Below are 124,228 nucleotides of genomic sequence, written 5' to 3'. Positions count from 1 at the left end.
TTTTTTTTTATAGTTCTTAAATGATTTGCCTTCTTCTGACTCTTTCCAGCTTTTAAACGGGGGTCACTGACCCCATCTAAAAAACAAATGCTCTGTAAGGCTACAAATGTTTTTGTTATTGTTACTTTTTATTACTCATCTTTCTATTCAGGCCTCTCCTATTCATATTCCAGTCTCTTATTCAAATCAATGCATGGTTGCTAGGGGAAATTGAATCCTAGCAACCAGATGGCTGAAATAACAAACTGGAGAGCTGCTGAATAAAAAGCTAAATAACTCAAAAACCACAAATAATAAAAAATGAAAACCAATTACAAATGGTCTCAAAGTATCCCTCTCTGCATCATATTAAGATTTAATTTGAAGGTGAACAACCAGCCAATCCGTGTGCAGGTGAAAGATATTTCCCACAATCCCCTGTAGATAGACACTACGCGGCACTGAGTGGGCGGAGTTTAGGGTTGGTTTGTTGCCCCCTTACCGTGACGCAACCGAGCGCTTCTGAACTACAATATGGGAATGAGACAAAGACTTTATTGCTGGTCTGTATATCTGTTTATGTAACTTCTTGTTTTATCTCTGTTTTTGTTTTGTGATTTTTATTGTTCAGAAAGAAAATAAAATGAGGTCGTTGGTTATATCTATATCAAACAGTAATTATTAACGTGTACATTTGCTTTCTGAGGTGTCTCTGCTCCTCGCAATTAGGGATGCACCAAATCCACTATTTTGGATTCGGCCGAACCCCGAATCCTTCACGAAAGATTCGACCGAATACGAATCCTAATTTGCATTTGTCAATTAGGGATGGAAAGGGGAAAACATTTTTTACTTCCTTCAGTTTCAGAATCCTGCTGAAAAGGCCGAATACCAACTAAATCCTGGATTTGATGCATCCCTACTCGCAATACATTGAATCCTGGTTATTAAAGGGATACTGTCATGGGAAAAAAACTTTTTTTTTTTCCAAAATGAATCAGTTAATAGTGCTGCTCCAGCAGAATTCTGCACTGAAATCCATTTCTCAAAAGAGCAAACAGATTTTTTTATAGTAAATTTTGAAATCTGACATGGGGCTAGATATATTGTCCATTTCCCAGCTGCCCCTGGTCATGTGACTTGTGCTCTGATAAACTTCAATCACTCTTTACTGCTGTACTGCAAGTTAGAGTCATATCACCCCTCCCTTTTCCCCCCAGCAGCCAAACAAAAGAACAATGGGAAGGTAACCAGATAACAGCTCCCTAACACAAGATAACAGCTGCCTGGTAGATCTAAGAACAACACTCAATAGTAAAATCCAGGTCCCACTGAGACACATTCAGTTACATTAAGAAGGAAAAACATCAGCCTGCCAGAAAGCATTTCTCTCCTAGAGTTAGGCACAAGTCACATGACCAGGGGCAGCTGGGAAATTGACAAAATGTCTAGCCCCATGTCAGATTTCAAAATGGAATAAAAAAAAAAACTGTTTGCTCTTTTGAGAAATGGATTTCAGTGCAGAATTCTGCTGGAGCAGCACTATGATGTGTTTTGAAAAAAACATGTTTTCCAATGAAAGGATCCCTTTAACCTTCGGCCCCCAAATATCGCTTGACTACCACTCCCAGCATTCCATAACATATCAATAGCTAATTTGTACTACATGGTTGTAAGTGAGGGTTTATAGTCTTGGACTTCAAGTAACCCCCCCCCCCACACACACACACACTTCTTTTAAGTAAGCCTGATTTTATCTAGCTGGTATATGGGATCCATTATCCAGAAACCCAATATTCAGAAAGCTCATTATTACAGAAATGCAGTCATAGACTCCATTTATCCAAATAATCCAAATTTTAAAAAATGATTTCCTTTTTCTGTATAATAATAAAACAGTAACTTGTACTTGAGCCCAACTAAGATATAACTAATCCTTAATGGAGGCAAAACCAGCCTATTGGGTTTATTTAATATTTTCATGATTTTCTAGTAGACTTAAGGTATGAAAATCCAAATTATGGAAAGGACTGTTATCTGGAAAACACCAGGTCCCGAGCATTTTGAATAACAGGTCCCATACCCGTATCAACTTTTTATTCATCAGACCTCATTACCCAAGCCTCAGTTAGCAAAAGGAGCTCATCCATTTGTGCATTAGTAAAATTGCAGATGGGCCTTCCAGTTTGGACCCTAAATCCACTAAAATTGATGCCTGTGTTGATCCCGTAAAAATCACTAGAATTGGTTTCTGCATGGATCCCATAGAGCTCACTAAATTTTGTGCCTGCGTTGGTCCCATAAAGCTCACTTTGGTGCCTGCACTGGTCCCTAGAACTCACTGAATTCAGTGCCTGTGAGGGTCCTGTAGAGCTCACTACGTTTGGTGCCTGGGCTGGTCCCCTGGAGCTCACTACATTTGGTGCTTGGGTTGGTCCCCTTGTGCTCACTATGTTTGGTGACTGGGTTGGTCCCCTTGTGCTCACTATGTTTGGTGCCTGGGTTGATCCCCTAGAGCTCACTATGTTTGGTGCCTTGGTTGGTCCCCTAGAGCTCACTATGTTTGGTGACTGGGTTGGTCCCTTAGAGCTCACTACGTTTGGTGCCTGGGTTGGTCCCTTAGAGCTCACTACATTTGGTGCCTGGGTTGGTCCCCTGGAGATCACTACGTTTGGTGAATGGGTTGGTCCCCTAGAGCCCACTACATTTGGTGCCTGGGTTGGTCCCTAAAGCTCACTACATTTGGTGCCTGGGTTGGTCCCCTTTAGATCACTACGTTTGATGACTGGGTTGGTTCCCCTAGAGCTCACTATGTTTGGTGCCTGGGTTGGTCCCCTAGAGCCCACTACATTTGGTGACTGGGTTGGTCCCCTAGAGCTCACTATGTTTGGTGCCTGGGTTGGTCCCCTAGAGCCCACTACGTTTGGTGCCTGGGTTGGTCCCTAGAGCTCACTACGTTTGGTGCCTGGGTTGGTCCCTAGAGCTCACTACATTTGGTGCCTGGGTTGGTCCCCTGGAGATCACTACGTTTGGTGCCTGGGTTGGTCCCCTGGAGATCACTACGTTTGGTGCCTGGGTTGGTCCCTAGAGCTCACTACATTTGGTGCCTGGGTTGGTCCCCTGGAGATCACTATGTTTGGTGCCTGGGTTGGTCCCCTGGAGATCACTACGTTTGGTGCCTGGGTTGGTCCCTAGAGCTCACTACGTTTGGTGCCTGGGTTGATCCCCTGGAGATCACTACGTTTGGTGCCTGGGTTGGTCCCCTAGAACTCACTATGTTTGGTGCCTGGGTTGGTCCCCCTAGAACTCACTATGTTTGGTGCCTGGGTTGGTCCCTTAGAGCTCACTACATTTGGTGCCTGGGTTGGTCCCCTGGAGATCACTACGTTTGGTGACTGGGTTGGTCCCCTAGAGCCCACTACGTTTGGTGCCTGGGTTGGTCCCTAGAGCTCACTACGTTTGGTGCCTGGGTTGGTCCCTAGAGCTCACTACATTTGGTGCCTGGGTTGGTCCCCTGGAGATCACTACGTTTGGTGCCTGGGTTGGTCCCCTACAGCTCACTACGTTTGGTGCCTGGGTTGATCCCCTGGAGATCACTACGTTTGGTGCCTGGGTTGGTCCCCTAGAGCTCACTACGTTTGGTGCCTGGGTTGATCCCCTGGAGATCACTACGTTTGGTGCCTGGGTTGGTCCCCTAGAACTCACTATGTTTGGTGCCTGGGTTGGTCCCCCTAGAACTCACTACGTTTGGTGCCTGGGTTGGTTCTCTAGAGCTCACTACGTTTGATAACTGAGTTGCACAAGGACACTGGAAAGCAAAGCGTTGACTAGTACGAGTCCAGGGATCTCTGAGTTGGACAGACTTATCCAGAAACATGAGACATGCCATATTACTGGCATGAGAGGAGACAATCTTCCGAGACTTCAAATACAAAGCTACTGTTCATTGTGTCCATGGAGAATTCTTTGGGCCAAGACAATCACAACGACAGCTCCTACTCCTTTGTATAAAAGTAAATGACTGACCTGTATGTACAAACCCATAGGTCATGTTTATTTAAGCACAGAATGTCTCTTGTGGAAACCTCGATGACATGTAAATTTCCATCATCACCAATTTCTCTTATTGAGCATTAATATTTCCGCCAGTCACCCCTACACTCGCTCGTAATCAAAGCTCAGCGGTATAACGTGCGCTACCCCTTCTGTTGCCTTTCATTTGTGCCGTACTCCCCTCGCTGCTCTGCTCTTTCTCCATCAACACTCGGCTCTGCTCTGACTTCATGAAAGCGAGAGAACGGCTGCCAAAATATTCCCTCCTTGTATCTCCCTGCACCATAATTCTGTCTTCTCCAGCCCTTTTTATACCCATGAAGTTCTTACTGGAGCGGTTCTGTCTCTTTCATATTTGGCAGCAGAAACAGAAATCATTTCTTTTAGCGATTAAATTAATGACGTGCAATTTTTGAAAACCCTTAAAAAAAAAAATATATGAATTGTTTTTTCTACCCTTTGTCATGGTTTATGTTTGTACGTTGGAAGTGGAAGCTGACTGACCTGATAAAGTCATGTGGATTGCAGTGATTGGAGCAGGACCCTGAACTGTTTTGTTCCAAGGCCTGTTTCTATTTGTTGTTAGAATTGACATTTATTTTAGAAGTGTACACAACTCCATCTACAAGTTGTCAACCTGCTCCAGATCATATTCTGGGTACTGAGATGGTGACCTACACAACTCCATCTACACATTTTAAACCTGCTCCAAACTATATTCTGGGATGCTGCAAAGGTGCTCTACACAACTCCATCTACAACCTGCTCCAAACCGTATATTTGGTACTGAGATGGTTCCTTACACAACTCCAACTACAAGTTGTCATCCAATTCTAAATCACATTCTGGGTACTACTATGGTGCCCTACACAACTCCATCTACAAGTTTCAACCTGCTCCATACCGTATTTTTGGTACTGAGATGGTTCCTTACACAACTCCAACTACAAGTTCTAATCCAATTCTAAACCACATTCTGGGTACTACTATGGTGCCCTACACAACTCCATCTACACGTTGTCAACCTGCTCCAAACCATATTTTTGGTACTGACATGGTTCCCTACACAACATCTACAAGTTTTCATACTGTTCTTGGTACTGAGCTAGTGTCCTACACAACTCTATCTAAGTTGTCAACCAGCTCCAAACCATATCCCGGCTACTGCAACGGTGCCCTACACAACTCCATCTACTCCATCTACATGTCGTCAGCTTGCAGGGTCCTGCAGTGGGGCCTTATACATCTCCATCTACATGTTGGCCTGTTTCAAACCATATCCAGGCTACTGTGATGTTGCAACTCCATGGACAAGTAATTATATATACATTGCTGTTGCAGGAGCACATCTACATATCAAGGGCAGTGTGATGGTTCTACACAACTCCATGTACAAGTAGAAGACAAGACTACGTTGCAGTAAAGGGAAGTCTCCTCTGTGGTTTATATTTTAGGAATCCAGGGGCCGTGCTTTTCATTTCAACTTGTTTTAGGGAGAGATGTTCCAATTTGTGGGGCTTTCTATACCTCTCACACCTTGTCCTGCCCCCCTTCTCCCTTTTCTCTGGGATTCTCAGCCTCCTGTTTCTAATCTTGCTAATCCATTGTGCTCCTTGTCAGCAGCACTGAGGGCATTTTAAAGTGGTTTTGCCAAGAGTTCTCAGCCTCCCCCTGGACCCTCAGTATCATATTTTAGAAATGACAAGTCTGGCAGAGGCCGGGAGTAGAGGGGAGAGAGGCGCTGATGGCTGCTGCATATTTGCAGGGGAAATTCATCAAAGCTTCCATGAAACCTCAGCTGGATACAGTGTCTGACTCACCGGCTCTTAAGTGAAACCAAACTGAGCCCGTTTGTTCAGGAACCGCCTGCCTTGCTGGGGGGCTGTGTTTTGGCCAATGCTCTGGTACAGACACATGAGGACCAGTAATCACTACATGGTGTACATAGAATATTTTAAAGGGGAACTAAATTATAACACATAGATTTTGGGGTTCTGTCCCAGTCCAAGCCCCCAAAACCCTTTACCGGGACCCCTAAAAATGCCCCATAACGCCCCATCTTCTTTGCAGATTCCCAGCAAATGCTTTGGGCAACTGTCACTTACCGGAGCTTAAGGACCCACAATATACTAGAATAGTAATGGGGTTGTTCACCTTTAAATCAACTTTTAGCATGATGTAGAGAGTGATATTTTGAGACAATTTGCCAATTTTTTATTATTTAGCTTTTTTATTCAGCAGCTCTCCAGTTTGCAGTTTCAGCCGTCTGGTTCCTAGGGTCCAAATTCCCCTAGCAACCATGCATTGATTTGAATAAGAGACTGGAATATGAATAGGAGAGGCTGAACAGAAAGAGGAGTAATAAGTTGCAATAACAATAAATGTGAAGCCTTACAGAGCATTTGTTTTTTTAGATGGGGTCAGTGACCCCCATTCTAAAGCTGGAAAAAGCCAAGAGGAAGAAGGGGAATAATTCAAAAATTATAAAACAAAAGAATAACTGAAAAGTTGTTTAGAATAAGCCACTCTATACCATACTAAACGGGTTATTTACTAAACTCCGAATTTATCTCATTATTTTATTTAAAAAATCATGCCCCAAACTCCCATTCCCGATTTGACCTTATTTATTAATTTAAAAAACTTGAATTAATCAGATTGAGAAAAAAACTCGATAAAATCGAGCGAAACCTCTTTTTCCCAAATCACTTTTTGGGGGGATTTTACCCCGAAACCCTGAATTTATTACAAAACTCCGAATTTATCTCATTATTTTATTTAAAAAAAACACGCCCCAAGCTCCCATTCCCATTCAACCTTATTTATTAATTAAAAAAACTTGAACTAATCGGATTTGGAAAAAAGCTGATTAAATCGAGCAAAACCCCAAGTAGTCTGATTTTTTTCTGACTTTTTTCCCAAATCACTTGATTTTTTTTCTTTTTCAACATTTTTATTGGGTTATACAAAACATACAGAATTACTTTTCACTTGATTTTTTTTCAGGAAAACCCTGAATTTATCAGATTTTTGGGCTAAACCCAGCACAAACCACAATAACTTTTAAGAGATAGGGACATCTCCCATTGACTTATACAGGACCTCGGCAGGTCTGAGATAACGGATTTTTCGGATTCGGGCTTTTTGTAGCATTGGGGCATAATAAATCTTAAAAAATGAAAGAGTTTTTGCCCCAAAAAGCCAGACCAGATAAATCCCAGGTTTTGTAAATAACCCCCTAAAAGTTAACGTAAAGGTGAACCACCCTTTTAAAATCACAGTACACCTGCACTTCTGACTCCTGAAAGGCCAAGGTCGAATACATGATATGAGGCACGGAGAGATGCTACGGATCCAGCATGAAATAAGAGTCGAGAGTCGCGTGTAGAAGTACCGGCACTTTAATAGCACAAATGACCGGAGAGTATATACAACTTGTCCTTTAATACTGCAGTGTTACATGGGGAGTCCAACCCAAGGTTTTTTTAGCAAAAGCAAATTGTTTTAGTCATGGAAGCAAAGAAAAATGTTTAAAAACGGATGCGTTTGTTCAAGATACAAGTAATTACAGTGAGATTTTGTCTCGCTCGCTCTCCCGGTGCCAAATGGTTATTTTATTGCCCCCTATGAGGATCTGTCTTCAGTAGTATTAAATAGGTACCTTTCAGCACACACACACTGGATCAGGTTTAATAGCAGGGAACTGGGGTCCCACAGCACAATGTATTAATCTTATATATATATATATATGTGTAGAGCTGCCATACTGTTTCCCCTATGAGAGCATCACTTGATCATTTATTCTCTGTCCCTTTGTATTTAATAATGAGGTACAGGAGCTGCCATATTGTTTTTTTTTTATACAGGAAGCTATGAGGGAATAGTTTATTGTGTGCCCAGAGCATTCCTTCTTTGGATCACTGTATTTATAATGGTGTGTAAGAGCTGCCATAATGACTAAGGCATTATCCATAGACCCTATGACTGGGTATCCAGAGTCATTATCGGGGGTAGAGAGGCTGCTCCAGTCATGGCCCCTGTGGTTTGAAGGTAGCAAGTGGAGAGGAGTCAAGGTTGGGTTGGATCAGAGGTGTAAAAATGAATGCATGGAGCTTTTTATTTTTTATTAGTGCCCCATTATACTTGTTGGCAGAGCCCACCTCCAGGCTGCCCTTGTGACTGGTGGGTTACTAATTGGGGCCCCGGGGAAAACCCTGCTAGCTTAGTAGTATGGGGACCCTAATTACTAATAACAGAGCTGTGGGTATCATATATGGATGGGCAGTCTATACATGCACCTCCTCCCATATGTATAAATACAAATATACAGAGAAGGAATGTTCTGGGCACACAATAAGCTATACCCTCATACTGTACTGTCTAAGGGAATCAATATGGCACCTCCTCCCATATGTATAAATACAAATATACAGAGAAGGAATGTTCTGGGCACACAATAAGCTATACCCTCATACTGTACTGTCTAAGGGAATCAATATGGCACCTCCTCCTCCCATATGTATAAATACAAATATACAGAGAAGGAATGTTCTGGGCACACAATAAGCTATATCCTCATACTGTACTGTCTAAGGGAATCAATATGGCACCTCCCTCCTCCCATATGTATAAATACAAATATACAGAGAAGGAATGTTCTGGGCACACAATAAGCTATACCCTCATACTGTACTGTCTAAGGGAATCAATATGGCACCTCCCTCCTCCCATATGTATAAATACAAATATACAGAGAAGGAATGTTCTGGGCACACAATAAGCTATACCCTCATACTGTATTGGGCTCTGGGTCACATGGCATGAATTTGGGGTAAGTCCCAATACAAGAGAGCAGGAGAGGCCGGGCTGAGGCAACAGATATAAGATGTAAGGACAAATCAGCCTAAAAAATAAATCAGGACTTCTGCTTCCAAGTGCAGGGAAGAACTGACTGTTAATGTCTATGTGACTTTGACTGAAACATAAGATTCTTGGTTTCCAGCCGCGCCACTTCCTCTGCGGATTCCGACTCCTGAACCCCCTCTTTCAGAATAACTCATTTTTTTAAAAAAAAAAAAAAAAGACTGGGTGTCACTGTGGCCGGGCACTTAGGGGAAATTTACAAGCCGGGCCCCGTCTGGTTTGCACTAAAGTGCAGAAATGGTTTCCCTGGAGCGGCTCCAAGTCCTCGGAACAGAAGGAAATCCGTGAGGTCGGGGAGCTGATGAGAACACTTAATCCTGGGGGGAAAACATGGCTAATACCTGTGGCTCTTCTAAAGGAGTGTGAATGGGGCTCTGATTCATGGGGGCTGCTCTCAGCAATTATATTGGTGAGAATTCCGCAGCTTATGGCTCCCCTAAATCCCCAAATGCCTTTTAGGAACTTCAAGATTAAATAAAACTTCCATGAGTAAAATGGGGTCCCAATGGAAATAATGCCCCTACACTCCGTATAACAGCCCATTATGCCAAGACTCTGCCCATGTCATCATTCTGCATCTCTCGGGCCCCTGACTGGAGGGCCCCCCTGACCCTGTGCCAAAATGTATCCCCTCCCCACAAGGCAGTGCTTAAAGGAATTGTTCACCTTTAAATTAACTGTTAGTATGATCTAGAGAGGGATATTCTGAGACAATTTGCAATTGGTTTTCTTATTTGTGGTTTTCAAGCTTTTTATTCAGCAGCTCTCCAATTTGCAATGTCAGCCATCTGGTTGCTAGGGTCCAAATTCCCCTAGCAACCATGCACTGATTTGAATAAGAGACTGGAATATGAATAGGAGAGGGACTCAATAGAAAGAGGAGTAATAAAAAGTAGCAATAACAATACATGTGTAGCCTTAAAGTGGCCATACACGGGCAGATTAAAGCTGCCGATATGGGTCCTTTAGACGGATTCGGCAGCTTATCTGCCCATGTGTCGAGGCTCCTGACGGGTCCAACCGATTAATATCAGGCGAAAAGTCGGCCAGATATCAATCGGTCAAGTTTGATTTTTCATATGATCCAGGACCACATTCAACCAATTGAAAAGTTCCTTAGAATTAGCCATTCTATAACATACTAAAAGTTAACTTAAAGGTGTACTACCCCTTTAATGTTTACTAAAGGTGCCATAAACGGGCAGATTAAAGCTGCCGATATCAGTCCTTTAGACCAATGCTGCTCGTGTATGGGGGCTTCCGACGGGTCTTTCCGACCGAAATCTGGCCATGATAACGATCGGGAAGGTTTAATTTTTCAGGCGTTCGACCCGTCAGAGCCCATTGCTTCTTGTTGTAATCGGATCGCTTGGCCCTAGGGCCGAACATTCAGAATATAGCTCTGCCATTGGTGGGCATATCGGGGAAAGATCTTCTAGGGAATGACCAGTTTAACATTGGAGATAAATATCTGGAGAGATTTCTGGAGATGTTGCCCATAGCAACCAATCAGATCTTTTCTTTTGTTGTAAATTATAGGTGGCTGTTTAAATCTAATTGCTGATTGGCTGAAATCTCTCCAGATATTTATCTTCAATGTTAGTAAACATTATTAGTTCTTACAACCCAACCTGCTGTTCCCTGGGTGTTACTGATCTATAGATTGGGTGGGTTCAACAATAGCGCAAGTGTAGTTAGTTGCACATCTAAGTTACTGCCACTAACTACATTGGTGGACTTGGCCAATGGGACACCTGGAAAAAACCCAATGGGACCCATCCCCCACCTGCTTTCTCCAAAAAAGGTCCCCTCCCTTTCCTGCTGAATAGAGAAAGTGCAGTGAAAAGTGTTCAGTAAGAGGAGGGGTGGGTTTTGGGGGAGCTGGAGATTGGAACTGGGGTGTGGGGCCCCCAGGCAGCAACCCCAGTGGGCCCAGGACACTCCAGTCCGACACTGAGTCGGTCAATATCTTTTTCAGCTCTAAGCCGCAAATTCCCAACCCTACTTGAATTCCGTCCCACCAAAATTGACTCCCTTATGTACATACCTCCCAAATGTCCCGTTTTTCAAGGAACAGTCCCGATTTTGAAAGCTCAACCTGCAGTCCCAGGTTTTAGTGATGTGTAGGCCGGCCTGAAACCCGCGGGACCCGTGGGTCTGGCCGGTTTGGGCCGACTCCTGCACAAAGTCTTCGGGTCGCGGACGGGTCCAGGTGGACTTAGCACTTTCGGCTTCTGGTGCCAGAATTTATAGACTTGAGCCTGCCCCGCTCCCTTTTATGACGTCACTGCGTGGTGGGATGGGCGCGGGCCTATAAATAGAGGGGCAGCAGCGGGCCAAGTGCAGATTGGGAGGGGACGGGTCAGGGTCGGGTGCGGGTCGAGAAATTCTTGACCGGCACATCACTACCGGGTTTGTTAGTGAAATGTCCCGACTTTCTCCTGCACTGAACAACCAGAAAAAGATACAACGTTTCTAACGTTTCTAAAACTTTTGGCAGAGAGCCCAGAATATGTGGCAGATGCACTTAGATACATTTGTAACAATTGAATAAGATAGACAATTGTAACAATTTAAGATAAGCAGGTCTCTTGGGGAAACTGTGACTTGCAGCTTAAAGGGTAATTCACCTCCATTAGTAAAACTGTAATAACACATAAAAACCACAGAAATGTGTTCAAACTTTCATCACCTGCCAAATTTTGTAAAAAGAACATGGTAATTAGGGGGTGTGGCTGCCAGAATGGGCGTGGTCAAAAAATTGCAGAGGCAAATCTTTTTGTTCCTCTTTCTATTTCCAAAATGTTGGGAGCTATGTATATGGGTGGGATCAGACTCCGTAGGGGAGGGGTCAGGACTATTATACAATCAGAGAGGGGGGTCCGCCACCCACCTCCAAACTCACCCCAAGCAACCATCCATGTACAGCCCCTTCCCCTGACCCCACCTTGCCTTACTATACACATTATGCCACAAACGCAGAAAAAATATAAATGTGTGGGGTACACGGGAGAGTCCATCTACATGTCCCCCCTACTAAAGACAGCTCAGCCCTCCAGACATGAAATGAGTTAGAAGCCAAACAACCCACACACAATGTTATAAAGAGACACCGGATCACAGAGACTCTGTATCATCCCAGGGACTTGGCAGCCATTCTTTGCCCCCAGGCCTGGGTCTGTTTTTGGTGCTGGGGGGGGGTTGTTTACACTTGGTCGCAGATCTCAATGTTGGCTGATAATCCGGAATTCCTGTGAATATAGTGCTGAGAGGGGTCCACTTTTCCCCTGCCCGGGGTGCAAGGAGCAGGACAGAGTTTTCGGGGAGGGGGTTGGGTCGGCCTCCCTGATTATTAGGGTTGATCATCCCTGATTATGGTTGTGCTTTATTTGTCGGCTCCCCCTCTGGCTGCAGTTACATGTTATTGTCCGGTTGGGTCGGCCTGTGATGCATGCTGGGACAGCGCCACGGTTATAGTTGTCACCTTTGACCTCTGCAAAATCGAAACAAGAGGGGGGAGGGCGTAACGTCACTTGGGGGCAGATCTGTCATGTTGCCCAGGACATGGCCGCGCTGTGTTCTTTGGCTTTCATCCTGAGCGCTGCAATGCTGGAACTTTTTCGATCGGGCTCGGGGTTCAAGTCGTAGCCATTTATACCGGGGCCCATAGCCGCGCTGCCGAAGAGCCCCCCCATGTGCGTCTGCCCCATGTGAGCTCCGGGGCCCGAGACGCTGAGGAACTCTGAGACTCCCCCCGCTGAGTGAGGGTGAGTGTGGGGCGACATACAGGAGGAGACGGGGTCGCAGGGCACCACACAGGCTGGAACTGGAGAACCGCCGCTGTTATTCCCGATCCAGGAGGGGCTCTGAATCTGCACAACAAGAGGAGAACAATATGAATATTAAATCACGGGGCCCATCTGTGCATGTTTAGTGCAAAACAAAGAGGGTTCAGACCACTGACTCTTCTTATTGGGGGTTCAGACCACTGACTCTTCTTATTGGGGCTTCAGACCACTGACTCTTCTTATTGGGGTTTCAGACCACTGACTCTTCTTATTGGGGTTTCAGACCACTGACTCTTCTTATTGGGGTTCAGACCACTGACTCTTCTTATTGGGGGTTCAGACCACTGACTCTTCTTATTGGGGTTTCAGACCACTGACTCTTCTTATTGGGGTTTCAGACCACTTACTCTTCTTACTCGGGTTTCAGACCACTGACACTTCTTAATGGGGGTTCAGACCACTGACTCTTCTTATTGGGGTTTCAGACCACTTACTCTTCTTACTCGGGTTTCAGACCACTGACTCTTCTTACTGGGGTTTCAGACCACTGACTCTTCTTACTCGGGTTTCAGACCACTGACTCTTCTTACTGGGGTTTCAGACCACTGACTCTTCTTACTCGGGTTTCAGACCACTGACTCTTCTTATTGGGGGTTCAGACCACTGACTCTTCTTACTGGGGTTTTAGACCACTGACACTTCTTAATGGGGTTTCAGACCACTGACTCTTCTTATTGGGGGTTCAGACCACTGACACTTCTTACTCGGGTTTCAGACCACTGACTCTTCTTATTGGGGGTTCAGACCACTGACACTTCTTAATGGGGTTTCAGACCACTGACTCTTCTTATTGGGGGTTCAGACCACTGACTCTTCTTATTGGGGTTTCAGACCACTGACTCTTCATTTTGGGGTTTCAGACCACTGACTCTTCTTATTGGGGGTTCAGACCATTGACTCTTCTTACTCAGGTTTCAGACCATTGACTCTTCTTATTGGGGTTTCAGACCACTGACTCTTCTTATTGGGGGTTCAGACCACTGACTCTTCTTATTGGGGGTTCAGACCACTGACTCTCCTTATTGGGGTTTCAGACCACTGACTATTCTTATTGGGGGTTCAGACCACGGACTCTCCTTATTGGGGTTTCAGACCACTGACTATTCTTATTGGGGGTTCAGACCACTGACTCTTCTTATTGGGGTTTCAGACCTCTGACTCTTCTTATTGGGGTTTCAGACCACTGACTCTTCTTATTGGACCTACCTGCTTTGTCCCAGTCCTGTGATCCTGTATCTGATAGAGTCACACGACTGGGACAAAGCAGATAGGCCCATGTGTATTATGAAACATGCAAACAAAGCACCATAAAATCCTAATTCTCAATTGTACCCTAACATTTAGTTTGTAAACTCTAATTTGTAGGGCCCTCTAATCCTATTGTACTCTGTAACCGTTGTTTGTTATTCACCATTTATTCCCTGTTTGGTATAACTAAGGTAAAGCACTGTGTAACTTGTTGGCGCTATATAAATAAATGATGATGATGAGGATGAGGATGACGAAAGGACCCAATACTTGCTCTTGCCCCTCTCGTTGGCACTATGACCATAACGTCTTTAAAGAAACCAACATGGCAGCTCCCATTCATAAACACAAGATGCATATGGGACCATAATTAAATAAATATAGTATATCTTCCCCTTTATTATAGTGGAATCCAAAGGGAATCCATCGCCCTGGTACATTGCGGGTGCCCCATGCTTAACCCCCCCCATTAAGGTTGATATTTCAGTTCCCTGTCCCATAGGAAAAGGTGAAGGGGAGTTTGAAAGGAAAGAATGCGGGGGGGGGGGTTGGATCTCCAGATGTGGCCTGTGGAACAGAGCGTGGGGCTAGAATTCCTGCCGTCTCCTGCTCGTCAAACTGCTGACCTTTTACCTTTTTCCCTTCATCCCCCCCAACTGATGAAATGCAAACTAATGGCACCCCAGCTCCTGTCTTGTCAGGGTTCAAGCAGCTTTGAGTGAGGGTAGGACAGAGCATTTGGCAGTAGGGCCCCATGATCATATAAAGGCAGGGTGGTTGGGAGGATGCTGGGAGTTGTAGTTTAACAACAGCTAGAGGAATGTAGATCCGGCATCATTAGCATCTCACCTGGGCGTAGTTCTCCGCTCGGGTCAGAAGGGGCAACTCGTAGGCGGAGGAGAAGTGAGTGCGCACCTGCTGCATCTGTCCGAACCTCTCCCTCTTCCTCCACTTGGCTCTTCGATTTTGGAACCAAACCTTGGAAAGAAGATGTACAGTGAGAATTCAACTCAGTGAGTAGCACTCAAAAAATACAACTCAGTGAGTAACACTCACAGAATACAACTCAGCGAGTAGTACAGACAATACAATTCAGTGAGTAGCACTCAGGTAATAAAACTCAGGGAATACAACTCAATGTGTAGAACTCAGTGAATACAACTCAGTGTAGCACAGAGAATACAATTCAGTGAGTAGCACTCAGGTAATAAAACTCAGGGAATACAACTCAGTGAGTAACACTCACAGAAAACAACTCAGCGAGTAGCACAGACAATACAATTCAGTGAGTAGCACTCAGGTAATAAAACTCAGGGAATACAACTCAGTGAGTAACACTCACAGAAAACAACTCAGTGAGTAGCACAGACAATACAATTCAGTGAGTAGCACTCAGGTAATAAAATTCAGGGAATACAACTCAGTGAGTAGCACTCAGGTAATACAACTCAATGTGTAGAACTCAGTGAATACAACTCAGTGTAGCACAGAGAATACAATTCAGTGAGTAGCACTCAGGTAATAAAACTCAGGGAATACAACTCAGTGAGTAACACTCACAGAAAACAACTCAGTGAGTAGCACAGACAATACAATTCAGTGAGTAGCACTCAGGTAATAAAATTCAGGGAATACAACTCAGTGAGTAGCACTCAGGTAATACAACTCAATGTGTAGAACTCAGTGAATACAACTCAGTGTAGCACAGAGAATACAATTCAGTGAGTAGCACTCAGGTAATAAAACTCAGGGAGTACAACTCAGTGAGTAGCACAGACTATACAATTCAGTGAGTAGCACTCAGGTAATACAACTCAATGTGTAGAATTCAGTGAATACAACTCAGTGTAGTACTGAGAATACAATTCAGTGAGTAGCACTCAGGTTATACAACTCAGGGAATACAACTCAGTGAGTAGCACTCAGAGAATACATCTCAGTGAATAACACTCAAAAAATACAACTCAATGTGTAGCTCTCAGGGAATAAAACTCAGCAGGTAGCACTCAGAATACAACTCAATGTGTAGCACTAAGAGAATACAACTCAGTGAGTAGCAATCTGAGAATACAACTCATTGAGTAGCACTCAGAGAATACAACTCACTGAGTAGCACTCAGAGATTACAACTCAGTGAGTAGCAATTAGAGAATTCAGCATGTGAGAAATATATATATAAATAGAAATACATGCAGATTAAATGTTCTAATATATATATATACATACATTGTAGGACTTGCTCGGTGGCCCCAAATGACTACTCCTGGACGCAGCTACACCCCAGGCCAAGCTGTCATTGCACAAACAGGCATTTCAGTTGCACCAACTGCCCCATTAATCATGGTGGACAAGGGAGGAGATTAGATGAGAGGAGCACGTTTTTGGCGAGTGCTATAGAAGTGCATGTTACGTGGGTCGCCTCGCTCTGTCAGACCCTCCGAGGGGGTCATTAATCAGACATAAGGGGCTGTGTCCCAGAGCAAGGGCCTTACCTTAAGCCTCTGCTTTTAATTTGGCACGGTGGATAAGGGGTGAGAGCAGCAGAGGCTGGAGGTGCCATGGGGGGTGACAGTCCCCTCACCCTGGAGCAAAAGACATGTGCCAGGAATTTAGGGGCTTAGAGAGAGAACTGTAGTGCCCCTGTCTGCCCCCAAATCCCCATCCCTAATAGGATCAGTGCTCTACACAGGGAAGTATATCCAACTATTAGGCACATCTGGGAGCAGAGTTACATCCCTTCCATGTGTTCAGCTGATGGGGATTTACTTCCCCTTTGATTTGCCCATTAAACTTGCTGCAAATCAATGACAACTGGGTAAATACAGTATATCTGATTTATAGGGATTTCTTTTCCTTTAAAGGGGAAGTCCACCCAAAAATAGTTTTTCACAATGAAGCAAAATGTAATTTCCTTAGGTAGTTTTAGGACCCCATTTGGGTGCCTGACCCCCCGGTGACACCATGGTATAACTTGGGGTGCCTAAAACCAATTCATTTCTGTATAAAAGGCCAAAGGGGGGAATGTCAGAACAGTGAGAATAAAAGATGATTTATGATATTCTGCATTAAAGGGGTTGTTCACCTTTAAATTAACTTTTGTGATGATGACGATGGTGAATTGGTTTTCATTTTTTATTATTTGTAATTTTTGAGTTATTTCGTTTTTTATTCAAAAGCTCTCCGGTTTGCAATTTTAGCCATCTGGTTGCCAGGGTTCAGATTCCCCTAGCAACCATGCACTGGTTTGAATAAGAGACTGGAATATGGATAGGAGAGGCCTGAATAGAAAGAGGAGTAGTAAAAAGTAACAATAACAATACATTTGTAGCTTTACAGAGCATTTGTTTTTTAGATGGGGTCAGCGATCCCCATTTGAAAGCTGCAAAGAATCAGAAGAAGAAGAATTGAAAAGTTGCTTAGAATTAGCCGTTTTATAATATACTAAAAGTTAACTTAAAGGTGGTTTAATATAACTCCTTTCCTGATCCTTTAACCCCCCCTCCAAAGTAATTTTATTTTGGGGGGGTGTTAAGGAGAAATGTGAGAGGACACTGTCATGTCCTGGGAAAGTAGTGCAGCACGAGAGGGTCAGATAACTTCTTCTTGTTTTCATTACATCTTTAATTTCCTGCAGCCTCTGCTTTGCCTTTCTCCCTCTCCACCACCTCCCATGGATTGTGGGGGGGGGAAGGGATGGTGACTTTGGGGGAGCCCAGAAACACACGCAGATAGAAAATAGGGGCAAGAGCATCTGCATGGGGCAAGGCGGGTGCAAGAGACACGGGCAAGTAAACTCACAGCTGGTCTATTTGGGCATTCACTAAAATAAACATCTACAGAGTTATAATGGTAAATATGGCTGGTATTAGGGTAGGGCAGAGAGGGCATTAGTCATGGATCCCCAGCATATGTCAGCTGCAGAAACACAAACTCCCAGCTGTTGTCACAATTTTATTGTACTGTATATCTTAGAATGAGCAACCCTAGGGCTGTTCCTGCTGAATCATGCTGGCATATCTACTAAATCTCTCTGTCCAGGCTATAAGTACACATAGGGGGCTGTTCCTGCTGAATTATGCTTAGTACAGGGGAATACCTATGCTGCCATAGTTTTATGGGATCTCTCTGTACAGACCATGAGCAAACTTAGGGGACTGTTCCTGCTGAATTGTGCTTAGTACAGGGAATACCTATGCTGCCATAGTTTTATGGGATCTCTCTGTACAGGCTATGAGCAAACTTAGGGGCTGTTCCTGCTGAATTGTGCTTAGTACAGGGAATACCTATACTGCCATAGTTTTATGTGATCTCTCTGTACAGACTATGAGCAAACTTAGGGGCTATTCCTGCTGAATTGTGCTTAGTACAGGGAATACCTATGCTGCCATAGTTTTATGGGATCTCTCTGTACAGGCTATGAGCAAATGTAGGGGGCTGTTCCTGCTGAATTGTGCTTAGTACAGGAGAATACCTATGCTGCTATAGTTTTATGGGATCTCTGTACAGGCTATGAGCAAACTTAGGGGCTGTTCCTGCTGAATTGTGCTTAGTACAGGCGAATATGCTGCTTATGTTATCGATACAGGCTATGAATCATTGGCACCACATCAAACCAAAGCAATTGCCAAGGGCCCTTTATCTGCCCTTTAATTTTTCCCCATAGACAAATACAAAGGGGAAGTAAAGACCTTGTAGTTTCATTTGCCAATGGAGACTGCCTGTAACCATACAGAAATATTGGGCATTGGAAGCACTGATATGAAGTACCTCCCCTACAGTGCAAATATGAACAAATAAAGTCCGACCCCTGCATTAATACATGATCAGATGAAGTACGACCCCTGCAGTCCATATATGGTTACTTATAGGAACAGATTACATATATTTGAACAAACTAATTGCTACATCACCAAAACCGTAACCAGTGGTTCTATGATTGAAGACTGAGGTTGTTGCTGATCTAATAAATTGTGCCAGCTTTGCTTCTACTACAAGCTAGAAACTGAAAGCAGATATCTGATTGATTACTAAGGTCAAAGGCGATGATATAATTTAACCACACATGAGGCTGGCCAACATTTCCCTCATCCAACTATTCAGGTTGTTGAGCCAAGGCAGTTCTGGGTTGGCCAGGCACCCAATAATGTGTCCAATACTTGGAAGGGAGACAAGCTCCCATACAGTTTGGTTGGAAAATGACCATAATGAGTGTTGCCTTCCCATTTCTACTCATTCAATAAAGGATGTCTGTTAAGGCCAAGTGTAGCCTAGTCTCCAGTTTAATACAAGATAATCAGATATTTAACAGTAAATGCCATAGAAACCAGTAATGTTTTGGTCTTTCTGGTGGCAAACTGCCATTCACGTTGACCCTGCTAGGGGAACAAAAGCCAACAACGGGGCTTAGTCTTGGGTTCTAGTGTGGAAGCACTGAATCATTTGCTTAATTTAACTCATGTTATTATTTAGGGGTTCATACATAGTCAGACAGGGCAGGTCACCTAGTAGGACACCTGAATGTTGCCAGGTTCCCATGGCCTCCACCCTGACTAACATCTCCATAGACTTCTTTGTATGATATCAATGTCCTATAATAATCTGGGAAACCAAAAATGCCCTATGTCGTGAAAAAGCCCTGGACGAAGATGTTGGAGATCATCTACAGAAGCAAAAAAAATGTTAGTAAACACCCGACACCCAACTCAACTCATGTATAATTTATTCTCAGTTTCTACCAGCAGACAACAAAGGAAGGTTCTGCTGTTTGTTGGTTGTAAGGAACAAGCTGTACCTGCACTCTGGCCTCCGTCAGGTCAGTCCTCATGGCCAACTGCTCCCGAGCATAGACATCTGGGTAGTGCGTCTTCTGGAAGACCTTCTCTAGTTCCTCAAGTTGGTAACTGGTGAAGGTAGTCCTGTTCCTCCTTTTTTTCCCTTTGTTGCTCTCAGAGTCGGCTTTGTCCATCGGGAGGTCTCTGTCTTGGGAGCCCTTCCCTGCAGTCTCCTTGCTGGTAATGTATCCACTATCCATTCCCTGATGGTCGCTGTTTGGGGTCAAGGAGCTCTCTTTAGCTAAAACGAGAAATAAGGTAAAGGTATATCAGTGTTGGGTGAAGAAATCCCAGCCTGATACAGGGTTCGATTCCAGTGATGGATATTTGAGCCCAAGATGGACTATATAATTTAATAATAATTGCAGTGGAAGTTCCTATTAAACAGATATTAAGTCTAAAACGGGGTCATTTCCAGGAGCCCATGGACCAGAAAACACAAATCGGTTTAAGAAGACATGATAAGTTATGTCAGGAGGGTTACACGAATGAAGGGAAAAATCTTTTATCTTAAACTAGCTTTCATTTTTGGAGTGGGGGAAGGAAACCATAACACAGACATGGTAAGAACATAGAAGCTCCTTGTAGACAGTGCCCTGGCCGGAATCAAACCTAGGACCCAGGAGCTGCAAGACAGAACTGTTACACATACTAAGAAGTCATTTTTAGACACATTTTCCCCTTTAAAAATACAAAAGAATGATTCTGTCTGTATCATTTAAAGTTACTGCCTCTTTAAACGCTCAGCTCTCTGTTTTGACAAAACCCTCACCCTCCTGCTGCATTTGCAGGGGGGCCAGAGTTCACCCAAATCAAATGCTCCCACAGCTCAAGGATTTAGATCCAAGGGCTTCGAGAACTCAACTTATGGTGACCTCAGCAAGTCATTTTATCTTCCTGCGCCTACAGCAGCACATTAGATTGTCAGCTCCTCTGGTGGCTCTGATTCATTGCAGCCACAAATGGCACACACCAAAGGGAAACCTATGATCCTGCAGAGCTGCAAGAGGATTTGTCTAATCCTTCCCCCCTCCAGTGCTGCTGGGGCCCCACTCTTTAGGGTTATTTTTCTTATCTTTCAGAGTTTACGATTTCCTTTGGTAAAGGTGAAGCCTTGCAGGAGATAAAATAAAGCTCAGGGGTTCATCTGATATATCAATTCCTGAAAGCAATCAGGCGAGAAGATTGTTAACTCATTGGGAGCCAACCTGCTGTTGGGCAATTCTCCCCCCAATTTAAGGGAATAGTGGGAGTTACGACCTCAGTGTTGCTCAAACTGTCTGAAAAAGACCCCTTAAATGGAAATTGGGGTGCTATTGGTCCAGTCTCATCATTGGTGCCTACCCCAAGCCATGGACCTACCTCTCCTATGGAGTAATGAGGAGCAGGATCATTATGAGCATGTCCTCCTAGGGCACGGGGGTATGGGGTCACTTTGTGTTTCTGTGTAGCCTAAAAATTGGCCCCATTGTGCCCATAACAGTGCCACTTTAATGTCAGTAGTCTGAAAAAACTTCTATTTGTGTGTCCTGCCTGGCACTGCTTTTTTTGTGGTCAGTGACCCCCGTTTGAAAGCTGGAAAGAGTCAGAAAAAGGGTAAATATTTTAAAAAAAACTATATATAGACCAACTGAAAAGTTGCTTAGAATGATCCATTCTATAACATACTAAAAGTTAACTTAAAGGTGAACCACCCCTTTTAACGCAATCCAAAATGCTCGGGTTTTCCAGATAAGGGATGCTTACTTTGAGATACATTGAGTTTACTAGAAAATCATTTAAACATGAAATAAAGCCAATAGGCTGGTTTTGCTTCCAATAAGGATGAATTATATCTTAGTTGGAATCAAGTACAAACTACTGTTTTATCATTACAGAAAATAAAATAATCATTTAAAACAATTTGGATTATTTGGAAAAAAATGAAGTCTATGGGAGACGGCCTTTCCGTAATTCTGAGCTTTCCGGATAACGGCTCCCATACCTGTAGTTGGAAAAAAGCATCCATTTAGGTTTTCAGGCAACTCTTTTGTTGGGCTTTAAAACAGAGACTGTAAGGCATATTTAGTGTTGGTACCTCTTTAGTATTTGCTTTATAGCAGCAAAAAGGTAAGGAGCTTTAATGACAGTGCAGAAGAGATACAGGGGCTATACTTGCGCCTATAGCAGAACCCTATAGACTTTAATGTAAAGTATCCAGGCACAAAGAAACTGGACCTCAAAGTGGAGCTTGTTAGGCATATTCAGATACTGGGCGGCCATAATTTACATCCCCATTAGTGTTGGTACCTCTATAGAATTTGCTCTCCAGCTGCCAAAAAATCAGAGAAGAGAGGAGGCCAAAGGGGAAAGAACTTTAATGACAGCGCTCAAGAGACGCAGGGGCCAAACCTTAGTGATAACCTGTGCAGCAGGCTATAAATCTGCCCTTTCAGGACTTCTATACTGATAGGGAGACTTTGAATTCAGCCCAGAGACAGACAGGCGGCTGTACAAAGCCAAATGGCTCCCCTCGCAGGAGTCAAAGACCATAAAGAAAATCCCAGTTAAAAAAAAATAACCTACTGTGTTATGTAGATAAAGGGGTCGTGATGACAGATCTGCATCACTGAAGGGTCAGGGATAGAGGAAAGGGGGACCCATAAATTGAAAAAGGGTAGCTTGAGTAAGAAGAACACTCATTTTTAATAAAATGACAAGAGTCAAATACAATTTTGGTAAACACAGTACTTGAGGTTGAACAAAGACATCCATCAAGTTCACCCCTTCGCTCAGCTCGGATTAACCATCCCATGGCTGTAAGGGAGGCCCGAGTACTGTCGCTTTAAGAATACTGTCTCTTTAAGAGTACTGTCACTTTAAGAATACTGTTGCTTTAAGAATACTGTCTCTTTAAGAGTACTGTCACTTTTTAGAACACTGTCGCTTTAAGAATACTGTCACTTTAAGAATACTATTCACAGTCTAATTAAGGGGGTTAGGTAAAGGCACTGGCCTAGCGCCCGCCAGCAATAATGCAAATAGAAGAGATGAACGCCAATACCTTGTCTGTTGCAAACAGGGTGTTCAAAAAATTTATTCCATGGTGCTCTGAACACTTTACAATGATCAAATGTTTTTGGACCACATGGCCCTTCCTTTGTGACTTCTATTTACTATAAGAATACGGTCTCATTAAGAATACTGTCGCTTTAAGAATACTGTCTCTTTAAGAGTACTGTCACTTTAAGAGTACTGTCTCTTTAAGAATACAGTCGCTTTAAGAATACTGTCGCTTTAAGAATACTGTCTCTTTAAAAGACATGGTATTCGGGTGGCTCCCAGGGTCTCACATGGTTCCGTAATCAGTGCTAAATATCATAGGAAACCCAATAGCCACACACACATGGCTCTGGGCCAAAGCTATTTACACCATCCCCGCAGGATTCTAATCATTTAAATGGTACATTCCTTTGCCACAGAAACCTATATGTTTATAAGGGGCAAACCAAGAATTTGCATAGAAATGGGAGGGGGGGCACTTTTAAATTCTTCTATAATTCTCTGTATAAAGTGACTTTTAGGGCTCATTTGCTATTGAACCCACAGGGCGATGGGTATTAATAGGTACAAAATTCTGACACTGGGGCTAAAAATCTTTTTTATCAAATACATAGAATCTCTACCAGTTACAATGTCCGTTACTAAATAAAGGGGACTAAAGCCAACATGGGGTTTCTCTGAAATATAATGTAGTGTGTCCATGGGGGTGGTTACGATGGGTGTGAAATATGTCCAGACTACAACTCCCAGAATCCTCCATTCTCCAGCACAGGCCTATAGATTTCTTTCTGCCGCTGCCGTTTTATATTGTGGAAAGCAGCAGATTTTTAAAAAATTTTTCAGATCTCTGAAATTGTAATTCTGCACTCCTGGTAACAAATCATTTTGTCAGCAAATCATTTATTCAACACAAGTACGGCTATTATCTGCAATTCACTGTATCCTTGTACTTTATAAGTAACAGACTATCAAACTGAAGAGGAGAAATAAAGTGTTTGGGTCTGAAAAGTATTAGACTGCGTATGGCACAGGATTCTGTATTCCTTGTTCCCTTTGTGCTTCAACATTTACCATTATCTCATAACAAACATATGGATAATATACACCCAGGGCACAATGTAATGAGGAATTAATAGGGACCCACCAGTATAGAACTTGGTAAGTCATAGCAACACTCACTTAGCTCATAACAAGGTTACAGATATATAGAAACATTGGGGTAACAGTCACCCAGGGTACAAATAAACACTCACCCCAAATCTCCCCCTAACTGACCTTCAGACTGGGCCCCCTTAGCTCATAACAAGGTTACAGATATATAGAAACATTGGGGTAACAGTCACCCTGCTATAGTTCCAGGGGTACCCAGGGTACAAATAAACACTCACCCCAAATCTCCCCCTAACTGACCTTCAGACTGGGCCCACTTAGCTCATAACAAGGTTACAGATATATAGAAACATTGGGGTGTCACCCTGCTATAGTTTCAGGGGTACCCAGGGCACAAATAAGCACTCACCCCAAATCTCCCCCTAACTGACCTTCAGACTGGGCCCCCTTAGCTTATAACAAGGTAACAGATATATAGAAACATTGGGGTAACAGTCACCTGGCTATAGTTCCAGGGGTACCCAGGGCACAAATAAACACTCACCCCAAATCTCCCCCTAACTGACCTTCAGACTGGGCCCCCTTAGCTCATAACAAGGTTACAGATATATATATATATATATATATATATATATATATATATATATATATATATATATATATATATATATATATATATATATATATATATATATATTGGGGTGTCACCCTGCTATAGTTCCAGGGGTACCCAGGGCACAAATAAGCACTAACCCCAAATCTCCTCCTAACTGACCTTCAGGCTGGCCCCCCTTAGCTCATAACAAGGTTACAGATATATAGAAACATTGGGGTAACAGTCACCCTGCTATAGTTCCAGGGGTACCCAGGCCACAAATAACTCTCACCCCAAATCTCCCCCGAACTGGCCTTCAGACTGGGCTTCCAGGAACATCTAGGGGACAAAGATCCATACCACCCAAAGTTGTCCATCTTCTAGTTGTCTCTCCCTGTGACCTTGGTCATCCCTGTCCCTGGTTTTGGTGGCACTTCACATGCTAATTGTGCTCTAGACTGTGGTTCATGATTAATGGACATGTTCAGTGCTGTTCAGTCTTCACTTTGGAGTGTTTCAGGCATGAGGTCTCTCAGATAGAGGGTTCTTGTACATAAAATACAATACTGGTGGTAAGTGGGGATATAGTGGATAAGGAGCAGCTCCGGCAATGGGACTGAATTGTGGTTATTTCCCAGTTGTGGGATTAAGCAGGGAGATTGGCAGCTTTGTAACATTGTGTTTATTATTAGAGCCATTTCCGTGGGTGAGGAGGTGATGATGTGGCTACTGTGTGTGTAACGTATGGCTTGTGCAAAGAAGTGGATTGAAAGTGACAGGAAAAATCCCTTTTATCTGCAGGAAATTTTTTAGAAAAAAATCATGTTTTTGTTGGCACAGCAGAGGGGTTTGGAGGGGGTACAAGTGCAGAGCGGCATGAATATTCTGGGTTCATATTGATTGGCATCCCAATTTAGGCTTCATAATACACTGCACACAATTCTTATTATTAAATGAGCTCTGTCCCGCAATGCTATTGTATGACTGGCACCCTCCCAACTGAAAGTGTTAGCCGGGGCCCCTTGGCAGCAGGTGGGTGCAGAAGACAGAGAAGCCTCAGCCTCCAATATGATTCCTCCGGCCAGTCTCTCCCATAGCTGTTAAGCTGGCACAAGCATGGGTGCCCTTAGGCTTTTCCAATAAGGCAGAGATTAGTCTATAATTAAAGGCACATTGTCTGTGTTTATTTGTCCCTGAAAAAACAATTAGTCATTAAGTAAAAGAATACTTAATTATCACCTTAGCACTAAGGCTCATCTTCACAATGGATGTAGTTCCCTGCCCAGAATCAAACCCTAGATCAGTGATCCCCAACCAGTGGCTTGTGGGTAACATGTTGCTCTCCAACCCCTTGGATGTTGCTCTCAGTGGCTTATTTTTGAATTCCAGACTTGGAGACAAGTTTTGGTTGCATAAAAAACAAATGTACTGTCAAACAGAGCCTCAATGTAGGTTGACAATCCACATAGGGGCTACCAAATGGCCAATCACATCACTTATTTGGCACCCCAAGAACATTTTTCATGCATATGTTGCTCCCCAACTCTTTTTATTTTTGAACGTGGCTCATCGGTAAAAAAGGTTGGGGACCCCTGCCCTAGAGCCATGAGGCTACCACATGCCCAATGCCCACCCCAATATGATCCGTTCTTGGGGAAGTGGGTGGATCAGGGGAGTGTCCAGGAATAACTGGGCATGGCCAGGGTGGAACAGGGGTATGTGCCCCTCATTTGATAATACAAATGTTGGAATATAGAGGACGCTGCAGCTGTTCAGAGCAATTTTTGTGTTTTGGGGATAAGATGTTCTTACTAGGGATGGGTGAATTTTACCCGTTTTACTGTGGCAAAAATTTTGACGCCCATTAAAGTCTATGGGCGTCAAAAAAATGTTGTCGTGCGACGAAATTTTTTTGACACTCGTCTTTTTATTTTGACGCACAATGCCATACAAGTCTTGAGTAAGAACTAGGGATGGGTGAATTTTTTTGCCTTGTTTCGCCGAAAAAATGACGCCATACAAGTCTATTGGCGTCATTTTTTCGGCGAAACAAGGCAAAAAAATTCACCCATCCCTAGTTCTTACTCAATAGACACCCGATAGACACAAGACTGCACTGCCTAATTACCTACCCTAATATGATTTGTCATGGCCCTAGGGTCTTCCCGTCCACCCAAACATGCGATGCGTGAAGTTCTTAACCAGTACAGCTATGGGACCCGTTATCCAGAATGCTTGAGACCTGGGGTTTTCTAGACAACTGATCTTTCTGTAATTTGGATCTTCTTACCTTAAGTCTAAAATCATATAAACATGAAATCAACCCAATAGGCTGGTTTTGCTTCCAATAAGGATTAATTATATCTTAGTTGGGATCAAGTACAAGTTACATTATTATTACAATTTTTTTTAACTGTTTTATTCATTATTATTATTATTATTCTTATTATTATTATTATTATTATTATTAATAAGAAGAAAAATCATTTAAATTTTTTTAATTATTTGGAGTCTGTGGGAGATGGCCTTTCTGTAATTTGGAGCTTCCTGATTATCAGGTTTTTGGATAACAGATCCCATACCTGTACTAAGAATCTGTGCATTACATTTGCTGTTTCATCATCATCATCATCATCATCATCATCATTATTATTATTAACATGTACTTATAGAGTGCAAACATATTTCACAGCGCTGATCATCACCATCATCATTATCATGAATGACCCGAATATCCCTTGGCTTAGATGAAAGCGTCTGGGAATCCCCATTGCCACTGATTAACAGCATATGATTGACCCATTAGCTCAAACCTACCAATTCATTTCTTAGAAATTCCCTAGACCACACGTTGGCACCATTTCTGTCCCAGCTAGGTTGGCCTGTGCCGGGCACAATGCTGATGTGGACCGGTGGATAGAGAAGGCCGAAACCTCAGGATCTTTGCCACTTGTTTGTTTTCATGTGTAATCAGAATCCCCCTCAGCCCGGCTGGATCTGCTTATCCCCTTATTGATACAACATGTGAGCCACACAACTGGATTCTGGCTCTGATACCCTCTCCCTTGCCCCCTCTCCCCCCCCCCTCTCTCTCTCTCTGCAGCCAGAAGAGCTTTATATATCTCCTTGTTTTGAAGTTTTTGGAGAGAGTTGAGGCTGACAGATACCGAGGGCTGCAAACCACATGTTAAAAGGTTCCGATTTCTGCCTCGCACCCCCTCCCCACTCCGGGCCCACTCCAGATGTGACAGGGAAGGTTTTCTTTTAAAGTCAATCACACATGGGAAGCAAATGGAGGGGAAATTGAGAGTCCCTGGCACCAAGGCTGAACTTTTGGATATCCAATAACTGAGGACAAGGGAGAACAGACATTTCTGACCGTAAGAAAGAAACTCTGATTTCCTTTGTCTGCCTTAAGGGCAGAGACACACGCTAAAATTCTGGGGAGATTATTGGCCCAGCGACAAATCTCCTCTTCTTTGGACGACTAATCTCCCCGAAAAGCCTTAGTTTTCCAAAATTGCCTCACTAGGAAACTTCAGTGACATCAGAAAACGAAGCACTCTGAGTGCCATCCAGCCAGCGATTTACTTTCTACCCGGTGGGAAGGCTTTTCAGGGAGATTAGTCGCCTGAAGAAGAGATTTGTTGCTGTGTGATTAATCTCCCCAGAATCTTAGCATGTGTCACCACCCTAAGGGACTGATATCCAACCATCCCTTGCCGGCAGCTTGTAACGCAATGCCAAGCGCATGCCTATGCCCAACACAAAGGTGCTGATCTGGTGCAAAGTCCCCTCAGATGTAGAGGTACATTTATAGATTCCACTGGCGGCATGATATTTTATGGTTTATGAATTAAAAAAAAAGACAAAATGGCATTATCTTTAGATTGGCCTGCCCATCCTATTATATTCTGATACCCTACGTGCTGTGTAACTTGCTGGTGCTATATAAATAAATGATGTTGATGATTACCGGGGCCTCCCCTTTATTGGCCAACCAATATCTGACCAGGTATCTTGTGGGCAGATTAAAAAATCCCGTAGGGCAAGGAGGGCATCACCAGATATGACTCATACATGTTTTCTTCAGTTTAAAACATTTCAGTTGAAAAATGTATATTTTGAGGGTAATTTAATCACAGGAGTCCATAAAGCAAGCAGTGTGGCCGCTCCTTCGGCACAGTAACCTGGGCATGTGTTTTACCGAACCTCTTCAGTTTAAAGGTGGCCGTACACGTAGAGATCCGCTCATTTGGCGACTCCCTGATATGCCCACATTGAGGCGGGCGATATCGGGCTGATCCAATTGTGGGCCCTAGGGCCCAACGATTGGATAGTAATGCAGGCCATATAGGCAGTCGGATTGCGGAACTGCATCTAATCGTCAAACGAGCGGATCTCTCCCTTATATGCCCACATTGAGGTGGGCAATATCGGGCTGATCCGATTGCAGGCCCTAGTTCGTAGATCTGATGGGATTTTTAACCCTGCCCAAAAGACATCTGGCCGACTTGTGACCAGATATCGATCGGGGAAGCCCTTCGAAGGGCCACAAGCACGGGCTGATAAGCTGCCAACTTGGTCTTTCAGCAGCCTTTTTCGGCCTGTATGGCTTAGAAGTAGGGTTTATATCCCCTTTAAATTCAGATGACATCTATTTACATGTCTAAACACCCCATAGAGACGTTGAGGAGATGTCCATAAAGGAACGGCTGCAGGAATAACATGCATCTCAGCGGTGCAATCAATCACCGGGGGCTGCTTTGCGATGCTATTACTGAGTGCTGTATGGGCAGACAGAACATTTATATTGCCTTGTCTTTGAAGCAGGATTAATTGCTTTGCCCCCCATCCCTCCGTATTTGTTACTCAGCTTGTTAAAAGCAAATATTTTCGTTTCCTCGATGCTCTCTTGAAAAAGAAAATAAAAAAGCATTATATTTGCACTTGGGGGGCTATTAAACTTGAACAGTAAAGTATAAAGGAATTACTTGTCTGCACTCATACGGAACATTTCCTCGCTGGAAATCTGAATGTATACGTGAAAGCAGGTGCTGCCATTTTGTCTGCCCCAATTAAAGGAGTGGTTGTCCTCCTATTCATATTCCAGTCTCTTATTCAAATCAATGCCTAGTTGCTGGGGTCATTTGGACCCCAGCAACCAGACTGTTGAGAGCTGCAGAATAAAAAGATTCAGTTAGGTCCATAAATCTTTGGATGGAGACAACTTTTTTTAAATTTTGGTTCTGTACATGACCACAATGAATTTTAAATGAAAAAACTCAGATGCAGTTGAACTGCAGACTTTCAGCTTTAATTTAGTGGTTTGAACAAAAAGATTGCATAAAAGTGTGAGGAACTAAAGCCTTTTTTTTAACACAATCACTTCATTTCAGGGGCTCAAAAGTAATTGGACCATTGACTCAAAGGCTATTTCATGGGCAGGTGTGGGCAATTCCTTCCTTATGTCTATCAATGAAGCAGATAAAAGGCCCCCATATATAAGCTGCTGACAGACCGAGTCGGCAGCTTATTGGCCCATGTGTGGGGCCTTCTGACGGGCTTCCCTGATCAATATCTGTCTGAAAGTTGGCCAGATCTTAATCGGGCAGGTTAAAAAATCCCATCAGATCGCGGGCGAATCTGTGCGTTTATGCAGTTCCAAGATCTGCCCGCCTGTATCGGATTGCATTATGATCTGATCGTTGATCCCTAGGGCCCATGATCGGATCAGACGATATTGCCCACTTCAATGTGGGCATATCGAGGAGAGATCCGCTTGTTTGACGACATTGCCAAACGACCGTACCTCTACATCTATGGCCACCTAAAAGCTCTGGAGTTGAATTGAGGGGGGGTGTGCTTGTTTATGGAATATTTTCCTGTGAACAGACAACATGAGGTCAAAGGAGCTCTCCATGCAGGTGAAACAAGCCATCCTTAAAGGAGAAGGAAAGCTCCAAGACGGTTTATTGGCAACAGATTAGCCACAATAGTGCAAGATAGAACGCTATATTTATTCTGCAGAATGCTTTACCATAACTGAGTAAACAGCTCTAGACACTGTGTCTGTTTGTTTAGGATAGAAGCTGCCATATAAGTTTGGTGTGACATCACTTCCTGCGTGAGTCTCTCCCTGCTCACTTACAGCTCTGAGCTCAGATTACAGCAGGGATGGGAGGAGGGAGGGGGAGAGGAGCAAACTGAGCATGCTCAAGCCCTGCCCTGGAGGGTTAAGCTGAAAACAGGAAGTCTGATACAGAAGCCCATGAGTAAACAATAGAAGGAAAGAAATGCTGTGTTTCTTTTGACAGAGGACTCAGAGCAGCTTTACTTTGAGGGTTTACTGGTATATTTATATAGACCTTTCTGATAAAGCTTACTTAGTTTTAGCCTTTCCTTCTCCTTTAAGCTGCAAAAACAGAAAAAAAACATCCGAGAAATTGCTACAATATTAGGAGTGGCAAAATCTACAGTTTGGTACATCCTGGGAAAGAAAGAAATCACTGGTGAACTCAGCAACGCAAAAAGACCTGGACGTCCACAGAAGACAACAGTGGTGGATGATATCAGAATAATTTCCATGTTCAGCAGCCAACAAGTGAACAACACTCTCCAGGAGGTCGGCGTATCCATATCCAAGTCTACCATAAAGAGAAGACTGCATGAAAGTAAATACAGAGGGAGCACTGCAAGGTGCAAGTCACTCATAAGCATCAAGAATAGAAAGGCTAGATTGGACTTTGCTAAAAAACATCTAAAAAAGCCAGCACAGTTCTGGAAAAAAATTGGACAGATGAAACCAAGATCAAAGTGATGGCAAGAACAAAGTCTGGAGAAGGCGTGGAACAGCTGATGATTCAAAGCATACCACGTGATGTATAAAAGATTTGGGAGTCAGTGTGATGGCTTGGGCGTGCATGGCTGCCAGTGGGACACTAGTGTTTATCCATCATGTGACACAGGACAGAAGCACAAGAATGAATTGTGAGCTGTTCAGAGACACTGTAAATCCAGCTAAATGCAGTCCCATTGATGGGGGTGTGTTTCAAAATGACCCAAAACATACAGTCAAAGCAACCCAGGAGTTTATTTAAGCAAAGAAGTGGAATATTCTTGAATGGCCAAGTCAGTCACCTGATCTAAACCCAATTGAGCTGCATTTCACTTGTTGAAGACTAAACTTGGGACAGAAAGGCCACAAACAAACAGCAAGTGAAAGCCGCTACAGTAAAGGCCCGGCAGAGCATTAAACAGGAGCAAACTCAGAATGTGGTGATGTCCATGAGTTCAAGATTTCAGGCTGTCATTGTCAACAAAGGGGTTTAAACCAAGTATTAGAAATGAACATTTTTTTTTCAGTTTTTTAATTTGTCCAATTACCTTTGAGCCCCTGAAATGAAGTGATTGTGTTAAAATAAATGGCTTTAATTCCTCACATTTTTATGCCATCTTTTTGTTCAACCCACCGAATTAAAGCTGAAAGTCTGCAGTTCAACTGCATCTGAGTTGTTTCATTTAGAATGCATTGTGGTCATGTACAGAACCAACATTAGAAAAAAAGTGTCTCTGTCCAAAGATTTATGGGCCTAACTGTAAATAAGTCAAAAATAAAAAATGAAAACCAACTGCAAATTGTCCCAGAATATCACTCTCTGCATCATAGAGCAGATAAAATAAAGACAGCAAAGCGGTTGCCAAGGGAACAGGGCAAGGGCTGTAAACACCTTGTCACGAGTGAGTGATGTCATCAGTCTGCGCCCAGTTTAACTCCTGCAATGATACAATGAAGTACCTCACAGTTTCACTGAAGCCACAGTGTATAACATGTACATGCAGCAGGCAAATGAAAAAACAACATACGTCGTATATTTGTATTGATTTAAGGGCCCTTTGGGGTTATATATATACAGTTAGCGATGACAGGCTTTTCCACAGAGCCAACTAATCACACACACACACACATTTTTTTCCCACGGAATAATAAGGTCCTTCTGGCCAAGTCACTTCAATTTTCCAGAGCGGATCAGGTTTTAGGTAGGGATCAACAGGATCTGTCGGAATCATGTGGTTACAAGCACTGGAAAAAATGAAGGCGACACATTTTTGGAGGATGAACATACACATAAGGGACTGGATTCAACCACGTCTTTTCTGGGTGGTTCTGTATAGACTAAGGATGTACCGAATCTACTATTTTGGATACGGCTGAACCTGCGAATCCTTCGCAAAAGATTAGGACGAATACTGAATCCAATTTACAAATGCAAATTAGGGGTGGGAAGGAGAAAATGTTTTTTACTTCCTTGTTTTGTGACAAAAAGTCATGTGATTTTCCTCCCCGCCCCTAATTAGGATTCGGATTTGGTTTGGCCAGGCAGAAAGATTCGACCAAATCCTGGCAGAATCCCAAACCGAATCCTAGTTTCGGTATGTCCCTAATTCAGACAAATCCCAAAATGAGGGATTCAGTGCAACCCTAGTTTTACTTTAGTGGCAAAGAAAGCATCTTGGCCCCCTTATCCGCACTGGGGTTTCACAGGTTGTGAAATGTATTTTTTTTTAATCTACTGTTGCTGCTCCATCTTAAATTAGGACTTTACTACAGGACTGTTTTCACAGATTTAATGGTTGGAAAAAGACATTGGTCTCTCAAACAGCACGTGAGTGAACGTTGAATTCAGTCACGGGGATGCAGCAATCACGGAAAAACATGGGTTTTTTCCAGAAGATCTTGGTTCCAGAGGGACGTCAATGAGCAAGGTATAAGTAAAGCTGGCTATACATGTATCCAGGGCTGTATTTGCCATATAGGCACTCATAGGCCCGTGACTAGGGCGGCAGCTTTAGGGAGGTAGCCCTTGGGTGCCTATATGACTATTTAATGTTTAATTTGGGAGGCAGAGCTGCCACCTTACCGGTATTTAACCTGTCTAGCCGGCAAAATAGCAGCCAAGGCCAGGGCACGTATTACAAATTTACTATGTATTTATTGCTAAATCTATAAAACCCTCTTGTTCTGCCTCTGATCTGCATCTAATTTTCCCCAATGCCTGCTAAAACCTAACTTTTTGTGTTCTGTTCCCTCCACAATTCAAATACGCCCTGGTCAATTCAACAGTACGTACCCCAGACGCAAAGTGCACTCTGGCCCCCCTCCCCAAGCTGCAAGCACCCCCCCTGGCCCCCCCGACAGGAAAGGAGGTCGGAAGCCTCTTCCAGCTTCCGCACAAGGACAGGGACTGGGCAGGCGGGGCCCACGAAGGCCTGGCCCACCGGGTTTTTTCCCGGTGTCCCGTCGGCCCAGTCCGACATTGAGTTTGTCTATTTCATCTGTCCGCACCAGGTGTAGCCAATGTGATGCATTCCATTTGTTTGGAGAGATACCCCTTAGAAGTCATAGATAGCGTTTGCCTACTTAGCAAAATCAATGTATAATGCAGTCAAGATCCAATACTTAATAGAACCAGAATGGAAGACCTAGCAAGGATAATCAGATTTACTAACCAGAAGCAAGATCAGAATTGTCCCAGCTGATGTTTATAGTTAGAGGGAAAAGAAGAAGAGAACCAATAGCAATCAGAGCCACTGAGAAACTGAAATATCCAAACACAAGACAGGATATTCCTAAACAATATTTATTTATATATATGAATACAGTTTTTATACAGCAGCTTTAATAGTTGAATATCGACCTGTGATGTTATGAATGGACTGACCGGTTCTTCCCAGAGACACACAAGTTCTTGGATAAATAGATATAATTACAGAGATAAATAAGAGACTCATGGAGAATAAAAACCTACAGAATCTCAGATGCAACAGATTCTCTCAAAATCCTAGAGGAAAAGCTCTCTCACCCCCCGCAGGGTGTGTGAATAGAAAGCCTTCAAGATATGGAGAGAAATGTGTATATCAGATTTCATGTATTTGAGAGTGGTATGTCGCCCAGCAGGAATCTCACAGATTTAAGCTACAGCCAGAATAAGAAACTATAAAAGCAGAGGGGGGAAACATGTAGGAATGATTTAGAAAATATCATAATATTTGTAGCATATTTCACTAAAACACCCAAGATCCATGAATAAGGAGCAGTCCTGCCCAGCTGAGATTCTAGCTATAACAGAGCACTCTGTCCCAGTGGCTGCACAGATCCTATCTGATCCCCATTGTAAGCAACAGTCCTGTCCTGCTTTATGGCAGCTGAGATTCTAGCTATCTGTATAACAGAACATTCTGTCCCAGTGGCTGCACAGATCCTATCTGATCCCCATTGGAAGCAGCAGTCCTGTGCTGCTTTATGGCAGCTGAGATTCTAGCTATCTGTATAACAGAACATTCTGTCCCAGTGGCTGCACAGATCCTATCTGATCCCCATTGTAAGCAGCAGTCTTGTCCTGCTTTATGGCTGAGATTCTAGCTATCTGTATAACAGAGCATTCTGTCCCAGTGACTGCACAGATCCTATCTGATCCCCATTGTAAGCAGCAGTCCTGTCCTGCTTTATGGCAGGTGAGATTCTAGCTATCTGTATAACAGAGCATTCTGTCCCAGTGGCTGCACAGATCCTATCTGATCCCCATTGTAAGCAGCAGTCCTGTCCTGCTTTATGGCAGCTGAGATTCTAGCTATCTGTATAACAGAACATTCTGTCCCAGTGGCTGCACAGATCCTATCTGATCCCCATTGTAAGCAGCAGTCCTGTCCTGCTTTATGGCAGCTGAGATTCTAGCTATCTGTATAACAGAACATTCTGTCCCAGTGGCTGCACAGATCCTATCTGATCCCCATTGTAAGCAGCAGTCCTGTCCTGCTTTATGGCAGCTGAGATTCTAGCTATCTGTATAACAGAACATTCTGTCCCAGTGGCTGCACAGATCCTATCTGATCCCCATTGTAAGCAGCAGTCCTGTCCTGCTTTATGGCAGCTGAGATTCTAGCTATCTGTATAACAGAGCATTCTGTCCCAGTGGCTGCACAGATCCTATCTGATCCCCATTGTAAGCAGCAGTCCTGTCCTGCTTTATGGCAGCTGAGATTCCAGCTATCTGTATAACAGAACATTCTGTCCCAGTGGCTGCAAAGATCCTATCTGATCTCCATTGGAAGCAGCTGAGATTCTAGCTTTATAACAAATGATTCACATTGCAGATCTGTTAAATTGTATCTAAAGCCCATTTTTACATCACTGTGGTTTACATAAGTAATAATAATCATAGGTTATTAAGGGTTATTGCACATATAACATAACTTTCCCATCTCCCGACCTGCCACTAACCATTCCGATCAAATAAAGTACAAAAGAACAGATCAGACGATGTTCTTCCCCTGACAGCAATCGTATGAAAGTTATGTCTGACCAAATCTAGTGACAGTCTCCCTCTGAAAATTGTACGATCGGCAATAAACGCAGAGATATTACCCGCAGCCGACAGAAATCTTTTAACCCGTCTGATCGAACAAACGACCGATCTCTGTCGGACGTAAAAAGTTGGGACTCCCCACACACAGTCCTCGATTCGTACGATCAGATCTTTGCGTCTATGGCCAGCTTAAATCTCCCCAAATATGCCTGTGTGCTAGCTCCCTAAAAAGCTCCCTTTTTTTTTTATTAAACTTATTTAGTAACAGAAAAATACCCAGTATTGTTCAGAACTTTTATAAATGCATAAAATCTTTTAAGAAGTTCATAAAAGGTACATTTCTGGACAATAGGCTTTCAAGTTACTGATAAGCTGGCCTGCTAACATACCATTCCAGTAGCTTTGCTTATTTAGCAGTTATGTGCCTTTATTTTCCTGTTTATTTGCATTCCAGCTATAAAGAGTGGTCAGGGACTGCGAGGAGACCAACACAAACAGCAACTATTGCCTAAATGACTATAAACACATTAGCGTGACAGTGCCCAGGAGAACCGCAGTGATTCATCACCAAAACACAGTCTACTGACTCCTGGTCTCTGAGATATGGAGTTGGGTTTCTCAAGCCCATTTCAAGCTGTTACCAATTTGTTCCAAGGCCGGCCACATGCACATGCAGAGGGCTGATATGTTTCTTCAATATTTACTCATTGGGAACCCCATGCAGAATTACTGGCTGTGGACTGCATCTATGGCCCAATAAGGTCATTGACTGTTGAAATTTTTCACCTGATGAAAATTGGAAGGAGTATCATATTGTTCATAGTGGCCTAGTAAGCCATACACAGGCAGCTCATGAGGACAGAGCAGGATAAAGTGATAACAGAAGACAGGGAATGATAGATTTAGTTATTCTTCTTAAAATAACTAATACATTTATAGCCCCTTGAAGAATTCTTATATTTTCCACCTTCATATGGAAGATCACGTTAGACGCAAATATTTGTTTTTTTAAGCTAAGTTTGATTTAGTAAGGACTATAGAATATTTATGAGAAATGTATAAGTGAATCTATACAAGGACAATATAACATTATTTATTTTTCTATATGGGGATGCAGTTGACTGAGGACAACCACTAAGACTTCGTTTTTTTGTTTTTTTTTACTGTTATCCAATGTTCTATTACACAAGGAATTTTGCACTGTATTCATCCTGCCGTGTGTTTTGGGGTATTATACATGGAATTGGCACTGTATTTATCCTGCCGTGTGTTCTGGGTTATTAAATATGGAATTAGCACTGTATTTATCCTGCTGTGTGTTCTGGGGTATTATATATGGAATTGGTACTGTATTTATCCTGCCATGTGTTCTGGGGTATTATACATGGAATTGGCACTGTATTTATCCTGCCATGTGTTCTGGGGTATTATATATGGAATCAGCGGCGATTCTGACTAAGGAGCCGCCTGAGGCGGCTCCTGCAATGCCGCCCCCCCTCACCAACTTACGCCTCATTGGTGGCGCGCCCCTGTATGGAATTGGCACTGTATTTATCCTTCTGTGTGTTCTGGGGTATTATATATGGAATTGGCACTGTATTTACCCTGCCGTGTGTTCTGGGGTATTATATATGGAATTGGCACTGTATTTATCCTGTCGTGTGTTCTGGGGTATTATATATGGAATTGGCACTGTATTTATCCTGCCATGTGTTCTGGGGTATTATATATGGAATTAGCACTGTATTTATCCTGCCGTGTGTTCTGGGATATTATACATGGAATTAGCACTGTATTTATTCTGCAGTGTTTTCTGCAGTATTATTTGTGGAATTGGCACTGTATTTATCCTGCTGTGTGTTCTGGGGTATTAGGACCTAGGGATTTCCGGATAAAGCTGGCCATAGATGTAAAGATTTTTAAAAGATCCAATCATTATCGTGAGACCACGATTATCTCGAAATGATCGTTTAAATGTACGATGTGTCCATCAACTAAAAAGACCATTTCAGGCGATATTGCCAGGGTAGCTGCCTGCTTGGCCCTGCAGACATAGATAGATTGCATTGGGACCGATCAATTTTCTGACAGATGTCGGCCGAAAAATCGTAAGAGTACGATCATTCGAATTCCGATAATTTTGAAGGATTGGTCGGACTTCGCTAAAATTGGTCGTTCGGCAAGAAAAATCTTTGCGTCTATGGGGACCATAAGGGTCTTTCCATAATTTGGGTCTCCGTAATTAAAAAATAATAAATAATTAAAAAAATTATTAAAAAATTATTGAAACATTAATTAAACCCAATTGCATTGTTTTGCTCTCTGTAAGGATTATGTATATCTTTGTTAAGATAAAGTGCAAGCTCCTGTTTTATTATTACAGAGAATAAAGGAATTCTTTTTTTAAAGTGTTGAATTATTTGTTTAAAAAGTCTATGAGAGATGTAATAATGGATAATGGGTTTCTAGACAACAGATCCCATATACAGTATATATGTGTGTACGGACCCAAATTTCAAGTTTTAGCTGACCCTTATAGATATAGGTAGTCGCTTTGGCCTAATCGCTGACAGGCTAGGTTTTTTTTTTGCCCCCCTCCCTTTGTTTTTACCTAAATATCCATCTGTTGTTTATGGCCCATTACACAGCATTAGGGAGCGTGTTTCATTTCGTAGGAAGCGCGCAGGGGGAAATGCACCCGATGTGTTTCTTTGGGCAAATAAATAAAATCTGCTGTAAAAAGCTGAATGAAGACTGACAGCCAAGACGGCTCTTGTTCGAGAGGCTCATTACAAGCCCCATCTTTCTCTCGCTAGAATAATAACCTTATGTGGGTTTTTTTTTTTTTTTTGCTTTTACGTTTTTTTTTCTCTCCCTTTTTCCCAATGAAATCCCCGTGCCAAGCGCGGCCGTGGAAATTCCAGCTCTCCGTTCCTGCTGCTGAGATTTTCCTGTGATTTTTTTCAGCTGTTTTTTTAATATAAAACTTGTGACACTTAAAAAAAAAAAATTTTTTTAAATAGTATATTATTTTCGCCAGAGCTCCCTGGATAGTAAATCTGCGTCCACATCTGTTAAGCAGAGTGGATATTCGAAGCAGGTTATATAGTTTTAATGTAAATGGCGCGGTGTATCTCAAAACAGATCACTTTCTAATGAAAATACATTGTGGGTAACCGAGATTTCATCAGGCTCCGCGCCAAGCCAAATGGGCAAGAGGAATTATTGCTGCCGCTTCTAACGGGGGGATATATACCTTCCTGGCTTGTCCGCATCGCCTCATGTGAAATTCGGGTAATCCCTTTAATCCCCCCCCAGTATTCTATGCGCAGAAACATTAAAGGCAACTGTAATTCTCCACTTACACGTTTAGAATATAATACGAAATCATATATTACTCCATAAACCGCTATTTTAATCGCTTCACTTCCCATTTGCCTACTGGCGGCTCAAACTGTCATGCAAAAATGAGGCAAAATAAATTAAAGGGGAACTCCACCCAAAAACTGTTCTTGCATAAAGAAAGAAAATCAAAAGCGATTTACCAATTAAAAAGGGTGAACGTTTTTTAAAGGCATTTATACGTGGAATTGCTTTGGAATTGTATCTGTCTGGCTGTTTATATTCTCTGCACTGTTGCTTCTGAACAAAAGCGACAATTACATTTACAAATACATCTGAGAATCGAAAATTTATTTAATTGCATTTAATTGCATGTTTCCCTTACAAGAATTGTGCATGTGCTTAAAATTGTGTTTAAAATGAATATACTTTGCACAAATAATTGCTCGTGTCATAGGGCAGAGACAAATGCTGCTAATTCGGGAGATTAGTCGCCCAGCGACAAATCAATTCTTCTTCGAGGGACTTATCTTCCCGCCAGCTAACATGTAAATTGCCAGCGGAATGCCACTCGGAATGCTTCGCTTTCTGAAGTCGCCCGAAGTTGCCTCACAAGGAAACTTCGAGCGAGTTCGGAAAGCCGAAGCGATTTGAGTGCTATCCTGCTGGCGACTTAGACTCTAGCCGGAGGGAATTCTTATCGGGGAGATTAGTCGCCTGAAGAAGAGGCGATTAGTCGCCGGGCAACTAAATCTCCCAGAATCTTCCTGTGTGTCTCCACCCTAAAAAAACTCTTCCACCTGTGATCTGCCAGTACCCAGATTCCTCACCTTCTCTCTCTGCCATGGTGAATGCCACATAGATGGTGGAGGAGGTTAAAAACGGTTTGGTACAATTACAGGAAAAATCGATGAAAAACTAGACGACACCTCATCAGGCAGGAGCCATAATATTCTTATGAGCAGTGAAAGTTGGCAAGCGGAGATTGACTGTGCACATTTTATATGTTTTTTTTCCCTTTTTCCCCTTTCTTCTTCTACATATAGACTGTACTCATCTGTGCCACTGCTTATACATTAGTGGTCTGGTTAATATAAGCTATATATATATATATATATATATATATATATATATATATATATATATATATATATATATATATATATATATATATATATATATATATATATATATATATATATATATATATATATAAATATTTATACATATATATATATATATTTATATTTGAGGAGCATATATATATTTATCTCTTATCTGACAGATCTGTATAACCAGCACGCAGGCAGTTGCAGTCTTGGTTTGACAGAGTGCACCAGCCCTTTTATTTATTTTTGTATATATAAATATTTATACAAATATATATATATATTTATATTTGAGGAGGATATATATATTTATATTTGAGGAGCATATGGTGTGCTGTGATTGGACTAAACATGTATATATATATATATATATATATATATATATATATATATATATATATATATAGGTGTACTGCAATAGTTAATAAACAAAAGAGAAAAAGAAACAAAGAATGGATATAAAATAGATCCTATTTGTATTCTGTAACCCTTGTTTGTTAAATTATTGTATGACCCAGGTTTGTTATGAATTACTGTAAAGAACTGCTTGCTGGCACTATATAAATAAATGATGATGATAGATAATTATAAATAGATAGATAGATAGATAGATAGATAGATAGATGATAGATAGATAGACAAACAGACAGGCAATTGATGATAGATAGATGACAGACAGATAGAGAGATAGATAGATAAACAGATATGTGATAGATAGATGATAAGCAGATAATTAAATAGATAGAGGATATATATATAGATTAAAAAAAAGGAATGCACAGTGAAATAAACCATCACTAATAAGAAAATTTGGCGTGCTGATCTCTTCTTTTGCTATAGATATATACATATATGATAGATGATTGATACATATATAATAGATATAGTACATAGATGATGAATAGATAGATATATGATAGATACATAGATGATAAATAGATAAATAAATAAATAAATAGATGATAGATAGCTAATAGATAGATAGATAAAATAGATAGATAACAGATAGATAGATAGATAGATAGATAGATAGATAGATAGATAGATAGATAGATACTCAGGAGACACAATAGGCGTAGAGTAGACCAGTAGAGTAGACCAATAGATTAAATAGATTAAATAATTAGAAAAAAAACATATCTGGGACTTCTGGAGTACAAGTATAGGATCTGTTATCCAAAATGCTTGGGAACTGGGGTCTATCTAGAAAGGGTTATTGATAGATACAGGTACTACTTATTTAGAAGGCAAAGAGGGGGTCTTCATATTCTAAATAAGAATCTTACATCTGCCCTTCTGTATCTTTTTATATGGTACCTACAAGCCAATGATTTCTCTCCCTTTTTCAGCCTCGGCTTTCTAAGTAAAACAAATGTTTTTGGGAAGCAGAGTAGAACCATGAACATCAAGGCACCGGCTATACTGCAGCTCTTCTGCTGCACTTTATGAGATGTGAAACCCGTACCCTGCTGTGCTCTGCAATCTCCTCGAGGCCCCCGGAGGGCAGGAAAGTGGGTCACATACTTAGAGGGACTTGATGTTATTGCTCACAAAACAGTCGGAATGAAAAAGTCTGTGCACAATGCGATCCTGATGCCATATTTATATGGACCTTGTGTTTGCACATATGGAAAATATCTGGCGCAGCAGCAGCGGCGTATAGTCAGAGAGAGAGAGAGAGATAGTCCGTGGAGCAGGTGGTTCCTAGACCCCAAGGCCTACAGATTAATGTTTATGATCTTCAAATCCTTCCGATTGATGCCAACAATTACATTTACAGGCGTATCATAAAGCACCAATTGATCAGCCTTTAACATGGCTAAGTATCTATATAAACTCCCTGTCGTCCTATGAGCCATAAATCTCACATAGAGATATATTAGAAGAGACAGGCGGGTGACATCTATTACATTCTATTTATCATCCGGCACTGAGACCCCAGGACAGTAAATGTGATGGATACTATGTAAAAAATGACAGTAACTCTGAATTCTTTTCATGGTGTTACATAAAAACTGAGGTTGAAAAAAAACAGGGATGCACCGAATCCACTATTTGGGATTCGTCTGAATCCCCGAATCCTTGGTGAAAGATTCAGATGAATATGCAAATTAGGGGCAGGAAAGGAAAAAGTGACTAAAAGTCACGTGATTTCCCTACCTGCACCTAATTTACATATGCAAATTAGGATTCGGAGTCGGTCCTGGCCAGGCACAAGGATTCGGTCGAATCCTGCTGAAAAAGGCCAAATCCTGGCAGAATCCCGAACCGAATCCTGAATTCGGTGCATCCCTAAAAAAAAACAAGGCACCAATCAGGTTTAGTCTTTTGCTAAAGGAAATTTAGACAGATCACAAAATCACGTCATGTGACTGCTAACCCTACCCCCAAAAATTTAATGAGTATTTTTAAATACAGGTATGGGACCTGTTATCCAGAATGCTCGGGACCTGGGGGTTTTCAGATAATGGATCTTTCCGTAATATGGATCTCCGTACCTTAAGTCTACTAGAAAATCATGCAAGGGTCAAATGGTAAATTTCAATTTGAATTTTCTATTTTTTTGTGTCAAAATTCACACATTCCAATTTTAATCCCCCTATTAGAATGTAAATTCGAGTGTGAGATTCTTTTCCACAGAAACAGTCCTAATCCGAATATTCACCAACTAAAACCTGCCGACTTCATGTACAAGTCAATGGCAGAGGTCAGTTGAACCATTAGCAGATGTTAAAAGCCTTCCTAATATTCAAGTTTTTTTTTGGAGAAAAACTCGATCGGAATGCGATTCTAATTCGATTCGAATTTTCAGAGTTGGAACTATTCGATCTAATATTAGACATTCAAATTTTTTCTTAAATAACCTCCCTGTCAAATTGTGAGTATATATTCGAATTCATTAGACTAAAAAAAAAATTCACATGAATTTGAAATTCGACCTTTGATAAATGGGCCTCTAAATAAACCAAATAGGCTGGTTTTGCTTCCAATAATTATATCTTAGTTGGGATCAAGTACAAACTACTGGTATATTATTACCGAGAAAAAGGAAATCATTTTTAAAAATTCAAATTATTTTGATAAAATTGAGTCTATGGGAGACGGCCTTTCCGTAATTCGGACCTTTCTGGATAACAGATCGTACTGTAATTTTGATCTTCATTTAGGTTCTTTACCAGAAAATCGTGTAAACATTAAATAAACCCAATAGGCTGGTTTTGCCTCCAATAAGGATTAATTATATCTTGGTTGGGATCAAGTACAAGTTAGTGTTTTATTATTAGACAGAAAAAGGAAATTGTTTTTAAAATTTTTAATTATTTGATTAAAATTGAGATCATGGGTTTCCAGATAATGGATTTCCTGAATTTCCAAATATACTCAATAAAACTATAACACGAATAATAACTGTTAATCGTAATACTACAAATATAAATAGATTGTTGATGAAGTGAATACAGTTCAAAGTGCAAAAGAAGAGACTTAGGGGCACATTTACTAAAGGTCGAATTTCGAAGTGGTAAAACTTCGAAATTGGACCATCGAATTGTAGAAAGTTTTTTTTTTGAGGGAATTTAGCCGTTTTCGATCGAATTCAAATCCTTTGAATGGAAAGATTCGAACTATTTAATCGATCGATCCAACGATTTTCAAAATAAAAACTTTGACTTCTAGAAACTTAGCCAAATACTGGCTATGGGTTCTAGGAGGTCCCCATAGGCTAACATACCAATTCGGCAGGTTTAAGGTGGTGAAATTTAGAAAAAAAATGGATTGTTAAGCAACAGCCGAAGTGAATAAAGTTCAAAGTGAGACAAAAGAGACGTATTGGTATAAAAGGCAGAATACAGAATCAAGTGCACGTCTAAATATGTGTGTCATTCCTCCTATACTGAAGCTGAATTGAACCTTTTTTTCTGGAAGTTTTTGTGAATGACAATATATAAAATATATAATACACAAAAGCCATGAATATCTTGTAAATTATATCCTTATAAACGGTGAGTTCTGATGTCATCAGTTATAAACGGTGAGTTCTGATGTCATTTATGTCACATGACTCACTAAAACTTGTGTATTATAATAAATAAAGTACCCCCTGTTGCAAAATATGAGGATATTAGAAGTTACCTTGGAGTTCCATGACCTGTATAAAAACACTCGGCCTTCGACCTCGTACTTTTATATGGTCATGAAACTCCTCGGTAACTTATAATATCCTTATATTTTACAAGAGGGGGTACTTTATTCACTATATATATTCTAGTGAATAAAATACCCCCTATTATAAAATACAAGAATATTATTATAATAATATATTAAGTCACCGAGGAGTTCCATGAAGTTACTTCTTATATCCTCATACTTTATTTATTACAATACATAAGTTTTAGTGAGTCATGTGACAGAAATGACATCCCTACTCTCCGTTTATAACTGATGACATCACTAGTCACCGTTTATAACTGATGACATCAGTATTAACCGTTTATAAGGATATAATTTACAAGATATTCAAGTATTGTAAATGTCAACCCCCCCAGGGGCGTAACTATAGAGGAAGCAGACCCTACGGCTGCAGAGGGGCCCAGGAGGTATAGGGGCCCCAAGAGGCCCTAATTCATATACAATTTCAATAAATATTGGTAAAACAAGTCAACCACTAAACATTTTGGGGTCCTGAATTTTTTTTTCTGTATTATCTAGTTACATCACTGCCCTCCCAGATATAAATCTAAATGTAATTACTAATTATTTTCACAGCTGTGGGGGGTTCAGCGACAGACAACTCATTGGAGCAGCGAAGAGGTTAATTCCCTATACAGTTTTAATGCACGGCTGCAGCCTGAATGGTTTTAGTTATTTGTTCAATGGGGGAAGAGCATCGGCAAATCAAAATAAACTGCAGAACATTCTGAGAGGCTCCTGTGTATGGATCTGTAGTTCTAGCAACATCGTTTAATGCTCAGTCAGCGGGGGCTTTTTGTGTGCTTTGTTCATCTTTATATTCAATTTATTGACCAATTAATGAACTGTAAACTTACATGTGTAAAGTATTTCTAAGAATAATAACACCAATATGCATGTGTACATTTTATAAGGATATTAGAAGTCACTGAGGGGTTGTTCTGTGACCATATAAAGACACAAGGCTGCAGGCTGAGATATACAGGGAACTCTGAGTATCACTCATGTATTATAAGGGATAATGTACCCCCTACTGTAAATGATAAGGATATTAGAAGTCACTGAGGGGTTGTTCTGTGACCATATAAAGGCACAAGGCTGCAGGCTGAGTTATACAGGGAACTCTGAGTATCACTCATGTATTATAAGGGATAATGTACCCCCTACTGTAAATGATAAGGATATTAGAAGTCACTGAGGGGTTGTTCTGTGACCATATAAAGGCACAAGGCTGCAGGCTGAGTTATACAGGGAACTCTGAGTGTCACTCATGTATTATAAGGGATAATGTACCCCCTACTGTAAATGATAAGGATATTAGAAGTCACTGAGGGGTTGTTCTGTGACCATATAAAGACACAAGGCTGAAGGCTGAGTTATACATGGAACTCTGAGTATCACTCATGTATTATAAGGGATAATGTACCCCCTACTGTAAATGATAAGGATATTAGAAGTCACTGAGGGATTCTGTGACCATATAAAGGCACAAGGCTGCAGGCTGAGTTATACAGGGAACTCTGAGTATCACTCATGTATTATAAGGGATAATGTACCCCCTACTGTAAATGATAAGGATATTAGAAGTCACTGAGCGGTTGTTCTGTGACCATATAAAGGCACAAGGCTGCAGGCTGAGTTATACATGGAACTCTGAGTATCACTCATGTATTATAAGGGATAATGTACCCCCTACTGTAAATGATAAGGATATTAGAAGTCACTGAGGGGTTGTTCTGTGACCATATAAAGGCACAAGGCTGCAGGCTGAGTTATACAGGGAACTCTGAGTATCACTCATGTATTATAAGGGATAATGTACCCCCTACTGTAAATGATAAGGATATTAGAAGTCACTGAGGGGTTGTTCTGTGACCAAATAAAGGCACAGTGTGGGAGCTTTTATACAGGGCATGAAACAATGAAACATTAAATACTGTTAACTGCCCATTATCCTTTATAAGACACATTCCAATAGTGCAGTGCAAGGTCTGTCTTATTTACAGTGTTACCCATATCGATTACAAGTGAGTGCTTGGCATGTTGCTAACATACATGTGAAACATTGCTATTTTGATGGAGATTGTGTTACTCTTTAGTGCTGCTGAGTGCTCACTAACACTAATACGACACAAGTGATATTACCCAGTACAAAGTACATTGCGCACTGACTTCATTTGATGGACTTGTGCCTATATTTCAGCCTCACCCTATCTCTATACAGCCTCGTATAATGTAATGGGACAGCCTGCTGACATACACGCCGCTGATTATACTCTTTATTTCTTCTGCAAACTCCGGCCCATCTTGGTGATTATGAACCTTTTCAGCCAACAGGTCTGAGTCACGTCAAGAAAAAGCAAAAATCACGTATCAGTACATGGATCATGAACTAATTCTAGATGTTTTTGGGGACAAAAAATAATGCAAAGGTTTCCATGTTCCAAAAATAGCAAAAATAACAGCTACACATAATATAAATATATTTTACATCTGTATATACCTGTAGCTAGATAGACTCATAGATAAATAGATATATAGATATATAAATGATGGATAGAGAGAAAGTAGTGATGATTAGTGATGATTAGTGATGGGCGAATCTGTCCTGAAAAATTTGCGAAATGCAATGAAGTCAATGGGCATCAAAATAATTTTGACGCAAGCGATAATTTTTATACGCGCGAATATTTTGTCCAAATGCATTAAAGTCAATTTTTTATTTGTTGTGGCGAATTTTCGCTGCAGTTCTGCAAATTTATTCGCGGGCAGCAAAATGCAGAAATTTATTCGCACATCATAGATAGATAATAAATAGATAGGTAGGTAGATATTGATAGATAGTTTAATAGATACTGTACTTGTTTGATCGATAGATAGATAAATAGATAGATAGATAGATAGATAGATAGATAGATAATTGATGGATAGATATATAGATAATAGATAGATAGATAGATAGATAGATAATATATAAAGAAATAATGGATTGATAGATAGATAAATAGATAATAGACAGACAGACAGACAGACAGACAAACACAGACAGACAGACAGACAGACAGACAGATAGATAGATAGATAGATAGATAGATAGATGATAGATAGATAGATAGATAATATATAAAGAAATAATGGATTGATAGATAGATAAATAGATAATAGACAGACAGACAGACAGACAGACACAGACAGACAGACAGATAGATAGATAGATCAATGGATAGATGATTGATAGATAAATGTTTAATAGGCAAAAAGCTCAGTTAATTTAATATGAAATTCATCAAAACTTTGGGGGTTTCTCCATCTTTTCCTAAAAGTTCTAGAATATTTCCACACTCTCTTAAATTGCCCCCCTTTTTTTTATTCTGGAATTAGTGATTTATTTTAAATCGAATTATTTGCAATTTTGTTTAAAAAATCGAATCATTTGTACGATTCTGTTTTCATCCGATTTCTGCAGACTTTGTAGTAACAGATTCATAAAAATCGGAAATTCGATATCATTTATTTTAAAATTCCCGATTCAGCTCTGCTCATTTTTCTTGCCGAGTTTGTGTGTTGAAACTAAGAAAGTTTTAGATTTCACACAAATTGGCAGAATTTCATTGAATCCCTTCGGCAGTTTATTCTCATTGGTGTTGTATACAGTGAAACCTCAATTTCACATCCCCTTATTTTAAATTTTCCCTTTTATATTTATTTTTTTTATTTTTATAATGCACAATATATTTCTCTCATTTTACCTTTTACCAGATTTAATACCATTTTTTTGACCCCCGAAAAAATCTAAAATGGGGGTTCTACTATATTTACTATATGAATATTTTAATATCTGACTTTTGTTTTTCACCAGCTTCTATTGATCTCAATCCCTCCTATTACACTTTCAGATGCCCTCGATTTCTATAAATATTTTACTACAGGTATGGGACCTGTTATCCAGAATGCTGTGGACCTGGGGTTTTCCAGACAACGGATCTTTCCGTAATTTGGATCTTCATACCTTAAGTCTACTAGAAAATCATTTAAATATTAAATAAACCCAATAGGCTGGTTTCGCTTCCAATAAGGATTAATTATATCTTAGTTGGGATCAAGTACAAGCTACTGTTTTATTAATACACAGAAAAAGGAAATCATTTTTAAACATTTGAATTATTTGATTATAATGGAGTCTATGGGAGACAGCCTTTCTGTAATCTGGAGCTTTCTGGATAACGGGTTTCCGGATAATGGATCCCATAACTCTACAAAAATAAAAATGAATTCTTTCTGCCCTTATTTCTAGTGCTATTAAATACCTTTTTTTTTTTGTGTTCTTCCGAGACAACACAGTCTGGGCTAGATCACCGGAGAGTCGTTTGAGGCTCACAGCAAATTTATTTCCCTGATCAACTCATTCTGAATATTTTTGCAAAATATTTTTGTACATTTTTTTTAAAATATTTTTTTTAAGCTCAGGTAAAAGCGAATTCTGCCATCGTCATCATGACCCCACTCGTCAGAACTTTCGCTCCAATTGACATTCTGCAAATAAATTACATTTTTAAAAACGTAAATCGATTTTTAAAGACAAATACTTCATCCATGTTTCGGAATTTTTTATTACCAGTCCCTGCAACATTTAAGCAACGCGCCGGAGGCACAAGGTGCAGCGACAGGGCAGCTCCATTTGGGTGACAATGTCAATCATGGAAGAGAGAGGAAATGCTAAAGGAAAGTGTATAGATAATTACTGTTTGGATTGCATTGACAGCACAGAAAAATGTGTGCTCTGACTATTTCCAAAAATAGAGGAAATTATTCCCGTCAGTGCATGGGCCCCGTTGGCCTGTGAGTGTCTGCTAATGGCGCCTGTGAGACCCGAGCAAAAGCAAACAAACATTTAAAGGGGCAGTTTAGCTAAATAGTAAGAGGAAAAAACAATCACCTTGTGTTTACTCAAGCATGTCAACCCAGCGGCCTCATTATGGGCCCTTCCAAAGACATTAAACTGTCACTGCCTGAACCACAGACAGAATTTACGGCCCCTGCTTAATCCATGCTGCCTAGATATATAATAAACAGTCTATATCTTTTTATATACAGGTAAACCCCTTATCGAGAAAGCTCTGAATTACGGAATGACCGTCTCCAATTGACTCCATTTTATTCAAATTATCCAAACTTTTAAAAACGATTTCCTTTTTCTGTGTAATAATAAAACAGTAGCTTGTACATGACCCAAACTAAGATATAATTAATCCTTATTGGAAGCAAAACCAGTCTATTGGGTTTATTTAATGTTTACATGATTTTCTAGTAGACTTGAGGTATGAAGATCCAAATTATGGAAAGATACGTTATCCGGAAAAACCCCAGGTCCACAGCATGCAGGATAACAGGTCCCATACCTGTATATATATATATATATATATATATATATATATATATATATATATATATATATATATATATATATATATTGCACCCGAGCCTAATGTTTTTAAAAATTAGTGGTGAGCACAACTTTCCCTTGTTTGTTATATATATATATATACACACACACATAAATGCTCGCACTCTGAGTCAGTCTTGATACTTGTGCGGGTCAAATATAATGTTTAAAATTTCCAAAGGACCCGCACTCCAATTTTAGTGAAATATTTAGCTTTTATTCATTCTTGAGCATCCAACGTTTCGGCCCTCATTCGGCCTTTATCATCCACGTTTGGGCCCTTATTTGGCATTTATCAAGGATGATAAAGCCCGAATGAATAAAGCTAAAAAATTTCACTAAAATTGGAGTGCGGGTCCTTTGGAAATGTTTTATATATATATATATATTTAGAATTGTAGAAAGGACCAGCACTCCGTTTTCCAAAGAATTCAATAATTTATTTAAATCTCACAGTGTCTCCAACGTTTCGGCCCACTTTGGGGCCTTTATCAAGGATGGGCCGAGTGGGCCGAAACGTCTGCAATTTCGTTATATATATATATATATATATATATATATATATATATATATATATATATATATATATATATATATATATATATATATATATATATATATATATAGAATCCGTGAAGAGCCGGCACAACTCGTAATCTGCTGTGTTATTTGCCTGGGTGCTATCAGCAAAAAAGCATCATGAATATCCAGAACCAAATTGAGCACTCTCAGGTCTTATTAGTCCAATAAAAGTGTTTTTATTTAACAAACAGAAGCTGACGTTTCGGCTAGCACTCTAGCCTTTCTCACTTTGAGAAAGGCTAGAGTGCTAGCCGAAACGTCAGCTTCTGTTTGGTTCTGGATATATATATATATATATATATATATATATATATATATATATATATATATATATATATATATATATATATATTTATACAATTATTACCCCCCCCAGAGACATACAAGCACATATATCATTTCTAATTGCTCCTTTCTCTCCCTTTCTTTCTGCGTCTGTTCCCCATCAGGAATCATGGAAGCAGACAAACATACACAACAATGCACGCACATGCACAGACACACACAAACATATACAAACATATTAAGGCCTTATTGACACTGCCGACTCCTGAGGCAACCAGAAATGTTATAAGACGGACGGACAGACCGGCCGCATTGTATTTAGTGGCGAGGATCCTCCCTGCTCATTTCAGTGACTACAGATTAAAAGGCAGGGGTGGGATAAGCAACTAACTAACTAACTAACTAACTAACTAACTAACTGCCGGGAGAGCAAGCAAATGCCGTATTCAAAGAGCTGACTGTTCATGGCAAAGCGGGGGCACCCCCTAAAACTGTATTGCCATTACTATGTAAAATGTTCAGGTATTAATAATCGAAGGGGAGTTCCATGTCCTAATAAAGGAATTACGGGATCCTTTTTTACAGGTCACAGAACCATGAGAAGTGACTTCTAATATCCTTATATTTTACAACAGGGGGTACATTTATAATACACAAAATGACATCACTAAGGGCAGATTATAATTGATGACTTCACTAAGCACTGTTTGTAAGGATATATTTTACAGAGATTCCTTGGCTATTGTGTATATATATATATATATGTGTATGTACATTATTGTCCTTGGGAACTTTAAGCTTCTATCAACCACAGGTTCCTCCATACGTATAGCAGAGAAAGCATGATGTATAATCAAGTATATATATATATATATATATATATATATCTATGAGCTCGGCACTGGGGAAGACATGCATGTGACTCTGTAATAAAAGGAACGGCAGGAGGGATTCCACTCCCAAGACAAACAGATAAGTCCGTGCCAGTAGTACGGGAAGCCTTGATGTGGGTTTGTTCAGCGCAACCCCAGTGCTTGGTTAATAATATTTAACCTGCTTTAAATAAGTTCATCATCACAGATCATTTATGGAGTAAATACAGAATGAATCTTCTATATTGTGATTGTATCTTAGTCTTCTTATTAGTATCTATAATCATTTTTGTCTATATCTATCTATCTATCTATCTATCTATCTATCTATCTATCTATTTATCTATCTACCTATCTATTTATGATTATCCATCTCAATCGACTAATTGCTATCTGTCCCTATATTTCTTTCTTTCTTTCTTTCTTTCTTTCTTTCTTTCTTTCTTTCTTTCTTTCTTTCTTTCTTTTTTCTTTCTTTCTTTCTTTCTTTCTTTCTTTCTTTCTTTCTTTCTTTCTTTCTTTCTCTCTTTTCTTTTTTTCCATTTATTCATAACATGCCAATATATACCACTGTACATAAAAGTATATAACTTACAACAAACTGATATACCAGGTATTCATGTATAAATCATTATCAACCATATATTTTCTGTCTGATCTATCTATCTATCTATCTATCTATCTATCTATCTATCTATCTCTTTAGCTATCTATATTTTTTATTTCTTCAATAATATATATACCGATATATCTATTATCAATATCTAGCTATCTCTTTAGCTACCTATATTTTCTTTCTTTCTTTCTTTCTTTCTTTCTTTCTTTCTTTCTTTCTTTCTTTCTTTCTTTCTTTCTTTCTTTCTTTTTCTTTCTTTCTTTTCCAATAAAATCTATCTATCTATCTATCTCTTTAGCTATCTATATTTTTTATTTCTTCAATAATATATATATATATATATATATTATCAATATCTAGTTATCTCTTTAGCTACCTATATTTTCTTTCTTTCTTTCTTTTTTCTATCGTTCTTTTCCAATAATATCTATCTATCTATCTATCTATCTATCTATCTATCTATCTATCTATCTATCATCATCATCATCATCATCTATCTCTTTAGCTATCTATATTCTTTCTTTCTTTAATAATAAATATCTATTATATCTATCTGTCTATCTATCTATCTATCTATCTATCTATCTATCTATCTATCTATCTATCTGTCATCTATCTATCTACAGTATCTATATATTTATCTATATATTTATGATTATCTATCTTATCTATCGACTAATTTCTATATGTCCCTATATTTCTTTCTTTCTTTCTTTCTTTCTTTCTTTCTTTCTTTCTTTCTTTCTTTCTTTCTTTCTTTCTTTCTTTCTTTCTTTCTTTCTTTCTTTCTTTCTTTCTTTCTTCTCCAATAATACCTACCTATCTATCTATCTATCTATCTATCTATCTATCTATCTATCTATCTATCTATCATCTATCTATCTATCTATCTATCTATCTATCTATCTATCTATCTATCATCTATCTATCTATCTTTCTATCTATCTATCTATCTATCTATCTATCTATCTATCTATCTATCTATCTATCTATCTATCATCTATCTATCTATCTATCTATCTATCTATCTATCTATCTATCTATCTAACAAGTACAGTTTCTATTAATCTATGTCTGTTGGTCTGTTTATATAACTAGCAGGCAACAAGTAGACACGTTTTCACTTTACTCAGTGCCCAGATGATAAAAAATTCAAACAAACTTTAAATAAATTTTTCTACGCTCTGTATTCATGGAGTTTATTACACAAGACATTCCTAATGCCATGAGTGTGTGTGTATCTATATAAGAAGAGTTAGGAAACTGTCATGTTTATCTAATTATTTTCATTTTTAACCAAGCTTGTAAATTCCCCCCAAGCACATGGATCCCATCTGTGTAACTGTCAGGGGAAATCTATGAAATTTCTGGGAACAAAAAAAAATAAAACAGTGTTTTCAAATAATATTATATTGTTCCAGAAAGATTGTTTTCTATTTATAAGAGAACTGAATCTCCTTTGCACTGGGTAAGTGAATAATCCCTGTCTTGTTCCCCCCCATCTCACCCCAACGCAACGGCCCCTAGTGCGAAACGCGTAAAATAAAATGTAATCTCATTAAATTTAAGGGCAGAGTGCGTGCTTCTGTAAATGTGACTGATCCCGGATAAAAGGCCGTAAAATAGATCAACGGGTAAAATTAGCAGTCTGGGTAATTCCCTCCATTTGGGGCTGGGGTTGTATTTTATTAAATACAGGTATGTTACACATTGTGCCGCACAATAGGTCACTCTCCCAGAATAAATGGGATTATTATTGTCAATTCATTATTATTAACCTAATTCTATTCTGTCTTTGGGTGGCAGTTGGAGCTTTCCATCGGCTATTCTGACAGTTTCAATGTCAATTTCTGAATGTGCCAATAAAAATGGTTACTGCTGAGTATTTTTAAAAATTACAATTGTGAAATGGGAAATTTCTGACTTTTTATGTTTGAAAAGCCTGGTGAATATACCGAGGAATATTTTACATATATCTTTGTACTCATTTTTATTTTCAGCCAGGATGGGGGATAAATACGATTTTATGTAATCAATAACAGATATAACAGGGTGTAAATATTATAAAGGCAAAGCTGTCCATAAAACGCTGGTATGCGACTCTGCTGCTTCCAGGACTTGGGTGTGGGAAGATAATAACATGCACATTTTGGGGTTTTTTCGGATTAAAAAAAAAGTAAACTTTCATACTGAAATTAAATTACAAAAAAAGGGGGAATTTTCTATCATTAGATTTTTTTAGGGGATGGATTTTATATTTAAAAAATTTAATTTTGAGACCCCAGAGTTTAATTGGAAACAGAAAGCGGTGGAAGGACGAGTGAGGAATGGATGGGAAGCTCTATGGGTGCAACTGAACGTAGTGGAATACTCAAGCTCAGGGTATCGGTGGGTACAGACAGGGTGATAGAGGTATAACTGGACTTACCGTAGCAGGGTATCAGGGGGTCGCCGGGGCTGTCCTGTAGTTTCAGGCTGTCTGATGGGGATTTACAAGGGGTGCTCTGCATGTAGAGGTGAGTCGGCTGCTGGTGCTGATGGGATGGGTGATGTGCCTGGTACTTGGAGAAGGAGCCTTGTTGCTCTCCTGTGCTGCTCTGGCCACTGGCATCCAGTGATTGGCACTCCTGCTGGAAAGAGCCCCTGGACTTGTCTCCAAAGCCTTGTCCTTTACTGGCCAGGAAAACTGGGCTAAACTTATCACTGGGCTGAAATGCCCTAAAAGGAGAAGTCTGTAGCTCCCTGCCCTGCGGAGTCGGGCTATAGTAACAATCCATGGCAGGGGGATCACAATAAGACACACAGGGATCAGCATTCATTCCTAAAATAAAAGGCCCAAATGTCCTTAATTTTTTGGAGGGGCACCAACGCACCAGGAGCCTTTCCCCCAATTCCCTCCCCCTCTTTCTCAAATTCACTCAGTCACTTCCCTGTCTCTGCTCTTATTTGTCTGATTCTGCTCTCTACCCCTCCGTCTCCCCTGTCTGCAAATTCTCTCTCTCTCTTCACTGTCACTAAGTTTTGCACTCTACTGCCTACTGACTTGTCTCTTGTCTGTAAGCTTGCACTCTACTGCCTGCTGACTTGTGTTTTGTCTATTAGTTTGCACTCTACTGCCTGCTGACTTGTCTCATGTCTGTAATCTTGCACTCTACTGCCTGCTGACTTGTCTCTTGCCTGTAATCGTGCACTCTACTGCCTGATGACTTGTCTCTTGTCTGTAAGCTTACACTCTACTGCCTAATGAGTTGTCTCTTGTCTGTAAGCTTACACTCTACTGCCTAATGAGTTGTCTCTTGTTTGTAAGCTTGCACTCTACTGCCTGCTGACTCTCCTTCCTATGTCTGTAAGCTTGCACTCTATTGCTTGCTAGCTTGTCTCCTATCTCTCAGCTTGCACTCTCCAACAAACTTGCACTCTCCGAGCTGTACAAACACTCTCTTACATAAAAGTGGGCAATTTCTTATCTCTAATCTTAACCTTCTCTTTTTGCCTGTCTGTAACCCACCCTCCCCTCTATTGTCTGTATACTGTACTTTGTGGCATGTAAGCTTGCACTCTCATCTCAGTATACTTGCACTTTCTTGTTTTCTCCTCTTCTCTGTCTTCAAATCTCTCCCAAACCCCACACTGCAGCCTTCTACCCCCTCTCCCAATCGCACAGCTTCTCTCCCACTCCAGAAGAGCCCCAGGCAGGCTCCCAGCGCGGGGCTAAATCCTCAGTAGTAGTTCCGAGTCGGAGAGGCGCAGGATGCGCGCAGCCAGTTGTGATGCGCCCGGTATGGCGCGGATCCTCCTCACTCTCATTAATAGGAGGGAGGTGACACGCAGGGTCGGGGGTGGGAGTACTTGGGCCACAGGACTTTCTCTATGGACAACAAGAAATCGATTTCAGCTCAAAAAGAAGAAACAAACACATGACATTAATGTAATTAGGATGTGAATGCGCCTCTGTCTGCGCTGCGCTGGGGTCGGACACGCTGGATTGGGAGTCGGGGGTCCCTGAGGTTTGGGTTGTTGCTGGGGAGCTGCTTGTGCCCAGCTGGAGAAATGGGGTCGGGGATTTGTACTGTATTCCTTGGCAGGATTATTACTATAATACAGCAGATTTATTATATAGAAGGATCTCTCCATCTGATATACATTGCTCCATATGTATTTATATCTGTGTATTTATGTCTCTATGTATTTATATCTCTATGTATTTATATCCTCCTGCTTTACTTTCCATATCTGCAGGATTGTGGGCTCCTTATTTAAAGTGCTGGTTCACCTTTAAGTCAACCTTTTGTAAACTACAGAATGACTAATTCTAAGCAACTTTTCCATTGTCCTTCATTATTTATTTATTTATTTATTTTTTTAATATTTGCCTTCTTCTTCTTCTGACTCTTTCCAGCTTTCTAAAAAAAACAATTGCTCTGCAAAGCTACAAATGTTTAGTTATTGCTACTTTTTATTACTCCTCTTTCTATTCAGGCCTCTCCTATTCATATTCCAGTCTCTTATTCAAATCAATGCATGGTTGCTAGGGTAATTTGGACCCTAGCAACCAGACGGCAGAAATTGCAAACTGGAGAGCTGCTGAACAAAAAGTTACTCAAAAATGACAAATGATAAAAAAATTACTCAAAAATGACAAACGATAAAAAAATTACTCAAAAATGACAAATGATAAAAAAATTACTCAAAAATGACAAATGATAAAAAACCATTGCAGATTTTCCCAGAATATCAGTCTCTGGCTAAGGGTAAGGCCACACTGGGTGTTTCTGGGAGATTTGGTCACCTGGCGACTAATCGACTCGTCTTTGCGGCGACCAATCTCCCCAAATGCCTTCCCTCACTTTGCGCCGGCTAAAATGAAAAAAAAACGCTGATGCTAATCACACGCGGCGATTCATTTTCCGAAGTCGCCCGAAGTTTCCTTGTGAGTTAATATAAAGGTGAACAACTCATTTGACACTGATAGTTTTTAATTTAGAACCTTTTTTTATACATGGAAAGGTTCTGGGGGAGCTTATAATTAAACTCTTATATACAGCTGCAGAATAGAAGGCTACAGAAGGGATGCAGCTGCAGGATATAGGGGTTCTGGGGTTCCCCATTCCATATATATGTGTGTGTGTATATATAATAGTGATGGGCGAATCTGTGCAGTTTCGCGTTGCTGAAAAATTTGCGAATTTACAGCGAAATTCGTGATATGTAAAATATCTTGCGCAACGTATTGAAGTCAATGGGTATCAAAATGATTAAATTTGCGTAAATTTTTTTCTGACGGGTCAGGTTTTTTGACGGCGAATTGTCGCAGCAGTTTTGCAAATTAATTTGCTTCTGGCGAACCGCAAATTTGTGTTTGTTATTCGCCCATCACTATATATATATATATATATATATATAGATATATATATCTATATATATATATATATATATATATAGATATATATATAGATATATATATAGATATCTGAAGAATTGTAGGGTTTATACTTTATACAACTGCAGGCTGATGGGGTTCAGGAGTCCCCAGTTCTTATATGCAGCTGCAGGATAGTGAGGGATCTGCCGATTTACAGCTGTTGGATCTGGGATTTAAAGGATGGGGGTGATGTTGGATCAGCCCCGCAGCATCCAATACATAGTGGCAGAATAGTGGGGTTCTAATGTCATTCTTTCCTTTATACAGCTGTACAGGAGTTCATGGTAACAACAACAACAATAATAATTATAATAATAATAAGTCTGTGCCATTCCTGGTATCAGGGAATTGTATTAGTTAAAGCTGTTGGTCTATTGTTCCTTTGACAGAAGCTCTGGAACCAGAACAAGAAGAATAGATCTGACATTAGGGATGGGCGAATTTTTTCACCTTGTTTCGCCGCAGAATTGACACCCATAGACTTGTATGGCTGCATGCGTCAAAAAAAAAAAAATTTTTGGCGAAACGGGTCAAATTTGCCCATCCCTATCTGACATTTCTTTGTTGGATGCCCTATGCATGTCTGCACTATCCTAATTTCACTGATTGAGGTTTTGCCAGAAATTAAAAAAGATTAAAAAAAATTATATATATATATATATATCTGTCATTTTATCTCTCTCTGTTCTGCAGAACAGGAAGCTAGTGATGGTCCCCTGTAGTAAGGCTCACATAAAGCCCAGCAATAAATTATAATGATGGAACAGTAAAAGAAGACTGCTCCTGCTCAGCTAGTTTAACCCAGTGGAGAGAAAGTAATTATTTGCCATACTAGAGATAGTTCCAGTGTCTCATTGCGCCCCCTAGTTCTCTAACATACATTACAAAAATACTTAATAAAAGATGCACAGGAACTAACCAATCAGAAAGCAGCCTGCCAGCACTATGTCAAGAACTTGCTGCTATTTAACAGACACAGTTGTGACACTGGAATCACATCAGGGGGAGGACAGACTGCTGTTTAGTTGTTCTGTGATAGAGAAATTGGGTTTAAAGCTTTGGGCTCCACTTGCAGGAACACAGAACATTGAGCCAGATTCACACAGATCAGCTGGGATTGCACTGGATGATTCCTTTGCATTTTAATGGAGTCATGTGTCCTGGAGAGCTAGGGAATCGTTTTATTATTTAATATTGCTTTACGCATACAACACTGATGTTGCTGGACTACAACTCCCGGCATGCTTTAGCCACTCATACAGTGATGCTGTGTGCTGGGTTTAGTAGCAAAGAATAAAATGATGAGATTCCTAACGCAAGCATGAGTAATGAACTGTTTCCACTGCAGAGCTTACACTCTAATTACAGTTGTTTCTGCATTGGCATTGGCTGGTATCGTATAAACATTCATTCGAAAATATCTGGTTTTGAAGGTAATAGAATAGGTAACTGCTATCAAGTATTGTGATCTCTGGTTCTGACTCCTGAAAAGTGATAAATTCGCCTGGCATGAATTCGCTGTGAATTTCCACGTTTCGCAGACGGCGAATAAATTCGCAAATCTCCCGCAAGAATTTGCCGGCATCAATTTCCGATTTTCACGATTTTCCGTGAACATGTCAGAATTTCACAATTTTTTCGTGAAAATGTCCGAATTTCACGTTTTTATGTGAAACTTTCCGTTTTTGCAAATTTTTTGATGTTTCGCAAATTTTGTGGGAAATTCACGAATTTTTTGACCATCGCTACTCCTGAACAAATGTAGCAGATGTTATTCCTCCTCCAGATCAGTTGGCTCCTGCTACATTGTTTCAGTAGTAAGAACCAGCAGAGCAGGGATTATAAACAAACAGATGGCGGATAATAGATCCAGTAGAGGCAGCACAATGCCTAAAGTACACAATCCATAAGGATAAGGGCAGTGGCACAAGGGGAGATTAGTCGCCCGTGATTTATAAAAGAGAGATTTGGCGACGAATTGTTCGGTTTGTCTTCCAAATGAGAATAATGTAAATCACCAGCGTCAAAACATATGAGGCTACTTTTAATCGTTTCAAAACGCACAGAGACCCTTTTCTGAGCGACTTCACTGAAATATCAATTCTATTACCAAATATTGAAATCTACCAAAGTAAAACACACGGGGAGATTAGTAGCCACAATTGTAAGTACATTTACCACATTGACACTATGGGGCCGATTCACTAAATTCGAGTGAAGGATTCGAAGTAAAAAAACTTCGAATTTCGAAGTATTTTTTGGGCTACTTCGACCATCGAATGGGCTACTTCGACCTTCGACTACGACTACAACTACGAATCGAAGGATTCAAACTAAAAATCGTTCGACTATTCGACCATTCGATAGTCGAAGTACTGTCTCTTTAAAAAAATCTTCGACCCCCTACTTCGGCAGCTAAAAGCTACCGAAGTCAATGTTAGCCTATGGGGAAGGTCCCCATAGGCTTGGCTAACTTTTTTTGATCGAAGGATATTCCTTCGATCATTGGATTTAAATCCTTCGAATCGTTCGATCGTACGATCGTAGCATTTGCGCTAAATCCTTCGACTTCGATATTCGAAGTCGAAGGATTTCAATTCCTATTTGAATATCGATATTCGACCCATAGTGAATCAGCCCCTATACGTCATTTCCTGGGCGGCAGGTTTTGAATTGTTCTGTTCCCGCGTCTTGGCGTCCATTCACCATTCACGCCGAGGAAACCACTCATATGAAAACACGCCAAGGAAATCGCGCCAGAGAAAACAAAATTTCGAATAAACTGCCATTTCGACTTATTGATCTTGTGAGAGGAGAAAAGTAGCGCGTGGCATCATGGGTAGTAAATCGCTTGGGAGCTGAAATCGCATGAAATCTTTGCTTCGCTATAGACGCACGAGTTGTTGCCGAAACGCAAAAAAAAAACGCGGGCGACTAATCTCACCGTCGTCTGCCCTAAAACCCTGGGCTGAGAATCTGCACCAAACAATGTGGCCGACAGCATAAAATAAAGTGACATAGCCAAGCGGGTTTGCTGCAACTTATTGACTTTATATGAATTCACCTGGAAGGGTGATATATAAAAGGGAATGTAAACCCCAAAATAAAATATTTTGCACTTGGAAGAAAATGTCATTGTAAGCGACTTTCCATTACACATTTCTCTGGGTTGGCGCTCTATTAATAAATAATAATAACAAATGTAATTGCTATTGGAAGTGGTATTATCTGTCTGTCCCTGGCTGCACTGCTGGTTCTGTCTCATGACATAGAAATATGTATTGTTGGCTTCAGAGAAGAAACTCATTTATCATTCTGGTTTACAGAGCAGAAATATCTTCTTTGCCCCCAAATGCAGGTATCCCACCTGACACCCATGAAAAGACTTATTAACTCCTTCCATTCCCCCATGCCTTGCCTATTAGAGACAATTACCCCTCCAAAACCCCCTGATCCCTCAGAATTTACATTTTACCCATTTTCCTCCCAATCCATGAGTAAAGACATTTACCTCCTTTGCCCCCAATCCCCCAGAAGAGGCACTTGCCCCCTCTGCCCCCCAGTAAGGAAGAGCTTGCAGCCTGTATCCCTTCTTATCCCTTTACTGCCTCTTAATTCTTTCCTCATTTTCTCTCTCTCCTTCTCAGGATTTAATAAAAAACAAAATCAGATGGGGTTTCCCTTCTGCCAGAGCTGCTGTGGGATTGGGATGGGGATCCTCCGAGACTCCTTGCCTGGAGCACAGACTGTACCCCTGTCCTGGGGCACCCAGATACCTTAGGTAGGTGAGACCATTCCTTTGTTTGACCCCAGGCCTGGGCACCCCACCTGTGTGTGTGTGTGTGTGTGTTGGGGGGGGGCATGAGTTATATAGGCATGAAGCAACCCTATTATTAGTTACAAATCAGTCTCTTTTTCTCCTTCTCTCTCTTTTCTTTCTCATATCTCTTACACTTGTTTTATTCCCATCTCTCTCTCTTTCTCTCTCTCTCTTCTCTGTCTCTGTGAAACAGCAGCACCCTGTAGCAAAGTACCTGTCACTGGGGTTACTTATGGATCTTCTATCAAAAGGGGTTCCTGCTCTGCACATCATTTATTATTATTATTATTATTATTATTACTACTATTATTATTAATAATAATAATAATAATAATAAGAACAATAACAACAACAATGATAATAATAATAATAATAATAATAATAGTATTATTATTAGTAGTAGTACTATTTGTATTTTTATTATTAGTATTATTATTATTAGTTGTATTATACAGTGCTACGCAATATGTTGGCGCTATATAAATATATGTTAATAATTATTCAGAAAAGTGAGTGTACAAGAATAAGGCACTACAGCATAACTGCATAACTGCTCAAAAGTGTTTAATTGTAGTGCCTTATTCTTGTACACTCACTTTTTTGGATTATATACTGTATGCACCCTAAGGCCGAGGTGTAATACAAGAATAGTGGCCAAAGATTCACCAAACTGCTAAGCTTTAGGACTCCCAGCATTTCCTTTTTTTTTTGTTTAGTATTTGTATTATTACTGTTGTCATTATTATTATTTTTCGTATTGCTACTATTAATAATAGTAATACTAATAATAATAACAACAACAATAACAATAATTATAACAACAACAACAATAATAATAATAATAATAATAATAATAATAATAATAATAATAATAATAATAATAATAATAATAATTATTATTATTATAATAATAATATTAATTATTATTATAACAACAATACTAATAATGATAATAATAACAATAATAAAATTATAACAACAAGAATACTAATAATGATAATAATAATAATAATAATCATATCCCCGCAGCTTGTCTATGTACCAGAGAGGAGTCGCTATTTTGTCGCACATGTGCCACTATAGTGTGTGTGTGTCTGGCCTTTGTACAGCAGCTCTTGGATTAAGTTGTCTTTGTGTTTGTTTCTGCTTTTTCCCCCCTATACCTTTCTGTTTGTATATTATTAAATATATATGTTTGTGTAAGAGTTTGTGTGTGTGTGTGTTTATTATTTGTGTGGGTTTCTGTTGGTGTCTTTGTGGCATGTTTGCGGTTATTATTGTTTTTTGTATTCGTTCATGGGTTTTTGTAAGTGTGTGTTGGTTATATTATTATTATTATGATTATTATGTTTGTTGTGGGTAGGGTTTTACTGTATGAAACTGTAAGAGTCGGCGACTCCTTCCATGTGTATCTCCCACTCTGTGCCTGTGATTATCTCTTTTTCTATAAATATATATATATATGCGCTTAGCTGTGCTTTATATTATTGTCTATTTGTTTTATATGTATATGTCTATACGTGTATTTATATATTGGGTGTTTTAGTGCCACCCAGAATCATTTATATAGTCTGCGCGACAAAGTCATATTTAAAGAAATCGCAGGGTCTTTATTGCAATTTCCTGTGCAAGTCGCACGGCAGCGATCTGTAGGGAATATTCCGTTGTGTTCGCCCCCATAGGAATCCGTTTGTAGCTTTTTATTCCGTTCTGTGCTTCTCTCTCAGTTCGCGAATCGCGATTCGTTGGGAATCTGTTCTGCGCTTCTGCGAATATTCTTTGCGCTGTACCGATTCTCTGTCCTTGGGTCGCGCTCGGAATCTGTCGAATTTAATTGTACGATCGCGATAAATTCTTTGCTCGCCGCTTGTGCGTAATAATCCCCCAAAGTCCCAATTTTCCAATCGGAATCAAATACAAATTATATATTTCCATTGCGGGGAACGTGTCCCAGACGGAGAGTTTGGGCAGCAAATAAACAGATGGGAAAGTCTGAAGAAACAGAACCAGAGATTTGCGGCTGATGAACATTCAATTAAAAACCCCAGTGTCTGTCTAACTACAAATCTCTGTGCCATGAAAATATTATTCCCTCAACCAGAACCAGATCCTTTTCTTTTTATGGTTTGTAGGAAAATGCTAAAGTCTTATTCATTCTACTCATTAAACTCTCTATTGATGTTATAAAGTCTGGGATAGGAATTAAAACGTAATCAGATTATAAATCAGAAATGATAATCAAACAAAAGGAATTTACGGAAACGACGAATATTAGCAGCCGCTCCCCAAATCTTTCTCTGTTCTGTACAATTCTGCATTTTACCTTTGACTTTATTGTCGCATTCAGCGCTCAACCCTTCAGCGTGAGAAGAATTCATTATCATTACTAATGGTGCGAATACAATTTGTATTGTTTCATCCGTAATATTCGTGGGACAAATAGCAAGTTAATCGATATCACTATATAATAATATCCAGATAACAATAACTGGAAATATTCTGCACCTTAATGACTGAATGTATAATTAGTATAATTAAATATATATCTACATCTATCATCCATCTCTCTCTCTCTATATATTGTTATTTATTACTGTATATCCATCTCTCTTTGTTCATTTCTCTTTATTTCTATCTCTCTTTCTCTCTCTCTCTCTCTCTCTCTCTCTCTCTCTCTCTCTCTATCTATTATCTATCTATCTATCTATCTATCTATCATCTATCTATCTGTCTGTCTGTCTGTCTGTCTGTCTGTCTGTCTGTCTGTCTATCTATCTATCTATCTATCTATCTATCTATCTATCTATCTATCATTTATCATCTCTCTCTCTCTCTCTCTCTCTCTCTCTCTCTCTCTCTCTCCCTCTCTCTCTCTCTCTCCCTCTCTCTCTCTCTCTCTCTCTCTCTCTCTCTCTCTCTCTCTGTCTGTCTATATATCTCTGTCTATATATCTCTGTCTGTCTGTCTATTATCTATCTATCTATCTATCTATCTATCTATCTATCTATCTATCTATCTATCTATCTATCTATCTATCTATCTTTTATCTCTCTCTCTCTCTCTCTCTCTCTCTCTCTGTCTATATATCTCTGTCTGTCTGTCTATTATCTATCTATCTATCTATCTATCTATCTATCTATCTATCTATCTATCTATCTATCTATCTTTTATCTCTCTCTCTCTCTCTCTCTCTCTCTCTCTGTCTATATATCTCTGTCTGTCTACTATCTATCTATCTATCTATCTATCTATCTATCTTTTATCTCTCTCTCTCTCTCTCTCTCTCTCTCTCTCTCTCTCTCTCTCTCTCTCTCTCTCTCTCTCTCTCTCTCTCTCTGTCTATATATCTCTGTCTGTCTATTATCTATCTATCTATCTATCTATCTATCTATCTATCTATCTATCTATCTATCTATCTTTTATCTCTCTCCCTCTCTCTCTCTCTCTCTCTCTCTCTCTCTCTCTCTCTCTCTCTCTCTCTCTCTCTCTCTCTCTCTCTCTCTCTCTCTCTACCTTCTGTTCCACATCTGGCCTGTAAACTGCTATTTGGTTGCTAGTATCCTGCACCCTGGGAACTATAAAATGTTTTGAATATAAATACAATCACAGCATTTTATTAACTGTTTTACCCCTTCCTTTTGTTCATGCAAACATGCCAATGACCCTAAAGGCAAAGCAAACATGTATTAGAATAATAACCCCCTACATGGTGTTCAAATGTGTTTTTAGAGTGAAGTTCTCCTTTAAACCGATGTTTATATAAGATAAATGTGTTCTATAGGAAGAAGCAGGAATCTCAGTGTGCTGGGAGGGACAGGATTTGCACCCACATACGTCTGTCTGTGACATACTCTTGGCCCTTCTTCCTCCATGAGACAAAATCACATTTTATTTGTATTATTATTATTGGCAGGTATTTATAAAGTGCCAGCATATTCTGCAGTGCTATAATAGAAGGCTTTATACATAATACATAGATTATACACAAATACTGGTCGTTAGGGCTTGCAATCTAACATGCACCACCCTTAAGCCAACTTTACTAATTAACAAGAAATGTGGCTTATAGTATAGGAGAGCTCAGTATTGATCTCCACTTCCCCTCCGGACAGGTGAGGCATGACTCCGCCCCCAGTATATACTAAAGGTAAAGATACCTCATTTCTAACCCAGATCAGGGTGGTGGGTCCCCAGGCAAAGACCCCGTTATTTATTGTCCAACATGCAGCATTCCATCTGTAGTCAACACTCTCACAGTCTTCAGCGGACAACAGGGTGCTGGGAGTTGTAGTACTGTAGTAATAATATCAAGTGTTACTGTTCCACTTACTTGCCTGAAAAATAAAAGTGGGGCTATGTAGAATTTTTTTTACTGCAAACGACTGTGGCTCTGTGGGGCAGCCACTTCTGCTACTGCCCCTCCCCCAAGAAAAGCGAAATAGTTACCCATTTAAAGAGCTTGATGCTAGAGATGAGCAGGCAAGGGTTAATAGTTTCATGGGCAGAATTCACAACAACATCATTTGTTATGGGGAGAGAAACATATAATAATAATATTCCCCTTCTCCAACTGGGACTGAGGGGAAAATCCTTTCTGACTTCTCCTGCGCTACAACCTTCAAAATAAAAGCAAACTCCCTGCCAAGACTTCCAATATCCCTACAGTCTCCACTTTCGTACAAGTTCCCCATAACCATCAAAAAAGAGATAAATCCCGCTCCTTTATCAGGTGGAAAGCACCGATATTCCATTTCACTTCTGGTCCCGACCCCTCAAATAATATAGCAGTAGGACGCTGATTAAAAGACCAGGAGAACTGACTTCTACTACATTGTTTCATGAGTCAGAACCAGAGAAAAGCTAAACAGATCCAGCTTTCAATTACTCCATTGAAAAAGCATTTGGGGATGTTAATAATAAATATCAACTTGGGCAAAGTTTGCCTCATCCGGTAACGCATAGCAACCACCCTATTACTAGGTGTTACTGGTCCAGGGCGAGTGAGAATAATGAAAACAATATCTGATTGGTTGATGCGAGTTACTGGATCGTTTAGGGATGTCCAGTAGTCAGAGGGATGTTGGTAGCTGCAGTTTAACAAGAGCTTCCAGACCCGGATGTTCATGTTACAATAATTAGGGATGCACTGAAACCAGGATTCGGTTTGGGATTCAGCCAGGATTCTGCCTTTTTCAGCAGGATTCGGATTCGGCCGAATCCTTCTGCCCGGCCGAACCGAATTTGCATATGCAAATTAGGGGCAGGGAGGGAAATCACATGACTTTTTGTCACTAAACAAGGAAGTAAATAATGTTTCCCCCTTCCCATCCCCAATTTGCATATGCAAATTAGGATTCGGTTCGGTATTCGGGCAAATATTTAGAAAAGGATTCGGGGGTTCGGCCGAATCCAAAATAGTGGATTCGGTGCATTCCCTACATCTGGCAGGAATATATGTCTTGTCTGCTACTAAAAAATGCCTTACCCTTTAAACAAAACAGGGATTGTTTGTCCATATATTGCAATATATTTAAGCTGAACAACTACGTCAGAGTCATCCCATATCTTGCCAGTCCTATGCTCAATTTTCAATGATTTATCAAGAATTCTATTGCTTCATTATACATTTTACAAAGTTTTACCTGCAACTTACTAGCTGGGATGACTTTGATGTAGTTGGGCAGCTTAAATATATTGCAATATATGGACAAACAATCCCTGTTTTGTTTAAAGGGTAAGGCATTTTTCAGTAGCAGTATGCACAAAATGCCTCTGTATTAAATATATTGATAATGGGTTGAGTGCAGAGGACTCTTGTATTTTTTTATATATATATATATATATATATATATATATATATATATATATATATATATATATATATATATATATATATATATATATATATATATATATCTACAGTTTAAGGTCCCTAACACATTCACAGACCCTAGTATCTATCAGCCTGATTGACTCAGATCAATGTATTACAGGGTAACACATCAAAGAGACAATTCTCCCAAATTATTTCGGGGAAGGAAACAAATAGCAGTTTGTCTCTCTCTAAAGACATATTGTGCCACTCCCAGCCCTTAAATTCCATTCCATTCCATGGAGATTTATAACTGCTTTAGGCATAAGATAATACCTTCCCGGGGTCATACTTACAGAGATTATATATGGATTAATCTACCCCCTACTGTATACGATAAGGCTATTAGAAGTCACTGAGGGGTTGTTCTGTGACCATATAAAGGCACAAGGCTGCAGGCTGAGTTATACAAGGAACTCTGAGTATCACTCATGTATTATAAGGGATAATGTACCCCCTACTGTAAATGATAAGGATATTAGAAGTCACTGAGGGGTTGTTCTGTGACCATATAAAGGCACAAGGCTGCAGGCTGAGTTATACAGGGAACTCTGAGTCTCACTCATGTATTATAAGGGATAATGTACCCCCTACTGTAAATGATAAGGATATTAGAAGTCACTGAGGGGTTGTTCTGTGACCATATAAAGGCACAAGGCTGCAGGCTGAGTTATACAGGGAACTCTGAGTATCACTCATGTATTATAATGGATAATGTACCCCCTACTGTAAATGATAAGGATATTAGAAGTCACTGAGGGGTTGTTCTGTGACCATATAAAGGCACAAGGCTGCAGGCTGAGTTATACAAGGAACTCTGAGTATCACTCATGTATTATAATGGATAATGTACCCCCTACTGTAAATGATAAGGATATTAGAAGTCACTGAGGGGTTGTTCTGTGACCATATAAAGGCACAAGGCTGCAGGCTGAGTTATACAGGGAACTCTGAGTATCACTCATGTATTATAAGGGATAATGTACCCCTTCTGTAAATGATAAGGATATTAGAAGTCACTGAGGGGTTCTGTGACCATATAAAGGCACAAGGCTGCAGGCTGAGTTATACAGGGAACTCTGAGTATCACTCATGTATTATAAGGGATAATATACCCCCTACTGTAAATATTAAGGATATTAGAAGTCACTGAGGGGTTGTTCTGTGACCATATAAAGGCACAAGGCTGCAGGCTGAGTTATACAGGGAACTCTGAGTATCACTCATGTATTATAAGGGATAATGTACCCCCTACTGTAAATGATAAGGATATTAGAAGTCACTGAGGGGTTCTGTGACCATATAAAGGCACAAGGCTGCAGGCTGAGTTATACAGGGAACTCTGAGTATCACTCATGTATTATAAGGGATAATGTACCCCCTACTGTAAATGATAAGGATATTAGAAGTCACTGAGGGGTTGTTCTGTGACCACATTAAAGCACAGGCTGGATTATACATGTCATAACACTCCCCATTGACTTAACATATCCTTATGATATTCATTAGGGGGTCGTATCTTATCCCATATAATGCATGTGTGGCATTTTGGACAAAGTAAACGGAATATTTAGTAATATGAGTCTCTGTTTGAAGTCAGGTGACCTGTGCCTCACGCTTTCATTGAGGTCATGGGACACTGCAATCCTGTAGCTGGGGCTGAACTACAACACCCTTAAGCCCGTCTGCCGGTCTTATCTATCACAACATGTTTAAACTGCGGCATAAATGAAAATTAGTGGATTTTAAAGCAATCATGTGTTACCCCTTCCTTAAAATAATAGTCAGGGTCCCTAGGATTCGGCTGTAGTTGAACTGCCACTCCCAGCAGCTCCTCCTACCCTTCAGCTGTTGGCAAATACTGGGACTTGTATCATATCAGAGAGAATTTACATGAAACTGACACTCATCTACTCAATGCCAATTATAAACCTTAAAGGGGAAGTATTATATGTGAATACTTTATTTTACAGTGTTAATGTTTTTCTCTGATTCCCGGTATTTTAGTAAAAATAAATCCTCAGTGTTTGTGTAATTTAAATTATGCATTTATATTACATACAGACGCCCCCCGCGACACCTGCAGGAATCTGAGCAATGGCAAAGCCAGTCTCTGTGACTTATCCCTGTAAGAGCCCGTGTGTCCTCAGGGGGTGATCATGGGCATTACTGAGGTGCTTGAGTCACTTGTTCTACTGAGGGGCAGTCAATTTCAGAGCCGACTCATGCACAGAAATTAAACAGATGCCGGAGTGAGACTTTATGTTAATTAATATACACACACAGACAGTACATGATATCTCCCCTTTAACTGCTAAACAGAAAGGCATGCTGGGAGCTTGTCTAATGAAGATTCAGAGTGACATCTGGGGGTCATAAAATAAACTATGGCAGCATAGCATATGTACTAAGCACAATTCAGCAGGAACAATCCCTAAGTTTGCTCATAGTCTGTACAGAGAGAGCCCATAAAACTATGGCAGCATAGGTATTCCCTGTACTAAGCAAAATTCAGCAGGAACAGCCCCTAAGTTTTCTCATAGTCTGTACAGAGAGATCCCATAAAACTATGGCAGCATAGGTATTCCCTGTACTAAGCACAATTCAGCAGGAACAGTCCCTAAGTTTTCTCATAGTCTGTACAGAGAGAGCCCATAAAACTATGGCAGCATAGGTATTCCCTGTACTAAGCACAATTCAGCAGGAACAGCCCCTAAGTTTTCTCATAGTCTGTACAGAGAGATCCCATAAAACTATGACAGCATAGGTATTCCCTGTACTAAGCACAATTCAGCAGGAACAGCCCCTAAGTTTGCTCATAGTCTGTACAGAGAGATCCCATAAAACTATAGCAGCATAGGTATTCCCCTGTACTAAGCACAATTCAGCAGGAACAGCCCCTAAGTTTGCTCATATTCTGTACAGAGAGATCCCATAAAACTATGGCAGCATAGGTATTCAATTCAGCAGGAACAGTCCCTAAGTTTGCTCATAGTCTGTACAGAGAGATCCCATAAAACTATGACAGCATAGATATTCCCTGTACAAAGCACAATTCAGCAGGAACAGCCCCCTAAGTTTGCTCATAGTCTGTACAGAGAGATCCCATAAAACTATGGCAGCATAGGTATTCAATTCAGCAGGAACAGTCCCTAAGTTTGCTCATAGTCTGTACAGAGAGATCCCATAAAACTATGACAGCATAGGTATTCCCGGTACTAAGCACAATTCAGCAGGAACAGACCCCTAAATTTGCTCATAGTCTGTAGAGATGAGTACAATCTGGGTGATTTGATGCTCCTATTCAACCTATGACCTTTTCTAGCTAATAATCTTGGTTGCCAATATGTCCGGCTGTTGGGCACCGGCAGGAGAAACCAAAACTCCAGAGGGCTCCAGATCCATTAGGAATTTGAATGGTTTCAGTGGTATGAGCCGTGGGCTGTGCTGAGAGACAGAAGAAGAGAGGGTTAAGTTGTTCTCACTTTGGACCAAACTCCTTCCCTTAGAAGTGTAATTGAGATGCCGGCTTCACACCTCACTAAATATTCCAGACTTACACGGATTTGGGCATCTTGGGTTTTACATGCAGAATAAAATGTGTCTGTTTTGTATGTGACATCCTGTATAAAGTGCAGCCCAAACAGCAGTTGCACCAGGACGGGGGGAGTAGGAACCAGCAGTGCACTGGGGATGGGGGGAGTTACGGCTGATCAATCGCAGGCGGAGGAAGGTTTCAAATGTATCAAAGTCTCCAGGCTTAAAAATAGCCCCCCCCCCCGTACCATGTGTTGTTTATTTGGAGAGTCTGGTTGTACTTTTGTACTGGTTTGGCAGCTGCTATAGCTTAACCTATAGAGAGGGGCTTCTGGGGCTGGACTGGGGGTGAAGAAAGGATAGCCCCCCATCTCAGTATTATAGGAGAAATGTAACATCAAATGAACACAAGAGAGTGTTCCGGTTCCCGTGTGCCGGTGCAGCCGCCTCTGATGAATTGTAGACAAAGTGCAAAGTGCAGGGACAAGGAATTAAATGTCGTCCCCAGGGGGCACCACTTCCATGTTCACCTTAGCACAGGGCTGCCATCATTAACTTTTAACTTTTACTATGTTATAGAATAGCTAAATGTAAGCAACTTTTCAATAGCTATAGTTTTTGACAAATTTACCTTCTTCTTCTGACTCTTTCCAGCTTTTAAATGGGGGTCACTGACCCCATTTAAAACAAATGCTCTGTAAGGCTACACATTTATAGTTATTGCTACTTTTTATTACTCCTCTTTCTATTCAGGCCTCTCCTATTTGTATTCTAGTCTCATATTCAAATCTGCGCATGGTTGCTAGGGTATTTTGGACCATAGCAACCAGATGGCTGAATTTGCAAACTGGAGAGCTGCTGAATAAAAAGCTAAATAACTCAAAAAAACACAAATAATAAAAAATGAAAACCAATTGCAAACTGTCTCAGAATATCCCTCTCTACATCATACTAAAAGTTAATTTAAAGGTGAACATTGGCTAACTGGGAGGAAGGACCTACCAATAAGTAGAATGGGGCCCCAATGACCACACCCCTGACCTACCTGAGCCCTGCAATATTTTGCCACCTGCCCAAACCTCACCACTCACTACAAGCCCCGCCCCATTTGCAGCCAGTGATTTACGCTTCAACATTTCTTGCATTCTCCTCTAACCAGAAGCCTTTGTCCCAGCCCACCCATTTTTTTCTCCATTCACCTTTTCCATCCCATTTCCCAGCCCCACACATCATAACCCCGCCTTCAAGTGACATCATGGCCTGCCCCAAAGTCCAGTATTAGGTAAGAAAAAAATGTTGCAACCCTACCTACAAATTTCTAATTTACTGATAGGCTACATGTTGACCAAGATCTGATCTCTGATTGGCTATATGTTGGCCACACATTGTGAATATTTTAAGGCTGTGATTGGCTATGTGTTGAGCTAGCCATATGAATATTCTGATCTCCGATTGACTACATGTTGGTTGCGCCATATGATTGTTCTGATCTCTGATCGGCTATATTTTGGTAGCGCCTTATAAATGTACTGATCTCTAAATGGCTACTTGTTGGTAGCACCTTATGTATGTACTGATCTCTGATTGGCTACTTGTTGGTAGCACCTTATGTATGTACTGATCTCTGATTGGCTACTTGTTGGTAGCACCTTATGTATGTACTGATCTCTGATTGGCTACTTGTTGGTAGCACCTTATGTATGTACTGATCTCTGATTGGCTACTTGTTGGTAGCGCTTATTGAATGTACTGATCTCAGATTGGCTACTTGTTGGTAGCGCCTCATGAATGTTCTGATCTCTGATTGGCTACTTGTTTGTAGAGCCTTATGAACGTATTGATATCTGATTGGCTGATATGTTGCTCACGCCTTCTGAATGTTTTATTGCTCTGATTGGCTGCAGGGTGGTCTAATCGTGAGCTTTGCCATTCTAAGTGCTGATATACAGGAGATCAGTTAGCTTTGCTGCTCTATAAATTTAATTAATTTAGTACTTTAATTAACAAGACAGTATATTTAGGTGATTATTGTAATTACCCTTTTGAATATTCCATTTAACTTTACGCATTAAATTCCGAGACTGTATCCTTTTCCATTTATATTGGTGTAATGGCCCCTTTAAGCAGATGAAGATATTTACCCCTACAGGTATGCAGTCATTTAACGACCATATTAAACCTTCGGCGCAGGAGCCTTGTAAAACACTGTGTGCATGTTTAGCACTATATAAAAGAACTTTATATTTTCATATAAAAACACTTTTCCCCCCTGTAAGCCCATAAACTCGCCCCATCTAATTAGTCGCCGGCAGCCATTCTTATGAGAGCTGAGAGCGGAGGCGTAAAAAGCAACTATCTCTTGCCGCTGTAAAATTAACTTTTATTATGATACAGACAGGTTGCAATTGGTCTTCATTGTAAAAACCTATTGCTCTGCAAGGCAACAGCTTTATTGTTATTATTACTTTTTCATTGCTTATCTTTCTACTCAGGCCCTTATTCATATTCCCGTCTCTCATTCATCACACTGCCAGGTTGCTAGGATAAATAAGAGCCTAGCAACCAGAGATATACCTGAAATACCAGGAGCTGCTGAACAAAATGCTCAATAATAGAGATGTGCGGGTTGAGTTTCCAATGACCAGACCCGGACCCCGACCTCCCTCAATCAGTGCCGCCCGTGCCCAACGTCCCCCTTCCTTTTATAGACTTGCGCCAACCCGCCCGCCAATGATGTAACAAAAGGGGCGGGGCGAGCAGGCGAGTGCTGGAAAAAAACGGAAGCCGGCAGTGTAAGGTCGTGGGGGGGGGGGGAGAGCAGGCAGTAGAGCTCAACCCGGACCCGCCCACGACCCACAAAACGGGGAGCGAGGTTGGCCCGAACAACACTACTAAATAACTGAAAACTCGCAATAAAAATGAAGACCAATTACTAAAAGTTAAACTGGGTTTTCATCTTTAAATTAACGTTTAGTATGATGTAGAGAGTGATATTCTGAGACAGTTTGCAATTGGTTTTCATTTTTTTATTATTTGCGGTTTTTAGCTTTTTATTCAGCAGCTCTCTAGTTTGCAATTCCAGCAGTCTGGTTGCTAGGGTCCAAATTACCCTAGCAACCATGCCTTGCTTTGTATAAGAGACTGGACTATGAAAAGGGGAGAGGCCTGAATAGAAAGAGGAGTAATAAAAAGTAGCAATAACAATACATGTGTAGCCTTAAAGAACAGTAGTGTTTAGATGGGGTCAGCGACCCCCGCTTGAAAGATGGAAAGATAGATAAGAAGAAAAATTATAAAAAAGAAAACATGAAGACCAATTGAAAAGTTGCTTAGAATTAGCAATTCTATAACATACTAAAAGTTGACTTAAAGGTGAACCAACCCTTTAAAACGATTGTAATCGGGGTTTCCAGGCTGGGTATTTGGGAATCTCTGCACAGAGACTGGGGATGAAAGGGCCGAGGTGTTGATTATCGGAGTTCCCTTTAATTCGCCCGTGCTAATACTCATTTGGGGGACGAGCTTCCGAGGGCCGACGCTGTGACAGCCCTGTCATCCCACCATTATGAGCACCTGTCTGTCAGAGCCGGGCCAGATTTATAGGGTGACAGATTTTAATAAAAAACACACCCCCTCCCCACATTCTGCATTAAGAGATTTTGGGCAGAGCAGCCTGGTGCGGCCGTAAATCTCTTTCACAACTAATAACTCAGGCGTAAGCCTCGCAGTCTTTTCTTTTTCCTTTCATATATATATATTTATTGTATGGCGGCTGTCCAAATGAGGGCTCTACCCATGGCACTCATTAGAAAACGAAATTACAAGGCAATCAATATGTATTAATTATAGGAGCATAATCGATGCGGTCATTGCGTCTAACAGCAGCCGTACGGAGGGGCAGATCATAGCAATCTATTTACTTTACTACATACCTCTCAACATTTTGGAAATAAAAAGAGGGACAAAAAGGTTTTGACCACACCCATTTTTTGTGGCCACACCCCCTAATTACCATGTTCATTTTACAAAATTTGGCAGGTTATGAAACTTTGAACACGTTTCTGTGTTTTTTTTCAGTTATTACAGTTTTGCTAATGAAGGTGACTTGCCCTTTAAGCTGTGAGTCTAACATCTCCCAAGAGACCTGTTACAATTACTTATTTGCTTTTCTCAAAATTGTTACAAAAGTATCTTATCTGCAGCTGTGGCTGTTCTGGGCTCTCTGCCGAAAGCCAATTAAGTTAGAAACAGTGTTTCTTTTTCGGGCTGCAGAGAAAATCGGGACTTTCCAGTACAAACGAGGGACTGCGGGTTGAGCTATCAAAAGAGGAACTGTCCCTCCGAATACGGGACATTTGTGAGGTATGTCATTACCATTCCCATTCTTTAATATCATCACTGTTGTTTTAACAGGAACGAACATGGCATGAACTTTATTAAAGGGAAATATACTCCCCTTTTGCATTAGCTCATTCAGAAAGGGTTATTTAGAAAAAGAGCATAAACACTGTCTGAAGTAGGGATGCCCCGAATCCAGGATTTGGTAGGGGATTCAGCCAGGATACGGCCTTTTTCAGAAGGATTTGTATTCGACCGAATCCTTCTGCCCGGCCAACCCGAATCCTAATTTGAATATGCTGACTCTTTCATATGGGGGTCACTGACCTCAACTAAAAAAAATCCTCTGTAAGGCTACAAATGTATTGTTATTGCTCCTTTTTTTATGCAATCCCTCTCCTATTCATATTTCAGTCTCTTATTCAAATCAATGCATGGTTGCTAGGGTAATTTGGAACCTAGCGACCAGATGGCTGAAATTGCAAACTGGAGAGCTGCTGAATAAAAAGCTAAATAAGTCAAAAACCACAAATGATAAAAAATGAAAACCAATTGCAAATTGAATTTGCAGAATATCCCTCTCTACATCATACTCACAGTTACTTTAAAGGTGAACAATGCCTTTAAAGTGATGGATTCTGGGACTTGAAATCTCTCTGCTTTCCCAAGAATCTGTGCACCCAACACTACAGAAAGCAGACGGACTTCAAGTCCCAGAATTCATATATGTATGTGTATACAGTATACATATATAATATATTTATTTTGGAAAGCTAAGATGGCCTTTTATGCACATTTTCTATATAAGCCCTAGCTCATGTCAAAAGAGGGGTTTATTCCAAAAGAGAGCATTTAGTCCAAGTACTAACTATATATATATATATATGTGTGTGTGTGTGTATACTGTATATATATATTTATATATATATATATAATTATATATATAATATATAAATATTTATATATATTTATACATATATACAGTGTATATATATATATATAGAGAGAGAGAGAGAGAGAGAGAGAGAGAGAGAGAGAGAGAGAGAGAGAGTGTACTTGGACTAAATGATCTGCCCATATAATTAAAGGGAATAATGTATATGTATATATATATATTCCGCTAAAGAAAATCAGATTCTTCCCCTTCCTGGGACATAAAAAGAACATAGAAAATGTAGAGCTATAGATATAAACAATATATGTTCAATATGTTCAATAAACAGGCTACATTTGCTACTCTTCATTATCAGGGGTAATGCCTGTCCCCTTGCTAGTGTGTTCTCTCTATAAGATATCCCTGCCCACCTTCTTGTGGCTAGGAAAGGGTTACTGTTGGTTTAAAGGACCAATTTCCATTCTGCAAAATGTCTGAGAGGACAAGCCACTTCCTTGGCCCCCCTTTAGGTTCCCCAAACTGACAAGGCTATTTTTGTGGGGAGCCGGGTGTCTGTTTGAAGCGAGGAGTCTGGGTAATCGATCAAGGCCAGCCTGGGTTTGCAGGGGATAAATCCCAAATTAAGCTTAAACCACTGACCATTGGAGAAAGTCCTCGCAAGGGCCATAAATTACAGGAACTGCTTTCTTTAACCCTGCTAATTAACCTCTCCCTTGACGGCTGAGAGGTGTGACAAGCAGTGGTAGTGGATTAGCCCTCGACCAATTTATGTGCCCAGAAAGAATAAAAAAAAATAATGAAAGAAAGGCAAAAAAAAAAAAAAAAAAAAAGATTTTAGGGCTTTTGGAGTCGGCTGTAAGATGTGGAGCAAGGTACCCACAAAGGGACCAAGCGATCTGGGGCCAATAAATCATCTCTATAATCACCTGTATGCATCTGAAGCTATTTACAAAGCACAGGATTTTCAGCACTTAGAAGATTTAGGGGCCCCTTGACTTTCTAGCAGCCCAGGAGAAGCAAAAAGTAATGAGGCCTCGCTTAAAGGGGCAGACTGCAGTTTTTACTGCCTGTAGGAGACTGACTGATAGGGCTAAATATATGTCTTTTGTGTCATTTCTAATTCTCCAGTTGCAGTAATTCTATTTACTTTACTATGATCCGGAATGCTTGAGACCTGGGGTATTCCAGATTAGGAGGTCTTTTTTTTAAAGGGGGTGTTCACCTTTAAATGAACTGTTAGTATGATGCAGAGAGCGATATTCTGAGACAATTTGCAATTGGTTTTCATTTTTTATTATTTGTGTTTTTTGGGTTATTTAGCTTTTTATTCAGCAGCTCTCCAGTTTGCAGTTTCAGCAGTCTGGTTGCTAGGGCCCAAATTCCCCTAGCAACCATGCATTGATTTGAACAAGAGACTGGAATATGAATAGAAGAGGGACTGAATAGAAAGATGATTAATTAAAGGTAGCAATAACTAATACATTTGTAGTCTTACAGAGCATTTGCTTTTTAGATGGGGTCAGTGACCCCTATTCTAAAGCTGGAAAGAGTCAGAAGAAGGCAAATCATTCAAAAATGATAAAAAGGAAAAAATGAAGACCAATGGAAAAGTTGTTTAGAATTGGTCATTCTATAACATACCAAAAGTGAATTTAAATGTGAACTGTTAGGAGTTCTGTTATCCAGAATCCTTGAGACCTGGGGCATTCCAGATTATGGACACAGATGCCTTAAGGAAACTCAGTATGAGGTTTATTTGCCACCTTCATGGATTCATACAGCTTGGTTATTTTCTTTCTTTTTTGGTATTAAATTAAAGGGGATATAAACCCAAAAATACAATATGGCCCAATGAAAAAAATATGGCCGAACCCCCAAATCCTTTGCGAAAGATTTGGCCGAATACCAAACCGATTCCGCATCCTAATTTGCATATGCAAATTAGGGGTGGGAAGGGGAAAACATTTTTACGTGATAAAAAATCACGCGATTTCCTTCCCCACCCCTAATTTGCATATGTAAATTAGGTTTTGGATCCAGTTGGGCCAGGCAGGAGGATTCAGAATCCTGGATTCAGTGCAACCCTAAATTTTTCATGTGTCCGTATTGGAAAGTTGCTTCGAACGGCATTCTCTTTTATGGGGTCAACTTCTTTTTTGGGGTTTCTATTCCGCTTTAAGGCATGAAACTCCAAATTACAGTAAAAATCCCTCCATATCTGTATTTGTTCCCTGGATAGCAACTTCAATCCATTGAATATTCCGCAGTGATGTACAATGAGCATTTAATTGACAATATGGGACAAATATGGCTTCTTAGGATTCAATGACTCGTTAGAATAAATGACCACCGATGTGCGAAGTCTTTGTTCCTAAGTGAATAGCAGGTTAGTGAAATCTAACACAAAATCCCCCTCTTGTGTTCACTGGAAACTGCTGAAAAGTGCGTGTGAGCCAGGAATGTCGGAGTGAATCTCAATTCTCTGGAGTGGCCCCCACACAGCCCAAAGGGGTTCAGCCCAGCCGTGGAAAAGAAGGCTTCACCCTACCTACTAAATGTGCAGCGCTGACCCACACCGCCGCCTTAGGCCCTTCACCTTAAAACTGGGAGATTTCTGAACAAAAACAGCTCGGAGCAATTCACATAAAGCAGATCCAAATGTGGAATATCAGGTTTCCCAGCTAAGCTTCGGCATGGGACCACAGGATGGGGTGCATTCTAAGGGGACTTGTCTCTCTCCAAACTCTTGCCTAAAACATCTTTAGTTGTTTAACCTCCCTAGAAATATACACAGCTCAGACTGGGTTATAGGTTCAGCCCCATTTATACTGATCAAACGCTAAGTGATTGGCTGGATGTTGCCTTTGAAAAAAACATAATTATTATTATTTTTTTTTAAAAATCATTTTGGGAAAGTTTAGTGTTGTGATTTCCAGATGTCGGTTTGTGTGACTCTGATAGGATCATTTTAATTCTCTGCATCTAGAACAGTGAAGGACAAGCAGTAATGTCTAGAGCGGGGATCCTCAACCTTTTGAACCCGTGAGCAACATTCAGAATTAAAAGGAGTTGGGGAGAAACAGTAGCATGAAAAATGTTCTTGGGGGGCCAAATAAGTGCTGTGATTGGCCATTTGGTGCACCTGGGTTTTATACAACCAAAACTTGCCCCCAAGCCTGGAATTCAAAAATAAGCACCTGTTTTGAGGCCACTGGGAGCAACATTAAAGGGGCTGGAGAACAATGTGTTGCTCACGAGCCACTGGTTGGGGATCACTGATCCAGAAGATACCTCCCATATCGGTCCAACTATCAGGCCAGGTAGGTGTCCAGCTACAATACTCAGACAACAAAGAACAAATTGTCAGCATTAAACCTGGGTCTGAAGTTGCTCATATTTTGAATATGATATGGAAAGGGGCAAACTTGGCAATGATGATGTGAAGTGGGCGCTATGACATCACCGCCTTTCATTTGGGCCAATTTCACCATCTTATTCCTCCTTTACTTTAAGGGAAAACAAGTGACCAAAGATGATCCACAATTGCATTTGACTGATTGGCTGATACAACTGGGTTCATACATCTCTAACCTTGAGCTAAGAGTGAGCCACACCAAAGGTTCAAGATTCAAGGTGGGGGGGGGGGTCTTGATTTGAGAAGGTTCAACAACAATTGGATTATATTATGTCTTGTTAAGGCATGTCCTATGTCTGCTCTAACCACACCTTCTTTCTTAGGAGATCCTTCAGGTCTGAAATACAGGACTGCTTCGTGGAAACCGGGACCATTAGGAGGTGTGAAAAACAGATGGAGCAAACTTCACCTACACTCGTGGTTGAGATGGCTTACCATGACCCAACATTGCATTCCATTTCATCAACTGGGGCCAACACTGACTGCCAAACATCATGGAGGAAAACCAAGGTAGGTTTTAGCTTTGATGACCTTTTTCTTCTTCCTTTTCACATTCAGTAGGTAGAATAAATGCTATAGCACACCTCCACTCTCGCAACTTTTTTTGTTTGAAAAGAAAGGTTACTTTTTATATTAGATTTCACATCCAAAACCCCATCGTTATGCTGTAATATTCAACTTCAAGGGGGGTTGCGGAACCAATAGAATGTTCTTCAATACCTTGGCCATTCATGAAAGCCTCGGTTTTTATGGCTGGATTTATTTCAAGTACGTTGAGTGGAGAGGGTTCATAGAAGCATTTAGCAACTGCTGAGTCTTTAGTCGTTCAGTTGAGTCAGTTTCTATTTCATCAAGGAGACAGTGAAAGCTTTTAATACGCCTTAGCTTCTTGGGGGCATACATGACCAAGTAGAAAAGCAGGCATATTAAATAATTGGGAGGTCCTGGTGTTGGGTGGTCCCTGGCTGCTTGGCAAGTGCCTTTCTTTCAGTCTCCTTCTTGGTCTTTTATATAAGTACAGTACAAATAATTCAGCAGACATTTTCGGCACCTCTATGATCACTTAAAAAGAACAGACAATTTATGCGTTTCATATTAGATTTAATGTTTTCTCCCAATATGTTTACTTTGCAAAGCAAAAGACAATGGGTCCTGCTAAGCCAAACACGAGAATATCACTGCCTCAGGAAAGTGGAGTATTGGTTAGGAAAGATGGACACCTTATACTATAATAGCTGAACATGATCTGTGGTCTCAGAAATGATTATGGAGCTGAAAACACACAATACTACTCCACGACTCCCACCTTTCATGATCAGGAACGACAACGATTCAATGAAAACAGAAGAAGTGAAACACCATCCATTGGCCTTCCTATGACAAAATCAAACTTTCAGTTTCAGAATGGAGAAGATGGAGTAGATGTCCATCTTTTCCAGAATGGAGAAGGTTGAGCAGACGCCCTCCTTCCTTATGTCTCAAAACACTGGAGACATTCCATCTTGAAAAATGCCCCAAATATTTAAAGTATTCCAAGAAGGCCAGGGTTGTCTAGCTAGTCTGTTGCTGGAGATGGCATAACCGAGCAGCCTTAAGTATAGTAACTCAATGCTTCTCTAGGACACCTTTAGCTGCTCTTAAATCTCTGGGACCAGTTGAGGGAAGGGTGGTTCTTCAATGGAGAACATTCTGCTGCCCTGTTACAGGAAGAGTCAAACTTACTATTCTGATACAAAAAGTTCTGTTTGTTACATAAGCTATTTTTTGGCTAGTGGGAGTGCCACCCAAAGAGAGGTGTGATCCCTAATTCATGAATTATTATTACATCGGTGGGGGCAGTCATAACTGTACTGAAGAAGAAATCTCAAATGAAGGCTCTTTTGCAGGGGACCCCAAAATAAGTTCTCATACTGTTTACTGTGGGTCTCCTAGATCCTTTTTTGTTAGTTGAAATAACTTCCTGCAGTAGACAATAGAAATTTAAAAAGGTCCATAATTAATTTGATAGAACCCCTTCTCTACACCCCTTCTCTAGAATCTTCTCACACCCCTCCCTAGTCAAACTCCCTTCATAGTTTAAAACGTTTCCCGTAGTCAGACCGGATTGGAATCCTAAAGAAGACCATTTGGGCTAAGTCACCGTAACAAAACTGTGAATATGCCTGTTAGTTCTGGCCATTAGGACTACATATGAGTCCATTTACCCTTCCAGCCCTCGGCTAAGAATCAGAATGAATGTCAAAGCATTTAATTTTACTCATCTTAGCATTTAATTCTGACATCCTCAACATGGGACTGAAATGTCTACCTGCCTTTGAAACAGGCCACAGCTTGGAGTACATGGAAACCATGAGTACAGCCATCCTTTGTTGGGGTGACCCTAGATAATCTTGAAAAAAGGGTTTAAGTGCCTTTGAATGACAGCAGTGATTGTTGGGCCGAAAACACTGGAATTTCTGTTTCATAACTTTGTTTCTGCATGCCGAAGGGTAGTAGTCACCACTCTGTTATGCCGAATTCAGATGTCTTCTTATGTTCCTCTGCTCACCTCTTCCTCCCTCCTGTGTTCTTTCTTAGTAAGGGACATTTTAAAAAATCTTTTTGAATATCTGCTTGTCAGTGGGGCACGAGCCATTGTAATCGTTTTTAGTTCCCGGTTTATCTGGGTGTAACCAACTTTGAAGGGGGAAGGGGTAAAACAGAATCTGTAGCTAATGAGTCCAACATAATTCTGAAAGGGTACACCTACCTGTAGCCCTCATAATGTTCTAAATGTGGACTAATCCTTTATCCAAACAATTAACCAGCAGGCAGGCAGTCCAATAGCACTCTCAATAGATTGACCAACCCATCTAACTCAATATTTAAAGGGTAGACCAACCGAAAATGAAAAATAGCACTAGAATGTTCAAAATTTAGACCATCCGGAAGCCATTTGATGTAATAGAACATTCAAAGGAAAAAGCAGTCTCTAAACATTCATTACAGTATAACTGGGGTTCCATGCTTTTTTTTTTTTACCGATGAGCAGGTTGAGATTTTTCTTGAAAAAAAAAAGATCCTATGGGCAGTAGTCCAGATGCACCAGGCCCTTAGCAAAAAACTGTCAGCAATACAAACAAGGGGGGCTCCAGGCACCTAGGAAATCCATTGGGCTGCAAATAGGAATTAAAAAACACTGTTTATTTAGATTAAATTAAAAAGTAGGCCTCTCCAATGGACCTATGGGTTTCGTGCTCTGTTGGCACTTAATCATGTAAACTGCCAGCCTGCAGAAGGCTCAGTTAGGCAGTAAGCTTGTGTCTTTATGCTGCCAGATATCGCCTGTAGCCAATGGGAACCAAAGAAGTCTCACCAGTCTAGACTAACTTGCAGCCAATCACAGCAGTAAAAATTTAACATTTCAAAAGTCAATCAACTGTGCAAAAGGTGCCCCTATAAAAATTGTACTGTTGACTGTATTTACCAGTCCTCTTCATACCATTCCATGGTTGGGTATGCTTTACTTTAACTGTACCAAGCTGTGAAATGCGTTGGTGCTTTATCATTTAACATTTATTATCAATTATCTCTATTATGTGGGATCCTTCCAGTGTTCCATGGTTTTCTCACATTCTCCCCACTTTCCCTTCAGACCACTGATGTTTGGCAGCTCCTTTCCCTCAACCTTTATCCTAACGTGTTGTGTTTCTGAAGCCCTGGAGGAACATGTCTCTGCCCAGGTTATGTTACGCCTCTCTGCTTCCTCGCTGGGCTCCGAGAAACCTTTGTTCTTTCTTCACAGAGGATAAGAAAAGCTTACAGCATAGTTTAACTATGCTGAATGGGTCGCTTAACGAATACAACATGTTGGGAGTTTCAAGCATTCATATTTCACAGGCAGAAGCAACGTCGGGAAGGCCAACCAAGCTTCAAAGGTAGCATGGCAGCTGCAAGTTAAACACCTTCAGAGCATGGACTTCCAACACTGGATATGGACCAGCTAGAGAGGACTTGGTCAATCCTCATGCCAATACCTTCCTTTTTCCCCCCAATCGTATCATGAAAATCTCTGAGCAATATTAATGTCTAGGATTGCCATGAGGATCTTTATGATCCATACAATGAGTAGAGGTGGGAAGATGGGAAGAAGGGCTTTCACAAAAATACAGTTTTATAAGATAACTTGTCTCAAATCAAGCTAAGCCAAGCCAACATCAATGACTTTCCAACAACTAACAGGATGGATGTATTATACACAACATTGGTACTGCCCATATATATATATACATATATTACACATGAAATTGATTGACACTGTATTTATCCTTCTGTGTGTTCTGGGTATTATATATGGAATTGGCACTGTATTTATCTGCTGTGTGTTCTGGGTATTATACATGGAATTGGCACAGTATTTATCCTGCTGTGTGTTCTGGGGTATTATATATGGAATTGGCACTGTATTTATCTGCTGTGTGTTCTGGGGTATTATACATGGAATTTGCACTGTATTTATCCTGCTGTGTGTTCTGGGGTATTATATATGGAATTGACACTGTATTTATCCTGCCATGTGTTCTGGGTATTATACATGGAATTGGCACTGTATTTATCTGCTGTGTGTTCTGGGATATTATATATGGAATTAGCACTGTATTTATCTGCTGTGTGTTCTGGGGTATTATACATGGAATTGGCACTGTATTTATCCTGTCGTGTGTTCTGGGGTATTATATATGGAATTGGCACTGTATTTATCCTGCTGTTAGTTCTGGGGTATTATACATGGAATTGGCACTGTATTTATCCTGCTGTGTGTTCTGGGGTATTATATATGGAATTGGCTCTGTATTTATCCTGCCGTGTGTTCTGGGGTATTATACATGGAATTGGTTCTGTATTTATCCTTCCGTGTTTTCTGGGGTATTATACATGGAATTGGTAAAGTATTTATGCTTCTGTGTTCTGGAGTATTATTCATGGCATTGGCTCTGGGATACTATTATGATGGAATCTCTGTAGACATGTAGTACAGGTATAAGATCCATAATCTGGAAACCTGTTATCCAGAAAGCTCTGAATTACAGGAAAGCCGTCTCGCATAGACTCCATTATAATCAATAATTTAATACTTTGAAAGGGATTTCTTTTTTCTCTCTAATAATGAAACAGTAGCTGGTACCTGACCCCAACTAAGATATAATTAATCCTTACTAAGGGCAAAACAATCCTACTGGGTTTATGTAAAGTTAGAATGATTTTTAGTAGACTTAAGGCATGGAGATCCAAATTATGGCAAGGTCCCCTATTCCAGAAAACTCCTGTTACTGAGGATTCTGGGTAATAGATTCCATACCTTTAAGTGATCAATGATAGCGACGACGGGGGTCTCATTTATAGTTCTGTATGATGCAAAATCATGCCCCTTAGTGCTGATTCAGATTGTGTTCAAGGCCTTGCTGTGCTCTGCACCCGTCCTTGTTGCCTGCCTTAGAAAGGGCCCCATAGCACCCAGAGCCTGCCAGCACTTAACTTCAGCGGTAGGTAGGTTGGGTGAGTACAGGTCTTTGTGCTCCGTTACAGTGAGAATGCAAAAGTGAAAAAAACATGGTTTGCCCCCATTTTTTGTGCATGGCACCATGCCCTTTACAGTGTAAATAAAGACCAATGGAACTGGCCTGGTAATAAGTAAAGCAGTGATATGGTGGGACCTGATGAGAAATTAGAGCCTAAAGAATTGTTTGCTCCATCTGTAGGTAGTGATATATTTTAAAGGGATCCTGTCATCAGAAAACATGTTTTTTTCAAGACGCATCCAGCAGAATTCTGAACTGAAATCCATTTCTCAAAAGAGCAAACAGATTTTTTTTTATTCAATTTTGAAATCTGACATGGGGCTAGACATTTTGTCAATTTCCCAGCTGCCCCATGTCATGTGACTTGTGCCTGCACTTTAGGAGAGAAATGCTTTCTGGCAGGCTGCTGTTTTTCCTTCTCAATGTAACTGAATGTGTCTCAGTGGGACATGGGTTTTTACTATTGAGTGTTGTTCTTAGATCTACCAGGCAGCTGTTATCTTGTGTTAGGGAGCTGTTATCTGGTTACCTTCCCATTGTTCTTTTGTTTGGCTGCTGGGGGGGGGAAAGGGAGGGGGTGATATCACTCCAACTTGCAGTACAGCAGTAAAGAGTGATTGAAGTTTATCAGAGCACAAGTCACATGACTTGGGGCAGCTGGGAAATTGACAATACGTCTAGCCCCATGTCAGATTTCAAAATTGAATATAAAAAAATCAGTTTGGTCTTTTGAGAAATGGATTTCAGTGCAGAATTCTGCTGGAAGAGCACTATTAACTGATTCATTTTGAAAAAAAAATGTTTTTTCCCATGACAGTATCCCTTTAATCATGGGATCAAGTGGAGCATTCCATTTTGTGCCTCTCCAAGTCTGTTTTGCCCTTGTTCCTCCTTCCATAAAGCACAAGGACAAACTCCCTGTCGGCTCTAACCCAACAGCAGCCCTGATCTGGATGAGTAGAGTTATAGAGAGGCAGTCTGTATGTTATCCCAGGACAGGACATCCGTCAGCCGCTGAAGGCCCGGGATAGAACTCTGAGCCCTGCAACTTTGAATGTGGATCAAACAAAAGTGAGAAACATTAACCTTGTCTCCTTTAGGATCCATCTAACGTTATGTACAGATTTTAACATCTGACACCGATACTGCCAGATCAGAATCCAAATGAATCATGCGGAGAGCAGAGAAACAGAACATACAGTGTGGGGAGAAGGATTGCTGGGTAATACTTGTTACAATTCTGGGATGAGGAGCAATCATTCCCCCACCGTCCCTGAGGGCATCCCATTTAATCCTGCAGATGTGCACCAGTTTATGGGGGATGATACAGCGCAGGCCCTTTATCCCCGAGGTGCACACCCGCATTAGGAACAGGAGACAACCTGTGAAATGAATATATACATCTTTTAAAGGGGAAATAAACCCCAGGAACTTGCTTATTCTTCTTCTCCAACTCCCTCAGAAATATACGACAAGAGGCCACGTCGGAAGGAAATGTACTATTTATTTGATATAAACAAACTGAAGCAGATCAGGCTGGTTTGCCCCAAACATTGAACTTAGCTAAAACACCAGCCTGTGGGGCCTGAAGATAATATCAGCCAGGCCAGGGGAGGGGTTGTGGGGGTCTCACTTAATTATAACCAGCTTGGAGATCCATGATAACCCTTGTCACAATACAATGGCAACTCCTATTTATATCCCTCCACATCCTGTTGAACCTTGAACTAATAAGATCTGTCTGTCAGGCCAGACTTCAAGTTCTCTCCTATGAGTCTTCTCAAGCCAGAAGAAGGCCTGTCAATATGGATGTCACCATGAGGCCTGAGTGCTTGCACAGGTGGATAGCTACTGGCAAGACTATTAAGGCAGGGAAAGTCCAGTTGCAAGATGACCAGATTTATCTCAGTGCTTAGTGAAGCTTTTTATTTACTTGCGTGTAATTGCCGATTATAGAAAGGGAAGCTTCTCATAATTTGAACCATAATGGCTCGTTGTTCTCTCTCTCCGATGGCCTCAAAGCTTCTGCAGCGAATTAATGGCACTATTAATCGGGGGCATGTGACCACTTAAGGGGGGAAAATGTGGATTTCTTTTGCTGAAATTCTAAACCGACTTCAGTGACCCATATCATGAGATAATGGAGGCAGGTCTAACATGGAAAGAAGATGGGGGGGGGTGCTGTGGTTTCGGAAATAGAATGGGACAGATAGCATCTGCATTTCAATTCAGGTTTGTAAAGAGCTGTCTTTATGGTGTCCACATTTGGGAGGCCCTTGTATACCTTTAATTTTTTGCAGAGGGGAAAAAAAACTCCATTGTGTCCTCCAGACTGGTCTAGTTTCTAGGAGTGGCCTTCAACCTTCTGCTTTTGAGGAAGGAAAGGAAAGCATTCCTTATATACGTTTGGCTTGAATTCTTCTTAGTTACTATGGGTTCCATTCTTCAGAGGGTATTTGTACTTATACTTGAGGGGCAGCTACCATAATGTTTGGTTAATTTAGGGCATACGCATGGTGAGATCCCTACACAGCACCATTTGTAGATTCTAATTGTGGTCCATGGTATTTAGAAGAGTTAGAGAAGAAGATGGAAGTAGTAACACTAAACTAGTGCTGTCCAATCTACAGAAATACAACTCCCAGCATCCTACCAATATCTAGGCAACCCAAGAATGCCTTGAAGCCCACGTTACAGAGGCTGGGAAGATATTGAGGGCTTGCAATCTTTAAGGCGACTATGATGAAGACACTGACGGCAATTGTATATCTTCTTTCAAACTCAATAAGCTTCATGTTGGTTTGTAGGCATTTGTATCTATATAACGATGAGATTTGTGGCAGAAATTTGCCCTCTTAGGAGAGGGTGGCGCTTTCCCAGGGTCTCGGGCAGAACTACTGGAAAGAACGGTTGCCTCATCCTGGCATTCAGTATTTGGAGAATGTGCCCTTCTGCAGGAGATAAAAGCTCAGACAGTCCAACATTCCCTGAAGCCATCAAAGTCTACGTTTAATTGAATTAAATATGATAGAGAAGTTCAGCCCCCTGAGACATGGGGCAATGGGTCGTTGCCAAGAGTAGCTGAGAAAATAAAAATGAAGATAGAGGTTACCAGTGCCTGTTTAGCTGGATTAACAACCCCATCTATTGGAGGAGATGCTGTCAGCTGGGATACAATGGTCTGGCCTGTTAAAATGTTTAGTATCATGCCAAAGCATTTTTGATGAGAATGGTGATAAATATTAGAATAATGATGGAATTAAATTGAATAGGGGGAACCTTTTTCCTTAAAATGTTAGTGTTTGCAATTGAGAAACAGGGGCATCATGACTTCTAATATCCTTATCATTTACAGTAGGGGGTACTTTATTCCTTATAATACATGAGTGATACTCAGAGTTCCCTGTATAACTCAGCCTGCAGCCTTGTGCCTTTATATGGTCACAGAACAACCCCTCAGTGACTTCTAATATCCTTATCATTTACAGTAGGGGGTACATTATCCCTTATAATACATGAGCGATACTCAGAGTTCCCTGTATAACTCAGCCTGCAGCCTTGTGCCTTTATATGGTCACAGAACAAACCCTCAGTGACTTCTAATATCCTTATCATTTACAGTAGGGGGTACATTATCCCTTATAATACATGAGTGATACTCAGAGTTCCCTGTATAACTCAGCCTGCAGCCTTGTGCCTTTATATGGTCACAGAACAACCCCTCAGTGACTTCTAATATCCTTATCATTTACAGTAGGGGGTACATTATCCCTTATAATACATGAGTGATACTCAGAGTTCCCTGTATAACTCAGCCTGCAGCCTTGTGCCTTTATATGGTCACAGAACAACCTCTCAGTGACTTCTAATATCCTTATCATTTACAGTAGGGGGTACAGTAACCCTTATACTATATGAGTGATAGTCAGACCTGCAAACCCATGGTAAAGTGCTGCTTAAGGATCATGGGATTACTTTCCCTGGTAATAACTATTATTTTGCTTTCTAGGTTTAAAAAGAGAACATAAATAATGAGAGTTCATGGCAGAACAAGGGGAAGAAAGAGACAATTAGAAGAGCCTCTGCCTGATTAAACTGATGTGAGACTCTCTGGAACAGGCTGTCCTTACGCAACTGGCACATCAGAGGGCGAATGATCAACTGAGACATTCTTGGCAATTTACTGATTGCTGTTCTTCTGAGGTTATAAACGGGCTAAATGTGCCGGTACCACATGTACGGTTAGATCTGGCTCCCAAGAGCAGGAATGAATCACACACCAAAACAGCGCACCAAGAGGGGCTCCTCCTTCTAAATTTATATTGTTTTTCATTACTTCCCTCTGAGTCCCAATTATAATAAAGTCACATACGTGCCTCCCAGGTTTAAAAACAATATCTGTTTTTTACTTACAATGAAAATAAAGTTATGGGCTGTTTTGGCCTTTCTAATAAAGGGGAACCTCTCATGAAAACCGAACTGCATTGTGTTTTATTGAATGTTACAATAAGGGGCCGATTCACTAACTTCGAGTAGGAGAAGGATTCGAAGGTAAAAAACTTCGAATTTCTAAGTTTTTTTTGGGCTACTTCGACCATCGAATGGGCTACTTCGACCTTCGACTACGACTACGAATCGAACTATTCGAAGTAAAAATCGTTCGACTATTAGACCATTCGATAGTCGAAGTACTGTCTCTTTAAAAAAAACTTTGACCCCCTAGTTCGCCATCTAAAAGCTACCGAAGTCAATGTTAGCCTATGGGGAAGGTCCCCATAGGCTTGGCTAACTTTTTTTGGTCGAAGGATATTCCTTCGATCGTTGGATTAAAATCCTTTGAATCGTTCGATTCGAAGGATTTTATCGTTTAATCGAAGGAATTATCCTTCGATCGTTCGATGGAACTATCTGCGCTAAATCCTTTGACTTCGATATTCGAAGTAGAAGGATTTTAATTCCTAGTCGAATATCGAGGGTTAATTAACCCTCGATATTCGACCCATAGTGAATCGGCCCCTAAGTGTATTTGTTAAACATATAAACAATTATATGCACTATGCGGCCAAAAGTATGGGGGTACCTCAATGTCCAACATCTCATTCCCAAACCAAGAGAGTTAATATGAAGTTGCTCCTCCCTTTGCTGCTATAACTACCCCAGCTCTTCTGGGAAGGTTCCCGCTAGATGTTGGAACATTTTTACTGGGAGTTGCTTCCATTCAGCCACAAGAGGTTGGGCACTGATGTTGGGGATCAAAGTCGGGGTTCCAATTCATCCTTCAGAAGTTCAGTTGGGTTGAAGTCAGGTCATTATGCATTCAAGTGTTCTCCTGGCATTGGGCAAACCAAGACTTGCCCATCATACTGCCAGATAGTTAAGTCTAATGACATGACCTTAATACCCATTCCATCTGGAATAAATATATTTAGAGCATATTAATTTCTTGTTATTCTTGGACTTTTATCTATTACCTGCTTAATACCGAGACCAAAGATGGGTACAATATCTACTCTTTTAGGGAACGCTTACACTTAAAGCTAGTTGGAGAAGATAAATGGAGAGGAGATCATAAATATGAAAAGGGAGAGAAGAGTCTGGAGTGATGGAGAGTAAATTCAGGAAAAAGCCAATATATGGGGCCTGACGCTGATTGGGCAGGCTTAAAATTCCCATCAGATCAAGAACCATAATGGTTCATTGATGCAGTCCTCGATCCCACCTCATGCATACCTGGCCTTTCATCCGGTCGTTGGGCCCTAGGGCCCACGATCAGTTCAGCCTAATATCGCCCACTCAAGGTGGGCACAACAATGCAAGATCCGTTTGTTAGGAAACCTCCCAGAGGGTATCTGCCCATGTATGGTCACCTTAAGAAGAAGCTGGGAAGAAGAGAAGAACTGGTGGAACCCAACCCAAAGTTCATTCAGCTTTCACTCACCACCATAAGGAAGGGACTGATATAGATAGATATTAGTTATTGTACTTATCCCACTGCTCTTCTAAAAGCTGGTGGGCCTCCTCTGCATTATTTGAACAGGTACTATTTACTGTATGGTTGACCATGAGAAGGACAAACACAAAAACAGGTATAAAACGGACCAAGAAGGAAGGGGAATGAAGAGAGGAGAACATCCCTGCTTGAAATGTAAACCTTGTCCTGTTGATAGATGATAACCTGAGCTTCAGGGTTGTGGGACCCACAGTAGACATCATGTTGATATCAGGGACTTTGGGCAATTTCGACTCCAAGATCTGCTCATGACTCGGATATCTCTTGCCTCGTACATAGTCCCATGCACTAGGCCTTTCCTGCTGGGTATGTCACAGAACACAAATTAAGAAGGATCTCAAAGAAATATAATTTAATCAACACAGACAGAACAGAGAGTTTCTTAATGACAGATCCAGAAATTGGGCTCACATGAAATTTGCAGTGGACGACAGGCTTCTAATTATGTTTATCTTAGGAAATCGGCGCTGTGGAATGGGGTGGCGGGGGGAGAGAGTACAGTTAGATAACGCTCGCAATTCCTTTGAGGGGAGCATGGCAGCGCCAAAATCCTCCCATACAGAGAAACATCACAGGAATCAATATTTAATTTACTGTTTTGGGCTGTAAGAAAAAAAGATTGAGAAAAGAGGGAACCCAAAGGATGTGCTGTCAAATGACACAACTTCATATTAACTCTTACTCCTGCCCAACAGCATTCTAGTTTTTTCAATGCGGATTAACAAGGGCCATCTTTAATGATGGTTGGACCAGGGGTCAGGCACACCAGCTTGAGGGTTACATGTTGGACACATGTTATTGTCAGAATACTGTTGGCATTTTGCTCTTATGTGTCCATCTTGCCCAACTGTTTCCATATTTCATCTTGCCCTTTTGTTACCATTTTGTCATGCTGTTTCCATTAGGCGCTACTGGTTCCACCGGAACCCACTGTCATCACCTTGTCATTCAGTTGCCATCCTGCCCTTGTTTCATCTTGTCCTACTGTCTACAATTTTTCCTACTGGCTCAACCTGACCTACTGTCACCATCTTACCAACTGTCATGCCATCTTGCCCAACTGTTTCTGTATGTTTCTGTATTTCCATGTTGCCCTATGTTAGCCACCTTGTTCTTCAGTTGCCATCCTGTCCTTCTGTCACTTGTCCTGCGATTTACATTTTTTCCTACTGGATTAAAGTTGATCGACTGTCATCAACTTATCCTACTGTTTTCCATCTTTAAAAATGTTATCATATTGCTGTATGATTCCAACTTTGCCCTAATGTCACCTCTTTCAGTTGCCAGCTTGCTCTTCTATACAACCGTATATACCCGAGTATAAGCCATCCCGAGTATAAGCCAGGGAACCTAATTTTACCTCCAAAAACTGGGAAAGCTTATTGACTCGAGTATAAGCCAAGGGTGAGAAATGCAGCAATTTCTGGTAAGTTTCAATCAAAAAATTTAGGGTTTCTGCTCCCATCGGAGGTGCCGGCGTCTCGTTTTTGGATGCGGCGACCATTCTTGGAAGCAGGCGAATATTCTTGGAGACTATTCTTGGACGCCATCGACTATTCTTGGATGCCGGTGACTATTCTTGGACGCCAGCAACCGTTTTTGCGCATGACCCGAGTATAAGCTGAGGTAGAGTTTTTCAGCATATTTTGGGGGCTGAAAAACTCGGCTTATACTCGAGTATATACGGTATCTTGCCCAACTGTTCCGATATTGGTATTACATTTCCACCTTGCCCTACGTTCAACATCTTGTCCTTCAGTTGCCATCCTTCCCCCCAGTCTTGTCCTACTGTCTACATTTTTTTTCTATTGGCACATCCTTGACCTACTGTCATCATCTTATCCCACTGTTGCCATCTTACCCAAATGTTATCCTATTGCTATATGATTCCAACCTTGCTTTACTGTCACCTCTTTCAGTTTATCCATCTTGCCCAACAGTTTCTGTATTGCCATTCCCTTTCCACCTTGGCCTTCTGCCACCATCTTGTTCTGCTGTTTCCATTTTGCCCTACTGGCTCCACCTTGACCTACTATCATCTTACCCAAGTGTTTCCATATTACCATATAATTTCCTCACATTACTTTTCCCTTCTAGTCTTTCAGTTCCCATCTTACTCTTCTGTCTCCATCTTGCCCAACTGTGTCCATACTGCCATACCATCCCCACCCTGCGCTCATTTTACCATCATGTCCTTCAGTCACCATCTTGCCCTGATGCCACCTTGAGTCTCTAAAATATTTGCTAACACCCATGTGTGTAGGGTGCTAAATAGTGCACAGCCTACAACAGTCACCTATTATTGGACCCCCTAAAGACCGCAATTAGCTGCTTCCTGTCTACAGGGATATAGTTTAATAATATTAACATTTTTATATTTAGAATGTTGGTATCTAAACTTACAAATATCCAGTAGGACCAGTTTTCTGATCTGCCAGTGTCACTGCTGTAAGTTCAGTGTCGGACTAGGACACCAGGGGCCCACCCAAAAACCTTTGACTAGGGGCCCACCAATTAATCTTAGACCAGGGGCCCACTCTTAGTATTATTATTCTTCCTCACTCCTCTATTTTCCTAGTCTCTTTCTTTTACATACTATTATCTATTATTACATCTATTTAGCCTCTTTGTTCTCATAGAATTTGGGAATGGCCATGAAATAGGCCAAATGTCTAGCAGCATAAGGGCCCACTGACACCTTGGCCCACCGGGACTTTTCCTGGTAGCCCGGTGGGCCAGTCCGACACTGTGTTAGTTATATACCAATAAGGTATAATTATAACAAGTCTGTTAATGGGAAACCATCCCCATTAGCCAATAAGAACACACTTCCTCTATTAGTCTTTACCCTAATTATACTGCTTGCCCTTCTTCATTTACCTTCTGTACTGATTGGAGGGCTGTGTATCCAATCAGAAGGCAGTCAGAAATATGTTTTATATTTAAAAGAGGAAATTATGAAAACTTGTTGTGTTTAAGGTGCCACTGTTTCAGGATTAATGGTGACAACCTTCCTTATCACCATCCATAGTCCTCCTGTTGCATTATAATGCCAGATTAGAAGCCAGAAGAGTCTGATTTAATTTTGGGTGTGGTTAGCAGACCTCCTACAACAGCTATTGGGTTACTTTTGTGGCTGAGTAGATAGAGTGCTTGTATGGGGGTCAGAGATTTCCCCTGTATTTGTCAGATTATCTCCACTTGCCTCTACTCTTCATCCACTTGTTGAGCCAAAAGCTTGGTGTTAGCAGTCTAAAACTGATAATATCTCAGAAACCACTGGAAACAGTGGAAATTAATGTAATTTGTAAAAAGTACATATTCTATAATAGCTACTTGGCAAGCGTTCTGACACTTTTTATGGAATCTAACCACTGGGGGTGCTAATTAACTGATTTATAGGTTATTTTAGCAGTCAAATGCCTACTAATGAAAGCAAATGTGAATAGATCAGGCCATCAGTGCAGAATAGACCTCTAGGAATATGGAATGAATGGGAATTCCATTTGTAAATAGGTATCAAATAGCTTTCAATTGTTCTTTTAATAAAATCGTTTAACTCTGGGATTCAGGAGTACATAACGAGACCTCTTAACCCAGCATTACAGACTACGATGAGTTAACTCTGACTTGGGGGTCAACTGTGGGTTCCTCTGTACAGCAGCTCTCTGCTTTCAGTCTACTCCAGCCAACGAAACAAGGAAGTCTAATAACTGATCTGAAACGAAACCCCAATTTTAAAGGGATTACAAGAGACCCTTGTAAAGAGTGTTCAATAAGTAGAGGCCTTAAATCCAATGTCTGTAATGGGCTGAATGCGTGGACTGCAAAGCAGATCATTTCCTGAGGGTAAGACTCTCTTTCTCGCTCCCCTTCGCAATCAAAAATGCAGAACAAGCTCAGGTTAATAATGGACACTTTTGGAAGGCGGACTTGGGCTTTGATTGAGACCAGGTGGCCCCAGGATACAAGAACAGGCGGACAAATATGCTTATTTTTTTTAGCAGAATACATGACATGGGGAAAAAAAAGTCCTTTGGTTTATTACCAACGGCCCAGCCATTAATCGGCTGCGGAGCTATAAATTCCTTGTGTTTATGGACAGGTGGTCCTACAACAGGGGATTGTCACTTTCTGTAGACCACTAAGTGTACATCCCATAAACTGAACAAAGTGGGCTTATTATTGGGATCGAGCATTATGCAGGAATCCAAGTACCTAACAACCTGCAGAGGAAGGAAAGCAAGACACATTAATCCAATAAAGCTCTTGATAGGAAACCAATACTGTGAGCACAGAAGGTAGGCGGCATTTGCTTGGCAAACTCCTTTCCAATAACCCATCGTCTTACCAAAAGATGTGGGATATTCCATGGCGCTCAGAACTTCTAATGGTTTCCAAATAAATTTCCCACTGGACTGATTCTGGGACGACAAATTTTATAGCGGAAAGTTTGCTGCTTGATGAGGGCTGTGTCTGCCTTGTGGGTGGTCACGATGAGTGTAGGAAAGACCAGCTCATTTCCAGAATACCCTGGTACTTTGATTTACTACTGGAAAAAAAAACGGAGAGCTTTCCATCTTCCCCTGGATGGGTAGTGATACTGGTGTCTGCAATATATTCACTAATTAAAGTATCCAGTTTCACAAATTCCCGGTAGGATGTGGCTGGTGTTGAAGACGTATAATCTCAGGGTCAACATGTGGTGTAGTGGGATCAAACATGGGTAGGATGCTACCACTACACTGGGGTGATAGAACTTCAAGCAGTCACCATGAATGGATAGAAGAAGATCTATTAGCCCCAAAAAACTAAACTCTATATAGGGGTGGAGGCATATGGGTAGGTAGGCAGGTTTGTTCACAGTTGCATTGGCACAGGTCAATGGTTGTCAGACCTTTTCTGTTCCAGGAGGTCCAACCTTTGGTTCGGGCTCACTTGGTTCATGACAAGTTTACAGATATGGGAAAATATTGGTGTTTCAGTCATTCAGCCAAAGTTCCAAGAATAACTAGGAGAGAAATTAGGTTTTCACCCTAACTGATCATCACCAGAAGAGCAAATAGGCATTCCAAAGTGGTGGGGCTGACGCTGTGAAGGGCTTGGGGCAGGGGAATAAGGGTTCAGCCTGAAGGCCAGTTAGGGTGAGAATTAGGGAGAATGACCATTTGCTCTCATAAAGACACCTGAAAGAGCATATAGGTCAGTTAAGGGTGAGATATGGGAGAAGATGCATTTGCTGCCCTAGATATTCTTGAAGATATAGCTGATATTTTTACCATTATTTTCCCATATCTGTTCTCATTTGATGAACTAAGGTGGGCAATGACCCAAGGTTAGACCTTCAATGATGGACCTTCAAATGGGGCTTGAACTAAAATATTTGATAATCACTGTCTTACCCTAACTTTCTTGCAGACCTAATCCCCCCCGCACCACTCGTAGTCTCCCCCAGATGTAGGGTAGCCACAGGTATAGGGCGATGTCCAAGACTTTGGATATTTATCAGAAGACAAATATAAAGTCTGTGTGGTGCTGTCCAACTTCTCCTACAAATCCGTAAAACTAAAGCTCCACGTGAACCCTATGAAGTAGACAATGTGGGCCTTCCAAGCATCATGCGGGTCTGTATATTTGTAGTGATACATACAGCTGAGAGCTGCCATATTGATTCTCTCAGACAGGAAAATGGGTCTAGCTTACTGTTTACATCCATATTTCTGTGAATTTTTAGATGTTCTGTTTCTAAATTCAGCTTTTTGTACTGGGAAGAGCATGGATGTAACCTAAAGACATGTACTTAGCACTGATTAATAACAGCCTAAGAGCAGACCGGTTTGGCTGGTGGCCTATTGGCAGATGTAGATGAGCCGATGATGGAGATTTATATTTAGCATCATTGTCAATGTCTGAGCCCATCTATCACTGGGGCAGGATTTAAAGGAGAATTTGAAAAAATGAACTATCTTTTTAATTTCTTTAGTTTAAATGTTTCCTATTTTTAGGACACCTTAAATCTGGGGGACCTGAAATGTTCGAAAGTAAAGATCTGATTGGTTGTTATGGGTGGCCATCTTTCTTGGCTTTAACTAGGGGTTGGGATGGGGAGTTAGATGGTTTCAAGAGTAGAATCGGAAGCCCCTGCTTTAGACTTTAGTGTTTATACTGTATAATAATGTTAAGTTTCATATGGATATCCCAATGACAGTTACTTCTCCTTTAAATCTCCACCATATGTTTGGCAAGGGGCTTCAATGCTGTAGATGAGATAATACCCACAGCACTGAGTTCTCCTCGGTTAAATCCCACAGACCCTCATCGCTGGAGCAGACATTAAGCATGACTTGGCTTCTTGGTGCCAAATCAGTTCCTCAAGATTTTATATAATGATGTCGACCATGACAGATCAACCGTGTTGAGAGTTTGAAGGACACATTGTTAATGGTTGGCACATAGAGTCCACAACAACTTTCTGCTCCGGGGCATAAACCCTCTTATGAATTCTGAGAATAAATCCCGGCATCGATAGCTTTGGGGAAACTGCTCTGTTGTTATGTATCAAATAGTTTTGCTATTAAGTAGTTGCTCGAATGCCAGGAATAATGCTGAGGCTACAAGATGATTGGTACTGAGGTCAAATGCTGTCTTCAGAGAGAGAGTGCAAATAGGGGTGACCCCACAGAAGCAGTTGTAGGGGGAAGGAAAGCAGGGGGAAAATGGGGCCCAATAGTAATAATAGGGTAGCATGACAGCAGTAGGGCATAATGGTAAAATTATGAAAGGATGAAGAGGCATGATGGGAATAGTAGGACAAGATGGAGAGAGAAAAGCAAGATGGCTACAGTAGGGTCAGATCGTGAGAGTAAGGTAGAGACAGGAGCCAAGATGAGGAAAAACTGGTGAGTGAGATGGAGACAGAAGAGCAAGATGGAGACAGTAGGGAATGATGGAGACAGTAAAACAAGATGTAGACAGTAGGGCAATATGGAGACAGTAGGGCAAGATGGAGACAGTAGGGCAAGATGAAAACAGTAGGGCAAGACGAAAACAGTAGGGCAAGACGGAGACAGTAGTGCAAGATGGAGTCAGTAGGGCAAGATGGAGAAAGTAGGGCAAGATGGAGACAGTAGGGCAAGATGGAGACAGTAGGGCAAGATGGAGACAGTAGGGCAAGAAGGAGACAGTAGGACAAGATGGAGACAGTAGGGTAAGATGGAAACTGTAGGGCAAGACAGAGACAGCAGGGCAATATGTTGAAAGTAGGGAAAGATGGAGACAGTAGGGCAAGATGGAGACAGTAGGGCAAGAAGGAGACAGTAGGACAAGATGGAGACAGTAGGGTAAGATGGAAACTGTAGGGCAAGACAGAGACAGCAGGGCAATATGTTGAAAGTAGGGAAAGATGGAGACAGTAGGGCAAGATGGAGATAGTAGGGAAAGATGGAGACAGTAGGATAAGATGGAGACAGTAGGGCAAATTTAATGAAGGCTAAGCCTCCCTAAACTAACGCCAATCTCCTACAATAAACAGGACAAAGATATTATATTATACTGGCACTTTATTTATTCTGCCATGCATTCTAGGGCATAATATATATATATATATATATATATATATATATATATATATATATATATATATATATATATATATATATATATATATATATATATATATATATATATATATATATATATATATATATATATATATATATATATATATCTCCAACCAACCTGGTGCACTCACAACCCTCACATTTCAAATGCCCGGGTGCAGGTCAATGGAATACATACAATAAAGTCAAAAAAGACCACTCTCCAAGGACTTTCTGAGTGAACAAAAAAGTGATTTATTTCAACGTTTTGGCACTACTACTTAGGCCATCATCAGGACTTTATATATATATACTGTATAAAACTTGCCAAGCATTGAACCTACAATGGATTCTGGGGCTATTATACATGAAAGTGGCACTGTATTTATTCTGCCATGTGTTCTGGGGTATTATACATGGAATTGGCCCTGGGATACTATCTAATTAACTTATCAAAACACAAAACTCACCCTCCATCTAGACCTCAAAAGATAAACTTCCTTATTTCATGGGGATGACAAGACTAACTTGCTCCTCGGTTCGTATCCATAAACTGGCGGGCGCTGAAGGTGTCCGATTGCTGCCGCCCTACTTGTTGCCAGAAACATAGAATCAGGCCCGGACTGGCAATCTGTGGGTTCTGGCAAATGCCAGAGGGGCTGCTTTAAGGTGCCATAGAAAGTCAGTATTTAGTGGGCTGGTGGGGGCTGTTTGGGCCTCTGTGTACCTGAAATGCCAGGGCCTATTTTAATTCTCAGTCCGGACCTGCATAGAATCTACGGGCACTGGCAGTCAGATACTTGACAGTCGGCTCTGTAGATTGAATGCTCTATGGCAGTTAAGTGGGTAAAGTAAAAACGACCTGCTACAAATTGCTTTCTCCTGACAATAAACAGAAAGAGAAAAGCCTGGGATTTTCCATAATCAGGCAGTTTCATACAAGTCATTGAACTGGGTGTTTGCTCCATGGCTTTATATGCCCCTTAGTTGGCTCTGGTTTTATCTCCACCCCAAGTTTTATAGCCCCCCTGAAACGACATTACACCCCGAGCCGAGGAATTAGCCGAGAGTCTAGTGCAACATGGGTGGCACACGATACATACGCATTGTTTTTAATAATAAAGAAGGTCAACCAATAAATCGCTTGAGTGAAAAAAATAAAGCCAGGGCCATAATAGGAACCATTCCGAGAAAAAAATAAATGGGGGAAGAAAAAAAAAAGAAAAACGTAATTAATTTGCACAAAAGGAAAAGCTGGGGGGGGGGGCTTGGAACAAAAGTCTTTTCCCGGGCGGGGAGGGATACATGCGACATTTTTATTAAAGGAAAGTTGGCTTCAAAGGGATGTCAATTAGGGAGGCTGATGGGATGCAAATAATTAGACAGAATGTTGTGCCGCTCAATATTGCGTTTGTTTTAATCATATCGACCGCAGTGCAAATCAAAGCTGCTGTAAAGTGAGAGTACGGGACGAGACGGGGGCTTTTAATGAAGGATCCAGGCTCCTTAACCCATGAAGTGCTGTCTGGACTGGGAATCAAAATAAGATCTGGCATTTCAGGCCCAAACAATTTACAGCAGCCCAATAAATAGTGACTGTCTATGGCAACTTACAGCAGCCCCTGGTATTTGCCAGAACCCACAGATTGCCAGCCCGGGTCTGGCTGGAAGGGACTGACAGTTGGAATGCAGGTCCCATATTTTGATTTAATTACTATGCCCTTGTAATAGGTGTTGGGCGCTGCAGACTTCTTTCCTTTTGCCTTGATTAGCTTTCTTATCTCAATCACCCTTAACTATTCCTCAGGTGCTTAAAGGACCAGTAAAAAAAATTAAATTAAACTTTAAAATCTTAAAGTCTTTCTTAAGAAATAACTTACCGCGGCTTGCGTTCCTCTTCAGAAAGCGATTGGGTGATCCATCGTGCGGCATTCGATTTCTCCTCCCTGCCTTCCTTATAGGAGATAGCCAGGGGAGAGAAATGGAGCACCGCACGATGGATCATCTCCGTGTCGCCTTTTCTGAAGAGGAGCGGAAGCGGAGTTTCGTTAAGTTATTTCTTAATAAAGGTTTTGCGATTTTAAAGTTTAATTTGTCTTGGTGTTTTTTTTTCTATGTATACAATTTTTTTTTTTTCCGATGTTACTGGTCCTTTAAGTGCGGAGCCAGTGTCTCTTAAAGTGCCCCAAGCCCAAATGTCAAATCCTACTGGGAGAATGCTGTGGCTGACAGTAACTAGTGGCTCGGAGACTTGGTGCCTTGATTTGCTGTGAATGTCTATAGTAATGGAGCTGCCAGTATACCTTAAAAATTAACTTTTAGTATGTTATAGTCGATTCTAAGCAGCTTTTCAATTGGTCTTCATTGTTGGTTTTTTTATAGTTTTTGAATTAATTGCCTTCTTCTTCTGACTCTTTGCAGCTTTCAAATGGGGGTCACTGACCCCATATAAAAAATAGATGCTCTTTCACCGATATGCCCACCAACAGTACATTGTCCCAGAATTCCTTTTCCTTGGATAGAAAGGGAATTGCCAGGGGGATAAGCCCATTGTTTACTACTGTGTTTATCGGTTATCTGCTGTGTATCCTGTGTCTTGTCTCCTTTTTCAGCTTTGAATGGCTGCCCCCATGGCTACACAGCAGCTTGTTTATATAAACTATAGTAGTACTTATCTGTTATCTACTGTGTATCCTGTGCTTGAATGGCTGCCCCCATGGCTACACAGCAGCTTGTTTATATGAACTCTAGTAGTACTTATCAGTTATCTACTGTGTATCCTGTGCTTGAATGGCTGCCCCCATGGCCACACAGCAGCTTGTTTATATAAACTATAGTAGTACTTATCTGTTATCTACTGTGTATCCTGTGCTTGAATGGCTGCCCCCATGGCTACACAGCAGCTTGTTTATATGAACTCTAGTAGTACTTATCAGTTATCTACTGTGTATCCTGTGCTTGAATGGCTGCCCCCATGGCCACACAGCAGCTTGTTTATATAAACTATAGTAGTATTTATCTGTTATCTACTGTGTATCCTGTGCTTGAATGGCTGCCCCCATGGCTACACAGCAGCTTGTTTATATAAACTATAGTAGTACTTATCTGTTATCTACTGTGTATCCTGTGCTTGAATGGCTGCCCCCATGGCTACACAGCAGCTTATTTATATAAACTTTAGTAGTACTTATCTGTTATCTACTGTGTATCCTGTGCTTGAATGGCTGCCCCCATGGCTACACAGCAGCTTGTTTATATAAACTATAGTAGTACTTATCTGTTATCTACTGTGTATCCTGTGCTTGAATGGCTGCCCCCATGGCTACACAGCAGCTTGTTTATATGAACTCTAGTAGTACTTATCAGTTATCTACTGTGTATCCTGTGCTTGAATGGCTGCCCCCATGGCCACACAGCAGCTTGTTTATATAAACTATAGTAGTATTTATCTGTTATCTACTGTGTATCCTGTGCTTGAATGGCTGCCCCCATGGCTACACAGCAGCTTGTTTATATAAACTATAGTAGTACTTATCTGTTATCTACTGTGTATCCTGTGCTTGAATGGCTGCCCCCATGGCTACACAGCAGCTTATTTATATAAACTTTAGTAGTACTTATCTGTTATCTACTGTGTATCCTGTGCTTGAATGGCTGCCCCCATGGCTACACAGCAGCTTGTTTATATAAACTATAGTAGTACTTATCTGTTATCTACTGTGTATCCTGTGCTTGAATGGCTGCCCCCATGGCTACACAGCAGCTTATTTATATAAACTTTAGTAGTACTTATCTGTTATCTACTGTGTATCCTGTGCTTGAATGGCTGCCCCCATGGCTACACAGCAGCTTATTTATATAAACTTTAGTAGTACTTATCTGTTATCTACTGTGTATCCTGTGCTTGAATGGCTGCCCCCATGGCTACACAGCAGCTTGTTTATATAAACTATAGTAGTACTTATCTGTTATCTACTGTGTATCCTGTGCTTGAATGGCTGCCCCCGTGGCTACACAGCAGCTTATTTATATAAACTATAGTAGTACTTATCTGTTATCTACTGTGTATCCTGTGCTTGAATGGCTGTCCCCATGGCTACACAGCAGCTTGTTTATATAAACTATAGTAGTACTTATCTGTTATCTACTGTGTATCCTGTGCTTGAATGGCTGCCCCCGTGGCTACACAGCAGCTTGTTTATATAAACTATAGTAGTACTTATCTGTTATCTACTGTGTATCCTGTGCTTGAATGGCTGCCCCCATGGCTACACAGCAGCTTGTTTATATAAACTATAGTAGTACTTATCTGTTATCTACTGTGTATCCTGTGCTTGAATGGCTGCCCCCATGGCTACACAGCATCTTGTTTATATAAACTATAGTAGTACTTATCTGTTATCTACTGTGTATCCTGTGCTTGAATGGCTGCCCCCGTGGCTACACAGCGGCTTGTTTATATAAACTATAGTAGTACTTATCTGTTATCAACTGTGTATCCTGTGCTTGAATGGCTGCCCCCATGGCTACACAGCAGCTTGTTTATATAAACTATAGTAGTACTTATCTGTTATCTACTGTGTATCCTGTGCTTGAATGGCTGCCCCCGTGGCTACACAGCAGCTTGTTTATATAAACTATAGTAGTACTTATCTGTTATCTACTGTGTATCCTGTGCTTGAATGGCTGCCCCATGGCTACACAGCAGCTTGTTTATATAAACTATAGTAGTACTTATCTGTTATCTACTGTGTATCCTGTGCTTGAATGGCTGCCCCCGTGGCTACACAGCAGCTTATTTATATAAACTATAGTAGTACTTATCTGTTATCTACTGTGTATCCTGTGCTTGAATGGCTGTCCCCATGGCTACACAGCAGCTTGTTTATATAAACTATAGTAGTACTTATCTGTTATCTACTGTGTATCCTGTGCTTGAATGGCTGCCCCCGTGGCTACACAGCAGCTTGTTTATATAAACTATAGTAGTACTTATCTGTTATCTACTGTGTATCCTGTGCTTGAATGGCTGCCCCCATGGCTACACAGCAGCTTGTTTATATAAACTATAGTAGTACTTATCTGTTATCTACTGTGTATCCTGTGCTTGAATGGCTGCCCCCATGGCTACACAGCAGCTTGTTTATTTAAACTATAGTAGTGTTTCTGAAGCAAACACACCAGTTGTACCAGTGCAGGGCAACATTTATTAAAAATTATATTTTCATTACTTTAATACAATTTCATTTGTTGGTGTTACTGGTTCTTAAAGTTCCTTCTATTTGTTTGCTATCCAACTTGGGTCCAGCCTATGGCTGTTGGTGGGATTCTGGTCAGCCTATGGCTGCTGATGGGGATTATGGGAGTTGTAGCCCAAAAGTTTCAGAGGGCAACAATCTGGCCACCCTTTTTCTGTGGAAATACCAGGTCACTGGTTTTGGAAGAGAAGAAGAGCACAGTCATGTGGTTTAGACATTCCTTCATGGTCGCAAGATGTTCTGCTGAAGGTTTGCTCCTCATTGTAAAGGCCTAAGGGGATGGAGTCATAGTATTCTAGTGTGGCCCAGTTGAAATGCTTGGTGTCTTGTAACAACGAGGAAGCCGTGGATAACATTTTAGCTGTACATAAATGCTCGACTAATGAACCCAACGTGCCCCTGCTGTTTGGGGGCCTCCATCTGTTCAAGGGGCTTGGCTACAGATGGGGGAATAAAGGTTATCTCAAAATCAGAAACGGTTGACGTTGCGTGACTTGTGACACTTTGTTTATGTGAAACATCTTAACTGGCTTCATATGTATCTGGTCTTGTTATGAAAACACAGCACCTCAAGTCCTGGAGCTGTCGCAGGCATCCACCAAGAGAAAATAAAGTCAAGTTTCCCCCTACAAAGTGCAGATGGAACCATCCCCTTCTCATGAACCCGCTGGATGAAAAAGGCTTTTGTGATACCATCATGTGAACCTTGACCCCGCTAAATGTTTATGTTTCCATACGCTGTGTCCCCTATTTATGGATTTCACTGTTTTTTTTTTCTTCCTTGCCCTTTAGTTATGCCTGGAGCAGAGGAGACTCTGCATTGCATTCGCCCATGAATACTTCTTGCTTCTTCTTGTTACCTCCTGGCTTCACCCTGGCTTTCCCTTCCCGGTCAGGCTTGTGTTGTCATAGCTGTGACCTGTAACCCCAAGAGCTTTCGCTTACCAACCCTTGAAAAAGAAACTTCATTAAACATTAAGAGCATCCCGGCCAGAGTAAATAAAACAACGGAAGAGACTAGAGTGAAGAAAAGCATCCGAAACGGGGGTTTCCTTGTACCAGATCTGAGATTTTTTCAGCAATCAGTAGAAGGACGCGGTTTTTGGAACATTCCTCAAGCATAATCTACACTAGAACTTTATAACGTTTACGTGATAAGTCTAATTTTCTCATGTTTTCTTCTCTTCTTTTAGATCTAATAAATTCAAAAAAGTCTTCAAATAAAAATGTGAACGTGTCAATAAGTGCAAGTCCAGACGCCATGGTGGAATATGAACCCTACTGATTCCACCACCATACACCGTTCTCTCATCTATATAGTCGTCTCCCTTCTCCGAACCCTGATTTTTAACATTTTTGGAAGTATAGTCCTGATAATTTGCACATTATAGTGCTTTGATGAACTGAGAGATAAAAAGAAAAATACATATTCGTCTTAAAAGGAAAACAAACCCTCTTTGTAAGGAAGAGTTTCCTCCTGTTATGGAGAAAGTGTAAGGGCATTGGTGTTTGTGCCTTCAGGACATTCCTTCTCTGTGTATTTACACAGGAACGTTGTTGAAGGTGCAAAAAGACTTTCTTTCTCGAGGTTGCCTCCTGTCTATCAAGTTGAAGTTTGCCTCCTGTCTATCAAGTTGTCCCTCCTACTGCTTAGCTTCTAACTCATTCAGTTGGAACAGCTCATTCCAGTTCCTTGTCAAATGTACCTGGGCACTTCACTGCCCAACTTATCATTTCCAAACCAAGGGGGTATATATGAAGTTGACGCTCCCTTTGCTGCTAAAACCTCCCCTACTCTTCTGGGAAGGTTGCCCCTAGCTAGGAGTTGCTTCCATTAAGTCAGAAGAGCATGGGTGAGGTTGGACACTGATATTAGGGATCAGGTCTGGCTCACAGTAGGGGGTTCCAGTTCATCCCATAGGGGTTCAGTTGGGTTGAGGTTAGGTTCTTTCCATCTCATTCTGTTCGGACTTGGTTCTGTGCATGGGGCCATTATTGTGCTGAGACAAAAAGAACCTTCCCCAAACTGTAGTAGGAAGCATGGAGTAGACAGGAGTTTCATTGTACCCTGTGTAGCCTTAAGGTTTCACTGGAATCAGGGGCCCAAATCATGGAAACATCTCCAGACCATTATTCCTCCTCCACCAACCTTTCCAGTTTAGCATCGGGGCAGGTATCCAACACCAAATCCGTTCATCTGAATGACGCCAGAGGGTGAAACACTATTTACCCCTCCATTGCAAACATTTCTTAATTAAAAAAAAAAGATTGACCCAAAGTATTAAAGGGCATATTTCCCAAGTAAAGAGTTAACAAGGCTGCATGCCCAAAATACAATGGGTTTCCGTGAGAACTGCAGACGGAGGGCGTTACACTTTCCAGTAAATCAGTAAACCAACTGCATGCTGGGAAGGGCGAGGAGATTAAAGGGGTGACACTGAAACCTTGGATTGATCCTCAGGTCAGTAGAGATGAATATGAATGGAATATCAGTTACCGGCACAGCGAGGGGCCCACAGGCTGCTGCTTTCTCCCTGGGACAAAAAATATAAACTTTTCTGCAAACAGATGTCAAGATAAAGCTCTTACCCAGACTCCCCAAAGATGCTCTGCGGATCCACAGTTTTGTTTTGGCTTTAGCCGTTACAAACGGAGCCAGGTATTTGGCTTTCATGACTTCGGTGGGATGTGCCAGCAGAGTGTCAAAGGCAGGCAGAGGATTTTGGAAGAGGGAGTAAGAAATTCTTATTGAGGGCCATGGATAATCCACCTTCTGTTATTCTTTCATATGCGAATGTCCAACTTTAACTATATAGAGACCTATATACATGTTAAGGAGGGGTAGAATAAATCCTTGGGTAAGGCTTTTGGTTGTAGGGCTGTCTGTAGTTCTGGCAGGACCTGAGGAAGCAGACTGTGTGGGCCACATTATTTAAATGGATTTCGATTGGTCAAGAGTTGGTCTTCAACATCAACTAAGGAACTTCATTTATATAAAGTGTTACCCAAACCATCTTATACTACTGACACCTTGCCCTACTGCCAGCTACCCTGTCCTATTGTGTCCATCTTGCCCTACTGTCACCATCTTGCCCTATTTTGAGCTATCTTGCCCTACTGTCTCAAGCTTAACTTACTATCTCTATCTTGTCCTTTTATCTTCATCTTGCTTCACTGTCTCCATCTTGTCCTTCTGTCAGCTATCTTGTCCTGCTGTGTCCATTTAACCCAACTGTCTCCATCTTGTCCTGCTGTGTCCATCTAACCCAACTGTCTCCATACTGTCTCAAGCTTAACTTACTATCTCCATCTTGTCCTTTTATCTTCATCTTGCTTCACTGTCTCCATCTTGTCCTTCTGTCAGCTATCTTGTCCTGCTGTGTCCATCTAACCCAACTGTCTCCATCTTGTCCTACTGTCTTCATCTTGCCCTACTGTCACCATCTTGTCCTATTATCTCCATCTTAACCTGTTGTCATCATCTTGGCTCACTGTCTCCATCTTGTCCAACTGTGAGCTATCTTGTGCTGCTGTCTCCATCTTGTCTTCATCTTGCCTCACTGTCTCCATCTTGCCCTAATCTTTCCACCTTGCCCTACTGTCTCCATCGTGTCCTACTGTCTCAATCTTGTCCTACTGTCTCCATCTTGTCCTACTATCTCCATCTTGTCCTACTGTCTCCATCTTATCTTCATCTTGCCTTACTGTCTCCTATTGTCTTTATCTTAACTTACTGTCTCCATCCTGCTCTACTGTTTCCATGTTTTCCTACTGTCAGCCATCGTGTTCTGTTCCTTCATCTTGCCCTTCTGTCTACTCTTTCCCACTTCCTACCACCAAATTTTTTTTTTAGGGCCCTGTGAGGCCCAGTGTAGATGCCCCACTCTAACAATATTATCAAGAACATGCTTTAAAATTCCTCCTTCCTTCTCAATCCCCATTATCTGTTTAAAAGGGCCCTCCAGCCCTAAGCTGTTTTTTGCCCAATGAAAGAAAATATAGTTCTAAGCAACTTCCCTATTTACAATCATGACACATTTTCAGTGGTTTTAAAATTAATTGTAAATGTCATTGCTATCGAAAGCTGCGACTGTCGATATTCTCTGCACTGCTGACTCACAAAAACAAAGTCTTTTGGGGGTAGACTTCCCATTTTAAACATTATGAGAAGCAACTATAGATGAGGTTGTGGGGAGATATTGCACCATAATCCACAAAATGTCAAAATAAAAACCTCAGTCTCACTCCCAAGTTCTACTCGTTGGATCAGGTTTCGGATAAGGGTGGGTTGTTATCAGATGGCTCCATTGAACTGGGTGTTTCATTGTTGGGGGTTTGGGTTGAAACGTTTCCAAATATTCACCCCCCGAGGGTTGCATTACGCACCGTTACTAACAGATTCCGCAACTGGGGAGCTCAGTCCTGGTTTTGGCCGCTGAAAAGCTGACGTTTCCTTAGGCTGAATTGTCTAAATATTCTCAGTTACTTTGTGCCTATTATATGGGAAATTCAAAATATATTGTATAACGTGTTCCCTGTTTGGACTGTAGCTGCTGCTGTTGGTTATTGGGTGCTTATAGTATTCCTTCATTGGGAGATGCCACACAGCCCCGTCTCTATTTATACAGAAGTCTCTATATTGTTTCCCTTAGACAAGAACAATAAAGGGAAGAGGAAGAGTATGAAGAACGGCTGAGGATCAGGGCATGGGACAGAGTGGATTCTGGGTAATGACAAAGGCATTTCCGGTAGGCTATGCCAACATTATCTCAGTCCCATCCAACCCAACACTGGCCCCTTCCATCTGTCGCTGCCATCACATGGAACTGCTTTCTGGCAGGCTGTTATTTCTCCTACTCAATGTAACTGAATGTGTCGCAGTGGGACCTGGATTTTACTATTGAGTGCTGTTCTTAGATCTACCAGGCAGCTGTTATCTTGTGTTAGGGAGCTGCTGTCTGGTTACCTTCCCATTGTTCTGTTGTTAGGCTGCTGGGGGGGAGGGAGGGACTTAGTGATATCATTCCAACTTGCAGTACAGCAGTAAAGAGTGACTGAAGTTTATCAGAGCACAAGTCACACGGCTGAGGGCAACTGGGAAACTGACAATATGTCTAGCCCCATGTCAGATTTCAAAATTGAATATAAAAAAAATCTGTTTGCTCTTTTGAGAAACGGATTTCAGTGCAGAATTCTGCTGGAGCAGCACTATTAACGGATGTTTTTTTGAAAAAAAAAATTTTTTTCCCCATGACAGTATTATTTTAAAACACTTACATTTTTTGATGTTACTGTTCCTTTAAGCCACTGACACTTAGCTGTGGCAGATGACAGATTAGTTTAAGGCTGCAGCAGGGACAGATGGGTAGGAGTAAATTAAGATACCTGAGCTACTTGTGGGTTATTAATGTATTTATCTTGAAATTGCTGCTGTAAGAAAAACCTTCGACTGCCAAGGGATGTGTAGACCAACAGTAGCTGCACGTGAGACATCATTGAATTTAGGGGTTATCTTCTCAATGAGGGGGGGGAGCAGCAATTGGGGTGCATTTCCCAGGAGCTATAGATTGCAGTAAATTTGGCCAATAAGGTTTCATTGCTACCAGACTCTTTCCCAGGTGTCACCATGAAGACATTTTTCTAGTTCTGATAGGGTAAATAATAAGTAAGCTCTTGCGTCATCCAATCTTCATCTAGTCTTGATGAGACTTTGTGTTTGGACAAGTTTCACCTCTGACAGGGGTCGCCCTCTCACCCCGGGTCATTCCACTGCCTCAGGCAAATCAGAGAATCTCCTTTAGTTACTGCCGAGACCTCCCCGTCCTTTATTCCTGACATCTCCTCCATCCCATCAAATCCCCCTGAAGTCCGTTCTCCACTTTGATATGGACCCTGCACATGTGAGGCGGCTGCAGCTCCAAATTCCTCAGCTTGTTGCATGAAAGCCTCATGGATCTCTATGTCAATAATTAAATTAAGGAAAAGGAAGGAGATCAGAAGCTTCCAGTCAGGCTGCGCGGGTGGAAGGCCGAGGGAAGGGGCGCGAGTCTTCATGGGAAATTCGTCTTACTGGGATTAGGCCTTTAGGAATGGGCAAAAAAAGAAAAAATTGGTAGATCCCTTCCCTAAAACTACAATACATTATACATTATAATACATGAGTGATACTCAGAGTTCCCTGTATAACTCAGCCTGCAGCCTTGTGCCTTTATATGGTCACAGAACAACCCCTCAGTGACTTCTAATATCCTTATCATTTACAGTAGGGGGTACATTATCCCTTATAATACATGAGTGATACTCAGAGTTCCCTGTATAACTCAGCCTGCAGCCTTGTGCCTTTATATGGTCACAGAACAACCCCTCAGTGACTTCTAATATCCTTATCATTTACAGTAGGGGGTACATTATCCCTTATAATACATGAGTGATACTCAGAGTTCCCTGTATAACTCAGCCTGCAGCCTTGTGCCTTTATATGGTCACAGAACAACCTCTCAGTGACTTCTAATATCCTTATCATTTACAGTAGGGGGTACATTATCCCTTATAATACATGAGTGATACTCAGAGTTCCCTGTATAACTCAGCCTGCAGCCTTGTGTCTTTATATGGTCACAGAACAACCCCTCAGTGACTTGGGGGTACATTATCCTTTATAATACATGACTATTATGCTGAGGGTGCTGAGAAGAGCGGATGAATTTCAGATGATGCCCCCCAGGCTGGGTTGTTGGTCTGTCTGTGGATCACTGATGTGTCAGTACAAGGTATCCGTGTGTAACTTGACTACAAGCTATTTGTACGACCCTAATCAGGAACAGCCTCCAACTTCCCGACAAGATCCACACGCTTATCATGGTCTGTCCATGGTTCCAGTCTGTTTTGCTGTTTCCTGGATTCCTATGGACTCAATGATGGCAGTTGACCCATTAAGATCTACAGGAACATCAAATATCTAAAGTGAATATATTTTCCTCTCTTAGTAAGTTGTTCAGTGGAGCTGCCATATAACTTATACAGAGCCCAGGGTGCGCAATTCTAGTGTTTCAGTGTTACAGAGACGTTCTAGGAAATATACAAATAAGCTATTTTTGAAGCTTCCACTGTGTATGGGCACTTACCTCTTTTCCATTGCCCGATATGAGATCACGAGATGAGCAGGTACCTGCCCGCTCCAAAATTAATGTTTTGAATGGATGGAAAGTTCCCCTTTAAAGGGATCCTGTCATCGGAAAACATGTTTTTTTCAAAACACATCAGATAATAGTGCTACTCCAGCAGAATTCTGCACTGAAATTCATTTCTCAAAAGAGCAAACAGATTTTTTTATATTCAATTTTGAAATCTGACATGGGGCTAGACATTTTGTCAATTTCCCAGCTGCCCCTGGTCATGTGACTTGTGCCTAACTCTAGGAGAGAAATGCTTTCTGACAGGCTGCTGTTTCTCCTACTTAATGTAACTGAAGGAGTTGCAGTGGGATCTGGATTTTTACTACTGAGTGCTGTTCTTAGATCTACCAGGCAGCTGTTATCTTGTGTTAGGGAGCTGTTATCTGGTTACCTTCCCATTGTTCTTTTGTTTGGCTGCAGGGAGTGAAAGGGAGGGGGGTGATATCACTCCAACTTGCAGTACAGCAGTAAAGCGTGACTGAAGTTTATCAGAGCACAAGTCACATGACTTGGGGCAGCTGGGAAATTGACAATATGTCTAGCCCCATGTCAGATTTCAAAATTGAATATAAAAAAACATCTGTTTGCTCTTTTGAGAAATGGATTTCATTTTTTCTCCCATGACAGTATCCCTTTAATCTCTATATTTTAAATCCCTGTGCAGCAATGGGAACATCTCCATTCTGGGCTCACAGACAGGTCTGGTAAAGGTGTTAGAACAACCACTTGGGATCCCAGTGAGAAGCTCTGACCTGTGAAAGTCAATGCTCTTATTGTGGTTTCCTTAAACAGCTTGTCTAGCGAGTATTTAACTAATTAGCCTGGACACAGACCAATTAACTGTTACATTATAGCCCCGGCCGGCCAAAGACACCAATTAACGTCCTTTCCTCTTTTTCTCCTAACAATTTCAGGAGACGTTAACTGGGCTGCCGGGCTAGCTGGGAATTCTGGGAGTTGTAGTTCACTCAGTTAAGGGCATCTTACATCAAAGGGGTGGTTCACCTTTAAGTTAACATTTAGTACATTATAAAATGGCCAATTCTAAGCAACGTTTCAATTGGTCTTCATTATTTCTTTTTTATAGTTTATTACATTATTTGCCTTTTTCTTCCATCTGAAGAAATACCTATATTTTAAGTTAGAACTTAATGTCAACTTGCTTGTTATATTGTGTTAATTATACGAACATGGTATTATATTGTTCCCCTCTCCTACTCCCCCCTGCCTTCTTGCTTTTTGTTTCCCCTACTACTTTCATAATACTTTAAATAAAGAATTTAAAAAAAAAATGATTTGTGTTTTTCTTCTGATTCTTTCCAGTTTTTAAACGGGAGGTCACTGACCCCATCTAATAAACAAACGCTCTGTAGGGCTATAAATGTATTGTTATTAGGGGTGCACAGAATCCACTACTTGGTATTCGGCTGATTTCCTGAATGCTTAATGAAAGTTTCGGCCGAATATCAAACCGAACCCCGACCCTGATTTTCAAGGAAAAAGTGGAAAAAATTTTTTACTCCCTTGTTCAGGTATTCCGCTGTATCCCAAAGAGTGGATTCGGTGCATCCCTAATCAAAAGTCACGTTTAGTGATGGGCAAATAAAATCGCCTGTCACAAATTTGCGGCGAATTTCCACACTTCGCCAGCGGCAATAAAATTTGTGAATCTCCCGTCAAAATTCGCCTGCGTCAAAAAATTCCGAAAAGTCGACAGGCGACAGGCGTCAACACTATTCGGACGGCCATTGACTTTAATGCCAGCGTCAAAATTGATGTGAGCGACTTTTCAAATGCGCGTACAAAATTGGACGTGGGCGTCAATTTACAATTTTCACAAATTTTTTAGGCGAAACGAAACAGGAAAAATTCGCCTATCACTGGTCACGTTCCCTTCCCATTCCTAATTTGCATATGCAGATTAGGTTTCGGATTCGGTTCGGCACGAATCCTGGATTCGGTGCATCCCTATTTGTTATTGCTACAGTTTATTGCTCATCTATTCAGGCCTCTCCTATTCATAATCCAGTCTCTTATTCAAATCAATACATGGTTGCTACACTCATTTGCACCCTAGAAACCAGACGGTTGAAAATATAAAACTGGAGAGCTGCTGAATAAAAAGTAAATAACTCAAAAACCACAAATAATAAAAAATTAAAACCAATTGCAAATTGTCTCAGAATATCACTCTCTACATCATAGTAACAGTTAATTTAAAGGGGAACAACATCGGTCCAATGGAATAAAAGAATTCAGGCTCCTACTTTTCTTGGGTTCCATTGGGACTGTGCACCCCAAAACCATACCAATATGGCGGCAGTCGGATACAGATGTTATTGCCCAGGTAGGAATGCAGCTGGGGGGTCGAGCAAGGGACAAGTATCTCTGCGCTGCACAAAGGCCCCGCTGTTCAATTAGACATAATGAAATTAGGATGTGACTTTAGGGACTTGTTTTATGTGGTCGGCGCAGATAGAGAAATGTAAGTCACATGTACTAAGCATAGGGCCCCTCTCACCCTCACTCACTCCCTCTGATCTTCCCTGGGACAAAGGGGAGCTCTCTCCCCACTAATAGGTTAATTTAATATTCCCCAGTGCATCACATTTAGGTAATTTTTGATGTGCTGCTCAGAGGGTGGGAGGGGGTACAGGGACCAATAATACCAGGGGGCCCGGGTCTCACCGCACTCACTTGGATCCGTTTGTGGAACAGGCTGAACTTCTTGCATAAACTTCTTTATTTGATTTATTTGCCGTCCACGGCCAAATTCAACAGCATTCTCTAAACAATTTGCTCAAAATTCTGGCTGCCATAAAGTCCCACTGTGCCGAGCCCTTCTATCGACTTGGACCTTATTAGTAACGTCAGCATAGGTATTCCCCTATACTAAGCACAATTCAGCAGGAACAGTCCCCTAAGTTTGCTCATAGTCTGTACAGAGAGATCCCATAAAACTATGGCAGCATAGGTATTCCCTGTACTAAGCACAATTCAGCAGGAACAGTCCCTAAGTTTTCTCATAGTCTGTACAGAGAGAGCCCATAAAACTATGGCAGCATAGGTATTCCCTGTACTAAGCACAATTCAGCAGGAACAGTCCCTAAGTTTGCTCATAGTCTGTACAGAGAGAGCCCATAAAACTATGGCAGCATAGGTATTCCCTGTACTAAGCACAATTCAGCAGGAACAGTCCCCTAAATTTGTTCATAGTCTGTACAGAGAGATCCCATAAAACTATGGCAGTATAGGTATTCCTCGGTACTAAGCACAATTCAGCAGGAACAGCCCCTAAGTTTGCTCATAGACTGTACAGAGAGTTCCCATAAAACTTTGGCAGCATAGGTATTCCCTGTACTAAGCACAATTCAGCAGGAACAGTCCCTAAGTTTGCTCATAGTCTGTACAGAGAGATCCCATAAAACTATGGCAGCATCGGTATTCCCTGTACTAAGCACAATTCAGCAGGAACAGTCCCTAAATTTGCTCATCGTCTGTACAGAGAGATCCCATAAAACTATGGCAGCATAGGTATTCCCTGTACTAAGCACAATTCAGCAGGAACAGTCCCTAAGTTTGCTCATAGTCTGTACAGAGAGATCCCATAAAACTATGGCAGCATAGGTATTCCCCTGTACTAAGCACAATTCAGCAGGAACAGTCCCTAAGTTTGCTCATAGTCTGTACAGAGAGATCCCATAAAACTATGACAGCATAGGTATTCCCTGTACTAAGCACAATTCAGCAGGAACAGTCCCTAAGTTTGCTCATAGTCTGTACAGAGAGATCCCATAAAACTATGGCAGCATAGGTATTCCCTGTACTAAGCACAATTCAGCAGGAACAGTCCCTAAGTTTGCTCATCGTCTGTACAGAGAGAGACAGGGGCCCAGGGAATGTGCATTAAAACTAGCACTTCCTTTATACTTAAATATACTATTACTTAGCCTTTAGAGTGCTTCCACACCCCTATTTTTATACTCTGTACAGAGAGATCCCATAAAACTATGGCAACATAGGTATTCCTTGTACTAAGCACAATTCAGCAGGAACAGTCCCTAAGTTTGCTCATAGTCTGTACAGAGAGATCCCATAAAACTATGACAGCATAGGTATTCCCTGTACTAAGCACAATTCAGCAGGAACAGTCCCTAAGTTTGCTCATAGTCTGTACAGAGAGATCCCATAAAACTATGGCAGTAACCTAGAGTTTAAATATGAATAAGGAATTGCACAATAAGGCCAATAGGGAAAACCATTCCTGCATCCCATCACTTCTATGTCACTTCCACAGCCTTAGATTTTGGGGATCGTCAAGCTGAAATCCCTACAGGCCCCCCGTCAGTGTGTGAGTTGTATCCTACGAGTGCTACACAAGCCATGGACATGAATGGGCTCTGCTTCTCTTTACTGGGACAAAACCCAGGCCCAAACATTCACTCACTGCCCGGTCCCTAATTACTCGCCTGTTCCTGCCAGAAACATGTTCAAACAGGGAAAAGCTGAACTTTCCAGCGCTGGGGAATGTCAGCTCTATGGATGGAACTGTGTCCAGCATTTGCTCAGCTCCACACTGATTGGCAGTGACAACTTCTAAACAGATCTGATTGGCATACGTTTCCCACAGTCCTCTGCAGCCCAATTAGCTAACGTGTCAGGCTGTACGGCTGCTTTATAGTGGGACAATACAAAGCCATTCTTGAAGGGAGTCTGACAATGGCCACAGAATTTTGTGATCAGACTGCGGCTGGTTTTAATGAAACGTCATTATATCGTAAGCCCAGCACTCTGTCTTTATTCAGCCTCTGGGTGATGCTTCACAGATCTGCACTGGTTCTGACCCAGGTCATCATTTGGGAAGTGGAGTTTGATCCGAGAAACCCTGGTTTGTCTTTATAGAAAAGCAAGAACTAACATTTACTTTAAAAATGCCAAACCTGGCCAATTTAGAAGTTCATGTCTGAGGATGGAAGAGGGTCAGGTAAGCAGCAGTCCTGCCCTGCTTTATGGCTGAGATTCTGGCTATCTGTATAAAAACATTCTGTCCCAGTGGCTGCACAGATCCTATCTGATCCCCATTGTAAGCAGCAGTCCTGTCCTGCTTTATGGCAGCTGAGATTCTAGCTATCTGTATAACAGAACATTCTGTCCCAGTGGCTGCACAGATCCTATCTGATCCCCATTGTAAGCAGCAGTCCAGCCCTGCTTTATGGCAGCTGAGATTCTAGCTATCTGTATAACAGAGCATTCTGTCCCAGTGGCTGCACAGATCCTATCTGATCCCCATTGTAAGCAGCAGTCCTGTCCTGCTTTATGGCAGCTGAGATTCTAGCTATCTGTATAACAGAACATTCTGTCCCAGTGGCTGCACAGATCCTATCTGATCCCCATTGTAAGCAGCAGTCCTGCCCTGCTTTATGGCAGCTGAGATTCTAGCTATCTGTATAACAGAACATTCTGTCCCAGTGGCTGCACAGATCCTATCTGATCCCCATTGTAAGCAGCAGTCCTGTCCTGCTTTATGGCAGCTGAGATTCTAGCTATCTGTATAACAGAACATTCTGTCCCAGTGGCTGCACAGATCATATCTGATCCCCATTGTAAGCAGCAGTCCTGTCCTGCTTTATGGCAGCTGAGATTCTAGCTATCTGTATAACAGAACATTCTGTCCCAGTGGCTGCACAGATCCTATCTGATCCCCATTTTAAGCAGCAGTCTGCTTTATGGCAGCTGCGATTCTAATTATTAATAGCCGGGATTCCCTAATGTAAGACAATCAGGAATAACCTTTAGCTGTCATTAGAATATATGGGGGAGAAATGTAATAACATTTGCGAAATGCAAAACTTTGTGAATTTAATATTCTTCATTAGGCTTTAAATGCATTGTGAACCTTTAACAACTGCTCTGGAATTTCGTTAAATATTTTATCGCAAAAATTGGTTTGCGATTGCGAAATGTTATTGCATACACTGCTCACAATCGCAAACTATAACATTTGCAATCGCCATCCTACTGTCACATGAGGGGCAACGTGTTCTCAAAGGCAACATTTTTCACCTCGTGAACGTTTCATCTCATTGCAAACGATTTTTGTTTCCCCCACATGAGTCTTTTGGTTTGATTATTTTCAATGTTAATACTGTATAGTTGCAGAGTTTGACCTTTGATTCCGGGTCCCAGGGCAAATGAGGGATGAGAGGAGTAAATGTACAATATTTGCAGATTTGGGGATCTCATTTTTCAAGCCAGCCATTAATTCCCATTTCACAGATGAGATGTATCCGGCACTGAGAAAATATTGTTGTTTAATTATTTAACGTCTCCTTTAAATCAGGCTGATGGATATAACAGCGCCCCCATTTCTGCCTTTCCCCCCGGGGGCAGAGGATGCACCAAGTAATCCATTTGCTCTGCTCATGAAAAGGAGAGGACACTGGTCGCTCAGGGGCACAATTTGGGCTATGGGCTGGCGGCACAGAGAAAGGGACCCTTCTGTTAATCCCCCATTTCCCCTTCTTGTAACATGTTTCTTTTATAATTTCTATAGAACGACACTGATAATTTCCTCTTATTTTGTATTTGTGTTCAAATATCCTCTACAGGGGTCTGAACCCCTTTAAATGAACTTTTAGTAAGATGTAGAGAGTGATAATCTGAGACAATTTGTAATTGGTTTTCATTTTTTATTATTTGTGGTTTTTGACTTATTTAGCTTTTTTATTCAGCAGCTCTCCAGTTTGCAATTTCAGCCATCTGGTTGCCAGGATCCAAATTCCCCTAGCAACCAAGCACTGATTTGAACATGAGACTGGAATATGAATAGCAGGGAACCTTCTGTTATTCCCCCATTTCCCACAATTTGTAATTGGTTTTCATTTTTATTATTTGTGGTTTTTGACTTATTTAGCTTTTTTATTCAGCAGCTCTCCAGTTTGCAATTTCAGCCATCTGGTTGCCAGGATCCAAATTCCCCTAGCAACCATGCATTGATTTGAACATGAGACTGGAATATGAATAGCAGAGGCCTGAACAGAAAGAGGAGTAATAAAAAGTAACAATAACAATACATTTGCAGCCTTGAAAACCAATTGGAAAGTTGCTTAGAATTGGTCGTTGCTTAGGATTGGCCGTTCTATAACATAATAAAAGTTACCTTAAAGGTGAAACATCCCTTTAACATGGAACTTTTTGGAATTATTCTCCATCTTTATTCACGGCACAGTATTTTTCTATACTGTTTGCATTTACCTGGGCCAAAACTAAGGCTGGAAACAAAATACAGCAGGAAGCAACCGAGATATATGAAGGGAATGAAGACAGGATTTATTCTTTATCAGGAAGAGACCAGGATGCTTATACCACATATACCACATTAGTATAAGGCTCAGGATCTTGCTCACATGTCAGAGCCGCCCCATGGGCTGTTTTAGGAATGAAGATTCTATCATAGAATTTTAATTTGGATTTTATCATCTACCGCTGAGAGCTAAACAATGCCAGCTCCATTGCCTGGCACAGAATGGGAATATCTAGACTGTCTGTTACAGACAAAGTAAAGCACTAGCCCAGGGTTGGCCAGCCTGCATTCCCCAGCTGCTGCGGACTACAGCTCCCAGCATGCTTTGCAACCCAAAAGGGACTCAAGCCCCTCTTTCATTGTATAGGGCCTCACCCAGGCTCCTGGGTGAATGAGAGGCTGCTGTGAGGGGTTCCAGAGCTGCCAAACTGCCAGTTCCACAGCCTGATCTTTCACAGATGGCGGCACAAAGGAAGCCCAATTACAGGAAAATTGCAAAGAAGCAAATGAGAGGCTGCCAAGTGCTGCCACTGCCCATTACCCACCTGGGCTCCACGATTGGTTTATCTGCATGTGCTTTATAGGCAAATAGGCGGAGAGTAGTACAATAAGGGGAGTATAGAGAGAGAGAGACAGGCAAATGGGATGCCAATGGGATAGAACAGGACTTGGGATGAATGGCCAGATACTAAAGGGGTGGGATTTGAAAAATATATATGTATAAACTAGGGATGCACCAGGATTCAGTTCGGGATTTGGCCGTTTTCAGCAGGATTCGGCCGAATCCTTGCATCTGGCTGAACCGAAGCCAAATCCTAATTTGCATATGCAAATTAGGGGTGCAAAAGGAAATCATGTCACTTTTTGTCACATAACAAGGAAGTAAAAAAAATTTTTTCACCACTTTTTCCCTTCCGTCCCTAATTTGCATATGCAGATTCAGTTTGGTATTCGCCCGAATCTTTCAAGAAGGATTCAGGGATTTGCCGAATCCCAAATAGTTGGAGTCGGTGCATCCCTAGTATAAACTATATTTGCAGGTTAGGTGTATTTATATTATGCATATGTAGCATGAGAGCTGGCAATGTGCCCCCCAAGGCCAGGTTCTCACTTTGCAGCAGTGCAGTATCACACAAGAACCCCACCCGCAGCTACGGCCTAAACCCCCAAGCAGCAACCAATACCCTTTGGAACAACCAGACCAGTCTTCTCCGTTCATTCCAACAACACCGTGTCCTTTGCTGTTATGTCCAAGTTTCTGTTCCTCATGGGTTGTCTGTACGAATCATGGTCTTATAGAGGGTCAGTTTCATTGATCTTGAAACATTTGGGGATCTCTGAAGCTCTAGTCTAGAAAGTTAAAGTGTCTATGCGCTTCAGCAATCTTTATTATCCTCTGGAATTATTGCCCCAAGGCATTGAAGCCTGAACATTTGCCCTCTTGTCTCCACTCTCCAGCCCTCTGTCCTCCTGGAACCTTGCTTTATTCCAAGGGTTCCCCACATCCATTGTTTTACTTTCACTGATTTCCAGTCCCATTTCCTTGGAGCTTCTCTCCCAGTGATTCCCAACCATTGACTCATGCGCAACATGTTTCTCATGACTCCCTTTGATGTTGCACCCAGTGGCCTCCAAGCAGGTGCTCCTGTTTGAAATCCTGCCTTAGGGTGGTGACACATGCTAAGATTCCGGGAGATTAGTCGCCCAGCCTCTTCTTCGGCGACCAATCTCCCTGAACTGCCTTCCCGCTGTCTACATTGTAAATGGCCGACAGGATGGCATTCAGATTGTTTTGTTTTTTCAAAACTTCGGGCAATTTCAGAAACGGAAGCAATCAGAGTCCCATCTCGCCGGCGATTTACATTCTAGCCAGCGGGAAGGCAGTTCGGGGAGATTAGTTGCCTGAAGAAGAGGAGATTTGTCAATGGCCGACTAATCTCCCGGAGTAGCTACCTGTGCCACCACCCTTATAGGCATAAAGACAAAATTGTATTGACAAACAGAGCTTTTCCAGGCTGGAGCTAACAACTATCCAGCCATAGACCTTATTTATCTCCCCAACACTTTCTTCATTTGAATGTGGCTCACTAGTAGAAAAAGGCTGAGGAGCTTTGCTCTAGGCAATGCAAATGTTCTTGGAAGTGACATTTCTCAAAACTCAAACCACATCAAAATCTTGGGTGGAGAAGCCAAGTGACAGTATGGGCAAGTGCCTGGAAGAATAGAAACAAAATCCAACTTATTGAAGAGCCTTCAGCAGAACACTTGGGTATTTCAAAGGGATCCCACTGTTGACTTCATTGTCTGATTTTATGGAGGTGAATGGTACAGTTATGGGCACCTAAGAACCTAGTCTGAGAGACAGAGTCCTGGTTCTGGGGTACAGAGCACCAATACTCAAGCCTGAATCCCAAACTTGCAAGTGTTGTTATATTGAGGATATGGCTTTTTCCATAATGAGCTTCTATTTGAGCCCTTCCATTTGTACCCTGTAACATGCCTACATGAATGGGGGAAGGAAAGGGCATGTTATTGGTATACGGTTCCCTCAGCATTTCATTGTTGAAAATATGAATTTTAGGAAATGTATTTGAGAAATCGCCTGTGTCCACGGTGCCGAATGCCAAGTGTTTTGTGCCAGGCGCCTAATCTCCTCTCCTGGAATATGAGCAGAACAGTAACCGAGGCTGAAATTGATTTTCCGTGGCACGGAGGGCTTCCCATATGTGAGCAGCACCCTCAAAGTGTCACATTCTACACCCCAATCGGCACCAAACAGACACTTAAATTAACCGCGGCCAGGCATGAAACTATTTACATATAAACACAATGGCGTTTCCATGTAGAGTCACGGCATTTTCTGTTGGTTCATCTCCAATAAATGGTGAAGACGTGGCTAAGAAGGTTCTGCCGGAGGGGAATGGGCTGGTTTTAAAGGAATAAAGGGGTGTGGTGATTTGAGACAGGAAGGGTGCCAGATGGATAAAAAGAAACCATTGTTTGAATGGGCTTCCCCTTTTAATATGTCTGCAGCTGCCTTTTTGGTTAATGTTATGCATGAACTTGCACCTTGCAACTGCCACCCAACCTGCCACCTCTGGGGACGTGCACCTTGCAACTGCCACCCAACCTGCCACCTCTGGGGACGTGCACCTTGCAACTGCCACCCAACATGCCACCTCTGGGGACGTGCACCTTGCAACTGCCACCCAACATGCCACCTCTGGGGACGTGCACCTTGCAACTGCCACCCAACAGCCACATCTCTGGACATTAGAGATAGGTGGGGGTTGTTTAGACGTCATCAAAGTGGATGGGATGTGCCAAAAATCATTGGGGCTCATTTATGATCATTTAGCAGATTTGCAGCTGTGCAGTCACCGATGGCAAGTTTGGCAACCAATCAAAATTCTTCTTTCATTGTTCTTTGTGGAGATGGATGGGAAACAGTAATAGCTGATTGGTTGCTATGGGTTACTGCCCTTAGTGTCAAGTTCATAAATGAGCCCCATTGACCTTTAAAGAAAAGATGACTATTATCATTATTATCATTGTCTTTTAAAGATAATAAATACACATTAACTATATCAGAATTCCAGCCTTGAATAGGGGGGTGCATGGTGAATGGCCGGCACATTAGCTTGCCCTGGCTCGGCCCCAATCTGGCGTCAGACAACCCGGCAATGAGATGCCTGTGGCTTGGGGTCCCCTATAAAGTGAGGATGTCACGGCTATGGATGGATAGAGCTGTTTTCCCAACCCCACAGTTTTCCACGGCCTTTTCTCTATAATGAGACTCAAGAGCCAAAACCTCTCCACCTCGTTAAATGGAGCCCGAACGCTTCCCCCGCCTGCAAATGACTTAAATACCCCTATTTATTATATTCCTTTGAGCCTCATTTCCCAGAGACGTCAGCGAAGGAGCGAGCCTCATATAACATAATAGAGCCAATAGGGAGGCATTATAGCCGGGTCTGGGGGCCAGAGAGGGTCCAATCACTCCCACCCCCTCATGCAGCTGGTTGAGCAGTAATGAGACAGGTGCTGGGGGGGTCACTGGCCGGACTTTAGTTTCCGCAATTTGCTCTTTGAAACAAGTCCAAGAGGCTGTGGGATCACTGAGAGATCAGATACAGAGACAGGGGCAGATCTAGGGGCAGGTTGGTTCCCAGGGCACAGCTTGAATATACAGCGGGACTGGGGCAGAATCGGGGGACAGGACTGATATCACCCCACCCCAAAATCACAGGCATCTTGGAATCCATGGCAGAACCCTAACCCTATAGAAACCCTATAGAAATTAAAAACCAAAAAGATAAATGTTTGCTGGACATTGGTTGGAATTACCTTGTTAGTACATTGGGCTTGGTAGTCAGCTGCCGGGTGCAGAATGGTTCAGCATCAAATGAGGGCAGGATTAGTAGCTCAGGTAGTGAATAATACTTTGTGCCAGGGAATTGAGAAATTGGCGTTGTTTTAAGGAAGCTCTTTGTATAGACTATGAGCAAATTGCAGGGGCTGTTCCTGCTGAATTGTGCTTAGTACAGGGGAATACCTATGCTGTCATAGTTTTATGGGATCTCTCTGTACAGACTATGAGCAAACTTAGGGGACTGTTCCTGCTGAATTGTGCTTAGTACAGGGAATACCTATGCTGCCATAGTTTTATGGGATCTCTCTGTACAGACTATGAGCAAACTTAGGGGCTGTTCCTGCTGAATTGTGCTTAGTACAGGGAATACCTATGCTGCCATAGTTTTATGGGATCTCTCTGTACAGACTATGAGCAAACTTAGGGACTGTTCCTGCTGAATTGTGCTTAGTACAGGGGAATACCTATGCTGCCATAGTTTTATGGGATCTCTCTGTACAGACTATGGGCAAACTTAGGGGACTGTTCCTGCTGAATTGTGCTTAGTACAGAGGAATACCTATACTGCCATAGTTTTATGGGATCTCTCTGTACAGACTATGAGCAAACTTAGGGGACTGTTCCTGCTGAATTGTGCTTAGTACAGGGAATACCTATGCTGCCATAGTTTCATGGGATGTCTCTGTACAGACTATGAGCAAACTAATTCTGTGTAGGAAGGAAATCTCAGCACCTATTGATAATGGCGTTGGAGTTGAGCGAATGGGCCGAGGCTGCAGCTGAAACAGGAGCACGGGAGACACATGAGGGGGGCGCAAGCAGGACGGGGGGATGTGAGTTACCAAAGTGCATAGCAGCTCATAAAATACAAGCCCTGAAAGTTATTGGAGTCTGGATTTTGATCTCAATAAAGCATCGTCGTCAAGCAGAGGATTTGACTTCAAGCTCCAGATGTGAATAATAACAATAATAATGCATTGTATTTATCCGCCATTCTCATTCCCACAACATCGCACTGCGCCGATTCAGAAGGCGTTTAACCCTCGCATTGCAGCGAAGACCTTGTAAAGATGGCGGGATTAACCTCTGAAGGGCCAGATCACAAAAAACAAGTGCACAAACTGGAATAAAAACCTGCCCATTGATAAACGGTGGGAATAAAGAGGAGCTTGATTTAGTAATTGTGTGTTTGTGCTCCTGTTTTTGTCATCCATTAATCTGTA

At 41.2% G+C, this 124,228-nt stretch overlaps 1 protein-coding gene and 1 long non-coding RNA gene across 2 annotated transcripts; one reads left to right on the top strand and one right to left on the bottom strand.

The window, feature by feature from the left end:
- Nucleotides 1-11,696: 11,696 nt before the first annotated feature.
- Nucleotides 11,697-56,223, bottom strand: LOC108713752 (homeobox protein aristaless-like 4). The gene is made up of 4 exons (XM_018257309.2): nucleotides 54,861-56,223; nucleotides 19,843-20,123; nucleotides 14,901-15,029; nucleotides 11,697-12,827 (listed from the first exon to the last, which is right to left on the bottom strand). Exons 1-4 carry the CDS (start codon nucleotides 55,249-55,251, stop codon nucleotides 12,504-12,506), a joined length of 1,125 nt encoding a protein of 374 aa, XP_018112798.1. The 5' UTR covers nucleotides 55,252-56,223; the 3' UTR covers nucleotides 11,697-12,503.
- A 4,297-nt stretch (nucleotides 56,224-60,520) lies between these two features.
- Nucleotides 60,521-89,777, top strand: LOC121402900. The gene is made up of 4 exons (XR_005966851.1): nucleotides 60,521-60,991; nucleotides 61,502-61,635; nucleotides 80,055-80,241; nucleotides 89,299-89,777. It is a non-coding gene; the product is annotated as an uncharacterized LOC121402900 (long non-coding RNA).
- The last annotated feature ends 34,451 nt before the right edge of the window (nucleotides 89,778-124,228 follow it).

The sequence above is a fragment of the Xenopus laevis genome, chromosome 4L, assembly GCF_017654675.1.
Source record: "Xenopus laevis strain J_2021 chromosome 4L, Xenopus_laevis_v10.1, whole genome shotgun sequence".
In the NCBI taxonomy this organism is placed as follows: Eukaryota; Metazoa; Chordata; class Amphibia; order Anura; family Pipidae; genus Xenopus; species Xenopus laevis.
This window is presented reverse-complemented; position numbering and strand designations above follow the sequence as displayed.

What these genes read in the sequence shown, in the direction of transcription:
- LOC108713752 (XM_018257309.2), bottom strand. Translation starts at nt 55,251, where the DNA reads ATGAATGCTGATCCCTGTGTGTCTTATTGTGATCCCCCTGCCATGGAT. An exon ending in CCCCCTGATACCCTGCTACG is followed by an intron (nt 20,124 to 54,860) that starts GTAAGTCCAGTT and finishes TTCTCGTTTTAG; the next exon opens with CTAAAGAGAGCTCCTTGACC. An exon ending in GAGCGGAGAACTACGCCCAG is followed by an intron (nt 12,828 to 14,900) that starts GTGAGATGCTAA and finishes CTTGTTGTGCAG; the next exon opens with ATTCAGAGCCCCTCCTGGAT.